Raw genomic sequence first — 134198 nt, forward strand, 5'->3', positions numbered from 1 at the left:
CCTCCACCCTTGCACACTCAAGCTCTCTACCCTCCACCTCCACCCTCCTCCTCCATTCCCCGTCCCCTCCATCCCTCTATCTCTCTACCCCTCCATCACCTTACCCTCTATCCATCCCGGCATCCTTCCACCCCTCCTTCCCTGCATTGCTCTCTCCCTCCACCCTCCCATCCCCCATCCCTCACCCCACCTTCCATCCATTCAGTCACCCAGATGCCCTGATGCTGGCCCTCTGCAGAGCACGGGGGATACTCAGGCAGCCCTAGACACCAAATGGCCCCAGCTGAGGGAGGCTGACCTGCTCCACAGGCATCTCCCTCCACCGGGCACCTGCTGCCGTTGCCTCAGGAGGGCTTCAGGACTCCGTGCCCAGTCCAGCCAGAGGCCTGGGGTGCAGCCCAGAGCCATCCTTGCCACTGCCCCCACACACCTAGGCCTATGGGGGGGCAGCAGAGCCCTCCCTGGTGAGACTCCGGGCACAAAGCTGCTGAGTGGCCAGTGGGAGCCTCCAGGCCTGAGCTCAGAGCCTGCTCTGACAGCTCCTGTTGAGGAGGGAGGCAGGGGGCGAGGGCTGTGGTCTGGGGTGACCAGGGCCCAGGGCAGGGGGACAGCAGAGGCCTGCCCCCACAGTGGGATGTGTCCAGCCCAGAGGCAGATCCTGGGTGGTCGGGGAATCCGGGGAGAGGAGGATGGAGAGGGCACAGGGACGAGAAGGGCCTCGTCTCAGTCGGCTCCAGCTGCCCCAACACGGCAGGCCAGGCGCCTAAACGCGGACATTCCTTCTGCAGGTCTGAGGGCCACGGGCACGCAGACCCCCGTCTCCCCCATACGAGGGCACGGACCCCACGTAGGGCCCCACCTCCAGGCCCATCTAACCCTGACCCCCCCCAGGGCCCACCCCCAACAGCATCGCACGGGCGGCGGGGCCTCCACGTGTGAATCTGGGGACGCAAACGTTCAGGCCACCTCGTGCCTCGCCACGGGCACCAGATCACACCGCGGACACAGGCCCAGGCTTCCCTGTAGAAATTCTCTCTCCGGGGAAGAGAAAGAGTGTGCAGGTGCCTCCCCCGGGGCGCCCAGCTTCGGGGCCACCAGCCAGACCCCAGGACCTGAGCCTGACCGCCCACCTGCTTGTACCCGCCCACCTTCACCCCACGTTCTCCCTGGAGCTCTTCTTCCCAGCCCATGTCCTGACTCGGGCAAAGGACAGGACGGCCCCTCAGGCAGGACAGCGCCCAGGCGGCCCGGCGCAGCGTGAGCTCAAGCCCCGCCTCCGGCTGTGCAGGTGCATGGACTGACCCACGCGGTGACCACACTTACCTTTCCCTCGTTACGACACCCAAGTCCCTGCCGAAGGGGGAGCACAAGCCTCGCTTACACAACAGGCACCGGACGGAGAGGCGTGTTTCGTCAAGGCGCGCACGACTTCACGCCACCTCCACATGCGATGACGAGGCTCCCCTTTCTGGATACGCTTCCTCACCCTAAATACGAGGCATCCACCGCCCTTGCTCGGAGTCACGGCTTCGGAAGTTTCTGCCCGTGACCTCCTTACTTGCTGCAAATCAAGTTTCCCTCGTGCGACCACTGCCCCGGTGTGGTCGCCGCGTGTGACTCACCCAGGAGCCAACTCACGCTGGTTCCCTTGCACCTGCACCACGCACCCTGCTTCTGCCAGACGCACGGGGCCTGGGGGTCGCTCGGGGACCCAGGCGCCCCCCACTCGGGGCCTGTGAGATGACCTGCCCACAGGACAGCGCACACAGAGCCGGGACCCCCTCTGGCCGGTGATTCTGGGACGCACTCGGTCCGACACACGTCACGGCCAGTCACCCAGGACCGCTCCCCGCTCCACACGGCCCCCACCCCGCACCCGGATGCAGCTTGGGTGCCAGCTCCCCGTGCGAGCTCGCCCACCAGCACAGGACAGGAAAGGACACCGATTCTCTCACTGGGCCTTGAACAGCGCTGGTGCCCTGAATGAAGGGCGGTCACCAGACCCCAACGGCGTGCCTCCACCTCCCTCCACGCCCCCGCGGGGCCATCCCCGCTCCCACGCTCCCACACCCATGAGGCGGCTGTGCAGATCACGAGAGTTCGTCTGCCGGTGGTGGTCGGGCCCTGGGGTCCCCGTGGGCAGGGGGTCCTTGTTATTCAGGAGACCCCGGACCACACCAGAGCTCGTGGGAGGGGTGGGTCTCCACCAGGAGACCACGCGGGCAGAGCGCGGCCCTGAGGGAGGGCTGGGGACAGCTCGGCCAGCCGTCCAATCGTCATGCCCACGTAATCAGACCCCGAGAAAGGTTGGGTGCCCATGAGTGTGTCCCGGAGTCCACAGAGAGAGGCCACAGGCGTTCAGGCCGCCCCTGATCTGTGCCTTTCTGTCAACACTTCCATCATGAGGTCTGTGAGTCTATCCACGGAATTACTGAACCAGGTGGTGGGGGGCCCTGGGGGGGAGCACGGGAACCCTGGGTTTGCAGCCAGAGAGTCAGAGGAGCAGTGGCTCAGTGTCCCTAACACGTGGCAAGTGTCTGGGGTGGGACCCTGCCCCGCACCCAGTGGGGTCTGTGCCACCTGCAGGGGGTCAGTACAGAACAGAGCTCAGTACCCCAGCTGGGGTGGGACAGGACTCAGGACAATCTGCGCACCCCCCCCGCCCCCGGGGACACAGCGGCTGCCCATCCCTGGCAGTCCCCCTGCACGTGCCCCGCGGTCAGGACAGCCCGGGCCTTCTGTCCACAAGACACGGAAAGGCCATCTGAGGAAGAAGTGCACCCGGACGCCTTCCCCTGAAGCGCTCTGGAAGGAGGAGGGAGGCGCCAGCATCAAGGGTCCAGATGGGCGACAGCAGCCGGGAAGGAAACCCGGAGCCTCGGTGCCGCGCTGCCCACGCTCCTGATGGCACGGGGGACAGCTCTGTACAGAAACCAAGAACAGGGATGAGTCAAGTCCCGGAGTGACGCGGAGGAGTCCTTCCTGAGAGTGAGGGCACGTCGGGACAGCCCGACTCCTCTATTTTGCTTTAATTTCCATGTTTCCGTAGGCACCGAGTGCGCCGCGGGGACACGCGGTGATGCCAGACGCCTGAGGGGCCCTGGGGGAACACGAAACAGAACGTCCCCACGCTGAAGCTCTACGTCAGAGCTGTCTCGGCGGCGCGTTTTCCCTCCTAGAGGTACGTGAAATGACCGTGCGCCTTAGCAGCGATGGCCTCCCGCAAACGTGGGTCCCCACGGCCACAGCGCGGCCCGGAGGGCGGCCGGCGCTGCATCCGACCCTTGCTGCGGCTCACGGGGTCCCCTAAAGGGGCCAGAAGGGCAAAACCCCCCAGGGAGTGTCTGCAGACGCAGGAAGGGACCCCTGTTTATAATTTCTGAGAACTCCCAGAGTAGCCTTCACTTGATAAAAACTATTTCCAAAAAAAAAAAAAAATCCTCTTGAAGTATCAGACTTAAGAGAGAAATCCCAGACCCGATCTCCTCAAGGGCTGCAGTGAGTCAGGGCGTCCCCCGTCGCACGGGTTACCACAAGAAGTGTGGAAGCGCCCGAGCACGCCCACCACGAAGTATGGGTGCAGGGACTGGAAGGCGAGACCGAGAAGCGGCCACCGCGCACCGATGGGACCGTCCTGGTGGCAGCAGCCGGATCAACCAACTGCTAGTGCTATCGGGACTTAGGAGACGAACCCACAGAAATCGAGAGCGTGACTCTGTGCCCGGAAAATGGGAGCCCCGAGGCCACCGAGCAGCCAGGGACAAAATCAGCAGGGACGCCGCGCCACTGCCCGCCGCGCGTGACTCAGCGGACAGCTGTCCCCAGGCCGCCCTCTAGGTGAACACCACACAGATCGCAGTCGCAGCAGAGGCTTTTTCAAGAAACTTGGAAACCCCGTTGTGAAGTCCCGGAGGGAGGACCAAGGCCTCGGGGCCCGGTGCTGACTGCAGAGGGAGCAGAGACAAGAGGCGGGCTGCCCCCGCGCGGGGACGGACGGGAGAGCCAGGAGGACCACACGCGAATCACGGCGACGACAGAGCCAGCTGCCCCAGCAGGCCGGGGACACGCGGACTCAGAAAGGCAGTGCGTGTGCGGAGCCGGGGGGCCGGCGCGATCCCGGGAGGTGCATCTGGGTTCCCACATCACGCCCTATAAAAAGCTGGTTCCAGATGGACCGGAGGCAGAAAATGTAAAAGGAAGTGTGAGCGGCGCCGCGGGGGCTGGCCCGCGTGTGGGGAAGGAGCCCAGCAGCCCACGGGACACAGGCCCGCCAGCGGCTCGCCAGGCGAGCGGAGAAACCCCGGTGAGCACCGGGCCGCCACTCCGTCCCCTCCCCGGCGCAGGGTCTGCAAGGACCCGGGCAGAGGGGACCCTTCGCTGTGCCGGGCGTCAGGTGGCATCACACTTGAGACACCCCTAGGAACCCTCAGCCACGCAGAAGGGCAGGCCCGGGGGTCCTCAGCCCCCAGACTTATTACAGGGCCCCGATGGTTAGGGCAGCCTGGACCTGGGGCAGGGCCCTGCAGCCGGCCCTGCAGCCCGGCCACAGGTGAACCCACACCACGCCCCTCCCCTGCCCATGGACAGGGTCACCCTGGGGCTCAGGAGGGACACAGACAAGGACACGTGTGCCCAGGCTGCTGGAGGACCACCACCGACCCCCCCCACCCAACCCACAGCTGCAAAAATGATAGCCCAGAGTGGAGGAGGCCGCAGGGCAGCCTGGGGACCCCTGCCACTGTCCCCTGGGGTCTGCGGCAGGCCCACGGGAGGTCACCGCCAGCCTGGGCCTGGGGTCAGCCTACTTAGCCTCTCCTGCAGACCCTCACCTGCCTTCTGTGCCAAGTGACCCTTCCTGGTGCCTACGTGACTGATGGAGCTCTCCGGGCAGCGGCTCACCATGTTGACTTTGCAGCCGGACGCCCGAGCCCTGACCGTGGGGACCTGGCGAGTGTCCTGACCGGTCAGTAGGGACCCCCCCGAGGTCAGGGCAGGGCAGGGCAGGCCTCTGCTCCGGGCCTCCCTGCAGACCCCGCTGCCCACACCCACCTCCAGCCCCAGCTTCAAACAGGTTCCTGCAGGGGGAGGAGGAGCCTCCTTCCTATAAATGTTTAATTGAAAATTAATATTTATGAGGCTCTTGAATGACGGGGCCGAGGGCTGAATAAATACTAACGAGGGGCGAGCGTGCCCAGCTCTGCCTGCGGCTCCCCCCTGCCCCCCCCGCGAGGCCCCCTGCACCCTGCACCCCACCCCCGCCCCCAGCTCCTCGCCAGCCTCCCCCAGGAAGCCCTCCAGGCCTGTGCGCCCGCTCCCTCCGCGGGGGACTGTGCTCCGCCCCACAGGCCCCCCTCCGAGCGCAGGGAGGGCCGGGCCGGCACCCCCCCCCCCCCCCCCCGCCCCGCGTGACCCAGGAGCGCCCCCGAGAGCCCGGTTTAGCGGCTGGAAGCGGCGGAGGGGGGGGGTCCCCGGAGGCCGGGGCGGCGGGTGGAGCTCGGGCGCCCTCGCGCGGCCAGTGTGGGCGCGGCCTCCAGCGGGACGCGGTGGATGGAGAGAGCAGGGGTGGGGCGGGCGGGGGAGGGGGGGGGGTCGCTGACCGGGACCGGGACCCCAGGCAGCGGCCCCTGCTCAGCCGCGCCCCCTCCCGCTGCCCGGGATGCCTGCAGGGACAGCGCCCACCAGCCCCCTCCGCTCCCCCCCGCACCCCTGCCCCCCAGTCCAGGGGGTCACTGCCCCGGGCGCCTCCATCATCCCCAGGGGGCCAGGCCCTCGGGACTGTCACCACGGGTGGGGCCCTGAGGCCCCGGGGCACCTGGTCTGTGGACTTGCACACAGATGTAGGACAGACTGCAGCGACCCACCCCTGCATCCAGCCCCTCTCCCTTGGGCCGCCAGTGCCTGGGACGGAGAGGTGCAGGGAGACGGCGGGTCTTCCCGGGGTCTTCCCGTCTCCAGGAAGGGGTCAGCATCAGGCCTGTCCCTCTCATCCCTGCACCCCGACTCCCTTGGCCGCCTCCCTGCTGCACCCACCAGCCGGTCCCCTGGATCCGCCCTGCTGCACACCTGCTGCTCCTGCAGCACACACCCCGCACAGGTCCCCTCAAATGCCAGCCTGACCCCGGCACCACCCTGCTCAAAGCTCACCTGAGCCTCCCGGGTCTCCAAAGAGACAGCAAGGCCGCCCGGCCCGGCCTGGCCGCCTACTGTCCCCTCCTCCCCTCTGAAGGCTCCTGGAAGCAGGCACATCTCGGGCCTCAGAGCTTCCTGACTTGTTCCCTGCCTGGAACCGCCCTCCCGTCCCTTCACCTAGGTTCCACTAGCTTTGGTTTTAGAGCTGAGTCGCTTCCTCCAGCAGGGGAGGGCCCTGGGGAGGCCAGAGGTCCTGAGCCCCGTCCGGTGAGACACGACACGAGGGCTGCAGGACACAGGAGCACGTGCTGTGGGCAGCCAGGCTCCGGGCACAGAGGGGGCCGCGGGCGCACCAGGCAGGCCTTGCTTCGGGCCCAGGCCCTGTGCTTACAGGCAGCAACAACTACGTGCACCTGCCGGGACCCTGGTCCTGTTTGCTGCCCAGGGCCAGGCCATGATTCTGGGAGGGCCAGAGGGAGCCCACGCGGCAGCCGTACCCGTGATGCCGTTAGCGATCAATTCTGACCAATCTAGTCCTTTACTTACTAATACAGAGGGCAGCGCGGAGACGGGCTGCAGGCGCTGTCCCCACGGTCACCAGTTCCTTTCTCCCTGCCCACCTCCCACTCTAGAGCCTAAGAGCGTCAGCAGTTCATTTCCCCAGTCTCTCTGGAAGCAACGGTTGCCACGTGACGTGCGGACATCTGCCGAGGGGCTCCTGGCCAAGAGCTTCCCTCTCCCATGAAAGACATAAGGCTCCCAAGGAATCTTCTACACCTCACTGGCGTCCCCTGCTTCCTGCCTTCAAACACAGTGTGCGTGGACCTGCAGCCACTTTGTGACCAAGAGGCAACAAGTCTACACACAGGATGGCAGGGCAGAAGGATACAAAAGCCACGGATACGAGCCACTGAACCCACGCTGGGGCCACTGTCCTTTGGCTTCTTCATAAATAAGTGGCAGGTGTCCACAGAGTAGTGTGGCACGTGTCCATATGGCTAAGGCCACTTACACTCGAGGCTTATTTCCTGTTGCTGGGCAAACTGTTCCGGAAAGAGTAAGATAAGCTACAGCAAGAGAAGGTCCAGCAGCTGTGCAATAGACGCGCTAGGAGGACAAAATCGGGAAGACGAGACCGAGAAATAGGGAAGAAAGGTTGTTAAAACCAGTTTTCCTTGTAGCATGATTCTGTCCCGAGCTCATTTTACAGCTTGGTGACTACACTTAATGGGCCTGTGCTGAGTACATCAGGTGCCCTCGATGTGACAGCGTGAGGAGCTCAACCACAGTCATCACTTCCTGGGTTACACACATCGGGTCATCATGTTGCTCACCTTACATATAATTTTTTAAAGACTTTATTTATTCATTTGAGAGAGAGAGAGAGAGAGAGCGCACAAGCCGGGGGGAAGGCCGAGGGACAGAGAGAGGCAGACTCTCCGCTGAGCAGGAGCCCGACTCGGGGCTTGATCCCAGGACCCTGAGATCATGACCCGAGCCAAAGGCAGATGCTTAACTGAGCCACCCAGGTGCCCCACGTATGTATTATTTCGTTTTAAAATAAAATACATTTTACCCTTTAAAATGTCTTATTTTTAAAATTACACATTTAAAATAAATTACATATTTAAAAAATAACAAAAAAGACAAAAAATAACAGAAAAAGAAAAAATAAAATAAAATAAATTACACATTTAAAATAAATGTTTTAATTTTTTAGATCAGAACATTTTTCTGATCTGAACAAAGACTTAAGGTCTTGCTCTGCCAACCAAAGGCCTGGTCGCAAACCACAGAACGTCAGGCAGGAAACAGTTAAAAGAAACAAAAGGTCACATACCCCACACGTGCGGGTGACAACTCTCAACTCCAGAGTTGAAAAATACAAGCTGCCGCTGGGAACAGGCAGGTGCTGTGACGTGCCGGACGTCAGGTGGGCGTAGGTGTCTCCCTCACAGACGGTGCCGGCTCTCGGGGGAGACTCTGAAGCTCCGTGGCCAAGCCGGTCACCGTTCAGACGTGAAGGGGACACGTGTTGTCCGATATGCGGAGACAAACGAGCCCCCCGGACCCTCTCCGGGAAAAGGAAGCCATCAGGTGCGCGCAGCAGCAAAGACGAGGTGTAAACTGAAGAAAGGGGGTGGGGGGAGAAATGAAAATCAAGAAATCATGATGAACAAAGAAGCCATATAGCATCTTTTTAAAAAGGGGGGTGGCACCTGGGTGGCTGAGCGGTTGAGCGCCTGCCTTTGGCTCAGCTCGTGACCCCGGGGTCCTGGGATCGAGTCCCACGTCAGGGTCCCTGCAGGGAGCCTGCTTCTCCCTCTGCCTGTGTCTCTGCCTCTCTCTGTGTGTCTCTCATGAACAAATAAATAAAATCTTTTAAAAAAAATATGTAGGGCTGACCACGAGTAAAATACACTGGGGATGCCGAACTCCCCGCCAGGTGGGGTCTGTCCCGACTCTACCCCTCACCCGCCCTGTGACCCTGGGAACTCACTTCATTTCTCCAAGCTGGGAATAGGAACCTGTGGCTGCAGGATGGTCGCCAGGAGGGGACGCATCGCGGGGCGCTCGCCGCAGTGTTGGGGGGCCCACGGCGAGGCCCGCGGAGCCACGGGCTGGGATCGGATACCCGCCTACGCGGCCGGTGCCATCAGCGTCCATGCGGGGAGCTCCCGGGGAAAAGACAAAAGCTCTCGGGGCACCTGGGTGGCTCAGTCAGTCTAAGCGCCTGCCTCTGGCTCGGGGCGCGATCCCGGGGTCCTGGGATCAAACCCCGCATCGGGCGCTCTGCTTCTCCCTCTCCCTCTGCCCCACCCCCTGCTGCTGCGCTCGCTCTCTCCCTCTCTCTCTAATAAATACATAAAATCTTTAAAACAAACAAAAGCTCTTAACATGGATCATTTTTTAAGTCCTGCTGTGTTGTTGACGAGAGACACACCAAACACAAAATGACACAGCTTGAAAACATTCCGAGGAACGAGATGTACCAGGTGAAGGGGGTTTTTGTTGTTGTTTTTTTTTTTTTTAAAAGGAAGGCAGAACCAGCGGCGGTATCATTATCAGACAAGGTAGGATTTCAGGGCAAAAGTACTCGATGAACTAAGGAGAGCATATTTGGATGAAGATCGCCCTCCACCTGCTGCCGAGTCCGGAGGGTGTCGGCCTCTCGGGAGGCAGAAGCCCCCGGGACCCTTGTGACTGAGCAGCCGTGCCCTGCACTTGCACACACGTCGTCGCGAGGTCCTTCTCAAGAGGGATGGGGTCCGGGTGCCGCGCACCAGGCTGGGCGTCTCAAAAAATAAATAAATAAATAAATAAATAAAAATAAATAAATAAATAAAATAAATAAAAAAGAACAGGAAGACGAGCTGAGGGGGACCAGCGGGTCAGAATGCAAGTGGCACGTGTAGGTAGAGTAGAAGTAGTTCTCCGGAGGGTTCTCCAATACGGGGTGTGTGTGTGCAGTGACTTACCCGCAGTTACAGAGGATGACAGGTCCCGAGGCCGGCAGTCGGCAAGCTGGACACCAGGAGAGCCAAGAGCGAGTTCCCAGGTCGGAAGGCCTGACGACCGGGGGAGCTGACGGTGAAGTCCCGGTGTGAGTCCAAGTGCAAAAGCAGGAGAAGACGGAGGTCCCAGATGGAAGACAGGCAGGCAGAGGGAGAGTTCAGGTCCTTCGACTGATTGGGTGAGGCCCACCCACGTGGGGAGGCCCGGGCTTCCCTGCGTCTGCCAGTTCCGATGTTAATCTCATCCAGAAGCACCTGCATAGACATGCCCAGAATCCCACTGACCCCGGAGCCCGGTCACACACGAGCTAACCGTCACAGGTAACTGGCCCGCCGTCCACCCCAGAACACACCTGGGGATCAGCCTCACAGCTTCTGAGCTCCTGGCATCTCATCCCCGAGCCTGTGACCCCTGAGTGACGCGGAGGCAAAGCTGCACGTCACGGCTGCGGCCCACGGATTCCCCCATCGCGACGTCAGAGCCACCCCAGCAGATACCACGTGCTCTGGAGGCCCCCAAGGCCCAGCCCACGGCGGCCTGTGCCGTCTCGGGGGGGACACGTGCCACCTGGCTCGGCCACAGCGAGCACCCTGGTCATCACATCAAGAGTCCCAGCCCAAGAAGGAGTCCCAGCTGATGACCTGTGAGCCGTGAGCCTACCTCTCTGCCCGCCCCGCGGCTCCCGGGAGGGGCCAGGGGACCCCCACGTCGGCTCAGCCATCCCTCTGTGCCCCGTTGCTTCCTGGTCTTCGTGTTTCCGTCCACTGGTCCGGGTCTGGGATGGTCGATTTCGTCCCCCGGGACCCCTCTGGAGCAGAGCCCCGCAGGCTCGCAGGAAGTCAGATTTGGAAATGAGGTTCCAGGGTTGGCAGAGAGCATCGCAAGCCCCCAGCGGAGCCAGACGGACACGTCCACGGAGCCCACATCACAGTTATTAACCTTTTGCTCCCGAGCATATGGAGAAAAGCTGCCAGAAAGCCAAGGAGAATCTGCCCGGATGGCGTCTCGGCGGGAGGCCGACGTACCTTGCGCAGCAGGTGCCAGAGAAAATGAGTGAAGGAAAGGGGAGAGTCACAGAAGGCGAGTTAGTAGGTGTGCAAGACTTGGCATTCAACAAAGACTGCGTTCCTTTCAATGCCAACCAAAGAAGCGCAGGTGAGGGAACCCCCAGGAAATCTCCGTGGGTTCCCCAAAGGGGAGGTGGCACCGGCGGTGGTCCCTGACCGGCGCAGCAAAGCCCGAGGCCAACAGCACAGATGTGGGTGTGAAGGTGCTAACCTCCCGGCCTCCTGGACCGGCAGCGTGCACCCGGGGGTCCTGGACGTGCACCTGGGGGTTCTACACGTGCACCTGGGGGTCCTGCGCGTGCACCCGGGGGACCTGTGCGTGCAACTGGAGGTTCTACACGTGCACCCGGGGGTCCTGTGTGTGCACCCAGGGGTTCTGCGTATGCACCTAGAGATCCTGAGTGTGCACCTGGGGGTCCCGTGCATGTACCCTGGGATCCTGCATGTGCACCTGGGGGTCCTGTGCATGCACCCGGGGGTCCTGGGTGTGTGCACCTGGGGGTTCTGGGTGTGCACCTGGGGATCCTGTGTGTGCACCTGGGGGACCTGCATATGCACCTGGAGGTCCTGAGCACGCACCTGGGGGTCCTACACGTGCAGCTGGGGGTCCTGCACATGCACCCAGGGATTCTGCACATGCACCCGGGGGTCCTGAGTGTGCACCTGGGGGTCCAACACGTGCACCTGGTGGTCTTGCACGTGCACCCAGGGGTCCTGTGCATGCACCCGGGAGTCCTGAGCATGCACCAAGTGGTCTGCACATGTACCCGGGGGTCCTGCGCGTGTACCTGGGGGTCCTGCACGTGCATTGGGCAGTGCTGCTGCTGCTGCGGGGGTGGGGGGAACCACGCACCTGTGACCTGAGGTTAAAGTCCCTGAAGCATCCGCAGACGTCGCCCTGGACAGCTCGGCCGCCATGACTCGTGCCCACGCGAATCCGAGGTCTTCGAGTTGCAGGGGCAAGGAACTGTGGGATCCCAGAGCCTGATGAGCTTGGTGTCGAGGACTCTGGTGCCACAGACCGCGGTGCGGCCGCAAGCGCTTCCGGCAGAGGTAAAGTGTGAGGCTACGCTCTCCCTCACGAGGCTGGACGAGGAAGGAACACGAGATCCACAGCCAGGCCCCGGACCCCCGCCTTGTGCGACATTTGAGTGACACTTGTTGCCGTGCCGTCTGGGTTTTCACAGGGAGCACATGACTTCGAAACCATGCTCCACGTGCTGGGGGTCACGCCAGGTCTCCACGGCCCGAGTGTCCAGCCACGTCACCGTCCACCCTCACGGGGGTCCCGGGGCCCAGGCAGCAGGTCCTCGAGGTCGGGGGCGAGGGGGGACAGCCGGCCTGTGCCTGCAGCGCGGGGCTCCTTCCCCAGGACCCTTCAAACACTGCCCCACACAGCAGGCGGGCACCCCACGCCCTCCCCGCCGGGTGGGCCGCCCGCGGTGCCCGGATCTCTCCCCACCAGCTGTCCACCCCTCAGCTGCCTCACGGTGGAACACATTTCCAAACAAGCTGCAGACACCTGCCCACCCTCTGGGAGTTCCTCAGCAGACAGATGCTTCACTAACTAGACTTGGGGATTTGTTTACGGTTCCTTTTTCTCTTGAGGAAAGATGTGTGCTACGTGCGCATTGCTCAGCCGCGGAAGGGACCAGGGCACCCTCCCTCGAAAGCACGACGCTCAGGGGCAGAAGCCAGTCACAAAGGGCCACCTGCTATGAGATCCTGTTCATATGAAATGTCCAGACCCGGGAAATCCGCACAGACAGCAGCTCGGGGGTGCGGGGGCTCGGGCACGCGGGCAGGGAGGGGGTGATCGTCATCCTAGGGTACCTACCGTGGATTCTTTTTTTTTTAAGATTTTATTTATTTATTCACAAGAGACACTGAGTGAGAGAGAGAGAGAGAGAGAGAGAGGCAGAGACACAGGCAGAGGGAGAAGCAGGCTCCATGCAGGGGCCCGACGCGGGACTTGATCCCAGGACCCCAGGACCACACCGAAGGCAGATGCTCACCCGCTGAGCCCCCCAGGCGTCCCTGTCCCCCTACCGAGGATTCTAACCAAAGCAGTCACCGTGTGAGCCACCCCAGCCAAGACACAGAGCAGCACTGTCACTCCAGAACATTCCATCCGCACCCGCAGGTGCAAATGCTGATGGACCTCTGGCCAGCTGTCCTAGAACCCGGCGCAGCGCGGTCACGCAGCAGCGACTCCACCGCATCTTCCGTCAGCATGTTTGGGTTTCACCCACGTCGCCTTGGACCTCCTCCATATATCCACACGACCCAGCTCTCCCGATGCCCACCGTCATCAACGCAAGAAAGACAACGTCACCTGTACTAGCAGCGCGCTCTGCCCGCGGACTGTCGCCTAACGTGATGCGTGGCGCCCGGAAGGCCCGCCGGTCACCGTCACCAACCCCACAGCTAAAGTACCTGTGTGACCCGCAGCGTCGCTTTTCCTCCTGCACTTTGGAAGGCCCTTTGTTCTCTCCGGATTTATTTTTACAGCTGTTAGCTCACAAAACCACTGAGAAATGATTTATGTTATACTTTTTGATAAGCTTTTCGGCAGCAAACGGATACTGGGATTGGAAATGCATCGCTGGAGGAAATGGGGGGGTCCCACGTAATCCCTGTTTCCACTCCAAATATTGCTGATTGAGGGATCCCTGGGTGGCGCAGCGGTTTGGCGCCTGCCTTTGGCCCAGGGCGCGATCCTGGAGACCCGGGATCGAATCCCACATCGGGCTCCCAGTGCATGGAGCCTGCTTCTCCCTCTGCCTGTGTCTCTGCCTCTCTCTCTCTCTCTGTGACTATCATAAATAAATAAAAAATTTAAAAAAAAAAAAAAAAAAAAAAAAAAACAAATATTGCTGATTGTGAAAAAGATAGTGTCCTTGGGGCCCCTGGGTGGCTCAGCGGTGGAGCACCTGCCTTGGGCTCAGGGCGTGACCCCAGGGTCCTGGGATCGAGTCCTGCGTTGGGCTCTCCGCAGGAACCTGCTTCCCCTCTGTCTCTGTCTCTGCGTCTCTCTGCATGTCTCTCATGAATAAATAAATAGAATCGAAAGAAAGAAGAAAGAAAGAAAGAAAGAAAGAAAGAAAGAAAGAAAGAAAGAAAGAAAGAAAGAAAGAAAGAAAGAAAGAAAGAAAGAAAGGAGGGAGGGGGTGAGGGAGGGAGGGAGGGAGGGAGTGTCCAGAGCCCAACTTCCCCTACTTGGGGTTTCAAAGATGTCAGCTCTGAGCCCCTCTGTCCACCTCAGCACCCTGGGGGACAAGAGGCGCTTTGATCCCGCTGGCACAGCAGCCGGTTTGCATCCTCAGAGGCCGGAGCAGCCAGGTGCCTGCAGGCCAGCGGCCCAGGGGTGGCGTCACCCGCCTGCACAAAGGCAGGGGAGGGCGGGGGAGAAGCGGCCCCTCCATCGTGGGCGCCCCTGCAAGTCAGGGCGCTGGACCTCACTCCCCCAACCTGCGTGCCCCCCCACCGCTGGGCCCTCTGACCCGCCCCCGCCCCCGCCCCATGCGGGACCACCAGTCAGCCAAGACAACGGAGGGTGGTGCCGCCTGTCGACACCAGAGGGCGCGCCTCGCTCCCAAACGGACAGGGGTGGGGCGGGGGCTCCCAGGCCTGCCGAGGTGGCCGGTGGCAGAGGGGGCGGTGGAGGGTCCTAGCTCAGCGCCCCCCCCCCCCCGCCAGCTCCCCATCCGCGCCTTGAGGGGCTTGGCTGGAGGCACTGACCGCCCCCCTTCGCTGGCCCCCACCCTCGGCAGATGGACTGGGGACGTGACGATGTCATGGGGCTCTGGCACCAGTGAAGGCTCCTCGCAGCTGGGGGACCCCCAGCACCTGCGCCCGAGCTCCAGGGAAGGTGGTGCCGGGCACCCTCGGGGATGCCTGGGCTGCCGGCGTGGTGGAGGGAGGACCCGGGCCCAGCGGTCACCCAGCGCCGGTCCTGATTGGCCAGCCGAGAGCTGCGTGACCTGCCCGTGGTCACGGCCTGCGAGGGTGTGCTTGGCACAGCCCGAGTCCCCTTGGGCGCCCCGTCCCTCCCACGTCAGGCTGGTAGACGGAGCCTCAGCCTCAAAGCCCAGAACGAGGAGGGCACACGGGGGGTCCAAGGCTGGGTGGGTGCGGCCATGGCCTTCGGCTGGTGTGGGTGCTCAGGTCAGGGCAGGGGACACCTGAGGGCCATCCTTTCCTCCACGTGGCAGGTCTGGCCTCCACGGCACTCACCTCCTGGCTCCCAAGGCCCGGGCCCTCCTGGAGCCACCTCGCCTCCCTGGGCCTCAGGTCTCCCCCTGCAAAGCAGGGGTGTGGCTGGCTCCTGCCTGGTGCGTTCTGAGTGTCCTCGTGGTGCCAGCACACAGTAGGGCCGCAGGACAGGACATTTCCCGCCCTGCCCTCCCCTCCACTAGCCGGGGACACCATCCGGCAGGCAGCAGCAATGCTGGCCGCCCGTGGCAGCAACGACAGGCTGTTGGTCCCCTGAGCAGGCCGGACCCCACAGGGCAGGCCCCGCGTGCAGCCCCCATGGAGCCAAGGCCCCCCTCAGCGGTCTTCAGGGGTTGACCTTGAGGACCCCCTCTGCCCCGAGCTTGTGCTGTGCAAAGGCAGCCCGGCGTCCTTCCTTCCTGGTCGGGGTGGGGAACCGGCACAGAAGGGTCTCCGGCAGGACTGCGGGGCCCTTAGCAGAGGCCCCCCGGGCGGGAGGCGCCTGCTCACCACGGAGCTCACCTGGCCGAGACAGGAAGCCTCTAAGGGGCCGCAGGGCCAGGAATGAGCTCCCCGTCCTGCGCGGGTGAGCAGGGACGCGCTCAGAGGGGCTGCGGAGGGCCCGGTCCTGGAAGGGGCCTACCCGAACCTCCAAAGGCCCCTTGGGCCAGGGAGGCGGCTTCCCTGTCCCCAGAGGCCTCTCCCGGCGGTCCCGGGACCTCGAGCTTGGGAGCACCCCTCGGCGCGCGCACCTGCACGGCCTCCGCAGACACCACCTCCCACCACCTCTGGGAGAGCAGCAGCCCGGCCGGGATGGTGACTCGGTCAGCGACCTAAGTCGCCGCGGGCAGCCCCAGCCCCGTCTGCCTTCTGGGAGGAGCCTGTCATGTTGCGAGAAGGAGTCCTTTCAGCCCCAGAGCCTGCGGGCCCCTGGCCCTGTGTGCGGTGTCCTCCGCCCGCACGTGTCGCGGTCCCATCCCCCTGCGCGCCTGTTTTCCACACTTTTCCTTATGTATTTTAAGGCCTAAGAGTCCCAGGATTTAATAATTTTACAAAACTATGTCTCAGGATTAGTCATCCGGGGTCAGTTTCCCCGAGTGCGTGACGCATCCTTTCAATATATTAGCTTCCGAGGTGTTGGCTCCGGGGAAGCTGTCTTGGATCTTGGCTCCGTGTCTGCTCTGTGCCAGCGCTTTGGGCTTTTCCCCAGGAAGTCCTATTCCATGGCTCTTGGCTCCTTTTCTTTCTTGTTTAAACACCTTGGTGCAGACACAGTTTGCATATTACAAAATTCACCCGTTTCAACTGCACAGTGCGGTGGTTTCTAGCGTCTCTGCAAAGTTGTGCAACCGAATCGTAGCCTCCATCCACTCTCAGGACATTTCATCCCCCCTGAACCGAAAGAAACCTCACACCCCTTAGCTGTCCCAGGTCCTGGCCACCCAAATGCTCCATCTGAGTCTACAGACTCCCCTACTCTGGACATTTCCCATAAATGGGCCGTACAGTTCGCGGCCCTGCTCGACTGGCTTCTCACAGCTAGCGTAGTGGGCTTTTTTTTTTTTTTTGACTCTTTCTTTTAAAAGATTTTATTTATCGATTTGAGAGAGACCCAGAGAGAGCGCGAGTTCACAAGGGGGGAAGGAGCAGAGGGAGAGGAAGAAGGGATCTCAAGCAGACTCCCCACCGGGCGCAGAGTCCCACGCGGGCTCGATCCCTCGACCCTGAGGTCATGACCTGAGCTGAAAGCAAGAGCCAGAGGCTGGGCGACTCCGCCACGCAGGCGCCCCGCTAGCGCTGTTTCTAACTTCCGCTCCTGTCCCCGTGTCACGCTTCAGTCCTGGTTATAGTTGAACATCATTATACGGGCACCCCGCGTTTTGTTATCGCGTGACGCGTATCTGGGCTGCTTCTCCTTTCGGCTGTTGTAAATAATGCTATCAACGGTCACGGACAAGTTCTTGTGCGGACAGAGCCTTCAATTCTCTCTGTTCTCTTGGGTGTGGGCCAAAGGGCGCAAGTGCCGGCCATTCGGGAGCTCCATGTTTCACAGTTTGAGGAACTGCCACACTGTTTACCCAGGAGGCCACACTCTGTCCCTTGTCCCCAGCAAGTCCCGTGGGTCCAGTCCCCTCCGTCCCCATCACGGTGCCCGAGGGTCCAGCCTCACCTCCTCACCAGCTCGGCTGCTCACCCCTCTCAGTGTGACCATCCTCGTGGGCATGAAGTGACCCCTCCCTGCAGTTCCCACTGGCCCTTCCCAAGTGCTGATCGTGTGTTTCTGTGCTAGTGACCCCTGTACCTTCTCTCCGAGAAACATCCACCAGGTCTTTACGCCTTCTCCGTATTTGGCACGTTCTCTCGAAATCTTTTCACGTGTCCGTACTTCCTTTTCTCTTTCTCAAAATATTTACCTCTGTGTTTATGTGTATCGCCTCTGGTTTCATCTGCATTTCCAAAATAATTTTCAGTTTTTCTCTAATTCTGATATGGGTCATATCTTACTGTCTCTAAGCTTGTTTTGAAGCGATAGCCAACCTCCAAGAGGGCCTGGGTGTCCTTGGCGCCAGCACCCCTGCCCCTGTGTGCTCCCACCCATGTCACATCATGCTCATGGGGCTCGCAGAGGCAGCGGGGGACCTCGCAATGTTGATTTCTGGGCTGAGGTCATAAATGGGATTCCAGCCTCCACCTTGATTTCCTGGAGCACTTGCACTGGGGGAGTCAGCCACCACGTGGTGAGGATGCTCAAGCATCGGGCACACATGGGGAGGCGAACGGGAGGGGCGCACGGGAAGGCATGCACGGGGGAGGGGTGCACAGGGGGGCACACGGGGTGGTGCACGAGGAAGGCAAGCACAGGGGAGGCAGGCACGGGAAGGTGCGCACAAGGAGCACACATGGGGAGGCACACACGGGGAGGGGTGCACGGGGGAGGCAGGCCTGGGGGGGCAGGCATGGGGAGGGGCGCATGGGGAGGGGTGCGCAGGGAGGCGCGCACAGGGGACACGGCTTGCTCACCATGTGAATCTGTCTCTGTGGAAGCCAACCCAGAGCCCCAGTCGCACCTTCAGATGACAGTAACCCAAGCAACACCTGAGCCCAAGTGAAAGCCAAGCCCAAGCTCGCAGAGTGTGTCAGAAAGCAACTGGTGGTTGTGTTTTGCACCACTAAGTGCTGGGGTGCTCTGTTGTGCAGCCTCCAGTACCTGACACGGGGAGGGGTTCGTGGGCCTCTGCCTGGGCGCCCCCGTGCCCGCAGGGACGCTACACTCCGCTCTCTTCCTTCCAGCGTCTCTGTACAGCATCCGACTGTAACTCATCTCTCCTGCTCCCTCTAGGGTGAAGTCCAGCTCCTGTGCCGACTTGCACAGCTCTTTCCGCCTGTTCCTTGCGGCACCTGCCCCTCTGCCCACCCCCTGCTGTCCAGAGGGTTTTCCTGGACTCTGTTGACCCCACACTTCCCAGGTGGGTTCTATCCCCGCTGAGAGCTCTGGGGGCCTGACTGCAACCCTGGTGCTCCCCCTAGTGAGTGTGGCGCCCTCCCGGCTCCCCGCACAGCCAGGGCTCAGGGCACTGGCACCTTCCCCTGCCCTCAGGGGCTCCTGTGTCCAGGGCCACCTCCACTTTGTCCTCTGCGTCTTTCAGCTTCTCTTCTGCATCTCCAGCCTCATCTCGCTGTGGTTTCCTCCTGCCCCTCCGGTGCTCCCTCTGCCCTCACAACTTGCCCCCGGTCCAGCTGTCCCCGTCCTGCTATTTCTCATCTATGGTCATGCTTATCAAACCTAATGTTTCCACTAGGTCCCTTTTTCTTATTATTTCTTTCTTGTTCTTTTTTTTTTTTTAAGATTTTTATTTATTTATTTGAGAGAAAGTACGAGAGAGCAAAAGCAGGGAGTAGGAACAAAGGAACAGCAGACTTCCCGCTAAACAGGCAGCTGGACTCTGGGCTCCTTCCCAGGACCCCAGGATCCTGACCTGAGCCGAAGTCAGACACCTAACCCACTGAGCCACCCAGGTGCCCCTCTTCTTTCTTATCAATAATGTACTCCTGCACCTACTTAAATAGATCTAACCCATTTGCTGTATTTGATTTTATGTCTTCTTGCTTGTTTACATGCTCGGGCCGTCCGCTCCCGGGATGGTGCTTCACATGCTGCGCTTAGAAGTAGCTGTCCTCCTTCCCCAGGCTCTGGTCCAGCGCCTCCGGCTACTCTGGCCTGAGGAAGTGTCTTCTGGTCCTGGCTCTGGTCCTGGCTTTGGCTCTGGTTCCGGTTCTGGTTCCAGTTCTGAATCTGGTCCTGGCCCTGGTCCTGGTCCTGGTCCTGGCTCTGGTCCTGGCTCTAGCCCTGGCTCTGGCCCTGGTTCCGGCTCTAGTTCCAGTTCTGGATCTGGTCCTGGCCCTGGTCCTGGTCCTGGTCCTGGCTCTGGTCCTGGCTCTGGCTCTGGCTCTGGATCTAGTCCTGGCCCTGGTCCTGGTCCTGGTCCTGGCTCTGGTCCTGGCTCTGGCTCTGGCTCTGGTCCTGGCCCTGGTCCTGGTCCTGGTCCTGGCTCTGGTCCTGGCTCTGGCTCTGGCTCTGGCTCTGGATCTGGTCCTGGCCCTGGTTCTGGCTCTGGTCCTGGCTCTGGCTCTGGTTCCGGCTCTGGTTCCAATTCTGGATCTGGTTCTAGCTCTGGTTCTGGCTCTGGCTCTGGTCCTAGCCCTGGTCCTGGCTCTGGCTCTGGTTCTGGCTCTGGTTCCAGTTCTGAATCTAGACCTGGCCCTGGTCCTGGCCCTGGTCCTGGCTTTGGTTCTGGCTCTGGCCCTGGTCCTGGCCCTGGTTCTGGCTCTGGCTCCTGTGAGCTGCCCAGCCTGGTGGTATTTCCTCAGAGTCCGAGGAGGACAGGTCACCCCACCTGGTGATGACAGGTGCTCTCACCTGAGTTCTGGCACAGGGTTCCTAAAAACCCCGGGGATTTTCTAAGTGCTGAGAGCCTTTAGGGTGTCTTTTGTATGATAATGAGGTGATGTTGGAAAGCCCCTAGGTTGGGACTGCTTGCTCAGGAGTCCCACCCCTGACCTCTGGGGAGGGGCAATGGGTGGGGATGGGGGGGTTGTATCAATCACCAATGGCCGATGATTTAGTCCATCACAGCTGTGCAAAGCCTCCATAAGAAGCTGAAAAGGATGAGGTTGGGGTCGGAGAGCTCCTGGTGGTTGAAGTCTTGGAGGTTCCGGGAGAGCCCTGAGCTCAGGGGCCTGATGAAGGCCCGCCCCTTCCCTTCCCTCGCCCTCCGCACCTCTTCACTTGGCTGCTCCTGAGTCATACCATAAATAAACCGGTGATCTAGTAAGTAAAATGTTTCTCCAGCTTCTGTGAGCAAATTAATGGAACCCACAGAGGGGGTCCCTGAAATCTCTGACCTACAGCCAGTTGGTCAGAAGCACAGGTGACAACTGGCCATTGGCATCTTGAGGGTGGGAGGGGCAGTCTTGTGGGACTGAGCCTTAACCTGCAGGGTCTCTCTTTTTTTTTTTTTTTTCATTCGATTTGCCAACATACAGCATAACACCCGGTGCTCATCCCACAAGTGCCCCCCTCAGGGCCCGTCACCCAGTCACCCTCACCCCCCGCCCACCTCCCCTTCCACTACCCCTAGTTCATTTCCCAGAGTTAGGAGTCTTTATGTTCTGTCTCCCTCTGATATTTCCCACTCATTTTTTCTCCTTTCCCCTTTATTCCCTTTCACTACTTTTTATATTCCCCAAATGAATGAGACCATATAATGTTTGTCCTTCTCTGATGGACTTACTTCACTCAGCATAATACCCTCCAGTTCCATCCACGTCGAAGCAAATGGTGGGTATTGGTCGTTTCTAATGGCTGAGGAATATTCTATTGCATACATAGACCACATCTTCTTTATCCACTCATCTTCCGATGGACACCGAGGCTCCTTCCACAGTTTGGCTATCGTGGCCATTGCTGCTAGAAACATCGGGGTGCAGGTGTCCCGGCGTTTCACTGCATCTGTATCTTTGGGGTAAATCCCCAGCAGTGCAATTGCTGGGTCGCAGGGCAGATCTATTTTTAACTCTTTGAGGAACCTCCACACAGTTTTCCAGAGTGGCTGCACCAGGTCACATTCCCACCAACAGTGCAAGAGGGTTCCCTTTTCTCCGCAACAACAACATTTGTTGTTTCCTGCCTTGTTCATTTTCCCCATTCTCACTGGTGTGAGGTGGGATCTCATTGTGTTTTGATTTGTATTTCCCTGATGGCAAGTGATGCGGAGCATTTTCTCATGTGCATGTTGGCCATGTCTATGTCTTCCTCCGTGAGAGTTCTCTTCATGTGTTTTGCCCATTTCATGATTGGATTGTTTGTCTCTTTGGTGTTGATTTTAAGATGTTCTTTATAGATCTTGGAAACTAGCCCTTTATCTGATTCGTCATCTCCAAATAGCTTCTCCCATCTGTAGGTTGTCTTTTAGGTTTGTTGACTGTGTCCTTTGCTGTGCAGAAGCTTTTTATCTTGATGAAGTCACAATAGTTCATTTTTGCTTTTGTTTCTCTTGCCTTCATGGATCTTGCAAGAAGTTGCTGTGGCCAAGTTCAAAAAGGGTGTTGCCTGTGTGTGTGTCTCACATTTAGATCTTTCATCCGTTTTGAGTTTATCTTTGTGTCTGGTGTGAGAGAATGGTCTAGTTTCATTCTTCTGCATGTGGCTGTCCAATGTTCCCAGCACCATTTATTGAAGACACTGTCCTTTTTCCAGTGGGCAGTCTTTCCTGCTCTGTCGAATATTCGTTGACCATAGATAGAGTTGAGGGTCTACTTCTGGATTCTCTATTCTGTTCCATTGATCTGCGTGTCTGTTTTTGTGCCAGGACCACACTGTCTTGATGACCACAGCTCTGTCGTACAACCTGAAATCCGGCATTGTGATGCCCCCAGCCTGCAGGTTCTTGATGTCATTTTGGAATGTGGGTGAGGTCCAGAGCCGATGGGCAAGAAAGAATTCTTGAGATGTCTTTGGTGCAAAAAGGTGGTTTTATTAAAGCACAGGGACGGACCATGGGCAGGAAGAGCTGCAGCCCCGGGGCTGTGAGGTGAGCTGATAACATACTTACGAGTTGGGAGAGATCAGGACAGAGGGGGGTGTCCAAGAGGTCTTTGATATGCTAAAGAGGACTCTCAGGATCCTGGGCGCCTGGCCATGGGCAGGCTCCGGTGGTTTTCCCTCTAGTAAAGCATTAACACTGAGACAGTGGGGAGCTTCCTGGAGGAATGTTCTACTAGGCCTGCCTCCTGTGTTTGTCAATGGGCTGCAGGTCATAAGGAAATTTTATTTTATTGACATTCCCTTCCACCTTTGTTTTCCCACGTCACCGTGGAGGGGAGGGTGATGTTAGGGCTCCAGGAAGTTCGGCTATCTGCTATTGATAAGAGTGTTTTTCCTTGTAAACCCCTAAGACACTGGTGCACTGAGGGAGGCTCCTGTCCTGCTGGGCTGTGGTCTCTGACCATTCCCCTAGCCTCAGGGCAGGCAGGAGTACCTGCAGGGTGGGGGGGGACCCCCTCCTGTGCCGTGTCCTCAACCTGCCTTCGCTCCCCCATCAATCTGAGGCCGGCTCCAGGGGGACAGTGTGGGACAGAGGTGAGCGAAGAAGGCCTGGCCGGTGCGCAGGAACTGGCATCAGAAACACATCCCGTCAGAAGTGCCCTTAGCAAGCCCCCCCACCGTCAGAGCTTCACCTTCAACCTCCCCCCATCCACCAAGGGCTCCCCAACTACTGATCACTCACCCACCCAGCATAGAGGCCGAGGGGGGAGGTGGGTGCCAGGGCAGCCATCCTTCTGTTCTCAACAACCCCTCATCCCAGCAGGTGCACCACCCCTGCAGCCTCCCCTGGGGGCCAACCCCCCACCTCCTAGTGTCCCCTTCCCGCCTCCCTGCAGGCCCTCTCCTCCCACGACACCCCACTCCCGTCAGGACAATCTCAGTGCCCGGGCTTTCCCACCGGGGTCTTGTTTGGTTTTTCTAGTTCCCTAAATCCAACCTTGCCTGCACCTGTGGCTTCCCCAGGTTGAATGGGGAAGAGCTCGTGTAGCCACCAACGGGGACAGGACAGAGAAAACAGGCCCTGGAGGTGCCCTGGTGGGAAGCCGGCCACCGAAAAGCTCTGCTCTCCTCTCTGCCACCTGAAAGTCACTGTGTGATGAGGTCTTTGTCTCGGAGAGTGGGGGCTGTTCCAGGGGCGCTGGGAGACCTGCCCACACCTGGATGAGGTCACTCCTTCATCTCTGGGCAGGGCCTGGGCGGGGGGACTGGGGAGGCTGGGACCACCCTCTCCCAGGGCACATGTGCGTGCGCGCACACACACGCGCACACACACTCTTCACCATCTTCTCCAGGGGCATTGCGAGCTGGGCAGGAATCCAGGCACAGGAAGTGTTTGATTTCTCTTGGACCAGAGGAGTAAGCATCGCGCTGGGCAGGTGTGCTGCTTTCCAGTCCTCCAGCGGCCCGCATGCCTCACGTCCCCACGTCCCCGCCGAGGCCCCCCGAGGTCCCGCTGGTGCAGGAGAAAAGAAGCCGGGGCATTCCTGGAGTGGAGCCAGGGGCCCGGAAGGGCGGACCTGGGGCCACCTGCGGAGGAAGTGACAAGGAGGGTGGGGAGCACCTGGTGGGGTAGCTGTTGCTGGGGCTGAATTGTGTCACCCCCAAAACTCCCCCGTTGAAGTCCTAATTCCAGGGTGACTGGACCTGGGGACAGGCCAGGTGGGGTGGTGTTGGTGGTGACAAAGGTTAAGTGAGGTCGTGAGGTCCTGACCCAACTGGGCTGGTGCCCCTGTAAGAGGACAAGGCCCGGGTCTCGCTCGCCCTGGGCGGCCCCACAGGGAGGCGGCCTCTGCCTGGTCCCCGGAACCGGCCCTGCGGCGCCGCGATCTTGAGCCTCAGCTTCCAGAAGTGAACGAGCTCCTCCCCGGGCCCTGCGGCACTGGGCCCCACCCTCGCCCGCCACTGCCTGGGCCGCTGGTTAGAGGTGTCACCCCACGGCCGCTGAGGCCCCAGCTCCGTCCTGAGAATGGTTGACAGGTGCGCGCGGCTGAGAAGGGAGGACCTCGAGTCCTCACCCTGGAATGCGGCCGGTTCTCCCTCCCTCCCGTGGGTCACAGGGCAGGTGACAGCCCAGTCAGGACAAAGGCCTTCTGTGCCTCGGGCCAGGTGACCGCGGGGTCACAGCTGCAGGACTGGCAGCCCAGGTCCCTCCTCGGCACCTGCGGGGCGCCCGCCCGGCCCCGCCTCCGTGACCCGGGCCCGCCACGCAGGACGGCGGCCGACTTCTAGCTCGAAACACGCTCCTCGGATTAGTGTGTTGGCCCCACACCCCGGGGAGCAGCAGGAGGCGGGGAGCTCCCTGAAGGAGACATTCTCCCCATCCTGTTCTGGGTGTGGGTCGCGCTGGCTGTCAGAGCTCGCCAAGCTGCACACCTGCGCGGATGCATTTTACTGCACATACGTCGTACCTCAAAACACGGCCCAAAAAATAGTCATTCTCTTAGAAAGTCAGAGAATAGGAACAACCTAAAGGTAGCGAATACTCAGAGTGTGATGTGGACACAGACGCCATCAACACTGCTGCTTTGGGTTTTGCTGACTTCCATCAACCACAGAACATGATCCCATTTCCGCCAAATGTGCCGCAATGTTTTTTTTTAAGATTTTATTTATTTATTTATGAGGGACACAGAGAGAGGCAGAGACGCAGGCAGAGGGAGAAGCAGGGTCCACGCAGGGAGCCCGACGCGGGACTCGATCCCTGGATCCAGGATCACACCCTGGGCTGAAGGCAGGCGCTCAACTGCTGAGTCACCCAGGTGCCCCTGCTGCAATATTTTTAACAACCGTGTGACTTAATACCGTTTGCAAAAACCCAAATGTTTTCTTCAACCTACTGTGGGGAAATCATTCTTTCTAGGGTTTTCCTTTCAACATTGTAAACAGCACTGCTATCAACCTCCTGGAGCTCGTTCTTTTTTTTTTTTTTTTAAGATTTTTATTTATTTATTCATGATAGACACAGAGTGAGAGGCAGAGACACAGGCAGAGGGAGAAGCAGGCTCCATGCAGGGAGCCCGACGTGGGACTCGATCCTGGGACCCGGGGATCACACCCTGGGCCAAAGGCAGGTGCTAAACCACTGAGCCACCCAGGGATCCCCTGGAGCTCATTCTTCACGCACATTCTAAATCATCATCTTGGGATCTCTGGGTGGCTCAGTGGTTTAGCACCTGCCTTCGGCTCAGGGAGTAATCCTGGAGGCCCGGGATCAAGTCCCCACATCAGCCTCCCCGCAGGGAGCCTGCTTCTCCCTCTGCCTATGTCTCTGCCTCTCTCTCTCTCTCTCTCTCTCTCTCTCTCTCTCTCTCAGGAATAAATAAACAAAAATCTTTAAAAAATAAAAAGATAAAAAAAATAAATCATCATCTTGCAGTAAGTCCCAGGATTGGTATTACTGGGGCCAAAGGCTCTCATGTTTTAAAAGTTTGGGCTTTTTCTTGTTGTTGTTTAATGTCATATGGAAAACGGTGATTTCAACAGACTTTCAGGTCCTGCCTCTCATCTGATCTTTATTACCTGGGAAGGCTGATGGTGCTGGGCCTGAAGGGGCAGGAATGGGTGGGTCTCCCGTGGAAGGTGTCACTCCTGATGGAGATGAGAGGGCCCACGCACACTAGAGCCTCACGGCTGAGTCTCAGAGAGCAGTGGGGCCGTGGAGACCCATCCCCAGAGGGGAGAGCCCACTCAGCCAATGATCCCAGGCATCCTGCTCACCAAGAGTGTTTGTGGGTTACAGGCACGGGGCCGAGGACAGGGCTGGGCCCAGGCAGGGAGCCCCCATGACAGAAAGAGAACCCAGAGAACCTTCCCACACCCACGGGGGTAACAGTGACAAAACTAGAGGCTTCAGGGTCCTCAGAAACACCGTTGGTCCCACACACTCCAAAACACTTGTGAGATGTTGGTGCTGTGTCCAGCAGGAGGCTGGGCTTTAACCCAGGCTCCTGGTTAAATCTCTGATGAGAAAAGCCCCCGAACCAAGGCTACCCAGAGCAAGAGCGAGTCTCACCAAGTGACGCCCCCATCCTGCCCCGGTCCACCCCGACTGGGCCTGGGACCCAGCCCTACTCTGTCCTAACTGCCCCAGCATTGCTCAATGGCCAAGTGGCTCCAATTGGACCAACTCTGGTGCAGCAAAGTCCACGATTGCTGGACAGAGACAACTATCCAACAGCGTGGAGAGCAGCCACAACCAGACAGAGGCCGTCGTGCTCAGATGCTCAGGAGACGGGACTGGCTGGGTCAGCGTCCCACGCCGTGCCTCTACATCTGAGGGCAGGCCAAAACCCTGAGGGAACCCACGGTCCTGCTGGCTTCAAGAACCAGAGGACGGGTGGCTCAGCGGTTTAGCACCACCTGCAGCTCAGGGCGTGATCCTGGAGTCCCGGGATGGAGTCCCGCGTCGGGCTCCCTGCATGGAGCCTGCTTCTCCCTCTCCCTCTGCCTGTGTTTCTGCCTCTTTCTCTCTCTGTCTCTGTCTCCCATGAATAAATAAATAAAATCTTTAAAAAAAAAAAAAAAAGAACCAGAGGACAGAGTTGGGGTGACCACAGCAGATGGAAAGTGAGGGGCAACCCCAGAGCCTGGAGGAGCCTGGAATCCTCCCTGATGAATTCCGCTCAAGCCCCTGGCTGCTCTGTGAGCTCTGTTTGCACGGGACAGATTCTAAGCAGCTCAGCTAACAGCACAGAGATTTACACAGAGGGCGCAGTGTTTACAGCTTGAGTCCAGTTCAGTTAACCCCTCAATAAACAAACAACAACATAAAAAAAAAAAAAAAGAATGCTCTGAAAGAGAACCCCACAGAGCCCCAAGCCCCCGCAACATACCAGCCACGATGTGCAGGACACAGCCCCAAATCACTAGACGTGCAAAGTGCAGGAAATGTGACTGACACCCAGGAGAAGCGGGAGACAAGGAGGAGCTCCTCGGAGTGCAGGCGGTGGGGAAAGGTCAGCCCAAAACACCGATCCGAGGAGAAGGTGAGACAAACACAGAGTCCGTCATCTCCCCGGCCCTGCGCTCAGACCAAACGCCAGAGGAAAAGGAGCCCGGGTGTAGGCGTGAAAATGTAGGAAAAGGTGAAGAAGTCCTGAAAGGATGACGTTTGTGGACAAATTCAAGCAAAGATACAGCGCACGACAGTGCCTTGGCACCTCGCGGAGTTTAAAACACCAGTAAAACTATGCGCGTCACAGCCGGTGGGGCATTTGCAATACGATGTGCAGCAAAGCATCAAGGACTTATGTCCAGGACGCATAAATATGTAAAGAACTCCTGCAAATCAACAGGAAAAAGATCAACTCCACAGGGAAGTGGGCAGACTACATCACAAAGTGGGAGTGTCCAGAGGTCAGTAAACATGTAAAAAGGCGCCCATTTCACTAACCAGGAGGAAAATGCAGATTAAAATCACAGCATGAGGGGCGCCTGGGGGGCGCAGGGGTTGAGCGTCTGCCTTCCCCTCAGGGCGTGATCCTGGGGGTCCCGGGATCGAGTCCGCATCGGGCTCCCTGCATGGAGCCTGCTTCTCCCTCTGCCTGTGTCTCTGCCTCCCTCTCTGTGTCTCTCAGGAATAAATAAAATCTTAAACAAAAATCACAAGGTCATACCACAAACCCACAGGAGGGTCAACACGAAGACAAAACCTTCCAATTATTGGCAAAGATGTGGATTAACCGGAGCTCTCGCGCATCTCCGGGACAGCGAAAGCTGGCACAACCAACCGCTTTGGCAAACGTGTTTGGCGCGATCTGTGAAAGCTAAACGTACGCAGACACGCAGCTAAGAGTCACGCAGCAGAAACGGGCACACGCGTGTCCCACAACACGTACTAGAGTGCTCAGGGCAACACAGAGGCCAAAAGCTGGAAGCCTCTCCATCAGTGGCAACACCGGTGAATAAATGGGGGGCCGGCCGCCCACTGGGATGGCGCAGACGACGCAGGAGCCCCAGGACCTCGTGCTGGACTGAGCAAGCAGACGCCAGGGAGCTCACGCTGGAGGCCCCCCTTGTAGGAAGACCAAAGCCCAGGAGACAAACGGGACGAATAGCACTCGGGTATCCTTGGGTAGGGGTGCGGGCAGGAGGGGAAATGAGGGGAGCTCAGGGGCAGGGCGGGGGGACGGTCGCCTCCCCCGGCATGTTGGTCACAGCGCGGTTCAGGTGGTGCCATCAGATGCTCCACTTCGGTGACCCTGTCCCGGGAGGAACCACAGGTGCCGTGCATTCGGGAAGCAGAGGAGGAAGCCGGGGACGGTGCCGGGCCCGCGTCCACGCGGGCTCAGTGGGCGCCCACCGCGGCGGCAGAGACAGGACCGCCGTCCCTGCGCGCTCTCGTGTCCGTGCCTTTCAGTCTAGGGAGACGATCTGAGAACCAGGCTCCTTTGTGGTCATAAGACATTTCCCTGAAATTCAGCAATTCCTTCTGTTTAAATCCAAATGAGACAAATTTGATGTTTGATTTTAGGGTAAAGCATTCCAGGATTATCCCATTCTGCGTTTCAGTGACTTCCAACCTCCTTCAGTCTACATTGTATTTGCAAAGCACGATGTCTGGAATAAAGCTCAGCAACTGAACAATGGTGGTCAGATTTAAAATGACTTCCACAGACTCTTTTTGTAACTTCTTTTTGCCTGGCTTGATATTTTAGTAACAAATACTTTTCAAAAAAACCCAAAACATCTCTTTTGTGTTTCTGGCTTAGCCATCACCCACTGGGCAACTCTCTTAACCTCTCTGAGCCTCTGTATTCACAATTTTAAAATGGACATAATATCCCCAAGTTCATAGATTTTGAAAAGGATTAAGTTAGATCCTTCACGTGGAATGCGGATGTGTGTTATCACCCCATTGTTTCATGAGCCGCCCAGGGCAGGGCTACCAGATAACGCAGAATGCCCAGTTAAATCTGAATCTCAGACAAACAACAAGTAAGTTTCAGCCTAAGTATGCCCCGTGTGATACGTGGGACACAGTTATATACTTATATCAAAACAGGATTCATTGTTCATCTGAAATTCAAATTTAACTGGATGTCCTGTATTTTATTTATTTATTTATTTATTGTCCTGTATTGTTATTTGCCAAATTTGGCAACCCAACTCAAGGGTGTTGCTGTGCCTTTGCTTACCTGGTTGAACAAGTACCAACCCTGCGCCCAGCACACAGTAGGCTCTCAATAAATATTGGATGGATGGTGGGTAGGTGGGTGGGTGGATGGATGGATGGATGGATGGATGAGTGGATGGATGGATAAGTGGATGGTGGGTGGGTAGGCAGATGGATGGATAGATGAATGATGGGTGGGTAGGTGGGTGGATGGATGGATGGATGGATGGATGGGTGAATGGATGGTGGGTGGGTAGATAGATGGTTGAATAGATGAGTGGATGGATAGATGGATGAGTGGGTGGGTGGGTGGGTAGGCAAATGATGGATGGATGGATGGATGGATGGATGGATGGATAGTGGATAGATGGATGGATGCATGGTGGGTGGGTGGGTCGATGGCTGAATGGCTGAATGGGTAGATGGTGGGTGGGTAGGTGGATGGCTGGATGGATGAGTGGATGAATAAATGGTAGGTAGTAAGTGAGTGGATGGATCGATGAGTGGATGGATGGGTAAAAGGATGGTGGGTAGGTAGGTAGATGGTTGGATAGATGAGTGGATGGATAGATGGATGGATGGATGGATGGATGGATGGATGAGTGGGTCGGGGGTAGACGGATGGATGGATGGATGGATGGATGGATGGATGGAGGATTGACAGTGGGTGGGTAGGTAGATGGATGAATGGTGGTGGGTGGGTAGGTGGGTGGATGGATGGATGGGTGAATGGATGATGGGTGGGTAGTCAGATGATTGGATAGATAAGTGGATGGATGGATGAATGGATGGATGAGCGGGTCGGGGGTAAACAAATGGATGGATGGAGGATTGACAGTGGGTGGGTAGGTAGATGGAGGAATGGTGGTGGGTGGGTAGGTGGGTGGATGGATGGATGGGTGAATGGATGGTGGGTGGGTGGGTGCATGGATGGATGGATACCGGATACTGTAATGGTTTTAACACCAAGCAGCCTTAAGTATCCCATGACAGAGCCAGGGCAAAGCAAAAGAAGTGCCTGCTGACAGGAAACCCCCAGCTCAGACACATCTTACCACCCCTGGGGTTAATCTGCTCAGACTCTATCTATAAAATGGAAATGCTCTGCTGTGCCCTGGGCAAGAGGAAGCCCCGTGTGCCGCCCTGTAGGCCTGACATGGGAAGGAGGGAACCTGACTACCGGCTTCTAAGTCTTCCAGCATCTTCCTGATTTCACATGAAAGGTGACCTCTCAGTACCCAGCACCAAGGAGCCGCTGCCAGATAGCTGACCACCCCTGTGGCCAAGGCCACGCTTGCCAGCCTCTCCCGGCAGCCCTCCAGAGGCTTCCTCAGTGCGGATGTCCAGTCCGGGTGGATACGCCTCTCCCACCTGGGGTCCTGAGCCCTGGGAGCCACATCTTTCCAGGGAGGCCACCTCCATCTGTAGGGAAGGGGTTCTTACCAGTCGGGCCCACAGCCCCTGCAGACGTCTTATTAACCGGCCCTCCTCTTTCGGAGAGCCGCCCCCTTGTTGAACCGAGGCCTTGTAGAAAGCAGCCCACACTCCTCGCCCCCAGAATGTGGGCTGAGAATGTCCGAGGGTGGGGGTCGTCCTCAGAATTCTCCCGGGGGTGGGGCCCCTCATGACCAGCATGGCCCTTCCTGCAAGGGCCCCAGGCAATGAGCCGTAGGCCGTGAGCAACAGGCAGGCATGGCCAGAGCAGGGCCGCGGGGAGGGAGAGACAAAGCTGACGCCAACGCTGAGACAGGCGCCGGGAAGAGGAGACTTTGGTGGGACAATCCCTCTTTCTCTCCTGGCCTCCATCGGGTTGGGTTTCTTGCAACCAAAAGACCCCTGCCTACTTCCGCATCTCTGAACCAGAACCCGGTCGCGGGGCTGGCCCTTACCAGGACTGGGCGTACCCCTGTGGGCACCCCCACCAGCACCAGGGGCCAGGGCGCCGTCCCCCACCATCCGGTGGCTTCCTGCTGGCTCTGACAGGTCAGGAGCAGTGCGCCATCACCCTGAACACCCCTGTCCCGCCAGCCCCAAGAAGCCTGAAACCCAGAGAGGCAAAGCACGCGTGTAGGAAGCCGGAGGAGGGGCAGGGAGCACACCCGCTCGTTGGCTCGGGGGCATGCGGGGAGGGCAGCCGGCCAGCTCCCAGCAGGTAGTGTTTGCACGAGCCTTCATCCGAGCACATGGCACTGCCGGGATATGCCCCATATTCCACACTCCGGAACCCACGGACGTGGCCCAGCTCCAGGTTTGCAGCCTGGGGGGGATCCTCGCTGAGACTAGGGGTCCAGGACCCCCTTTGCTCTGGGGCCTCAGTTGTCCCATCTGCACGTAACGTGATGGAAACTAACATAACTCCAGAGGAGCGGGGAGGCAGCCAGCCTGGGGGTGGCCCCAGCCAGAGGGAGCACCCCCCCATGCCGTGGGGAGCAGGAAGGTGGGGGACAGGGGAAGGGCCGAGCCCCGTCAGAGCCCCCGCAGGGTTCTTCCCAGGGCTGCAGCTGGTCTCCCAGGCCCGCCCACAGCTGCCCGCGGTGGGGGTGCCAAGGTTCCCAGAGCCCCAGGGCACATCTGGGCCACTACAAGGCTTGGGGGAGGGGTTTGGTACTTGATCCCCGTGCTGTGCTAAGCTCAGGACCGGCTTGCAGGTTCTGGGGTTCCTGAACTGGGGGAGTCCCCGGGGGGAATCCTGAGAAGCTCCTTGGCAGGAGCCCCTGCTGTGACCTGCTTGGCTGTGCAGAGCATGGGACCCCCCCACCTCCGCCCCTTGATTCAAGGGCCCTGTGGGGGCTGAAGTGAGAGCTGCTTTGGGAAAGACCCCACCCCCCCCCACATGCCCACCGCAGTCAGGCCCAGGGACCGGGTAGGAAAGGCCCAAGGTGAGAAGCAGCCCCTCCTCCCCCCCAGCCCTCCACCCTTTCCTCCTCCTCCTCTTCCCAAGGAGACAGATGGTGATGGAAGCGGCCTCCTTCGTTTTCCGGAGGATGACTCAGACCGCAGCTGCTTCCTCAGCCCCACACAGCAGCCGCAGCCTGCCCTCCCCCGCCCGGGAGCCCCCTCCCCCCACCTGCCCCTCCAGTCCCCAGTCCCTGGGGACAAGGCTGGGCTGGGCGGAGGGGCCGGGACACCCCCTTCCCAGGCCTGGACGAAGAAGGGCTGCCGGTCCCCCAGCCTGGGCTGACCCCAGGTGGCCCCAGCTGCACGCCCTCTGCCCTAGGGGAGACCCCTCCAAAGCCCCTCACTTCCTGCCCACCTGCTGACGTCAGCACCCCTGAGCAGCAGGGAGGACCCTGTGTTCTGGGCTCCCCCTTGGTGTCCAGGGAAGGGCAAGGGCTGGGCAGCCCCGGCTGAGTCCTGGTTCTCAGGGACACTGGGAAAGGGCCGAGCAGAGGGGGAGGGGAGGGCTAGGAGGAAGTCCTCAGGGAGAAGAACGAGAGAAGTTTCCAGAAGGAGATGCGGAGTCACTGTGGAATGCTGCAGGAACCAGACAGACCAGCCTCCTCCAGGGAAAGTGTGAGCCAGAGCCCAGCAGGGCAGACCCACCCGGGATCACCAGGCCCCTCAGCCCAGAGACGCTCTCCCTGCCCCCAACCCTCCCCTGGGAGTCCCCAAGGGCCCTTCGGGGGGGCCCCCACCAGCTCCTCTCTGCCTCCCCAGCTTCCCTTCCTATCCCCCTCCTCCCTGGCCTTGCCGCAGAGCCGCCCCAAGACCAGGGCACACACGGGCACACACTTGCGTGCACACCTGTCAGAGGGCTGCGTGAGAGCCCCCCGCCCTGCCCCCGAGAGAGCGGCAGGTACCCCACGCCCACCCCCTCTCGTCCCGCCCGCCCCCCCACACACCAGGACTGCTGCAGACACTGAGCTCGGGGAGCCTCCGGGGCCAGGGATTGGGGCTGTCCAGGACCCTAGACCCCGGGCCACCCCAGGGAGCTCCCTCGGCCGCACACCCGCTCGAGCCAGGCCCCGGGCTCCTGCTGCCTGACCGAGGGCCAGGGAAGTCCGAGCAGGGGCTCCCGAAGGCCCTGACCCCCACGCAGACACTAGCGCCCTCCTGGCTTCCTCCTGTGGGCCTGCAGGTCCTCGGAATAACCAAAGCTCCCTGGCCTCCTACCAGGTGAAGGGGAGAGGAGGAGTGAGGGGCCGTGGGTGGAGGGGGCTGCGGTGCTGAACGGCTGCTTTTCTCCGGGGTGGAGCCTTGCTCCAGCGGGGGACCCCCATGTGAGCTTCGAGCCGGGCCATGGCTCCTGCCCTCTGTGTGGCCTCAAACGAGCTCTTAGCCCCTGGGACACGGGGCGCCCATCTGTCGACAGGTGGTAACGCCTGCTGCTCGAGCCCCGCTGTGTGCACCTGCTGCTCTGAGCGCCCTCCCCAGGTGGGGCCTGGGGCTCCTCCCACACTCTGCCACTGGGCTGCCCACTGCACGTTCTGGAGCGTGGGCACTGACCCACATCCACACGACGAGCCGCCCGGAGGGCCAGGGGCACAGCCAGGCTCCCAGGTCCCAGGCCTGGCGGGCCCGGCCAAGGGCTGCGGGGCGCCCAGCCACCCCCGGAGAGATCCGGCTGTCCATCTTTCTCTTGGGGTCCCCGCAGAGCAGAGCTGAGGCCCCAGAGGGAGGCAGCGCGGTGCTCAGGAGGGGCTCCTGAGCTTCCCCAGCGTTCGCAAGCACCGCGTGCCCCACCGGCCTCAGCTCACCTCGTCCGCAGCAAATACGGGGGAGCCTGGCTGGCTTCCCTGTCGGGCACCCACGTCTCCCACGGCCTAACCGACAGATGGCCCAGGGGTGGCCCATGCTCCCAGCGGCAGAAACCGGAAGCTGACTTCTGATGCAGTCACACACGTGCAGGCTCACACTCACACTTGCACTCCTGGCTGCTGCGACCAGCTCCTGCCAGCCTGGCCCTGCCCCCGGCTTCCCCCCTGACCTCGGGGCTGTCCCCCATCCTGGGTCAAGCCCACTCTACCCCTTCCCCTGCCCTCCTTGCCCTGCTCCGCGGCTTGTCTGGAGGAGCCTTCCGGACCCCCAGCCCCGCCCCTCAGCCCCCAGCCTACAGTGGCCGGCTGTCCCCCCGGGTCACCGAAGGGCTGCTTACCCCTGGGCCTCACCTCCCACCGCTGCATCTACAGCCCGGCTCTCATCTTCACACACAGTGGAGGCCACTGCTCAGAGGAGTTCGCACAACTCACACTACTCGACCCTCGGGGCAGCCCCGGTGGGACCCGAACCTCCACTGGGGCACCAAGGGGGCCCTCTGGCTCCAAGCGGGCAGGGTGCCTGCCCAGGACTTGGCAGCAGACAAGCACAGAGCCAGGATCTGGGCCCGGGGCTGACCATTGGGCCACACGGCCCACTGTCCCCAGGCCATAACTGGCCTCCAGGGGACCCTCGCCCGGCCTGTCAGGCCCTACCAGGCCTGCTTGCGGAATGCGTCTCACATGGCTTCACTCCCTGCCTGCACAGGGCCACTGGGGAGGTGGTCAGACGGCCCCTGCCCCCCCCACGCCCAGCCCGCCCAGCCCCCTCCGGTCCACTCCCCCCACCGGCAGCCACTCCAGGGAAGCGCGTGATGATTCAGGCCTGAATCAGCAGCTTTGGGAGAAGGACTTGGCCGCCTCTTCCCTGGCACAAGGGGGGAGGGGGAGAGAAGAGTCCAGGCTCTGCTGGCTGGGGTCAGCAGGGTCCCCTGGCCGGGACGAACCAGCCACAACCCCGCTGGGGTGCTGGAGCCCTGGAGCTCTTCCTGCGGGAAATGTAGACACACAAACCCATCGTGTGGGAGGTGGGCCCGAGAGAGGGCCTGCCCTCGGCCAGGTGGGGTCTGGCTGGAGGATGCAGGAGCTGTTTTCTGGGCTCACTCGGACTGCAGCCCACCCACGGCCCCCCCCACTGGAAACTGAGCTCAGGCTGACGCACTCACTCAGCAAACCTCCCTGGGCCCCCTCCCCAGCCGGGTCCAGTGCCCGAGGAGCAAACGCTGGGGGTGTGGGGTGGGGACCAGGCGCTGGGGCTGTTACAGCCTGGACCGTGCAAAGAAATAGCTCTGGCTCCCGCGGGAGGGGTGTGAAGGGCTCCCGAGAAGCTAAGGCAGGGAGGGGGCCCCTCGCCGTCCCCCTTGCACGGGCTTTGAATCGGGATCCTATGATGCATCTGTGCTTGGTACATAAACAATGGACACGATTTAAAATGGGAAAAAGACAAAGGACATCCTCGTGACAGCCATGGGCAGAAAGTCTGGCGCCACGCTTGTCCCTCGCCTCCGTGGCCTCCGCGTGCGTTGGTCGCTCCCAGAGGGGCTGGTAGGGCTGGGGACCGACTCTAGAAGGGCCCTGGCGGGCGCTCCCACAACACTCAGCTGCCCCACCTGGCACCTGGCAAAGGGCGCGGCCGTGCACACAGTCGAGTGACCACCCGCCAGCAGCCGAGCCCTGCCACCGCTCTGCTCATCGAATTAGAGCTGGATTTCCAGTTCAGTTTTAAAGTATGACCAAACTGGGACCCCCGGGTGGCTCAGCAGTTAAGCATCTCCCTTTGGCTCAGGGTGTGATCCCGGGGTCCGGGGATCGAGTCCCACATCGGGCTCCCCGCAGGGAGCCTGCCTCTCCCTCGGCCTGTGTCTCTGCCTCTCTCTGTGTCTCTCATCGATGAATTAAAAAACATGTATGTGGCCAAAGTCATAAGGAATCGATGCATGAAAGGAAAGAAGGGTGCCACCCGGGGGGGAGGGGGGCCCAAAGGGGAGAGCCTGGTGGGACAGCCCGGGGTTCGTGCTGAGCCATCCCTGTAGAGCTGGGGCGGGGGAGCTCGCTCCTGGTGCACCCCCTGGGCCACACCTGGCCAGGAAACCACAGGCTAATCACACACAAGCCGTGTGGTGCCTGAGAGACAGGTCAAAGTTCAGCCGGAGAGCAGGGCCCACTGGTGGGGAGGGGCAGAGACTTCCCCTGGAGGGAGGGCCTGGGCGTGCCAGAGGGAGGGGGCGGGGCCACCCCGCAGAGCCAGCACCCTGCACAGAGGTCTCAGGCTAGCGACTGGCGTGACCAGTGTCTGCGGAACAACCACATTTGGGCTTGAACTTTCTGGTTATCTGGAACTCCTAAACGTCAGCAGCTGTTCAGGATACAAACAGGCCCACTGGGCACTGGGGCGGAGGGCACACGAGGGGCGGGGAGACCCGGGAGGGGCTGGGAGCAGAGACCTGGGCTGGCCTTTTTGTTTTTTTTCTAAAGATTTTATTTATTTATTCATGAGAGACACACAGAGAGAGGTAGAGACACAGGCAGAGGGAGAAGCAGGCTCCATGGGACTCCGTGGGACTCGATCCCGGGTCTCCAGGATTGCCCCCTGGGCTGAAGGCCGCGCTAAACCGCTGGGCCCCCCTGGGATCCCCTTCGGCCGGCTTTGAGGGTGGAGCAGGCCAGCGGGGACGCACAACCGAGTCTCCACCTTGTTGTGAATCTGTCAACGCTCTCCACGGACGGCGGAGGTGCACGAGTGGATTCTTTTCTGTAAAGGCCAAGAGGCTCAGCGCCCAGTTCAGGGACGACAGGGGCAAAACGGAGGCCAGACCCCAACTCGGGTTACTCTGGGACACTGGGGTCCCTGGGGCAGGGTGAAGGCCAGTGGCTGGGCCCCAGTGAGGGGGCGCCGGGCCACCAGCCGCGACTCCATTCATCAGTGCCTCTGTCAGCAGGCTTCGTCCCTGGAACGAAACCGTGGAGACCTGAGACGCCCGGGCGAGGCGCCGTGTCTCCAAGGAACACGGTCCAGGAGCCAGAAACCACCAGCGAGGGATTCCCGACCCGGTTCCCGACTCTCCAAGAACGCCAGGGAGAGTCGGACCCATCGACCCCCTGCCTGGACGCACTTGGCCCTGAGCCCCGTCCCCTCTCCCCGCCCCAGCCCTGCCTCTCTAGAGGGAAGAGAAGTCCCACCCTTTTTTTTTTTTTTTAATTTTTATTTACTTATGATAGTCACACACAGAGAGAGAGAGAGAGAGGCAGAGACATAGGCAGAGGGAGAAGCAGGCTCCATGCACCGGGAGCCCGACGTGGGATTCGATCCCGGGTCTCCAGGATCGCGCCCTGGGCCAAAGGCAGGCGCTAAACCGCCGCGCCACCCAGGGATCCCTGAGAAGTCCCACCCTTGATGTGCAACGGCAGACCCTGGGCTGGGGGCACAGTGGGCCCCAGGCGCCTCCTCACGCTCGAAGCCCTAAGGAACACCCCTGGAGGGACTCCATCTGGTGCGCCCCCAATGACTCCCTTCCCCACTTCCCAGGACCGAGGCTGTTCATCCCAGGGGTGCCCCCTCGTCGACTACAGAAGCCTTTCTTTGGACAAAGGGGCACAGCCCCCCAGTATACAAACCAGTCAGGGCTCAGCTGCTCTCTGCCCCCATCACACTGAGCTATCTGTGCAGAACCATGGAGAAAACCGCTTGCCCGTCTACACCTTCTGGGGCAGCTGTGGCCACCAAGAGAAGGGGAGGCAAGGGGCATCCTGTCCCCCTGGGGGTCTGCAGAAGCCCCAGGCTGCTCCCTGCTTGGCAGGCTGCATCTCCAGCCATGACCCTGGGCACCCCGGCCCTCAGGGCAGGCCACAACTGCCTGAGACCCAGGGATCACTGGCCTGTCCAGCTCAGAGAGGGACCGGAGGGAAGCAGGCCGGGGACAGAGGGACCACAGACCCGGACACTGGCCAGCTCCACCAACATGCCAGTGTCCCTGGCCTGCGGGTGCAGAGGACAGTGAAGGAGCAGGTGCCGTCCGCACAGTCTCAGCAGCCTGGGCCTTGGTGGTGGTTGTCCCCGGTCACCACGAACGCCGAATTTGCTCCTAGGGGACGCAGGGTCAGGGTCCACCAGCCTCTGGCTGATCACTGGCTGATCAACACACAACCCAGTTCCGTGTGTGTTTCTGGCTACAAACACCTTATTTAGTGTAGAGTTGACCCCTGGACCTGCGCTAAGCCCCACGCGGTCAAAAATCCCCCATGCATGGGATCCCTGGGTGGCACAGTGGTTTAGCGCCTGCCCTTGGCCCAGGGCGTGATCCTGGAGACCCGGGATCGCATCCCACGTCAGGTTCCCTGCATGGAGCCTGCTTCTCCCTCTGCCTGTGTCTCTGCCTCTCTCTCTCTCTCTCTGTGACTATCATAAAAAAAAAAAAAAAAAAAAAAAAAAGATATTGTGTTTAAAAAAAAAAATGCCCCATGCAGCTCTTAACTCCCCCAAAACTTCACTGGTAACATAAACTGCCAGTTCATACGTGTCTTGTGTGCTACGTGGATCGTCCGCTGTGTTCTTACAGGAAGCCGGAGAAGGGAACACGTTACCGGGAAAATCATAAGGAAAGTACAGTCACGCACCGGCCGGATCTACTGAACAACAGCCCCCGTCTAAGCAGACCTGCCAGCCAAGGGTCATCCGTACGCGCTCACGGGCTCCCTCTGAGCTCCGGGCCGGCCGCTTGGTAACCGGCACCTGACGGAAGTCTCCCCACACAGGTGTGTGCGCGGGAGGCGCGTCCCCACACTGGATAGCCATTTCAACAGCGAAATCTCCAACAAAAGGACAAAAATGCGGAAAATGCGTTACTGGATAGGCCCGAGAAGGACCCCCACTCACGGGGTGGAGTGAAACCAGGAGGCAGGGCGTCGCCTCCTTGGACCTCCACTGGGGGGCCTGCTCCTGGGGGACTCAAAGTCGTTGCCACCCTGGGGATGCTCCCAAATGGCTGCGGTTTTAAGGGCCCAGATGCGTGTTAAGCAGTGGACAAGGTCGCAGATACAGGCTCTGCGAACCACGAGCGTGTCCTATGTGTGTGTGCGTGGGTGTTCAAACGAAGAGGGGAGAGGCCCCTGCCTGGCCCAAGCCTCCACTGACCCGCCTGGCCACTGTCCCTCCTGGGAGCCGCTGTCTGGTCCCACCTCCTGGACCCTGATCCTCCACCAGGGGTGGGCTCCGACCCACGCCGACCTCCTGCCACCAGGCACAACGGGCAGGCACCCGGGGGCTCCCTGCAGCTTGAGCTGGGAAACTCTGAGAGGCTGCTGTGAGTGGGCGCTCAGGGAGAGACGGGCCCACAGCCACCCCCCACTGCAGCTCCCCCGTTTGGAGGTGCTCAGAGGTGCTGTGTCCTTATGAGCAAGCACAGATGCAGAGCGGCTGCCCGAGGAGTCACAGCTGCTCTGTGGCAGCGCTGGGTACCCAGCTTCTCACTCACCAGGTAGAATGAGCCCTGAAGTGGATGGCTGGATGGACGGGCGGGCGGGTGAGTGGGTGCACGGGTGGGTGGACGAGTGGACACGGAGATGAATGGAAGGGTGGGTGGATGGATGGGTGCATAATGAGCAGATGGACAGGTGGGTGGACAGGTGGGTGGGTGTTTGGGAGTGTGTGTGGGGTGGGTGGGTGGGGAGATGGACAGATGGTGGGTGAGAGGAAGGGTGGGAGGGTGCGGGGGTAGACAGGTGGGTGGAAGGGTGGGTGGGTTGCCATGCTTTTGCTGACTCCATCCTGTGGCAGTGTCAGAGGTCATCTCAGGGCATCCCACTAAGGAAGCAGTTTCCAAAATGAAAGCGATAAAAAGCACTCGGGTGCCTGTGCAGGGAAATGAAACCGAGGGCCAGGCTGCTGCTCGGGGTCTCTGGGCCCTTGGGCGTCCACCCCCCACACTCAGGGCTGTCCTGGCTTTCACCTCCGCGTCACATGTCAGGCCGGGAGACTGCTCTCTGAGAAATGCCCACGCCTGCCTTCCTGCTCCCAGCAGAGCTCACGCTGGCAGAACCAAAGCCTGCTCATCCCAACCTCCGAATTCTGCTTCCTGACAAGGGGTGGCGGCCAGCTCTGTGCAGGCCCGGGGCGGCGGGGCACCGTGCTATGCCCGAGCGTGTGCAGGGGGCGCGTGCTCCCGCAGCGTCAGGCTCAGGTGGCACACGAACTCCGGCCCACGTGTTAGTCGGTTGACCACGGGTTAGAGCTCCAGCGTGTTTCTTGGCCTCAGGCATCCGGGTATCCAGAGCTGGGAGTACGCACAGGGGCACCCCCAGCTTCAAAACAGCCCCAGCCCCAGGAAGGGCCGCCGGGTAGACACAGCTTCCAGAGAGAACGTCCATCATCAGTGTGCTGGACGGTGTGGCTGCAGGAAGTTTCTGAGGTGGGACAGGAAACCAGGGCGGAATGGGGCCTGGACGGGGGCATGCCTGGGGGTCAGAGGCACTAAAAGAAGTGGGGAGCAGGATTGAGGGGGCCCTTATATGTCCCAAGGCTAGGCTGAGGCCTGGTGGGTCGGAGCCCAAGGCCAGGGGAAAGGCATCCTGAGGCCAGTGTCCGCAGCCACAGCCTGCCCGACCCCGGGCCTCGGCCACCCACCGCACACGGACACACTCCCTGCCTTCTTCATCCTGCTGGCCGGTTACCCGTTGGCCTGCGGTGACCGACTCAGGCCTCGGGGGTGGGTGGGGGGCATGACCCCCCTGCCCTGGGGCCCACCTGCACCAGGCAGGTGCAGCGGGGAGAGCCCTGAGCAGGAGTCCACCTTGCAAACTCCCTCTGCTCCACTGGGGCAGGGGACCCGACGGCTGAGTGGGCCTCAGAAGGGCCGGCACGGTGGCTGCGACGCAGACCGAGGCCAGGTCAGGCCTCCGTTCCAGTCTCTGGGTGAGGCTCCGGATTTCTGCGCACGCCCCAGGCCGCAGGGGTGAGGGGTGCAGAGAAGCTGCTCAGCTCCGGTCCGGCTAGTCCATCCTCCCCAGCCCAGGCTCAAGCCTAGAAGGTCGCTCTTTCCTCCACTGCCTCCTTCCATCCACGAGGTCAACAAGCACCCCCACTGACCGCAGCCGGTAGCCGCCAGGTGCCAGGCGCCAGCTCGGGGTGGCAATGAGTCAGCTGGCCCGTGTCTTACCCCACCTCCAGGTGCCTCCAGAGCCGGGCATCGGGCTCCGGATCCAGGAGAGCATCCAGGCCTGACACCCCGCTCTGGGGAGGGCGGGGAGGCTTCTCGGAGGAAGCCCCAAAGCTCAGAGGGGCAGGGAGAGGCGCAGGGGGTGGGGAGGAGAGGCCTGGTCAGCCTTCCAGGCAGAGGCACACTTGCCCATGCAAGGACTCGCTGCATTCCAGGAATCTGGGTCCCCATCCAGGGGTGGCCATCACATCCCCGAGTCTCCCGGCTGGAGAGGGTCCAAGCGTCGGCAGGCACCTTTCCTGGCTGGCTCCCCTGGGTACTCAGGGGCCCTCATCTGGCAATGGCCTGTTGCCAGGAGCCACCCCTGCACGGGGGCGGACCCAAGACGGCTTCCTGGGCTGAGCAGGGGTGCACACGCCCCTGGGAGCGGGTATTTACAGGCCAGCCCTTGTCCCCACCGGACGGGCACGCGGTCCTGGGCAGAAGCAGGAGTGAGCCTGAGAAAGCCCGTGGGCCCGGCCCTGGCACCTGCACCGGTGCCCTGCCCTCTGCCCACCGTGCCCTCCCGCGGTAAGTCCTGCCCACCCCGCCTGCCTCCCCGGGGCCTGAGCGCCGCAGGTCTGGGGAAAGGCTTGTCAGGCAAGACCGGGGACGGGGCTGCTCGGTCCGCATCTTCTCCTCTTGCCCTAATTACGAGCTTTAGAGGCTGCCGTCCTTCTCCTTCACAGGTGGGACCTGGCAGTTCAAGCAAGTCCCGGCCTGACTCACACTGAGCGTGCCGGGGCCGGGCGTCAGGGCTCTGCCCCCACCTGCCCCTGACGCACCTGTGCCCCCCCCCCCCCCAGCCCGCAGGCCTGGGGCCATCGGCTCCCTGTGAGCTCCAATGAGGATCAGATATCAGAAGGGACTTCCAGGGCTGGGGGCCGCCTCTCCCTAGCGACTCAGCCAGGTTTCCGAGCCTGCTACGGGCGGGGGCGGGTCGGGGTCGCCGTCAGGGTGCAGCAGTCTGGCGGGCCTGATGAGGCAGGGCAAGAGGAGGGGGCGCTCCCGGAGGCGGCCGCGGGTTGGAGGGGGGGGGCCAGGCGGTGCTCTCCATGCAGGGGCGGGGAAGGTCTCCCACAGGGGTCCTCGGACGTGGTGGGGGGCAGATGCGCGTCTGCAGGGCCCCCCCCCGCCCCGAGCCCTGTGGCTGGGCCGTCAGCTCGCTGCAGGGGTGCTAGGGGGGGACACGCGCGCGGGCGGGGCCGGGCGGCCACGGGGAGGTCTGGGGCGCCCCGCTCCGCGGCTCCAGCAGCGCCATCCCCGCGCCAGGAGCCAGACCCGCAGGGCGCGGGCGGGGCCGGGGAGCCCCGGACCCCCCGGCCCCGCCCCGGGCCGCGCCCGCCCCCCACGTGGCCGCCGGCGGGCGGGGCGGCCCCTCCTCTTCCGCGCGCCCCGCGGAGGGAGCCCAGCCCAGCCCAGCCCGGCCCGCAGCGCGCCCAGCCGAGCCGAGCGGAGCCCGGGGGCCCGGCAGCCGCGGCCCGGCCCGACCCCAGCGAGCGCCGCGCCCCCGCCCGGTGAGTCCACGCCTCCGCGCCCCGCGGGAGCCGCCGGGGAAACTGAGTCCCAGCGCGGGGCTCTGGGGCCGGGGAGGGCCTGGGGCGGCGCGGGGTGCGTGCTGGCCGCGGCCCCCCCGGTCGCCCCCACCCCGGGACCCCCCCCGACCCCCTCCCCGGGCCGCCCACCCGCGCGCAGACGCCGCCCGCGCGCCCTGGCCCGCGCCCCGCCCGGTGGGGGCTGGATTCCGCGTCCCCGCGGCCGCCACCTCCATCCCCTGACCGCGGATCAGCCACAGTTGGGAAAATAAACTTCGGCTCCGGGTCGGCGGCCCGATCCCGCCCGCGCCCTGGTGTCCGTGGTGTCCGCGGGGCCGGGCGCGGGCCCCCATCGCTGCCCCGGGGCCCCCGGGTGGGGCTGGAGGGCTGCTGTGCGCTCCCCCACCCCGGAACCCGCTTCCCGAGGAGGGACCCCGGGATGAGCATGACCTCAGGAAGGAAGGGGGGTTACCCGCGGTGCCTGCATCAGCCTCCAGCTGTTCCTGGGGAGCTCAGGGGGCGCCGGGGGGCTGCTGTCTGCCTGCCCTGGAGGCTCTGTAACCCAGGGCCCCGGGCTGCACGGTGACTGACGTCCGTTGGTGACCACGGCGTTAGTGCCCTGTCCTGGCTGGCCACGCAGGAGTCATTGTGGCCGAGAGGGCGGTGGCCCTGCCTGGGTCCGGCACACACACCCTCGGGGGAGCTGGAGTTGGGAACTTCCCTTCTTCCCACCAGCCCCACCCCTGCTTCCCCAGGCTGTGGGACCTGGGCAGGACGCTTGCCTGCTCTGGGCCTCAGTTTCCCCATCTGCACCTGAAGGATGGGGACAGGGTTCAGGCATGGCAGGGAAGACACCCAGAGGAAATGCCTCAAAGCCCCGCCACGGGGCTGCCCGGGACAGGGGGCCTGCGGGGAGAGGGTGCCGGGTCTGGGGTCCGGGGCCCCAGACTCCCTCACCAGGACGGCATCAACTCTCGATTTAAAAAGCCAAGTCGGGGCAATAACCGCCCGCTGATCGCTGCTCCGGCCCCATCCTCGTCTCGGCCCAGGAGCAACGGGCCCTGCTGGGGGGGACCGAGGGGACCGGGGGCGGCCCTGCTGGGATGCACCCAGGCAGCCTCTCTGCCGGGGTTCCGCTGCTTTCCCGCAGAGAGTTAACTCTCAGGTGAAGCCCCCCCATTTTGTGGAGGTGCTGACAGCTGTCGGAGCTAATTGCACACACCTCACATGCCGGCCCCCGGGCGCTCCTAACCTCACGTACACCCTGTTCGCCTTTCATCAAAGTGCAGTGATTTTCCAGGCTGGAAAAGTTAGCGGGTTCCTAGGGCTGCTGTGAAGAGGGGCGCTGCTGTGGGTGCGGGGGGCGCCGGCCTGGCTCTGCACTGGGGCGGAGGGTTCTCCGGGGCACCCAGAGGAACCGGAAAGCAGAGCCCCCCCCAGTCGGAGGGATGCGGCCTGACTCGGCTGCCTGGCTCCCTCCCGCACTGTGGGCTTGCATACAGCAGGTGTCTAGTAGTTGCATGGGTCAAGGCCCAGTGGACACAGCGGATTGGGAAAGGCATGTCCGCTTCGATTTCGGGACAGTGAACAGGAATGAGTCTAGGGGAGAAAGGCCAGGACTGGAAGGTTGAGGCCAGGCAGGAGCCGGTCTCTTCCGGGCTGTCCCCAGACAGAGCCACCACGCCTGGGAGCCCCTGGACGTCCGAGACCAGGACGCTGGTTTCAACCCACTGGGGAGGAAGGAGTGCATGTGAGGGGATGAGCTCCCCATCACTGGAGGTGTGAGAGCAGGCTCTGACACGTGGCCGCCTACCAGCCTCACCCTAGTCAGGAGGGTCCTGCCCGCCCACCTCTGAACACCGGACAGCCGGGTCCTGAGCTGGCGTGGGGTCTGTCCACACAGCTGCCCCGTCTACCCCGCCCGCAGAGGTAACTGTGAGGTGGAGGGAAGCTCTCATGGTGCCCGCCAGCCGCCTCCCCAGCCAGGCAGGGAGAGGGGGGCGGGGGGCCTGTCCTCCCAGGAGGGGCCGCTGCTGCTTGTCCTCCCGAGGGGTGCTCAAGGAAGGGAGTAGGTGGGTGCGCGGGCTCTCCGGGCCTCCTGAGCGGCGTCCTGAGCAGGGTCCGTGTGCAGAGGAGCGAAGGACTGAGCCAGCCTGTCACACCTTCCCGCCCCACGGCTTCCGACCCTGGCGCCTACCCAGCCAGGCCTGGGTCCTATGGTCATCATCTGTTTCAGGAAGAGGAAACTGAGGCACAGAGCTGCTGGGTTGTAGTGGTGCCGTTTTGGCAGGATGCATTTATAAAGCCCCTACTGTGTGCATCTGCTTCGATGCTCCCCTCACTGCTCCGGTGGGCCAGAGGGCGGGCGTACAGGGGTCAGGGTGAGCACTGGTGGCTCCAGGGGAGCACGTGGCAACCGAGGCTGTCCCCGTGTCGCTCGGCACCATCACAGGACCCTCGGGGTCGCGGCGCTGGACCAGTCTGGGAATAGGAGAGCATGGTCCAGGCCTGGGAGCACCCCCGGGGCTCCAAACAGGGGAGGGGGCAGGCACCGGGGCACCCGGTGGCTGCCATAGGCCTGCTGAGCTGGACCCCTGGGCCGGCGGCCCTTCCGGCAGTGTGGGGTGGTCACAGAGGTCTCGGGTGCCCAGATGACGAGACCACACAGAGGCCACTCCCCTGGGGCCACCTGAGGACAGAGTGCCGTCTCCTGCCCGCCCCCCTCATGGCCACCCTCCCACCCAGCCCCACCTCATGCCTGGCGCCCAGGTCGGGGTCCCCTCCCACTCGTGTGCTGCTGTAGCACCCTCCACCGCCCCCCTTCCCGTGAGCTGGGCCCGAGCCAGAAGAGGGGCTGGGAGGTGGGAGGGTGGACCGGGGCCCCCTGCTCCCACAGGGGTGGCCCGGGCCGACTGAGCAGGGTGGGTGGCCAGGGCTGCTGAGGGCTGCGGGCTGGAGCCCTCCGTGGGTGGGAGACCAGTCGGGAAACACTTGGGGAGGTGGAGGCAGACCCACTGAGGCCTGACCTTCGAGGCTAGCCCAGGGCTCAGTGGGTCAGGGCGGAGGAGGCCGGTTCCGGACACACACGCGGCCCTGGGTGATGGCTTCCCTGCACTGGCCCCGCGCCCTGTCTGCCCTACACGCTCACTCACGCACACTCATGCACACACGCAGCCCGTGGGGCAGGGGTCTCTGAGCTCCACCTCGGCCCTGCTGAGTGCTGGTGGACGTGGGTGTGGATGCCCGCGTGGGCTGGCCAGCTATGTCAGAGGACTCGGTCTCCCCATCTGCGCCTGGTCCTGGGTCCTCTCGGGCCCTGGGTGTGGCCTCAGTGTGCAGCCTGCTTCCCCCGCCACCCGGGTCCCCACTTCTGCTCCCAAGTACGGCTTGGCTCGGCGGCCTGCACGCAACAGCAGGGAGGCTGGCGTCTGCTCTTCACCCCGCAGAGGTGGGAGGGCACGCCCCCCTCCCCTGCCCGTCCGTGTCTACCTTCCCACATGTGCAGACGTGAGCGCCGGAGAACAGGAGCCCCACGTGCCCAGATGGGCTCCTGCCCTCTTGGAGGCACCTAGGGCCCTGCCTGGTGCTCCCAGGCTGCTGTGGGGGTAGGGGCGCAGCCCGGGAGGGACCCTGCAGGCCAGGCAGGCCCTGTAGCTGGCAGGTGCACCCCTGGAGAACGTCCTGGCCACCCCAGAGATGAGAAAACCAGGTCCTCGATGGGCCTGGCGGAGGCAACTGGCCAGGAATGGCTCGGGGCGTCCCCTGCTGCACGCCAAGGTCTTGCTCACCTGGCGGGCCAGGCTGCCGAGCCAGGGGGTCCAGGGACGGAGCGGGCCTGTGTCCCAGCTCAGTGTGGGCCCCCGGCAGCCTGGCTGAGGAGGAGGAGGCGCGGCGGCGGGCACAGGGGGCAGTGGGCACAGCACTTGCTGGCATTTCCAGGGCCCGGTTGACCGATGGCGCTCCGTGGATGGGTCGGGTTGGCGCTGAGCAGCTCATCCCCACTTGGGGACTGGAACCCGGGCCCTGGGAAGTCCAGGGGACAGAGCCAGCCAGCGGCAGAGCCTGATGTCACCCAGAACCTGAGCTGTGCCCTGCCCCCTGCCCCCCACGGCCCCTGGCACAGCCGGGCGGCCCCTCCCCCCTCAATCCACTGCTTTGTTCACCCGCCGGCCTCCAGCTGGGATGTGGGACGGGGCCAGGGGCAAGGACTGCTGGGGCAGGCAGTGGGCAGACTTCAGCCCCACCCCAAAGCCTGAGGCCTACGCGAGCAGGCATCAGGGTCCTCCCAGGCCCGAGAGGCCTCCCCCCAGGACAGCAGGGAGACACGGAGAGAGACACAGAGGGACACCGGAGGGCCTCCCGGAGGAGGCGTCTCTACGCTGCCTCTGATCTGGGGGCCGGAACCCGGGGAGGAGGGATTGGGGCCGCCAGCCCGAGGTTTTCCGCGGCCACTGGAGGCCCTGCGGGTGGAAGCCGCGGCCAGGTGCCTGCGGTAGAGCAGCACCCGATTCAGCCGCCGCCCCGCCACCTTCCTCGCGCTCCCCCACACCCGACCACAGGTCTGCAGCCATCGCTCCCCTCAAGCATCCGGCCGTGACTGGCTCAGCCCCCCGTGCCACTCTCCTGTGCGCAGGGTGGGCGGCCCCTGCCCGCCGCCGGCCGCCAGACTCAGGACCAGAACCCTGCGGATGCCCCCAGACCCCCAGGGAGGCCCGCGGGCCGTGCCCCTCGGCGGCGGGGAGGCGGAGGCCGGGCCGCAGCAGGTGGAAGCGAAAGCTCAGCTTCCTGGCGTGGGCGCCGCCGCCCTTCCTGTCCTCCCCGTCAGCAGCCCTGACTCCCAGGCCACCCCCAGCCCTCCCGGGAGGTGCAGCCCGCAGCGCCCAGCCCGGGATGTGCCCTGGGGCGGGGGTTCCTGTTTGCCCAGGTGTGTCCTCCTCACCAGGGCAGCCCCCTCCGCCGCTTCTCGTCCTCAGCCTGGAGGGTGGGACCGTGGAGGACCAGACAGGCCGTGCGGGCGCCCCAGGTCTGCCATCACCCCACCCGCCCCTGGACCCTGGAGCCAGTGGCCCAAGCCCAGGCCTGGCCTCCCAGCGCTCAGCACCCGCCAGCCCAGACCCCCCTCCACTCCCCGTCGCTGCGGGAGGGAGCCCAGCGCCGGCTCTGCCCTGCCCCCCGGCGCCCTGGACTGGTGGCCGGCTCCCCCACCCGAGCCCAGGTCCCCTAGGGACAGTGGGCCTTTTCTGTCTCTGCTCTTTTTCTCTTTCTAATGATGAAAATGACCACATTCACCCCAGACGCAACTTGTGCTGGCGTCCGGGCGTGTGTCCTGCGTGGCGTGTCGCTGCATGGCTGAATACGGCGCCGTGTCCTACTTCCCGTCTCTGTTTTTAATTCAGCGCTGCTGTGGAAGTCTTGATGCCCCCCCGCCCCCAGGCAGCCCCTCTGTTTGCTGCCCGATGCCGCAGTGGCCTGGCCGGCCTCCTCCACGGGGTGGGGGTGCGGGGCCAGGTGAGGCCTCGGGACACACAGGCCCTGCTGGCCGTCCTGGGACCTGCTACGGCAGGCAGCAGGGGGCCGGGTACCCCTAGGTAACCAGGACAGCGCCCTCGGCCGAGGCCCTGTGCTCCGTGCCTGTGGGTGAGTGGGCGGCGGGGAGGCACTGGGTGGTTGGTCCTTACCCAAGGCCCACTGTGCACAGCACCCCGACCTGGGAGGCGCCCACGGCGGGCGAGCCCCACGAGTCCTTGGAGGGTTTACAGCCTGGTGGGGAAGGTGGTGCAAGCCCTGGACGCCCAGGGGAGCCGGGGCTGGGGAGCCAGAGGAGGACTCGGCTCCAGGGGCTTCCCCCAGTCACGCAGGGCCCTGGCTGCCCCTGAGCTCCAGGGAATTGCTGCTGGAAATACAATACAAGGGTTGCCAGGCAGTGGAAAAATTTGGAGCTAAAAATACAGTGTGGCAGCCCCGGAACCCCGCTCCTGCCATTTTACCCGCCTTCCCCAAGGAAGACAAGCTCCCTCTTTGCACCCCGCCCCCGCGCCCTCGCTGGCTCTGGGCCCAGAAGCACCCCAGCCCCTGTGCGATGCTGGCAGGGCCACCGGGAAGCCGCCTCCCCACAGCAGCCCACCCCCCTCCGGGGGCCCAGGTCCCCAGCCTGTGTCTTCCCGATGCCTCACTCCCACCCCTAGGCCCCAGTCCCCCCAGCAGCCCTCGCGGGGGTCTAGGAGAAGGCCAAAGCCCTTCCTCGCCGGAGCCGAGCAGTGGCACTTAGTGTGGGCGTCTGCACCCGACCACACGGTTCAGAGCCCAGGGGGCCCAGGGGACCCAGGCCGGGGCCGCCCAGCAGCCATGCCCAGGACCCGCGCTCCCTCTCTGGCTGTTTCCCCATCTGCATAGCAGAGGTTGGACTCTGAGGTCGGGGTGGGGGGGCAGCTTCGCCCGTGCCCCTGTGCCCCCCGTCCCCCTGTGAATACACTCAGAGCACTGCCAGGCAGGGGCGGCGGTTTCCCATGAGTCAGCACAGCACAGCTGCCTGGGCGTGTGGTGCCCGGATGGAGCGGCCGGTGCTGCTGTGCGGGGCCGGCCGCGCGTGGGCAGGAAGCAGATGGGTGACCAGCGCGGGTCTCCTCCGGTCCTCGGGGCAGCCCCGACGTGGGCTGGCTGAGCATGGGCCAGCAGCACACCCCGGCCAGTGGGCTGACCCCGGAGAGCTCTCGGGGTGGGGGGGGGCATGACCCCCTGCAGCGGGAGCCCCACTTTAGTGCAGAAAAGATTGACCCCTGAGAAGCATCGGGGGACGGACGTGCCGCTCATGTCCGAGCCCCAGCATCTTCGTCTGCAGAGACCCCTGCCCATCCGAGTTCCACGGGTGCAGGGGGAGGCACGGTCTGCCTGCGGGGCACGTGGGGGGTGCTGAAGCTCCCCCAGGGTCGGGGTGGGGTCTGAGTCTCCGGATACTCGGACCCTGGGAGACAGTCCGTGCTTTTCAGCAGGTGGTGCCCACTGCAAGAAAGGCTCTGGAAATGTGGAATCCTGCGCAGGCCCCGCCCCCGGCAGGCCGGCCCCGCCCCCGCGTGGGGTGGGGAGCCCCGAGGTCACATTCCTGAGCTTGCGGCCCGCCCCGCCAGGCCGGCTCTGGGAGGGTCCCTGCCACCGCGCCCTGTCTGGGCGCCAGGCCTGGCCTGCAGCCCGGCGCTCTGGCCCCGGGAGGCGGTGGACGGTATTACAGCAGCGCGGGGTGCTCCGGGGTGCTCCTGGGTGCTCACTGCCTGCTCCCGGGTCCCGTTCGTCCACTGGGAACCCACAGCAGCTGTCCCTTTGCCGCCGGGGAGCCCAGGGCAGCGTGACTTCCCCGCGAGCACAAGCAAGCCCAGGAGTCTGGCTCCTGCCTCCCACGCGGGTCCCGGGTGTCGCCGGGAAGGCTTGTTCCCCACGCTGTTCTCCCGACAGCAGCAAATGCCTGATTCCCTCGGGGGCTCCTGGCAGGAACGTTCAAACGCCCCCCCATGGGAACAGGCAAGGGCTGTTTACCCGCGGAGCCGCTTGGATCGGGCACCAGCACTTGCCTTTGGCAGCGACTGCAGGCCGCGGGAGGGGGCGCCGGCTGCCTTCTCGTCCCGTCCCCGAGCGGGGATTGTTCCTGCGGTCACACGGTGTCGTACGCGGGCGTGCGGTGTGCGCACGTGGTGCCTCTGTGCATCCTGCGATGCACGTGTAACGCCATGTGCGTGTGTGTGAGGCGGTCACGTCCGTGTGTACGTGTTACATGATGTGTGTTCACACGCACGTGCATGGGTATGTGCACGTGTGCAATGTGTACAAGGAGGGGCATGACCAGCTTGGGAGAGTCAAGGCGCACAGCTCAGGATCCCTGGCGGACGAGCAGCTGGAGGGGGCTGGTCTCCGCCTGCCCTGGTCCCAGCCCCCAGTGCACCGAGGGGGCCCTGGGGGCTGGGGTGCGCAGAGAGGACCTGGCAGTGTCAGGTCGGGGCGCTCTAGCCCACGCACGCTGTGCCCGGAGCTTGTCTTCTGCAGCCAGGGACCCCTGGGGCTCTTGGCCAGAGAAGGCCCGGAGGATGCTGGGGGCCCGGCCTGGGAGAGTTCTAGTTCCAGCTGCTCAGCCTGTGCCAAGGCAACAGGGACTTGGGCCAGTGGGGCGGGGGCGGGGCGGGGAGGGCAGGGTCAGTCCTGGCTGCGTCTTTAAGCGGCAGCACCCACGGCGGGTGGCAGTGTGAGCAGAGGCCCCTCCGCTGTGCTCCTCATGCTGGTGGGAGCGGCCCTCTCCCCGGGCAGCGTCCCCGTGCGGAGCCACCGCTGGCAGCCGGGCGGCTCAGCGGTCAGCGGTGATGAGGAGCCAGGACAGCGCGCCGGGCAGCCCGAGGCAGGGCCTGGAATGGGTGGGCAGAGGCAGCCGGAAGGTCTTGCGCATCTGGGTGAGTGGGCGGTGGGGCAGGGGGCAAGAGGGTCAAGGCCTGAGAGGGACAGGGGAGGCCATGGGGTCACAGGGAGGGCTGACGGGCACCCCGCACGCCGCTGCAGCGACGCCGACACCCACTGCCTCTCCGGGTGCTCCCAGAGGTCCCGGTGAGGACAGTGGGGCCCTCGCGGGACCCGCAGCCTGCTGAGCCGCCTCCCCGGGGGGCTGGGTGGGGGCTGGGCTCCTGGCCTGCACCTACTGCGAACAGAGGAGGGGCTTCTGGAGTGCCAGGGCATCGCATGCCTGGGGTACGGGGAGCCCGGAGAGCACAGGGGATGATACCCAAGAGCTCCCCAAGGCACAGGGGGTGCGGGGCCTCCAGGAGAGCCGACCGTGGGCGCTGGGGACCCCGGGCCGGGCCAGCGATGGGCATCTGGGCTCTTGTCCACACTCAGAGGTGCTCCCTAACTTGGCGGGTCGGGCAGCCCCGAGAGGGGGGCCGGGCTGGACAGCCTCCCCCTGACTGGGGTCCAGGCTGGCTCCGTTCTGCGCTTCCCAGCGCTGGGGGTGGGCTCGTGACCTGGCTGCTGTAGGTGCCACGGCCCTTTCTCTCCTGTATCCCTGGGGTGCTGGGGTGCCGGGGTGCCGGGGAGCTGGTGGCGGGCCGGGCCCGGGGCACGAGGCAGTGGTCCTCCGGGCTCTGTCTCAGCAGCTCCGAGCTGCCCTCCTCACGGTAAGTACGAGACCCGAGCCATACATGGTTGCAGGAGAGCCTGGGCTGCCCCTGACCGTGAGGCCAGGCCCCAGGGGCTGTGGCTGAGGACAGCGTCACCGCCGAGGGCCCTGCGGGGGCGGGGGGGGGGGCACTCGGTGGGTGTGGCGAGGGCACAGAGGCTCAGCGGCCTGTCCTCCTTGGGGAAAGGCCTGTGCTCGGGGGCATGCGGGGTAGGGGTCACACCTGTTGAGGCTGCACATGCTCGGCCTAGGGGGACGCCCGGTCCTCCGGCCCACAGAGGGATGCTGAGGGCCCCAGAGGCCACCACCTGTCCGGGCTGCTTCCCCACGGGGCCCGGGCCTTGCTCGCGATCGGGGTGGGCACTGGTCAGCCCCCTCCCCGGCCACGCGCCCGATGCCTGGGCAGCCCAGAAGTGCCCAGGGTCTGGACCTGCCGCACCCTGTTGTCCCTATCTGACCCTGTCCCTTGGGCAGGGGAAGTGCTCTGGGACGAGATAAGGGAGGGAGCCCCAGAGACACCACTTTTGTTGCATCGTCACCGTCACCGCTGGGTCAGTGGTGTTCCTAGTACCCAGGGGGGACGGGGTGGGGGGGCGGCGGTGGCCGCTGTGGCGGCCGTCGGGGGTGGGGAGGAGCGCCTGGCCGGCACAGGGGAAGCCCGTGGGTGGTGGTGGCCCTGACTGGACCAGGGCACAGCGTCCCCCCCTGCCCCCGGGGCAGGCCTGGGGTGAGCGGGAAGCAGGGCCACCCCGTGCGGCGGGGGGCGGGAGACACCGAGGACACTGCCCCGCTGGCGCCCCGGCCTCTCCCCGTCCCTCCACCGGCGGGGCGCCCCCGTCACCCCCGACCCGGGACTCACGCCCGCCTCCCCCGCCCTGCAGTTCGGCAGGATGTCGGTGAAGGAAGGTGCGCAGCGCAAGTGGGCGGCGCTGAAAGAGAAGCTGGGGCCGCAGGACTCGGACCCCACGGAGGCCAACCTGGAGAGCGCGGACCCCGAGCTGTGCATCCGGCTGCTGCAGATGCCCTCTGTGGTCAACTACTCGGGCCTGCGCAAGCGGCTGGAGGGCAGCGACGGCGGCTGGATGGTGCAGTTCCTGGAGCAGAGCGGCCTGGACCTGCTGCTCGAGGCGCTGGCGCGCCTGTCCGGCCGCGGGGTGGCCCGCATCGCCGACGCCCTGCTGCAGCTCACCTGCATCAGCTGCGTGCGCGCCGTCATGAACTCGCAGCAGGGCATCGAGTACATCCTGAGCAACCAGGCCTACGTGCGCCAGCTGTCCCTGGGTGAGCCGCGGCCCGCCGCGGGGCGGAGGGGGGACTGGCGCGGTCGCCCCCTTGGTCGGTCAGGGTGAGGCTCCGGGCCGGGGAGGGCCGAGGGAGGGCCGGGGTCACAGAGAGGACTCACGGGCCAGGCAGGGAGGGCTTCCTGGAGGAAGAAGACCTCCGGGTCAGCTCAGCCGTGGTCGTCCAGCCGCTGCACCTGGTTGCCCCCTCTGCTCTGTGGCCTCGCCTGGCCTTGCCCCACCCTGCCCCCCTCTCCGGCCTACACCCCTCCCTCCGCCCCGGAACCTGCCACCCTGGTCAGGCCCTGGCAGCCAGGCTCACCTGAGTCCACCTGAGGAGCCCCGCTTACATTCCCCTGGCCCCAAGCGCCTTGAGCTTCGCGGGCCGCAGCCCTGCAGTTCTGGCCAGCACTGGCGGCTGGCGGCGTCCTCTTCCCCCTTTCCCCACACCCCTACCCTGCCCGTGCCCTGCTCCCACCCCCGGGGGGCTTCGCCTTCCAGCACCCAGCCGCCACTCTGGCTCAGGCTGCTCTCTGCCTTCGTGCACCTGTTGACTGCTTAAGTTCTGAGTCACGGTCACCTCCTCCAGGAAGTCTCCCCAGGCTGCTCTGTCTTCTACCTGTGGGAGTGACCTCAGGCGGCCCTGAGTGAACAGAGGTCACTGTGCGTCCCTTGCCTGCCAGGCTGTGCCGCTCTCTGGCAGCAACCGCATCTCCTTGATGCTTGGTGCTCTGTTGGGGAGCGCGGGTGGGTCGGCCCGTGGGTGGGCGAGTGCCCGTGTGGGTAAGCAAGGCAGAGGCTACCTCGGGCCTGTCCTATGCAGCCCGGGCCTGGCTGTGCCCATGTAGACTACTCTGTGGCCTCTCAGCAAGGCCCATAAAGGACACCCCCAAAACTTGCCCAGCTCAGGGGATGAGGTGGGAGGCAGGAGCTCAGCCCGGGGAGCTGTGCCAGTGTGGGCCTTGGGGCCAGGGCCAGCAGGGGCCACTCTGAGTGGCCAGCCCAAGAGACCCCCACCTCCGAGCCCCTCCCTGTGGCACCTGCCTCTCTGGTCCCCTAGTAGAGGCAGGTCAGCACCCCAGAGGCCAGCCCACCTGAGGCCAGTCCACCCCGAGGCCAGCCCACCTGAGGCCAGCTCACCCCAGGGCCCAGTCCACCCCGAGGCCAGCCCACCCCAGGGCCCAGTCCACAACCCCCACCCGAGGCCAGCCCATCCCAGAGCCCAGCCCACCTGAGGCCAGCCCACCCCAGGGCCCAGTCCACCCCGAGGCCAGCCCACCCCAGGGCCCAGTCCACCCCGAGGCCAGCCCACCTGAGGCCAGCCCACCCCAGGGCCCAGTCCACACCCCCTCCCAGGCCAGCCCATCCCCAGAGGCCAGCCCACCCCAGAGGCCAGCCCACCCTAGAGGCCAGGCCAGCCCACCCCTGAGGCCAGCCCACCCAAGGCCAGCTCACCTGAGGCCAGTCCACCTGAGGCCAGCTCACCCCCGAGGCCAGCCCACCCCCAGAGCCCAGCTACCCGAGGCCAGCCCACCCTAGAGGCCAGGCCAGACCCTGACATGGCCAGTGGGCTGGTGCAGAGCGCCCCCTGGAGCCCAGCTGCAGGCCCTGCCCTTCCTGGTGAAGTGTGAGTCAGGTCAGCCAGGCACAGGGTTGGGGGGGACAGAAGAAGGAGGAGCCCAGGCCTGGGATCGAAGGGTCCCCCTGAGACTCGCCTGCCCTTGACAGCTCTGGACACGTCCAACGTGATGGTCAAGAAGCAGGTGTTCGAGCTGCTGGCTGCCTTGTGCATCTACTCACCCGAGGGCCACATGCTGACCCTGGACGCCCTAGACCACTACAAGGTGAGCCTCGGGGGCGCCTGGGGCCGTGGTGGGCCTGCGGCGCACGCTGACCCCTGCCCACCCCGCAGACGGTGTGCAACCAGCAGTACCGCTTTAGCGTCATCATGAACGAGCTCTCTGACAGCGACAACGTGCCCTATGTCGTCACCCTGCTCAGTGTGATCAATGCCATCATCCTGGGCCCTGAGGACCTCCGCACCCGCACCCAGCTGCGCGGGGAGTTCACTGGTGACCGCCCACGCCCCCCGGAGGCCCCGCTGTGCCTCTGCCTCTGCTGCCCCCTGGCTGACCCGGCCCACGCGCTCCCCTCCAGGACCCCAGGGGAGGTCTCTGGGAAGCTGCCCCCGCCTGCTCCCTCTGGTGGACTCGGGGCCTTTGGGGGTGGCTCTCAATGTGACGCTGACCCCCCAGTGCTGTCCTGCCAGGGGTGGCAGTGACCACTGAGTGGGTACAACTGCGTGTCCCCTCCAGAGTGTTGCTGGTACCTGTAGGAATGGCAGGGTTCCCCTCCTGCCCCCTGGGCTGGGTATCCTGGGGGTGGCAGTAAGCCCAGGGCAAGAGCAGAGAGGAAGGCAGGAGCAGGTGCAAGCGGCCCGGGGTGGGAGCTGACCAGAGCAGCCCAAGGCCACTCACCCCACTGTCCCTTCCCAGGGTTGCAGCTGCTGGACATTCTGACGCGGCTACGGTGAGTCGGCATCACTGTTCTCTGAAGCCAGGCTCACCTTGAGACCCTTGGGTCCCAAGCAGTACCCCCAGATGGGCAGGAGGGGACTTGCAGCAGTAGCCCCAGTGGGCCCAGCCTGTGGACCCAGGTCCCAGTGACGACGGTTTGCCTGATGGGTCACTCCGCAGAACCAGGGGCTTGGCAGCTGCCCCTAGGGACCGGGCTTGCCAGGTGCAACACAGGACGGCCCGCTAAGTGGGAGTTAGGTGGACAGCAGAGCCCTCCTGTAGTGCAAGTATATCCCAGATGTCGTATAGGACACACTTAGGCTAAAAATCATTTGCTGTTTGTCTGAAACTCAAACTTGGTGGTGCCTGGGAGCCCACGTAGCCGTGAAACCCCATCCTGGGCCCCATGAGGTGCACTCTCCTGGGTGGGGGCCGTCAGCTGGGCCGTGGGGGGCCCAGAGGAGGAGCCTGGGTGTGAGGTTGCTAGATGCCGAGAGGGGCCCGCCCTGCCGCCAGGGGCGCCGCTCACCGGCCAGGCCAAGGTGAGCGGCAGGTGCAGGGCCCCGTGCATGCTGCAGCTCCCACTGCCCAGGCCGGAAGGCCTGCCCCTCACAGAGGCCAGAGCGGACCCCTCCATGTGGTGTGGGTGCTGCCCTCCCAGCACCCCTGCATGCTGGGAAGCCGCCAGCCTGCCCCCCCAGGTGTGAGAACTTTCTCTCCCCCTTCTCAAGGGCCTTGGGGCGCTGGTGACCTCCAGCCATGCCCGTCCTGGCCACAGTGGCCGCGTGCCCAGCACAGCCCTGCCCGGGTCGTCTGCACGTGTGCCAGGTTGGGGGGCGGCTGGTGGGGCACAGCCTCAGCTTGTGCCCCCCACCCCACCCCAGGGACCTGGAGGACGCCGACCTGCTGATCCAGCTGGAGGCCTTCGAGGAGGCCAAGGCGGAGGATGAGGAGGAGCTCCTGCGGGTCTGTGGCGGCGTCAACATGAACAGCCACCAGGAGGTGTTCGCTTCTGTGTTCCACAAGGTGAGCCGGGGCCTGTCTCCCGGCCGGGGTCAGAGGCTGTGACCCCGGCAGACCCACCGCGGCCGGAGCACTGAGGCCAGATCGGGAGCCACGTCAGGGAGCTGCAGGGGCCGGGGGGCGGCGTCTGGTCCAGCTGGTCCTCCGTGGCTGGCACCTCCTGTCCCTCAGAGCCAGGGGGCACGTGTCCCCGAGGGGCGTCCAGGGACACCTGGAGACATCTGGGGTGGGCAGGGGTACTGCTGGCTTCGGGTGGGCAGAGACCAGGGATGCTGGGCGGCGTCCCTCCAAGCACAGGGCAGCGCCCGGCACGGACAGTTGTCCAACCCCAGCTGGCCGCAGCGTGGCCGTCAGGGAACCCGGGCTCCGGCCCCTCACCAGGCCCAGGACGGCGACAGCGGGGACGGTCCCGGCCTCGGAAGCCCACCGTTGTCAGCCCGCCGGGCAAGGGCACGGCCGCTGACCCCCGCTCTTCCGCCGCGCCCAGGTGAGCTGCTCCCCGGCCTCCGCCCAGCTGCTGTCCGTGCTGCAGGGCCTGCTCTACCTGGAGCCCGGCCTCCCCTCCAGCCAGCTGCTCTGGGAGGCTCTGGAGAGCCTGGTGAACCGGGCCGTGCTCCTGGCCAGCGATGGTGAGCGGGCGGGGCACGGGGGGGCTCCCGGCCTCGGCCCGGGGGCAGTGAGCAGGCCTTTCCGCCGCCCCGCACCCACGTCTCTGACCTGGGCCCTGACCCCAACCCCCCACAGTCCAGGAGTGTACCCTAGAGGAGATGGTGGAGCGGCTCCTGGCTGTCAAGGGGCGGCCACGCCCAAGTCCCCTGAACAAGGCCCACAAGAGTGTCCAGGCCGACCTCGGCCAGAGTCGGAGGGGCAGTGTGCCCCAAAACAGCGGCGCCCCGAAGCCGGGCGTGGAGGACCAGCAGCCCGAGGCGGACCTCACCAGCCGGCACGTGGTCGATGTCCAGAGCACAAGCAGCGTGACTGCCCCAGAGCCGAAGGGCCTGGAGCCGCAGGCGCCCACCCCAATCCCCCCTGCACCCCCACTGCCTGGCTTGGGAGCAGGGCCTCCTCCCCCTCCCCCTCCCCCTCCACCACCCCCACTGCCAGGCCTGGGGGCCCCAGCCCCCCCACCCCCTCCACCACCCCCACTGCCTGTCTCTGGTGGGGCCCAGCCTCCCCCACCTCCGCCGCTCCCGGGGTGCCCACCCCCACCTCCACCGCCTGGCATGGGCGCCCCTCCACCCCCACCCCTGCCGGGTACCTCTGGCTCCTCTGCGGCGGGTGGCGGCGAGGAGGAGATCATCGTGCCCCACAGGGACCCGGGCCTGGGCTCTGCCTGGGTCCCCAGCCACCGGCGAGTAAACCCTCCCACTGTGCGCATGAAGAAGCTCAACTGGCAGAAGCTGCCGTCCAACGTGGCGCAAGGTGAGGGCGCCCCAGGCTCCGCGGGGGGCAGGGGCCCGGCCCTGTGTGTCTGTGTCCCCCTGCTACCAGCCAGGGCGGCAGTTCAGTCCCTGCTCCCGACGTAGCCCTGGGTCCTGGGGAGAACAGGTCAGAGGTCACGCTGGAAGACCCTGTGGGGTCCCCCCGCCCCCGTGCACACCGCTGTAAGCCGGGGTGTGCCTCCGATGCCGCCCCTGCGCTGCCCAGGCCCTGGGCGCAGATGCTCGGAGCGGGTCACGGCCAGGGCCGCTGGAAGGCCTGGATGGCACCTGCACATGCCGCGGGGGACGGCGGCCGGGGGCTCTCGGGCCCGGGGTGGCCGTGAGCCTGACGGGGACACCTGGTCCGCAGAGCACAGCTCCATGTGGGCCTCGCTGAGCTGCCCGGGCGCCCTGGTGCTGGAGCCTGACTTCTGCAGCATCGAGCGGCTCTTCTGCTTCCCCGAGGCCAAGGCCAAGGAGCGGGCGGCCGCCGCCGCCAGGAAGGAGCCCAAGGAGGTGGGGCCGGGCTGGGGCCGGGCTGGGGCCGGGGCCTGGCCGCCCTGCACGTCCCAACGCCGGCGGGCTGTCTTCCAGGTCACCTTTCTGGACTCGAAGAAGAGCCTGCATCTCAACATCTTCCTGAAGCAGTTTAAGTGGTGAGAGGCCCCGCCCCCCGCCCCGGCCCCGCCCCCGGCGTCCTGGGCTCCACGGTGCCCTCTGCAGGCCGCCCTGGGAAGTACACACCCCCTCGCGGGGCGGGCCCTGGAGACCAGCCGTCCCACCCGCACCCCGCACCCCGCACCCCGACCCCGGGAAGCCGAGGCCCCAGGCGGGCGGGGCTCCCAGCCCCCGAGTCCTTCCCTGCAGCTCTCGGGCATGCGTGAGCCGGCGTGCCCCGGTCCTGAGCAGCCCCCTGGGAGGAGGAGGCGGAGGGTGCAGACTGGGAGTGTGGTGCTCAGCCCCCAGCCTGGTTCCTGCGTGCCCCCTGCAGCTGGGCCCCTGCAGCCTCACGGGTGTGAGCAGCAGAGGGGTCCTGGGCTGAGGGCAGTCCCGACGGGCGGGGTCCCCGGGAGCCCACAGGAGGCCGCTGCACTCCCTCTGCCCCCACCCCCACCGCGCCCCCTCTCCTGCAGCTCCAACGAGGACGTCGCTGCAATGATCCAGGCTGGGGACACCAGCAAATTCGACGTGGAGGTTCTCAAGCAGCTCCTCAAGCTCCTTCCTGAGAAGCACGAGGTGAGTGGGGGGGAGTGCCCTGGGGGCTCCCCGGCAAGGGCAGGAGCAGGGGCGCTGGGAGCTGGGAGCTCGGCCCACCTGGGGCCTCAGTGGGCAGACACCGGGAGCTGTCATGCCGCACATGAGGGGACGGTGGTGACAGCAGGTAGATGCAGGTGCTGGGCAGTGGGGGACTCCCTGGGACGGGCTGGGAGCTGGAACCCCACGAGTGGCCTCCTCCCCGCAGATTGAAAACCTGCGCTCCTTCACAGAGGAGCGGACCAAGCTGGCCAACGCCGACCAGTTCTACCTCCTTCTGCTGGCCATTCCCTGGTGAGCGGGCAGGCCTGGGCCCCGGGGCCTGTGGTGGGGAAGGGGCAGGGGGAGCGGGCCCAGACCCGGGGACAGAGTGGGGCCGTGCACCCCGTTCCGTGGGGGCTCCACTCAGCGCTCACGCACCCGCAGCTCTGGCAGGGAGGGGCGCCCCGCTGGGAGGCCACAGCCCTGCCTGGTGCTCTTCCGGGGCCCCACCCAGGCCTGCTGAGTGCGCCCTGGGACCCGGCCCAGGACCCAGCCTGTGAGCAGCCCCCGAGCCGCGGGCCCAGAGCAGGTGGGGGCCCAGCCGCTGACGTCCCGCTGTGTCCCCAGCTACCAGCTGCGGGTGGAGTGCATGCTGCTGTGCGAGGGCACGGCCGTCGTGCTGGACATGGTGCAGCCCAAGGCCCAGCTGGTACTTGCTGCCTGCAACAGTGAGTGGGGGGCAAGCCTGGGGCCCCAGGACAGGGAGGGGGCCCGTGGCTGCTGGCCTCCCCCCGCATAGATACGTCCCTGCTCTAAGACACACACCGAGCTTGTGCACTTACATGCGCATCCAGACACACGGTGCACACACGCGGCTGCATGTGCACAGATATACACGCGTCCACACGCATACGCAGCCACATGGGCGTGCGCAGATACAGGCGTGCATACACAGATATGTGCTCAGGGACACCTGTACTCACCGCTTTCTCCAAATGAGAGATGAGCAGGAAAATACCACAGCCCCAGGGCAGGGACACACGTCTGCTCCCATCTCGGCGGCGGAGCCAGGAGGACCACCCTCCCCGAAGCCCCAAGGACAGTTAGCTGAGAACCCGGGAGGCCACAGCTATGACCTTCAGGAAGGCTGCTCTCAGCAGCGTCACCCAGAGGAAGGGGCAGGGGTTGTCTGCCCCCGGGTGGTGAGGGGTCAGTGAGTGCTAAGAGTGGCACACCTGGTTCCAGAGCCCCTGAACCAGGAGGGGGTTCCAGCCCTCCTGCCCAGCCCTGGACCAAGCTCGGAGGGGTTTGGGGGAAGCGCCTAGGGGAGGGGAGTGAAGAACGCTGAGACCCCCGGGCCACAGCCTCAGACACCCGCAGCACCCTCCCCCCTCAGCCCTGGCGCCCTCCCACAGGCCTGCTCAACAGCCACCGGCTGCCCGTCTTTTGCCAGCTGATCCTCAAAATTGGAAACTTCCTCAACTATGTAAGTGGGCCCCGCCCCAGCTCGTCCCATCCCCTCCTGCTTCCCACCCCCCACTTCCCTCTCCCGAAGCCTCAATGGCACTCACTGCCCACCCTGCCCCTCGCAGGGCAGCCACACGGGGGACGCCGATGGCTTCAAGATCCAAACACTGCTGAAGCTCACGGAGACCAAGTCCCAGCAGAGCCGTGTGACGCTGCTGCACCACGTGTTGGAGGTGGGTCCTCAGGGTGGCCCCTGAGGCTCGGGCATCCCTGGGCCAGGGTGTGGCCACAGCAGCGCTCAGGGGACACGTCCTGTTGCAGGAGGCGGAGAAGAACCACCCGGACCTCCTGCAGCTGCCGCGGGACCTGGAGCAGCCCTCCCAGGCCGCAGGGTAGGTACCCCGCCCCGCCCCCCTCTGGTCCTGGCCTGGGAGGTGGCTGGGCCAGGATGGGCCTCATGGCCGCAGCACAACCCTGGGCCCCCGGGAGCCCCTGCCCCAGAGAATGCTGTCACCTCGGGATAGACCTTGGGTGGACGCCGAGGCCCAGGAGACGTAGGGCGTGACCTGGTCACAGTCACACCAGGAGCTAGGCCGACACTGCCTCTGTTCAAGGTGGATCCTCACAGCAGCCCACGGGGAAGGCTGTGCCACTCCCCTTGTACGGATGGGGAAACAGGCCGGGGCAGGTGGGGCTGCGTCCGTGGGGTCACTGAGCCCGGGGGCGCAACTCAGGGAGGGTGGCCTAGACCTTCCAACTGCAGGTACATGGTGCTACAGAGGGTTCTCAGGCCTGAGAGCCAAAGTCAGGCTGAAGCATTGGGTCATTGTCCCGGCTTGTCCGTCGCCGGCACCACGTGGCCCTCTCCAGAGCTCTGACTGCTTCTGGTGACCTGCAGGGGTGCAGTCTAGTGTCCCCTACTGTCCCCATAGGTGTGCGGGCTGAGGACGCCCATGGGCCCCACAAGACCGGATATCAGCTGTTCCTGACCCCACCTGGTTCTGGGATATGTTTTAGGATCAATCTTGAGATCATCCGTTCCGAGTCCAGCAGCAACCTGAAGAAGCTTCTGGAGATGGAGCGGAAGGTGTCCTCCTCTGTTCCAGAGGTGCAGGAGCAGTACAGCCAGCGCCTGCAGGCAAGCTCGAGCAGGGTTCTGGGCTGGGAGAGGCAGTGCCCGGTGACCTGTGGGGGGTGGTCTGGGTCGGGGGAGACAGTGCCCGACGACCTCGGGGTGGGGGTCTGGGCCAGGGGAGGCAGTGCCCGATGATGTCTGGGGGTTCGGGGGCCCCTCAGGGTTTGTGCCAGGCTAGGCTAGTGAACAAGGCAGGGCCAGGTGAGCGTGGGAGAAGACCACCCCAGGGTTGGGGCGCTGCAGGAGGGTAGCATTGCTGTCCTCGGTCCCCAGAGTAGGTCCCATAAGTGCGGGGCTTCCCTGATCCCAGGGACCCCAGTATCCAGACCTCCTGGTCCCAGCCAGACGCCGCTGCCTGTGGGGGCCAGTGCAGGTGGCCCATCACCCTCCTGCAGCCCGGCCTCATCCCCGTGATGCCAGGTGGTACCGCTGTGGGCTCCCGCAGGGCTGTGACCGTGCCCCCCCGCCCCCAGACCATCATCAAGGCCTCCCGGGCGCTAGATGAGGTGTTCCAGGCCATCGAGCAGAAGAAGCTAGAGCTGGCCAGTTACCTGTGTGAGGACGCCCAGCAGCTGTCCCTGGAGGACATGTTTGGCATCATGAAGACTTTCCGCGACCTCTTCATCCGCGCCCTGAAGGTGGGCCGGCCGCAGCCCCTCGCCGACCTCAGGCGTTGCAGGTGGCATGGCCCCGCGGCGCCAGGCCCGGCCGTCCCTCGGGGGCTGGGGGTCACGGGCTCCGTGTGTCCCCCTCGCAGGAGAACAAGGAGCGGAAGGAGCAGGCGGCGAAGGCCGAGAGGAGGAAGCAGCAGCTGGCGGAGGAGGAGGCGCGGAGGCCGCGGGGCGAGGATGGGAAGCCTGGTGAGGCCAGGCCCGGGAGGCCGGGGGGCGGGGGGGCTCGTGGGGCCGGGTCTGCACGTGGGCCGCTCCCCCGACCCCGACCCCAGGCTCCGGTGGCCCCCACCCCCCCAGGTCACCTTCAGGGTCAGCCGGGTGGGCTCCAGGGACCACGGCATCTCTGAGGGTCTCGGGCTTCTCAGTCAGGAGGGGCGTCGGGAAGCAGGAGGAGGTGTGTGTCATCGACGCCCTGCTGGCCGACATCAGGAAGGGCTTCCAGCTGCGGAAGACGGCCCGCGGCCGAGGGGACGCGGAGGGGGGCAGCAAGGCGGCCGCCGCAGACCCCCCGAGGGACAGGGCGCCTGGTGAGACCCTCTCCCGCCTCCCGCGCTGCCCGAGGGGTGGGGCCGGGGGGCGGGGGCCTCTGACACGGGTCCCCGGGGCTCCGGGCTGCGGTGGCGGGAGAGGCCGGCCCGGGCCTGCGGGAGGGGTGCTCCGCTCTGCGTGGCTGCCCCGGGGGAAGCAGGCCCCGCGGCCCCGGCTCGGCCGCGCCGTGGGCAGACCCTGGACGCCGAGGCCCGCTCTCCGGAGCCCCCCCTTGGAGGCCCCCCGGGAAGGCCCGGGCCAGGCGGCTCTGCGGGGCTGGGATGGACGGAGCCCCCGGGGGCGCACCCCGAGTCGGGGCCTGGGAGCCGGGCCCGCCCACGCCGGTCCTGCCCTGTGTCCACAGCGGCCGCCAGAGGCCCCGCGGGAGGCGGCGGCCCCACCTCCGATCCCCGGGGCTTGGACCTCGCGGACGCCGTCGCCCCCAGCCCGCAGCCCGCCGTGGACGCACCCGAGGACGGCGGGCCCGGGCCCCAGGAGAGACGCTCTTCCTGGTACACCGATGCCAGCGAGTTCCTGGCCCCCGAGGACCCCCAGGGGCCCCCGCCTCCTCAGGGCGCCTGGCCAGTGGTGCTGGGAGGGGCCCAGGCCCTGAAGCCTCTCAGGATCTCGGGTGACAAGCCCTCCGGGGCCCAAGACGCTGAAGAGCCCACAGCCCCTCGGGGCGTCTGCCTGGCCGAGGCCGACAGCACCGTCCGGGCCCCGCAGGAGGCCGCCGCCCACGGCCGCAGCGCCGACCCCCCCGCCACAGGCCCTGTCGGGGACGGGGACGGGGATGGGGACCAGGAGGACACAGCCCCAGACTCTGCGCTGGACACATCCCTGGACAGGTCGTTCTCTGAGGACGCAGTCACGGACTCCTCGGGGTCCGGCACTCTCCCCAGCGCCCGGGGACAGGCCTCGAAGCGGATGGGCAGGCGAAGGAAGAAGCGCCCCTCCAGGAGCCAGGAAGGTAACTCGGGGCTCCCCTGCCATCATTCCTTGTCCCCCCGAAGCAGGGCCCTGCTGGGAGGCGTTGACGTGTGGTCGGGGCTCATCCGTCCCACGGTGGGGCCCTGAGCCTCATGCGGCAGCCCAGACGTTCCCTCCCCTGCCCCCCAAGAGCGGGTGATTCCCGGGACGTGCCCACAGCCTGCAGGAGAGGAGGTGGCCACCCTTACGCACCTGGGAGGGGCAGCTCTGGGGGGGCCGCTGGCCTCGTCCCCACGCCCCTAAGCCACTAACCCCCGTTTTGCGCCGCCTCCAGCAGGGAGTGGCAGCCGGGCGTGGAGCCAGGGGCTGCCTGAGGCCCAGCCGCGTTTGGCTCCTCGTCCACGCAGCCCGAGTGCCAGGTCGCCGGCCCCAGCTCTGAGTTCAGGGTAGTCTAGGAGTAGGCCGTTGAGTGCATTTCTCTTATTTGAAAGCAGAGGTTGTCCCTGACCCTGATGATAATAAAACAAAAAGATCGTGTGTGATTCAGTAAGGTACGTACTCGAGCTGGCGCTGCGCACTAACGGTGGCCGCAGAGGCAGGGGCCGCGCCCAGCCCCTCCCGGGCACTAACCTGGCTTCCTCCAGCCTGCCTGGGCCTGTCAGCAAGCCCTGCCCTCCTCTGCCGCTGGTGGTGGGACCCGCCTGGCCCCCTGTCGTCCCTTCCCTGTCTGCAAGGGCGGGAGCCTTGCTTAGCTGGTGTCTGCGCGGTGGCAAGGTGCGACCTCAGAGCTGCGCCAGGCAGATGGGCCTTGAGAGGGCGGGGCGGGCAAGACCACCTGGGGCACCCTCCAGGGAGCAGGGTGCGGGGTCCGTGAGGGCAGGGGCAGCTTGGCCTCCCAGGCCCAGCAGGACAGGCTGCCCCTGTCCCACGCAGTCTGGCTGACCTGTGGCTTTCCTGACTCCCAGCCCCCGGGGAGGAGTGAGGAACAGGGACAGTCCCAGGGCCAGCTGCCAGGGAGAAGCGGGCCACCAGCCCTCTCCCTGGCAGCCGGGACCACAAATGGATCTGTAGGCACGTCCTGGGCAACAGTGCCAGGCCCCCCAGGCCCTCCGAGTATGGGCAGGACCATCAGTACCCCCTGACGTGGCCCGAGAGGCTCACAGATGCAGACAGAGGCCTGGGGTCCCTACTGTGTTCTGGACTGTGCTGCTGGAGCGCAGATCCCGTTCTGGGGGGCCGCCTGGTTCTCCACCCACCTGCATCCGGCTGGGTGCCACCGCGCTGTGCTGACCCCCTGGACCCAGAGGACAGGTCCAGCGGTGCCCCGAGGAGGCAAGGGCAGGGGTGAAGTCGGGGGCGCTGCTGGGTATAGTCTTTAACCTCAGTTCCAGAGTTTGCTTCTGGGGTTGCTTTCTGAGCATAAAACACAGCCGTACACTTGCCGGAATGGCGCTGGTGGGTCCCTTAGGAGCCGGGATCGGGGCTGGTCCTGGGTGGGTGTGGGGGACGCTGGGCCGTGTGGTCTGGGGATCTGGGGGGCCGGCAGCCACATGTGGCTGCTGCCCAGTGAACCATCCGTGTGCCCAGCACGGGTCTGTGCTCCCAAAGGGATCAGCCCCGGGGGGCGGTGGCTCCCAGTCCCCCGGCACGGGGTCTGCTGCTGCACGCTCGCCCCCCTGCCCCGGCCCACCGTCCCGGCAGCTGGGGGCAGGAGGAAGGAATCCCAGCCTCCTTATCGCCTCAACTTTTTTTTTTTGGAAAAACTTCACCCTGACACCTGACAGGGAACTTGTAAGATCATAGTGAACACCACGTACCCTTCACCCTGAAGCAGCCACAACTAGCAAAACGTAGCAAAGTGACGATCAGCATTTGCTGCATTGCTCTCAACTTCCCTGAAGGAGTTCAAAGCCAGGGACTCATGCCCTTTGGCCCCTGAGCCCACCTGGGGTCTCCTCCTAGGAAGGGGGCTGCTCTCCCCGCCCCTCCCCCTCCCCCAGGACGGGCCCAGGCCTGTCAGGTGCAGCCCCAGGCCCCAGCAGGGCCCAGGCAGGCGTCCTCAGGCAGGCCTGTCACCCTTTGTGGGTTGGGGAACTGAGATCCTAGCCGGGACCACACCTCCAGCCTCTGTCCCATGTGCGCTGGAACCGTGGAAGGCACGTTCGCTTCGGGTGGATCCCACGCCCCCACCCACGGGTTCCGGACTGTGTTGGGGCAGAAATTACACACACATGACACCTCAGGAGGCGCTCGGGCCATTTATCCCACAGCCAGTGACCTGGCCCTGCCTTGCCCTGGATCCTGGCACAGTGGCGGGGCGGGGGGTGGGGGGTGTGCAGACAAAAACCCTGCTCTGGATGATGAGTGACCTTTGTGCCTGCTCGAGACCCACAGGGGGCATGTGGGGGAAAGAGCTGAGCCCTGGGCCACAGGGCTTGGCGGGGGAGGGCTGCGGGTGGAGGGAACTGTGGGGGCTCTGGTGCCCTCAGGACCGAGCTGGGAAAAGACCAGTCAGGAGGCCTCCAGTGTAAGGGGCTGCTCAGGACGCAGCTGAGGATGCTGTGGGGAGACGCAGCAGTGGGGATTGATGAGGGGAGGTGGTGTGGCCTGGGCCTGGGGGGAGAGAATGGGGGGAGGAGGGAGAGCTGAGCTGGGGAGAGAACAGGGGGTGGTGGGAGAGCTGAGCTGGGGGGGAGTGGAGGGGGGAGAAAACGGGAGGGGGAACGTTGAGCGGGGAGGGGGGGAGAGAGCAGGGGAGAATAGGGAGAGAATAAGGGGGAGGGAGGAGAGCTGAGCCTGTGGGGGAGAGAACGGGGAGGGGGAGAGCTGAGCTGGCGGGGAGAGAACAGGGGCGAGGTAGGGGAGGGGCAGGGGGGCGGGAACAGAGCAGGCATGAATCCAGCCCGGGCAGGTGCAGGTGGACAGGAGCCAGCTGGCTGGGGGTCGTCCCCGCACCTTCCACCTGGAAGGGTCTTGCTGCCCGAGGGCAAGGCCTGGGGTCGGGGGGAACCTGTGCGGCCACGGGGCAGTGGTGGTGACGATGATGATGACGACGTCCAGAGCCCGCCCTGCGCACCTGCTAACGCTGCCGTTTCCTCTCGCTCCCGCAGGCCTCAGCCTTAAGCCCAAAGCCAAGTGAGCGTGCCCGCGGCTGGCCCCCCAGCACTGGGTCACCGGATGTGCCGCTGAGTGGGGCTCCCCCGGGCCAGGCTGGAACCGGGCCCCTGGGAAACCAAAACTCTGTGCCTTACCCTCCAGGGACATGGGGCTCCCCCAGCTTCTTGGGGCATTTTGGCCGAGACCCCAACAGGCCCAGGGCCCGGCCCCGGCCCCGGCCCCTCCCAGACAGCCTGCACGCCCCCAGCGCCCCGGTCTGCTTCCTGAATGCCGTGGCTGCGCCTGCACCCGCATGCACCACAGCGCTGCCCGCGGGCTGAGTCCCCAGGGCAGGGGCCTGTCCCCAGGGCGCCAGCTTACAGGCCTCCAGCCGCGCGGCCCCGGATGCTTCTGGAGACCGGCCCTCGAGCCCTCTCCCCACAAAGCCACGGGAGCCCCCGACCCTGCCGCCGCCCCGTCCCAGGCCCCAGCCCCCGGCCCCCTGCTCCCGCTCTGCCCCTCCACCTGTTCAGCTGCGCTGGAGCAGAGCGGGTTTTAACTGAAATAGGATTGCGTATGCACTTCTGCTCTTCTGTGGTAGCCGAGTTGTGCGTGGGAGGGGGGGAGGGAGGACCCTAGGGCCTTGGGTAGGGGCGGGCTGGCCAGCATCCGCACAAACAGGCCACGGCCCCCCTGCTCCGCAGACCGGCGGGCGATCCCACGGAGTTGGCCCCCATCCCGGTACATCCAGCCCTGGGGTAGCCGGGCGTCCGCCCTCGCTGCCACGGCCAGGGCCTGGCCACCTTGTCAACGGAGTGACCCACCCTGCCCCCGCCGCCTCCTCCGGGGAGCCGGCCACGACCCCCCCCCCCCCCCCCCCGGGCTGAGAGGTAGCCCAAGGCGTCTGGAGAGGCTCAGACCAATAAAGGAGAGCTGGCCCAGGGAGTGGCTGCGTGGCGTTCAGAGCGGCGGGCGAACGTGGGGGGGGGGGCAGTGCCGTGTATGGGGAGTGGGGGGGGCGGCTGCCTGCCTCACAGAGCACCCGGGGCCGAGCGGGTGCTGAGCAGACCCCGGTACGGGAGGTGAGCACACCCCTTACAGGAGGCTCGGCCCCCATTGGTGTATAGGGAGTGACTCTTCAGATTTACGAGGTGTCCAAGCACCATGGTCCAGTTCTAGAATATTCCATCATCCCCTGAAAGTCCGCTTAGCAGTCACTCCCCATGCTGCCTCTGCCGGCCCCCAAATCTGCTCTCTGTTTCGATACATTGGCTTCCTTTTTTTTTTTTTTTTTTAAGATTTTATTTATTTATTCATGAGAGACACAGAGAGAGAGGCAGAGACACAGGCAGAGGGAGAAGCAGGCCCCACGCAGGGAGCCCGATGTGGGACTTGATCCCACAACCCCAGGATCACGCCCTGGGCCGAAGGCAGGCGCTAAACCGCTGAGCCACCCGGGCTGCCCCATAGATTGGTTTTCTGTGGACGTTTCCTGCAAAGGGTCACACCACGTGCCGGTGACTCCCACGTAGCGTGTCTTCGAGATCCGTGGTGTGGTGGCGTGTGTGGACGCTCCATTCCTCTTCGTGGCTGAGTAACACCCGGCCGTCCGGGTCGGCCTGGCTCTGCCTCCTCGGGTGCGCCCCCGGCCCCACACCCCGGGGGTGTTTCCCAGTGAAACTGCTGTGGACGTGGGCTTTCCTTTCTCATAGGCTGAGGTTTTGACTCTTTACAAGACCACAAAGCGGCGGCCCGGTGTGTCGTCCCCGCCAGGCCCTATTTGGCGCTCCGGGCGCGGGCGGGCGTGCGGGTGCGCGTGAGGGCTGTGTCGGGACCACTGCGTGCCCTGTGGTCCTGGGGTGCGCTCTGCCCCCGGAGCGGGGGGGCCCAGAGGTCACGCGGTGAGCCCCCCAAGGTCGGCGACCTGTACTGCCACTGCCCTGGGGACGACGGGCCCACGGTGCACAGGCCGCCGCAGGGGGGCCCGTTCTAATTCAGGCCGGGCCGTGTGACTGGCGGGGCCCCAGCTGCTGGGCCGGGACGGGCTGTTTATAGAAAAGCCTGACTCCCCCCGGGCCCCGGGCTATTTATAGGCCCCCGCGTAGGGGAGCTGCGCCCCTGCCGGCCGGCCTTGGCCCTGCAGATCCCGCGGGACCTGCGGGTGCCCCCCCAAGGGCCCCGAGCTCGCACCCCCTGCAGCAGAGGGAGACACCCGCATGTGTCGGGACTCCGGCTCGGCGCCCGCCCCTCCACGGGCCCCACGGGCCTCCAGGAGCCTCAGCTGCCTTCTGGAAACAAGCAAACAGCCCTTCTTCCCACGTTGGTGGTCCCTTCGGCGACAATCCTGCCTTTTCCCGGTCCACACTGCAGGCTTCCGAGCTCCAGCTCCTGTCCCGCTGCTCGCTCTCGCCGGCCGAGCCCTCGGGGCTCACCCTGGCCTGCCTTCAGAGCATGCAGACCCAGAGTCCGGGCGGCCCCCCTGGCCCCGCTCAGCCCCTCCCGCGGGCAGGGAGCAGTGTCGGGGGCGGGGGCAGGTGCTGCCACCCAGGAAGGCAAGGAGGTGAAGCCTGCCCCTCACACCCCACTTGTCGCTTGCATTGTGGTGTTTGTCCCCCCGTCTCCCCCTCGCAGTGCTGGGAGAAAGAAATTGTTGGTGTCCCCATGTGAGAGAACAGGGCCCAGGACCCGGAGGGGTCAGAGCCAGGGCCCCAGCGGGAGGACCAAGGGGGGTGGCCGGCAGCACCGGCCTCTGCGGGGACCGTCCGTGAGTGACCTCGGTGTGACCACTCTCCCTCCATGGGAGCTTCTGGTCCCCCGGGCGCCCACGGAGCCCAACGGCTCTGAGCCCTGGCCACAGGTTAACGTCTGGGCGGCAGGTCCCTGTGTCCTGAGATGCCGTCCCCCACCCCCCAGAGAAAGGGGCACTGGCTCCTGGCCCTGGGGGGACGGGCTAATCGAGCGCTCCGGCCCCAGGGCTCCATCACTGGCCCCTGCTCCCAGAGGGGCTGGCCATGTCCCAAGCCCGGTCCACATGGGGTGTTGGGGCTCCAGGTGGGCCAGGGGGTGGAGCAGATGGTGGGAACACGGGCGCCCCGCAGACTGTCGCAAATGGTCTCTGGAAGCCCAGTCCCTTGGTAGGTGGGCCAGGACAGGGGTCTGGTGTGGGGCCTCTTGGAGACCCCGGCCGCGTGGGGCCGTGGAGCATCCCTGGCTGTCTCTGTCCCGGCCAGGTGGCCCTGCCATCACGGGCCCGTCTCCCTGGGCTCTGGGTCCTGCAGACCAGAGGCTGCGCCGCCTGGTGGAGCCCGCCGCTGCTCCTGTTGCTGCCGCCACCGCATGCCTGTGCTGGACGCTGAGCCCCTGAGAGAATGGGTGGGTGTGTTGGGGGAGGGGACACGCTGTCCTCTCTCTCCTTGGCCGCCAGAGCACGTGCATCAGTCCAGGGGACCCAGGGTCACCTCAGGGCAGGTGCGGGCCCCGAGCGCCCAAGGATGCAGACTCTCCAGGTGGAGTGAGAGGACACGGCTCCCCTTTTACGAGTGGCACTCCTGACCTGGAGAGAGCCCCCCACCCCGAGTTTCGAAAACCCTGAGGTCCTAGGCCTGACGGGGACGCGGTGGAGTGGGCAGGTCTGGGAGCAGGACAGCACAGGTGCCCCGTTAGCGCTCACGCAGGCGAAGCCTGGGTCTCGGGGCCCACGGTCTGTCCTTGGGCCCCCAGCTCCAGAAGGAGGTGCCCGCAGCCCCACACGGCGCCCCGTGGTGGCTGGGCGGGCGGGGGCGGGACCCAGCGGCCTGGAGGTCACCGAGAGGCGCCAGTGCGCCCGCCAGGCCCGCCCCCGGCCCGCCCCCTGCCCCGGGCCGGCTCCTTTTAGTGGCGCGGCTGCGGGGCGTCCTGTGGCCCAGCGCAGCAGAGGAGCCAGACCGACATGTCGGGGACCCGCGCCTCCAACGACCGGCCCCCCGGCACGGGCGGCGTCAAGCGGGGGCGGCTGCAGCAGGAGGCGGCGGCGACGGGCTCCCGGGTGACCGTGGTGCTGGGCGCGCAGTGGGGGGACGAGGGCAAAGGCAAGGTGGTGGACCTGCTGGCCACGGACGCCGACATCGTCAGCCGCTGCCAGGTGCGGGCCCCCCCCAGCGAGCCCCCTCCTCCCCCGGGCCCGGGGACCCTGTCCTCCCTGTCCTCCCCGCCCCGGCCTGGACACGCCTCTTGGATGCCTCCCCTTCCTGGACGCCCTGCCCGCCGCCGACCCTCCGCCCGCGCACTCCCCTCCCCCGCCCTGGTCCCGGACCGCCTTCCCCGCCAGCCCCACCCGCGGGCCGCGGCCAGGGAGGAGCTATAAATACCTGTGCTGAGCTGGGGACACCCGATCTTCAGGGGGTGGGGTGGGGTGCTCCCGGGGTGTGACACCGGCCCTCGGTTGGGGGCGGGGTGGGCCCCCCAGCTCCTGGCTGGTTTGAGACGCCCTCCCTCCCCTCTCTGTCTGGGTCTGGCCACGGGGTGTCCCCCGGGGGCCGGCCAAGAGGAGGCAGAGGCAAGGGCAGGACAGTGGGCAGGGACCCAGACAGGCCAGGGGCAAGGAGGGTCCCGGCCAGCCTCGGAGCGGGAGGGGCCGGGGACGGCTGGCCAGGGTGACCGCGTGGGGGGGCCAGACGCAGGCTGTGTCCCCAGGAGCCCAGGGTGGCCCCTGCCAGCTGCGGGCCACTCTCACGGGGCTCCCTTGGGGCCCCTGCCCCCGCGCCAGGGCCCAGAGCCACGCTTGCTGCCTGGACAGACAGAGCTGGGCACAGAGGGGCCAGCGTGGGTGCAGGCTTCGGCCGGGCTGGGGTTCAGAGCCAGGCCCAGGAGGGCTGCCCCGAGGGGAAGGCCCCCCCCCAGCTGCTCGCCCGGTCTGTGGCCTCATTCCCGAGCTCCTGCCAGGAGGGCTGGGGCTGGGGCACACCCGCCGGGGAAGGACCTGGGCCCAGCGCTTGGCGCAGGGAACGCCTCAGCTGCCGCCTGGCCTCGCCTGCCCCGGGCAGACAGCACATTCCTGGAAGGTGCTTCCTGGGACCAGGACAGACCCCCACACACCCCCTCCGCCCCGGGCCAGGCCAGCACGCCCGCCCCGGCCCCGGAGAGCCTCCGGGTGCCAGGGAGGCCTCGGGGTGCCCTGCTGCGTGGGCCGGTGGCCCTTGTCCCTCCGCGGCCAGGCACGTGGTACCAGCGCCCGCCCTGGGACCTGCTGGCTCCGGGGAGCCTCTTAAGTCTACCGGTGGCCCGTCTCCGTCCTGAAGAGACTGGGGCGCTTTGCAGGCCCTCCTGGCCATGGAGTGGGGCCTCCCCGCGCTGCCACCTGGGCCAGCAGGCCAGGCCCCGCCGTCCCCCATCTGCCACTGGGCAGAGTCTTGCTCGGCCGCAGAGCAGGCTGGAGCGCCGTCAGCTGACCTGAGGGCCCGGGGGCAGCGCCCCCTCACCCCCTCTGACTTCTCAGACCGAGATTAGATGCGTGTCCCCCTGCAGGAGCCCCGGCTGACTCACAGGGGGTAGCTGGGGGCCGCCCCAGGAGCCCGCAGCGCCTTGGCCCCCTCCCCGGCCGCCTGACCCGCTGGTGAGGCAGGGAACAGTTGAGGAGTGAGAACCAGCGGCGCGTGTGGGTCCCCGGAGACCTGGGGCCGTCGGGCCGCACAGACGAGGCCCAGCCCTGGCCCTGGGGAAGGCTGCCTCTTACTAGGCGTGTGCGCAGGACGCCCACAGTCGTGGCCACAGGTGCACGGAGCCAAACCCGCCCTGACCCCGGGAGCCGGGCGGCACGTGGGAGCAAGGGGCCCCGGGAAGCAGGCGGCAGGGCACCTGCGGTGGGCACGAGTCCCGTCTGGGTGGCTGCCTGGAAGGGCTGAAGCCGGCCAGCCCCAGTGACCAGAGGGTCACCTGGCCTGTCGCTTGGGCCCGGGGCCGTCCCGAGTGGCAGCTCCATCCCCCACAGCTGCCCAGCTCCACTCCGCCTCCGCCTCTGTGACCCTCGCCGCCCGCGGGCCTGTGTCTCCCCTTCTCCGACTCGGCACACGTCCGCGGTCTGGGGCCAGACCCACCTGCACCCCCACAGCCGTCCCGGCTTCTTTGCTGCCCATCACGTGGGGCCTGTGGTCAGCACTACAGTCCTGGCCTCGGGCCTGGGTCCCTGCTGCTGTTTCCTTCTCCAGGTGGGGGACAGCCTCCCCTTCTCACTGCACAGATCCCACATGTCCCACGGCTGATGCCGTCCCCGTGGCACCCCAGCAGCCCCTCGTGCACCCCGAGCATCCTGGGTCTGTGGGGCTGCCCTGGGGCGCAGGGGTCGGGGCACGACCTCCCTTTTCTGGTTGGGGTGCAGGCTCCCCTGGGGACCGCTGCTGGCCTCCAGTGGCTCTGGCACCCCCTGTTCTCTGCACTGTCTTTGCATGGCATTGGGTGCCCCGTGGGGTCCCCACACCTCCACCGGGCTCGCTTTCCGTGTCGGCCGGTGTCCTTCCCCTGCTCGGCCCTCTCCCCGGCCTGGAGTCGGCCCCAGGCCCACGCGGCCAGCTGCTCACGCCCAGCCCTTCCTCCGTTTCCGAAGTTACTTTGCCCAGGACCACCAGGGTAGAGGTTTAAAATTCTCTCCGTCCCAGCTGCCCTGTAAGTGGCACTGGGGCTTCACGCGTGACCGGGCACCATACAGGGTGCGGTGGTGGGTTTCTCTCGGTTTCCACCGCAGTCTATGCCACCACCCCATCCTGAAGGGGCCGGGGCCAGCCAGGTCACCCCTCCACGTCCCGCGGCTTGTGGGTGTCCTGGGAACTCTTTCCCCAGGTGGGGATCACCTCGAACCCCAGACTGCTCAGGGCCCTCCATGGGGAGCGGGGCCGGGAGTGCCTGGTGTCACTGCCAGAAGCAGGCCTGCCCTGCGTGTCTGCACCCTCTGATGGCATCGGTCACGCAGCGGGGGCTCTAGAGGGAGGGTTCCCCGGCTTACACAGCCCCTTGTGGCCTTGGGCACGTCCGCCCCGGGCAGGTGAGACCCGCATACCCACCTGGAGCCCGCGACCTCTAGCTCCCCCGACCTGCCCCAGTGCCTCACTGTGCAGAGGGCAACTTTGTGTTTGGGTTGGATGCGTGAGTGAGACGAGGTCAAGCGCTGCAAGGTGGGTGGACTTCAGGTTTACCCTGACGGGCAGGAGGCCGGGGGTTGGTCACCGGTGTCTCCACCCTGGGAGCCGGCTCCTTGCTGTGTGTCGTGCAGGATCCTGATAAAACAGGCTGCTCCAGCGGCCCAGGACCCAGACTCAGCCGGACCCCAACCTCACGCAGGGCTGGCCAGGAGCGGCTCCAGGGCCTCAGGGAAGCTCCCCGCTCCCCTCCTCACCTCCTTGCTCCCTTTGTCCACTTGTCTGGCATTCGGAGCAGAGCTGGGGATGGACGATGGACACAGGTGGACGAGCTGGTCCCTCTCCAGTGAGCTGGGCTGGGGAGGCCGGCAGGGATGGGGCCGGGGCTGTCAGGGACACAAGATCAGCAATGTCGGGGAGACGGGGAGTCTGGGGCTCAGAGGTCTGAGCCCTCAAAGCTGACAGGATGGGGGTGGGGGGCAGGGGGCTGCATCACGGGACACCCAGCCAGGCTGGTGCATCCCCGGGGACCAGGGCCAAGGGGACACTGTGGCCAACGGAGCCGTCCAGAGCAGCATGGAGACCCGTGTCGTGGGGGGTCCAGAGAGAACGGGAGGGGGGCGGTGCTGGCTGAGTGGGTCCTGAGGGTGGGGGCAGGTCGGAGGTCAGCGGAAGGCCATCCAAGCCAACAACAGGGTGCTCAGGACGAGGGCCGGAACGGGACAGATGCTGGGGAGCAGGGGTATGTGTGTGGGTGACACGTAAGCAGGATGTGCTCACGGGGGAGCCTCACGGAGCCGCGGGTGTGCAGAGGGGGAGTGGGCGCCCCAGGGGCAGCCCCGAGCCCCTTCGCAGCGCCCCCACCCGGTGCACACTCACAGCCCCCCACCCCACACCGTTGCCTCCCAGGAGGTGGCAGCCTCTCTGGGCCAGCTGAGCCCACCCCGTTCCCGTTCCCGGGCCTGCACCTGCGGAGCCAGAGCAGACGTGGGGCCCGAAGCTCTGGCCTTCACGGGGCGCTGCTGCCTCCCAGCGGGGCTGCAGGAGCTGGTCCCTCGGGCCTGGGAGAGGCCCCGGGAGACGCGCTGCTCGAGACTCAGGGACCTGGTGGGGTGGGGCTGAGGGGCGCAGAGAAGGGGTGCCGGGAGGATGCTCTCGGGGCTCTCTGTTCTCCAGGTTTTGGGGCCTGGTGGGGACGAGGACGAGGTACCAAGGAGGGCAGCAGAGGCCACACTCTCTAGATGTGGGGGGTGGGCTGGGGGGGTGTCTGCACTGAACGGCCCATGGGCACCACTCTGGCGACAGGCCCTGTGGGTGTCCGGGGGCTCCCTGCTGGGCCTGGTGCCGACCCCCTGGTGCCAAGGAGGGTGGGCCCACTGGACTCCTGCAGGGGCAGGAAGGGTCAGAGCTGGCCAGGTTCCCCTTCTCAGATCCCTGCATCCCGGAGGCATCGGGCAGGGGTGTCCTCGGGGGACTGTGAGTGACTGGGCGGGTCGGGCAGGGGCAGTGGGTCTGGAGCTGAGCCACACGTCCTCACCTGTCTCTCCCCGGGACCCTGGACAAGCTCCTCCCTCCAGCTGGTTTTCCCCACCGGGTGGGAGCTGGCCGAGCGGAGACCCCAGCCCCAGCCCCAGCCCCAGCCCCTGGCCCGGCTCTCCTTGGGCCTGCAGACGACCCTTAGCAATCGGCTAAAGCCTAAAGACGGCAGGGAGGTGTTCCTGCCCCAAACTTGCCACCCGGGGGAGGGCAGACCGGGGTCTCTCCGGGACAGTCCCCCAGGGCCTCCGCAGAGCTGCTGGGACGGCCCTCCCGGCGGTCAGCAGGCCCCAGGCTCGGCATCCTGGGGCGGGCCCGTGGCCCTGGGCGTGGATCGTGGTCTGACGTCTGGGCCCTGGGGCTGCCCGGGGTCATCTGACGCCCACTGGCCCACGATGGCCCCTGCCTGTTCCTAGGTGCCCGTGTTTACCCCCAACAAAGGTGCGGCTGTGCCGACAGTGTTCGTCTGTGTGTGTCCTCGGGCCAGCTGACGTTGGCACTGGGCGTGGGGAGAGCGCGGGGCGGGGGGTGTCTGGCCCCGGCTGCGGCAGGCGGGGAGTGGCCGTGGGGGGACCGTCTGCAGAGGCAGAGGGCCTGCGTCCCCGCCGGCCCGGATCCCGCTGCCACCTCCCTTCTCTGGGGACCCAGGTCCCGGGTGAGCTGATGGAGGCCACGGCCCCAGCGCCCCCACCTTGTGGTGGTGGCAGTGGTCATGTAGGATGCCCGTGCTAGGGGCGTCAGCGCCAGAGTCTGCCTGAGGCTGGGCCTGCTGCCCCCGCCCCGTGGCCTCACCCCGTCAGCTCCTGCTGTCTTCCTCTCGCTCCCCTCCAGCCGCCCCCCTCCGTGGCAGCCCACCTGGCTCACCCCCAGCGCCGCCTCCATCCTGAGTCCCGAGCCCACGCCCCTGGCTCCCAGGTCCCCCCACCCCCTTTGTCCTTCCCGTCTGCCCCCCACAGGGCGCCTGTCGTGTCCACCGTCATTCCCCCAGAGCCTGTGGTCACTTCGACAGCAACACTGGAGGTGCCAGGGAACCCGGCCCTGCTGGCCACGGGGCGCCGGGGGAGGTGGCCCGGTCGTGCTGCGGGGCCGTCGGGCGGCACACCCGCGCTGCAGTGACCCCGGGAGTCCGTGGGACAGGCCCTCCATGCCGTGCAGGGCGGTGGGAGCAGGCCGCACACCCCGTCCACGTGCGCCTCAAACACGGGCTGCCGGGGTGTGTGGGCGCCCCCGGGAGTGGCTCCTGGCAGGGCCGTCTGGGCGGCTGGCACAGCGCGGGGCGAGCCCGGGGAGGGGTGTTAGGGCCCCAGCCCCTCGCCTTCATTTACGGATGCGTGATGTGAGGCCCGGGAGGGAAAGCCCGTGTCCTGGGGTCTGTGGTCTGCGTCTCACTGTCCCCAGGTGCCGGGCCAGCCCCCTGCCTGGGCTGTCTGGGTGGAGGGATGGGCCTCCCTCCCGGCTGGACCTTCTGGGCTCCCCTCACGCCCCCCAGCCAGCCCCAGCCGCCGTCAGCAGCAGGAGGGTGTCCCCCAGAACACAGGTGGACTCAGAGCCATGTTTTCCTTTTTATTTTTAGATGGGGGGCACGGGCCCCAAGGGAGGGCCCCTGCTATGGGGACTGGGGGTGCGGGCCCTGCTGGCCAGTGCCTGCCCCCGTCCCTCACCCCACCCCACCCCAGACAACGGTGCCACCTCACCCACTGTCTGCCACCATGGAGCTCGGGTGGTGGGGGCCTGGGCTTGTGCTTCCTGGAAGGGTTGGCCCTCATTCCTGCATCAGAGGAGGGACCTCCAGAGCGGCTCGCAGGTGCCACCTGTACCCAGCCCGCCTCCTTGGGGCGTCAGCGTGTGCCCAGGAGATGGTCCCGGGCAGGGTACGGGGTGGGGACGGTGGGACCAGCCCAGGCCAGGTCCCCTCCAAGCCAGTCCCCCGGTCAGGCCCCTACTCCTCGTCCGTGGATGGGGTCACTAACCTGGCGTACCCAGACATCCGTCAGAGCCAACCCCCGCGTGGACAGCATCCTGGGGCCCCGGGGGACAGACCCACTGCCCTCAGCCTCCCAGACGTGGCTCCTGACGTGATTGGGGCTGGTCCAGGGTGAGGCTGGGCAGGCCCGCCCAGGGGAGGTCCACGCCCGCAGGTGCCTGCACACTCAGCCAGGTTTCTGTTCCCAGGGGGGCAACAACGCTGGCCACACCGTAGTGGTGGACGGCAGGGAGTACGACTTCCACCTGTTGCCCAGCGGCATCATCAACACCAAGGCCGTGTCCTTCATCGGTGAGTGCCCCCGGCCCCGGGTCCCGAGTGTCGGCGGGGTGGGCCTGGGTGCCATCCAGCCTGGCCGGAGGGAGAGAGGGCAGGAGGCCCCGCTGAGCAGCGTGCGAGTGACCGCGAGGGCTGCACACCTGTGCGGGGGTGTGGGTGTGAGGACGTGAGCAAGTGTGCCGTGCGGAGGGGTACGCGCAGGGGTGCAGCAAGCAGGTGCGTGTGTGCGAGCAGTGGCCAGACCCTGCTGCAGGGGCGGAGGCCCGGCCGGCTAGCACCCCCGGCCTCTAGGACTGTGGGGTCTCTTGCTCTGTCTGCCCCCCACCCCCCTCTGGCCACCAGGCCTGACCGCCTGTCCTGAGGTCGCTCTTAGCCTGAGCCTCCCCCGCAGGCGGCCCCCAGTACCGCCCGACCCCGGCCAGGCCGCCGGGATGGCCTCCCACCGCGTCCCGGACCTTTCCTCTGGCCCCGTCCACGACGCAGCAAGGCCACGCTGGGGACTCCTGTGCCCCCACCCCCACCCCCCAGTGGGGAAGCGGGGGCCGCAGCTGCGGGTGTGGGCCCGGTGAGGACTCGGGGCAAGTGCTGGCCGAGGAGCTGCGTGTGGACAGGCCGAGCTGAGGGCGCCGCGAGCCTCCCCCACCTGGGTGCAGTCTCGGGCCCACTGCAGTGGGCGAGTTCACCTCGGGGCCCAGCCGGTGCCCTGGGGAGGCGGGGGGCTCGGGGGGGCTCTGACCCAGCCTTCTCCAGGGCCACGTGGTGGGAAACGAGGCCACAGAGGCCGTGCTTGAGGAGAGGTGCTGCGCCCGGTGTCGGAGCCCAGGCTGGGTGGTCACTAGGGAGCGTCGAGGGGGCTCGGTTCGGCCACCCGCGTGCTCTGCAGGGGGCGAACGTGCCGGCACTCACGCTCCGCTTGCGACATTCGCCGGGCCTGCCCCACTGTCATCTCAGGACACCGTGGCATTTAGGTGACCTTTTGTACTCGGCGTGGCTTGCAGTCTGCGCCACTCCCACCTGGACCCATGTCTGGTCTCCTCGGGCCCAGGCGGTGCCACCGGCAGGCTTGGCGGGGCCGGGGGTGGACGCCGGGGGCTCCTCCTGGGAAGGCAGCAGGTGGCCCGGCCCGATTGCCTTCGTTCTAAGACAACAGAGCTAGCATTTCGCTCTAGCCTGGACCCCACGCTATCGTGCGGTGCGACCTGGGCGCGTCCCCGTCCTTCTCTGGGCCTCAGGCTCTGCCCGCGTGAAACATGTATGTGGACCCCAGCTCTGGTGAATGTGGACAGAGAAGACGCGGCTCCCCAGAGCCCCTGCCTGGCTCCCGGGAAGGGCTGGGGGCTGCGTTTCTCCTGCCTTCTCACCTTCGCGCTGTGCCAGTCAACTGCACCAGCCCCACCAAGGTACAATCTATGTGCCATGGGACGCAACACAATCCAGCCTTGGAGCCTTGTGGCCACTGCAGGAAGTGCCCCGAGCCGTTTGCTGGAGGCCCTCCCACCGCAGCGTCCGCACCAGCCCCGCTCCTCCAGCCTCGGGCTCTGCAGATGCTTCACCAGGCCTCCTCTTTTGTTGTGATGAATACACACAACACAAATTTGCCATCTTAGCCATTGCTAGGCACAGAGCTCGCTGGCGTGAAGCAGGTTCACACTGTTTCACACCCACCACCACTGTCGTCTCCAGAACCTTCCATCTCACCAACCTAAGGCTCCGTCCCCTTTATACACTAACCCCCCTGGCGCATCCTCGGCTTCCTGTCCCTGTGCATCGACTCCCCCAGGGACCTCCTGTGAGTGGAATCACACAGGGCTGTGTCCTTCAGTGACCTGCCTTGTCACTCGGCACCGTGTCCTCAGGGCCCATCCGTGCCATGGCAGGTGCCAGAATTTCCTTCCTTTTTAGGCTGAGCAGGGTTCCGGTGTGTGCTGGAACCCCTGTGCTTCACCTGTCCGCGCGCGGGTTGGAGGCCTGGGTCGCCACGGCCTGGGGACAGGGCTGCTGTGAGCGAGGGGGCACACGCTTCATGCGGCCTTGAAGCTAAGCGGCCGGCGGCCACCATTCGCTCCAGCCCCCTGTGGTGTGTTGCAGGCAACGGGGTGGTCGTCCACTTACCGGGCTTGTTCGAAGAAGCAGAAAAGAACGAGAAGAAAGGTAGGTCCGAGTCCCCGCCCGTGCTCCCTGGCCCGAGCCAGGCCCCAGCGGCGTGTTGGGGAGCGCCCCCGGGGTGGGTTCTGGGGGGCAGGGGTGGGGTCAGCTTCCCCAGCTCTCCAGGCCCCACCCGCCTCCCGAGGGCTTTGGCTGTGCAGAAAGCTGGCCTTGGCCCAGGATGCGGAGAGCAGGGCAGCCCAAGGCCCCAGACCCTGGCCGTGGGGCTCAGTGTTTGCGGGAGCTCGCAGGACAGGTGTGGCACCAGGCGGTTCACAGTCAGCAAGCCCTGGAATTTGATGAAGCTCCCCAGGAAACCCTGATGTCCGGCCAGGACTGGGGACCGCTGGGCCGGCCCCGCCTACAGGGAAGGATGTGGCTCCTGGGGACAGGCAGTGGCCGAGGCCACCGGCCAGGGCATCACGGCAAGCTGCTCCCCCTGAAGGCCGTCGAGAGGCAGCCGCCCTGACGCCCTGACGCCCTGACACCCTGACGGGGTCCGAGGAGGAAGCGGGCCTCGGCCTCGGGGCCGGAGCGCTCAGGGCAGGAGCGAGAGGAGCCTGGGGAGCCTGAGCCTGGACACGAGCCCGGACGTGCCAGGACAGAGGCCCCGGGGCAGAGGTGGGGCGGCCCTGGGGCAGACTCCGGGCCCTCTGCAGGGGGAGATAGCCTGGGCGACCTCCGTGCTCTCTTGCCCGGGGGTGGCGGGGAGCGGGGCCAGCCTGGCCCTCTTGCCGTGACGGCTGACCGCGTGCCGCGTGACCGCAGGTCTGAAGGACTGGGAGAAGAGGCTGGTCATCTCGGACCGCGCCCACCTCGGTAAGCACGCCCGGGCCGGGGGCAGGCCGGGTGCCACCACCTGCCGTGCGACTCCCCCACCACGGCCCCGCCACCTGCGGAGCCCACGCAGCTCCACGGGGCCTTCTCCAGGACCTTCAGAGCGGGCAGGGGGTCGGGATCACGGTCCCCTCGGCAGAGGGAGAACAGGCCCAAGGGGCTCACGGTCCCCTGTGAGACTGCGCTGGGCACAGGCGGTTCTAGGCCCCTTTCAAATGGGGCCACCTGGCCGGGCGGCCCGGGCGAGCGCAGGGGAGCCCCGTAACCCTGTGTCTGTCTCCCGCTCGGGGACCCTCGCCTGGCCGCGCAGTGTTTGACTTTCACCAGGCGGTGGACGGGCTGCAGGAAGTGCAGCGGCAAGCCCAGGAGGGGAAGAAGTGAGTATCTCGGTGGCTTTCCAGTCTGGGAGCTCTGGGGTGTGCCCAGAGGGGAGCGGGGTCCACCCGAAGCCAGCACGACCGCGGGCATCCCAGCCCAGCCTGACCACCCACACACCCACACACACACACACACACACACACACACACACACACACACACGGGCCACAGCGCCACCAGGGCACCCGAACCCCTGCCCCACCAGCACCCACGCCCATTCCTTTGTCCTCCAAAGATATGCATGAGAACGTGCGTGGGACTGGTTCTCCACGCCAGGGCAGGGAGAGGCTGTGGCCGTCCTGCCCCATCAAGTGACACACTCACTGGCTGCACGTGTGCACGCACTCACACCCGTGTGCACACAGGTACGCACACACACTCGTACACAGGACGGCCGGGGGCAGTCCCGAGCGGCCACTCCCTGAGCCAGGGCGGTGACGGGCAGTGGGTACGGTGGGCACGGCCAGCACACCCAGCCCCCGGGAGGCAGCCCGGGCAGAGAGCATCGTCACCGCCCGGCCAGGGGGCAGGGGGCCTGATGCAGACCGGAGGTCTCAGAGCCCCAGGTCCCAAAGACGGCAGGATCAGGGCTGGCCCACAACCACCTGGGGGGCCCCAGCCCCCGATCCCTGACAGCCAGCCACTGGAGGGGCCAGTGGGCTCTCACAGCACCCCCAGACTGCCGGGGTACTGCCGGGGAGGGCCCCTCCAGCTCAACCCCATTTTCGAGGGGTGCAAACAGGCGCCGGGGTGCTAGCCCAGGGCCCTGAGCGACTGGCTCCTTCCCAGCCCCGTCTTGCATATCAGCCCCCCCAGACCCCCCCCAGGCTCACGGCCGCCCCGTCTTGCAGTATCGGCACCACCAGGAAGGGGATCGGACCCGCCTACTCCTCCAAAGCTGCCCGCACGGGCCTCCGCGTCTGCGACCTCCTGTCGGACTTTGATGAATTTTCCGCCAGGTACCTGAGCCGGCCACAGCCCCAGGGGGGACCGTGGCTAGTGCTGAGGGCGCGGACACCCAGGCGGGGCGAGGGGTCGCAGTCACTGTCGCCCCCGCAGATTCAAGAACCTGGCCCGCCAGCACCAGTCCATGTTCCCCAGCCTGGAAGTGGACGTCGAGGGGCAACTCAAAAAGCTCAAGGTAGATAGGGGCGCTATCTAGGGATGTGGGGGGAGGGCATGGCGTGGTGCGGGGGGGCATGGCGGGGGCACAGCAGCCCAGGGAACACTCGGGGAGTGCACTGTCCCGGGCACTGCTATGGAGTGGCCGGCCCTCTCGGCAACCACAGGCCCCCTGTGCAAGCTCATGCCAGTGAGGGCAGGAGGGTGCCTCCCCAGAGGCAGGGGACCCTCAGGCCCCCCACTTTCCCACAGGGGACGTTTCCCAGGATGTGCTGGGGAAAGAGGCTGGGGCCTGGCTGACTCACACAGGGGCAGCACTGGGTCAGGGCCACGATGAGGAGAGCACAGAGCCCTTCTGGAAGTTTCCAAAGCTGGGCTCCTGGCTCTTGGGCGCTGTGAACAAGGCCAGTGAAGATGCCAGCCACACCGGATGGGGGCCCACGTAGTGACCTCAGTGTAACCCCCTTGTTATAAAGGCCTGTCTCCAAACAGTCACGTTCTGAGGTGTGGGGGGTGGGCGGTCAGGACTTCTACAGATCGGGGCGGGGGGGGGGGGGATGCAGTTCAGCCCTTGGCTGCAGGACGGGCCAGTGCAGGCATCACGGACGACGCCCAGATGGGTTTGCAGGCCAGGCCCCTTACGGGAAGGGAATGTGCCGGGCGTCCTGCCGTCAGGAGGGCCCAGAGTGGGGGGCCGTGGCCTGGCCCCACCGCGGCCTCCTCTGCCTCCCCACAGGGCTTTGCAGAGCGGATCCGCCCCATGGTCCGAGACGGTGTCTACTTTATGTATGAGGCGCTCCACGGCACCCCCAAAAAAATCCTGGTGGAAGGGGCCAACGCAGCCCTCCTTGATATTGACTTCGGTAGGTGCCCGGCCCGGCTGCTCCCACGATCCCCCCTTTGCTGCCTGCCGGGGACCAGGCTGGCCGCGGAGCGGGTGTGCAGGGCTGCCTTCCGGGGCCACGCTGCTGCCCGTCGTCCTCATGCTTCAGCTGGGAGGGGGCAAGCGACAGAGCTGGCCTAGACGGGAGGGGAGCGGCCAGAGCTGTGGGCCCTCAGCACGTCCCGTCCTGACCCCACGACCACATCAGCCCCAAGGCCACCTCGTACAGGCAGGGGAAGCGCCCACCCTCCGAGCCGGGGGCAACCTTCTGTCTCTATTCCCCCGCAGACTCCTACGTGGGCCACCGCGGCCCGACGCACAGTGCCCACACAGGTCACTCCCCCGGGAGGGTCCCTTGGCCACTCGCCCTGGAGACCCGCCGAGGGGACGTGCAAGAGGCCGACCCAGACGCTGCCTCTGCCAAGCCGGAGCCCTGGGCCGGGCTGCTCTGCAGGGGTGGCAGGCGCCCCTGACGGCTCTGTCTTGCAGGGACGTACCCCTTTGTGACGTCATCCAACTGCACCGTGGGCGGCGTGTGCACGGGCCTGGGCATCCCCCCCCAGAACATAGGCGAGGTCTACGGCGTGGTGAAGGCCTACACCACACGCGTGGGCATTGGCGCCTTCCCCACCGAGCAGATCAACGTGAGTCCCCAGCGCCGGCGGGGCCACAGCAGGGGCCACAGAGGCAGAGCCCGGCCCCGTGCTGGGCAGAGCAGGGACACAGGCGAGGGCAGAGGCGGGCATCCGCCGGGTCGCGCGCCACAGAAGCTCCCGGGAAGCCCCGGGGACCAGCCCTTCAGAGCACCCCATGCGGGCAGCTCGGGGAGCCCTCAGGGTGCCGCTGGCCGCCTTTCCTCAGCAAGGGCCCAAGGTCACGTCCTGAGCGGGGGCTGTGAGGCCGTCGTGGGAGGGAAGGGCGCCGCATCCAGAACACCCCGTGGCTGTCGGGGCAGGGCAGCAGGCGTAGGGACGGGGCCTCACCCGGAAACAAGGACACACCTGCCCCCCATCCTCACGTACCTGCACGTGGGCCATAGCGGGGGAGGCAGGAGGCGGCGGTCCCCAGGGCCCGGTCCTCCACGTGTCCAGGAGGAGGCGCTCAAGGACACGGACCCCGCTGGTCAGCACGGCCTCACCAGTGGGAGCCTCGGCTGAGGGCACACCTGCCAGGGACGTGGGGACGGGGGAGGCCAGGCACGAGGAAGGACTTGTCAGGGGGTACAGCATCCAACAGTCCCCAGGGGGCAGCAGGGAGAGGGAAGAGGGGGAAGAGGGTTAGACAGCAGGAGGAGGAGAAGGGAGAGGGGGAGGGAAGGGCGGAGGGAGGAGGAGGAGGAGGAGGGGAGGGGGAGGCACAGAGAGAAATGCCAGGCGCAGGCCCCCCTCATGCCGCGGCGGACCTCACTGCTCTGCCGTCTCACGCAGGAAATCGGGGACCTGCTGCAGAGCCGTGGCCACGAGTGGGGGGTGACCACGGGCAGGAAGAGGCGCTGCGGCTGGTTGGACCTGATGATTCTCAGATACGCTCACATGGTCAACGGCTTTACCGCGTAAGCAGCCCTCCCAGCACGGGCTATGTCGGGGGGGGGGGGGGGGGGCGGCACGGTGGGGCCGACGGGTGACATCGGAGCTGGCCTGCCATCTGCTCCTGAGCACCTGTGGGGAGGGCGACAGCAGGCGGCCAGAGGGCGTCCTGGCACCTGCAGGAGGTTAACGCCGGCCATCGCGGGAGGGAGAGGAACCTGGCGTGACGGCCTACGCAGCTGTCCTCACGGACACGACGTCCTCTAAGTGGGACGTCGCCGGGCTTGGCCGGACCCGACTGCCAAGACCTCCCTTAGGTCTGCCCGGGTTGGGCGCTGGGCGGCCGGAGGGAGACACTGTCCCCACACCGTGAGCAGGTGCCAGAGAGGCTGCGCTCTGAGCGCCGAGGCCACGGCAAAGCGGAGGACAGGGTGGCATCGCCCCCATGGGCTCAGGCAGCACAGAGACCCACCTGTGAGGCTTTTCAGGCCTGGCCTGGACAGGAGGAAGGACAGGATGAGGCCCTGGGCTCAGAGCCCGGGCCAGGAAGAACCGGCGGAGGCGGCCACTGTCGCTGCCACCAGGGGCTGGACACAGTCCCTGCGCGTCCCTGGGGGTGCTGGCCGCAGAGGAGCTGAACGCAGCCCCATCGCAGGGCCCACAGGGTCAGGGGGGCGGGAGCAGGGTCCCGTGGGGGCACCCGAGGTGAGGGCCCCCTCTGCCCACCTGTCACCGGGGCTGCTGTCTGCGTTTCCTGGTGGCCGTAAACAGCAGGGGAGACGCAAGGGTGGAAGGCCAGCCCGCCCCCAGCTTCTCCAGTGGGTGGCCGTCTGCTGGTTGGGGACAGGCTGGCCTTAACGAAACTGGACATCCTGGATGCCCTGGACGAGGTGAAGGTCGGCGTCTCGTACAAGCTGAACGGGAAGAGGATCCCCTATTTCCCAGGTACGGGGTATGGGGTATGGTGGCTTTTCTGAGAAGGGACTGGTCTGCACGTGAAGTACGCAGAGTGCCTGTGGGGAGCCCCCTTCTTCCCTCCCATGGGGATGGAGTGGGGACAGGGAGGGGACAGGTGGGGACCGGACCGGCTGGCTGCGGGGCAGCCCAGGGAAGGGGCTCAGAGGGACGGACACACCTGGGGTGGCAGGTGGGAGCCAGCCCCCTGCTAACCCCAGGCCCCAGGGACGCTTATGTGCTACCAAGGCCCACCTCCGGGGCACGCTGGAAGCTCCCTGGACAGGTGTGGGCTACCGCACGTCCCCTCTTTAAAAGCAGGCAGGTCATGTTTTCTTGGATGGCCCAGTTCCTTATGCACCTCGACGCCCGCCCCAGCGACTTCCTACCCACGGCCACGGGGCAGCCGCGCTCACACTCCCCGAGTGCACGCATATAACCACCAGTGCCGCTTGGCTGCAGGACCTGCATGTGTCCCGTCCACCCGTGTCCCCGGCCCTGCTGACCCCTGGCCTTTGAGAAGGCACAGCAGAGGGGTGGTGTGACCCCAGGGATCCGGGGCCCAGGGAGCACGCAGTGAGGACACTGGCAGTAGGACCGCTTGTCCCAGCGCCTTCCATCAGCAAAGGATGGGTGGCATCCACTGGGAGCCACATGCCGGGAGCCACGGAGTCCTGGCTGCAGCAGGGTCCTTGCCCTGGGAACAGGACACACAGATCCCTTCACGCTTCAGGACCCTCAGAATTTCCAAGGGGGGCGGACCCAGGTGGCTCAGCCCGTTAAGCATCCAACTCTTGATTTTGGCTTGGGTCATGATCTCGGGTCCGAAGATCGTGCCCTGCATCGGGCTCGGTGCTCAGGGCAGGGTCTGCAGGAGATTCTCTCTCTCTCTGCTCCTTGCTCTGCATGCTCATGAGTGAGAGATCTCTAAATAAATGGATAAATAAAATGTTAAAAAAAAAAAAGAATTTCCAAGTGGGGTCCATGGAATTCCGCAGCTGAGCCAGCACTTGGCAGATCCGTGTCTGGGGTGGACGAGTCCCCTGGTCTGGAAGGGGTACAGCCAATGTCCGAGAACCACCTCACCCACCCCCCTGAAGACCAAACAGGGCCGCTTGGCCAAATAGGGTGAGCAGCTACCCCCACCCCTGCCGAATGGGCACCAGGTCTTCAGGACATGGGTCCCCCCCGCCCCCCTCTGTCTCCAGCGAACCAGGAGATACTACAGAAGGTCGAAGTCGAATACGAAACGCTGCCTGGGTGGAAGGCGGACACCACGGGCGCCAGGAAGTGGGAGGACCTCCCCCCGCAGGCCCAGAACTACATCCGGTTCGTGGAGAATCACATCGGAGTGGCAGGTGGGTGCCCGTGCCCCTGCCACCACCCCGCCCTCGGCCCCCACGCCCGGGGCTGAGCCTCCCTTTCCCTTCCAGTGAAATGGGTTGGTGTCGGCAAATCAAGAGACTCGATGATCCAGCTGTTTTAGGCAAAGGCAGGGCTGGCCGGCAGCCGCGGCCCCATCCGCATCCACAGCCACCAAGTCAACGCCCGAAAGGAGGAAGGAGAAGTATTTTCTGTACTTTATGTTCCTAAGCCTTCAGCTCAGCTGATTTCCACGGTGACCCAAGCATCTGACAGCCAGCGTTGTGTACATTTTTATTTTTTAAATCCTGCTATTTAAAATGAGCCAAAGTACTCAGAACAGAGAACTTCTACGGCACGTGCATTGTCCCACGGTGGTGTGGCCGGCTGGAGCAGTTTATTAATAAACATATCCAGTAGCCACCGAACAGTGGTGACCAGTACGTGTCTGGCTCTGACCGTCCTTTTGTCTTGACTTCTGAACACTAACGCTTGGCGTGACCAGTCGGGGTGACACAGGTTTCCGGGATCACACAGCCAAGCCCTGTGCTTGTCTGGAGGGCAAGCGGGAGCGAGCCCGGTGGGCAGACCGCAAGCATTCAGTGCGTCCCAGAGGGGAACCCTGCAGCACCGCCGCCTGAGCTCTGAGCCCGTGGGGGTGCAGGCAGCGCCCAGCAGCCCCCTTCATGTCAGCCGTGTGCACCTGCCCTCAGCCCTCCAAAGGTCACCGGCTGGAGCAGGTCACTTGTTAACTGGCCACAGCTGCCACGAGCTTCCTGAGGTCTCCGCTGGGAGCTGAGGAGTCCCCTTGAGCAGCTCTTCGGAGCCTGGGGTAAATGGAGAAAAATAACTGTCCTGGGGAGATCACTTTGGTGAGGAAAGGAGTTAGACGGGGAGACCGGCTTTGTAACCCGGCACTGGCAGCTGGGCTCATGGAAGTGGGTCGGTGCCCACGGGGCTGGCTTTCCCGGGGACCTCGCAGGGCCCAAAGGTTTGGTGGTCCAGCCTGGCTGGCTCACACCAAGGACACCTAACCGCGGGACAGCATCCTTGGTGAGCAGGCCCGATTCTGAGCCTCCTGGGCCTTCATGCACACTAGCAAACGGCTCCAAACAGTGTCCAGAACAGTCTTGGGCGACGTGAAACAAGCCAGGAACACGGGCCGCAGCCGCTTCCTTGGCCTTCCAGTCGCCGAGAGCACAGCTACCCGGAGGCCGCGGGAGAAGCACCAGCCAGACACAGTCCTTTCCATTTCCCGAGGCAGACAGGAGCCGCCCTCAGGCCTTGGTGCCCCCAGGGGGACACGCTTCTCCGGGCGAGCGGGCTGTCTGGCCACAGCAGAGGGATGCGCACCTCTGACAGTCACCCAGGGTAGGCATTTTTCAAAAGAAAGAGAAACCATTTCATTCTGTATAAAAAGCTACAAGCCTGGCTTTGGAAGGTTGACCTGCATGTTTAAATTAGCTGCCAAATTTTCAATTCTCTACCTTGTAGTGGCCGCTAAATCCTTCGCTTCAAGATTTTGTTCCACCTCCAGACAAAATCTTGCAGAGGCAGCCTCGGGCGATGCCCTCACGTGGCTGTAGCGTTTTGCAGGCTGAAAAGATCAATTTACGGGGGTGATGATTCCTGCGTGGCGCCAACTTCCTTACTCCCAGGGATGGGAGGCTGTCCTGAGGGGTGGGCGGGGGCACGCAGCCCCCCTTTGCAGCAGGTGTCGGAGGGTCTGAGCGATGGTAAGGTGCTCTCTCTTTTGCACCCGTAACAGCCCCAGCATGGAGGGGCTCGCAGTGGTCTCAGCTCAACGCGCAAGGGAGACAAATCCCTAATCGATCCAGGTTGCTGGGCTCTTCCAAGTGCCCTGAAAAGCGGCCAGTTCTCTGGACGTTCACTTACCTGCACTCGGCCACCCCGCTCCGAGGCGCTGACCGGTGAGGGGAGCCGGACGGCCAGAGACATCCTTAGAGGGGATCCAGGGGAGCTGCCTTCGCCAGAGCCCAGACCAGGCGCCAGCCCAGGTCGGTCAGCAAGTGAGCGAGCGGTGGTGCAGCACACACCCAACTCACTCAGCAACGAAGGAACCTCACCGAGGGGCTCAAAGTCGGCGCGCTGAGGGGCCCAACACGAACACGTCTGCAGAGTGAGCTGCCCGTGTGCTGCGAGGCTCTAGGACAGCGGCTGCACTGCAGGGAGGGGAGCGTACCCAAGGCCTCCTGTGGCCACACAGGTGTATGCGCTTGTTGTCACGGACGCCACCGTCCCTCGCTCATCCGGGCACTGCTCTGGGCGCACATCCGTTCGACTTCGCCGTAACTAAATTACGCTGCAACTTAAGTTACTCACAGGGATGCAAGCGCAGCGACTGCCCAGCCCTGGGATGGCTGAGATGGTCATTGCTCAAAATCTTAGGGCCCCGAGGCCACCCTGACCAGACACGGGTGAGAATGCACGTCCTGCCAGCCGTGCCCGCGGTGTGTCTCTCGGGAGGGGGAAGCGTGTTCCCTCCTCAACCTGGTGAACGTTCATTTCCACAACGTCCCACTTTCTGAGGTTATGCTGCTCGGCACCTGCTTCACACACAGCCTGACCCTGGGCGGCAAGTGTTCTCGGAGCATCCTCTGGCCTGGGCAGGGCGGGTGTCCTTACCTTGTCCCTCCACAGGCCCCTGTACTTCCCTTTCGGTGACATCAGTCCCAGCCGGGGGGAGGGACCCCGCTGGCTGTCCTCAAGGCCGCTCCGAGAGCCCAGCGCAGAGCCCGGCATGTTACAGGCTGAACCGTGTCCGCCCTGGGGATTCCTGGATCACCCGATTCCCTGCACCTCCTGTCGGGACTGTAGCTGGAGAGAAGCTTCCTTCCTAGCGTTGAGACAGAACTGACGTCTAGCACAGGCCCTACTGGCGCACGTACCACCGTGTGGGCGCGGGGTGTTCGGGGCGACCAGCCGATGCGCACACAGTAGGAGCTTTACCACCCGAGCTCGGCTAACACGTGGCAGCCCATCTTCCTGTTGCCGCGGCTGCAGGGACAGCAGCTGACATCTGCTCTCAGTACCTTCCTAGCTGCACAGGTGGCCTCCGGCCAGCACCTCCCCGATTCCCGCCCCATCCCACCGCCACCCCCTCTGCCGTTTCTGGGAGCCCGACGACGTGAGGTGCCGCGGGTGAGCGGCACAGTCCAGCATTTGTCCTCCTGGCTTACCCCACGTAGCATCATGCCCTCCGGCTTCCCGCGGGTTCCTGCAAATGCCGCGCTCCCCGGAGTCGGCGGCCGCCCCGTAGGGCCGCAGGGTCCTTCGCAGCCCTCTGGACAGGGCCGCGCTGACCCGCTCGGTGCATTCGAGCCCCGGGCCGGGGCCGCGCTGACCCCGCGGTGCGGACGCTCCCTCCCTCCCTCCCTCCGAGTCGCCAGCCTCAGTCCCCCCCCTCCGCGACCCCCGCCGTGACCTCGGTCGTGACCCCGGCCGTGACCCCGGCCCGGGCGCTGCCGGCAGGTGGGCATGAGGCGCGCCGGCCCCCCGACACCCACTCGGCCCCGCGTGCGTCCTCGGAGGCCCCGAAGCGGCTCCAAGCGCGGCCACGCGCCCGCAGAGGACGTCCCGAGCCCCGCACCACGAGGCCCATACCCCGCAGGGGCCGCCCTCCGCCGGCCGGAAGTGACGTCGCTGCCCCGGAAACGCGGCCGACCGGCACGCCCACTTCCGTGACGACGAGGAGCTCCTCCGACCTCGCATCTCGGAGAGCGCGAATCTTCCTCCGGCGCCGGCGGCTTGGACGAGGGCGGGGAACCAGTGTCAACCCTCGCGTCGGCTCCGCCCCGCGCCAAACCCCGAGCAGCCCCGCCCCTCCCGCGCGGCCCGCCGCGGCCCCGCCCACTCCACCGCGGCCTATCCCGCGGCGCGCTTTACGCAAGGCCCGCCCTCGGCGCGTAGGCCCCGCCTCCAACCTACGCTGGGCCAATCCCGCGCCGCGGCCCGCCCCCGCCCTGGCCCCGCCCATTCCACCGCGGCCTATCCCGCGGCGCGCTTTACACAAGGCCCGCCCCCGGCTCGCCGGCCCCGCCTCCAAGCTACGCTCGGCCTATCCGGCGCCGCGCTCGAGCCCCGCCCCCGGCCTGCCAGTGCGGCGCACCCTCCGAGCCTCTCTCCCCACGCCGCTGCCTTCCGTGCGTCCCGCGCCGCCGTCGGACCCCGCCCCCGCCCTGGCCTTCGGCGTTTCCCGCGCAGCCGGGCCCCGCCCCCGTCCTCTCCCCCAGCCTATCCCGCGCCGCGCCGCCGCCGAGCTCCGCCCCCTTCCTCGCCGCCGGCCTATCCCGCGCCGCGCCGCGTTGGCGCGCGGCTGTGACGTCACGGGTGGCGGCGAGGCGCGCGGCGGAGCTGCGCCGCTCCGGGCCGGCGGCCATGCCCAAGCGGGGCTGTCCGTTCGCGGACGCGGCCCCCCTGCAGCTGAAGGTCCGCGTGGGTCAGAGGGAGCTGAGCCGCGGCGTGTGCGGCGACCAGCACTCGCGGGAGGTCTTCGGTGAGTGCGGGGCGCCCTCCCGCCCGCGGGGGCCCGAGCCGGCGGCGTCGCCCCGGCCCCGCGTCGGCCCCGCTGCAGGCCCCGGGGAGGGGGAGGAGGGGGCCCGGCTGCGGGGGCTGCGGGGGCTGCGGGGGCTGCGGGCGCCGGGCCGCGCCGGTGAGTACCCGGAGCTGCCGAGGTGAGGCTCCGGGGTCGCCCTCCCCCGCTGTCCCCGGCCCTCCCGAGCAGCCCTGGGTCGCAGACGAGGCTTTCTGAGCCCTCGAGTGATAAAGCTGAGCGCAGCCTGGGGCCGACCCGGTCAGGGCAGGCAGGCAGCTTACCTGCAAGCGGGGGACAGTCCGGCAGCTCTTTCCCGCTGCCTTGAGGTCCTGGGCGTTCCAGCCGGGCAGTCACCCCAGGCCACCTCCGGGCCGCGGGATCCCGGGACAAGGTGAGGAGGAGCTGCGTGGGGCAGGGCTCACCAGCCGCCCATTTGAGTCACCGTCCACGTCACACGGAGCCAACGGCTTCCAGGGCCTGTTGGGCCTGGCCCCGTGGGGACGAGGCAGGAATCACAGAGCATCTGGGGGCTGGAGTTGGGCGTTTGATCTTGCGAAAGCCCCCGATGACGGTCGTGTGGCGCGCGGAGAGCCTCTGCTGCTGGTGCCGAGCCACCACTTCGGCTCTCAGGTGGGAGTGTCCCGGGCCCACAGGCGTCTGCGGAGCTCCAGGAGCGCTTTGTCAGGAGCCGGTTTCTGTCGTGCTCTGTAGTAGGTGAAGGGGGTGCACGCTGGCCAGGGCTGTCGGCCCAGCTCTGAGCCGCTGGGTGTGAATGAGTGATCTGAAGCCCAGAGCGTCCTCTGTGCTATACACCAGCCGGCTTGCAGGGTGCCGGGCAGGAGAGAAACAGCAGTGACATGAGGCCACTTGTGGGGAAGGCCGCATGGAAGGTCATGAGAGGGAGCCTGGGTTGGGCTGCGTGGTGCAGGATCATCCTGGCGGAGGTGGCCGCTGAGCCCGGGTAAGGAAGGGCGAGCGGACCCAGTGGTCCCCAGCTCACCAGGGAGCATCCTGGGCCGGGGCGGCTGGATGACAGCACAAAGGAGGCCTGGCCACGGCAGCTGGCAGGATGAGGGGGCAGTGCCAGGGCTTCCGCGTTGCAGGGCTGTGAACACTGGGACTGATTTCTCTTCCTCAGAGAAAACCAAGCAACTCCTTTTTCGAGGGGCCCAGGCCTACATGGACCACTTGTGGGAGGAAGGCTGTGCCATTGTTGACCTGCCGGAGTCCCCAAAGCCCGGCCCCACAGAGGCCCTTCGGGCAGCCCGTGGGCAGATGCTGATTGGACCAGATGGCCGACTGACCAGGAGCCAAGCCCAGGCCTCTGAAGCTGGTGAGTGAGGCCAACAGCAGGCACTTGCCCAGCCATGCGCTAAGGGTGGATCTGAGCACTTGACTCCTGACACTGTCTGCCTGGGAGCTTCTCCTCCCCTCCCTGCAGGGGCAAGAGCTGGCCCTGGGGTCTGAGGAGCTGGTGAGCACCAGGAGGCTCCCGACCTTAGGAGGTTCTAACCCCCATCCACCCACGGCTGATATGCAAGCCTGCAGGTTGTGAAGCAGCTTTTAGCTGGGGGATCAGGATCCACCTGCAGCAAGACCCAGAGTCTCAGCTGGGTGGCTCCGCTGGTCCGGTGCCTGTGTGGTGTGCAGCTCAGATGACCACCTTTGTTGCTGGTTAAGAGCCATAGTCCCTGCTGCCCCCCTCCCCAAGGCCTGGACTCGGGCCCAGGAGCTCTGTTAACCAGTGATGCAGGGCCACACTTTGAGACACGGGTGCTGGACACACGAGACGGGGGCCACAAGAGTTCTCATACAAGCCACAGTGGGGAAGAACCGATCCTTCCAGTACCGACATTTGAATAGCGAGAATGGAAGGAGCACTCAACCTAGAGTCATGGAACCAGCCCTGTAACATGCTCCCGGGCACTTGGGGTCTCCCTAGTGAACAAGGGTCTGTGGGCCGTGCTTTCTCGTGGGGTGTCAGGAGGACCCGCTTGCAGGGAGTCCGGTCAGGGGTTGTCGGTGGCCCCACAGCCTCCAGCACTTCAGATCCCTGCAGGGCTGACGGATGGCGTTTCGTTCTTACAGACCCCTCCGGGGCAGCGACCAGAGCCTGCTCCTCGTGCGTGCGAGCCGTGGACGGGAAGGCAGCGTGTGGCCAGTGTGAGCGTGCCCTCTGCGGGCGGTGTGTGCACGTCTGCTCCAGCTGCGGGGGCGTGGCCTGCGCCCTGTGTGCCCTTGTGGAGTAAGTGGTTGACCGTGGGGTGCCCGCACAGGCACTTGAGCACCCCCGTGACGTTGAGGCCTGGAGGTTGGGAGAGCGGCCGTCTGGCACTGCCCCTGGGGACGCGGTGGTGCCGATAACTGCTTTGCCTGGTTTTTTAAGTTTTTCTGAAGACTGAGCTTTTGTCACAGAACTGCAGATCACATAGGCTGCCACTTCTGCTTTGCTCATAGTCTTCTGTCTCAGTAACTTCGTGATCTGATCTTTCAGGCTCTGACGTAAGGACTGCGTCACATGGTTTTTCCTGTTGGTCTGCTCGCCAGTGCAGGAAGCAGGGGTGGGGGTGGGGGTGGGGAGCAGGCGCAGGCCTGTATGTGTGTGGCTGGGTGCGGGCTGTCTCGAGCCAGAACGGACCGTCTGCTTAGTGTGTTACTTGAGTGCGCGTGTCTGCCTCCGCTGTCTGGATCCCGCGCCTGCTTGAGAGGCACCAGGTACCATTCCCACCCCAGTGGCCACTTTTGGTGCCGGCTGGGAGTGCAAGACGAGGCCCCCACGCAGACTTGGAGCTGGTTGTGCGGACCTCACACTAGTTTAGTCACAGCAGCCTAAAGCCAAGCGTGGAAGGCAGAAGCCCACCTCAGGTGGGCCAGCCGGCGGAGCCTGGGAAAGCCAGGGGCGGGGTGGGTCCTGGGAACCCCTGCTGTCCTGTTTGGGTTGTATGTTGGCCAGTTATGCATGTGGAATACTCTTCCCTTTGCTTCTGCGAGCTTATTTTTACCTTCCTGTCTCCGTGCAGACTGAAGAGGGCTGGGCCCCCGCGCCTCCAGGCCATTTCCCTGGGGAGGGACCCAGTTGGGCAGCGTTCAGGTTTAGGGAGGAGTTCCTGGAGCCCTCCCCCTACCCCTCCATGTGTGGCAGCCTTCCTCCTGTCCTGACGGTGTCCTCCTGGCCTTTATCTCCTGCTTCCTCTTCCCCAGCTACCTACGGAGTTCACCCTGTGATGGGGGAGGGAGTGTCCATTTCTTAGAGCTACGGCCAGGGGACGGGCTCCCTGCTCCAGGCTCCAGGTCCCAGGGCTGAGGTGGCATCCCAGGTTTAGAAGGCGGCCTGGGCCTGCTGCTCCCTCCCTTTCAGGGGCAGCCCCTTTGGGTCCTGGTATCCGGGGCCACGGAGCTGGGAGCTGTGCCAGGCTCTGCTTCCACTAAAAAGTAGCCCTGCGGCCATCGGCGTCCTGCCCACAGCTGGTCACCTGTGGCACGTCCGGTGCTGCGGTGCTGTGGGCCACAGGCTTACCGTCTCCCCTCCCCGCCTGGTGGCAAGCTGCGCTGCCTTCTTGATGGCGCATCTCAGACTGAGGCCTCTTTCCAATTTTCTTGTCTTTTCGTGGTCTCTCCTAAGGACCCTCCTCTGTGATTCGCTAAACTACTGTGGTCCAGTAAATTCTAACTGGATGCCGGGAGGTTCCCGTGTGGGGGGCCACAGGTGGGCCGTCGGCTCTCAGTCCAGTAGGGCTGCTGTGACAGACAGCAGTGGGCGGTAACTTCGCGTGTGGGGTTAGGGCCCACCCGCCTGCGGTGTGGCCCTGGCTTAGCTAGATCTGCCTGCGGCTCACGGCTCCGTCCCCAGATACAGTCAAGGGACTGGGGTCAGCACCACAACATACCAATCCCGGCGGACACAACTGAGCCCCTAAAAGCCGTTTTCTCTCTTCCCTGTGACATTGCAGCTGTGGTGACGTTCACGAGTCGGTGCTCTGTGCCAGCTGCGCCATGTTCGAGGCCTGAGGGCTGGCCTTCCCGGACGGACTGCACCGGTGTCGATGCCGTAGAACTGTGGGGGGTGGGGGTCTGTTTTATATTTTGTATCGAGGGCAGAAGTGAATAAACCTTTTATATTTGGACGAGAGGACTCAGTTACCGGTTTGGGGGCGTGGCCTCCTGGAGCAGCGCCCCACAGGTGGTGTGCTGGCCCCCTGGGCTTCCTGTGGGGTGTATAGATGGGAAATGGAAACGGGCATCCAAAGTCAAGCTACTGCAGCCCCTCCAGCCAGTGATGACGAGAGAGCATTTGGATCCAGGCTTTCTGACGCCAGAGTGCAGAACCATGGTGCCAGAGCAGCTGGGGCGGGACGGGATGTGATGTCCCACACTGCCCCTGAAATGCCACCACTACGTGCCCCCATCTGGGTGTCCACTTGGTTTTTCAGATGCCTGCGTGGCCTGGCTCCAGGTGACCGGACGGTCCCTGTTCTCCAGGGAGGGGTAGCCAGCTGCACCATGTCCTCAATGCATTTGGGGCAGTGGCCTGAAGGGAGGGGAGTTGACAGGAGCAGCAGTAGGGTGGCCAGGAAGACAGGAGAGGAAGCCAGGGGAGGTCACACAAGCAGCCTGTGGGTCTCCCTCTCCTGGTCCCTCCATCCTGGTCCCCACACATGGGGTCCCCTGCAGGGCAGATATGTCCAGGGATAGTGGGGTATGATTCTTAGAGGACACAGGGTGGCAGGCTGGAGCAGGGCCCAGGCTGTGACTTGCTACTGTGGGTGAAGCATCAAAACCACCAAAGTTCAGATGGGAAGGGCCACACACAGAAGAGGCTGATGTGCCATCGGGGCAAGGGGAACAGCTGTCCATCAGTCCTCATCATGGGACCACCTCCTCTCGTCTGGCTTCCTGCAGAAGCCCTGAGACCTCTCTCCAGGCGTCACCTACAGGCCATGGCCCAAATAAAGCACATCACGCTGGTCATTTGGGAAATGCAAATCAAAAGCGCAAGGAGACACCACCTCCCACCCATCAGGATGGCCATTAGTAAGAAAACAAGGGTTGGCGAGGATGCCGAGAAACTGGAAGCCTTGTGCACTGTTGGGAGCGTAAGATGGTCTGACCACTGTGGAAAACAGTGTGGTGGTTCCTCAAAAAGTTAAAAATAGCAATCTTGTATGATGCAGCCAGCCCTCCACTGTGTGTTTACCCAAAAGAACTGAGAAGGAACACGAAAGATGTATACACTCCCGTGCTCACTGCGGTGTGAGTCCCCGTGGCCAGAAGAGGGGAACAGCCTGTGTGTCCATCGACAGGCCAGGGGGTCAGCAGACCGGCCTGTCTGGGCCGCAGGGGGGTATCTAGCCTTGGGGAAGGAGGCCCTGACCCCTGCTGTGGCCTGGATGGACTGTGAGCATGTGGGGCCCATGACATGACCCGGGCATGGGAGGACCAATCCTGTGATCCCTCATGCTGTCCCTCGTAGAGTCCGATTCATGGACACAGTAGGATGGGGGTGCACCAGGGGCTGCGGTGGGAGGTGGGGGGTGGTCAGGGCTTCACTGGGACAGTTTGGGAAGGTGGGTGGTGGTGGTGAGAGCCGCACAACAGCAACTTGCTGCATGTAGAGCCACTGAGCTGCACACTTAGAAATGGTTAAAGTCAGGTCAGGGGCACAGTGGGTTATGTGGCTGATTCTTGGTTTGGCTCAGATCGTGACCTCAGGGTCCTGGGATTGATTCCCATATAAGGGTCCACATTCAGCAGGGGGTCTGCTGGAGAGTCACTCTCTGCCCTGCCCCCTGCTCACACATATGCATAGTCTCGCTCTCTAGAATAGCAAATAAGAAAATTTTTAAAAATTGCTTCTAAATTTTTTTAATTTTTTAGAAATTGCTTCTAAAGAGGCATGTGGTGTCATTCTGCATAATGACACATGTACCTATATTAAAGAAACAAACAGTTGACTCTTGAAAGCAGAAGTAATAGGAGTTTAGTTTTGACATCTGTGGACACAGAGCTTGGAAATGGGAGTGTGCCCTGCCCTGTTGCTGTGCATGGGGCCCCAACGGCACTTGGAAGGCAGATGGAGAAATACGGGGTGTGCGCTGGCCATCCCAAAGCCACGGGGCTTGGGGGCCCTCAGAGCTGCTCAGCCGGAGGGGCTGGATCCTTCCATGGACACGGAACGTCCGTGGGAAAACTGGTAAGCAAGCCAATAAAGGAGATAAGACAGATGTTTGGAAAAAGTCCTTTAATCCAAAGTCAGGCAGGAAAGATGAAAGGAGTGAGAACAAATGGGACCCAGAAGAGCAGCAAGAGGGTTCTTAGGCTCCGTCCCACCTCAGCCGCCTGCAGTGCGAGCAGCAGACCCAGCACCTTGGTCAACGACCTGAGGGCTGGTCAACTCCGTCTCTGCGCACACATCCCCGGGCTGGCCGCTCCCGGAGAGCAGGCCCAGCCCGACGCCCCCAGCTCTGCAGGGCATGCCCGCGGCAGCGCACCCCACATCGCCCGCAGCCCCCAGCTAGCTCTCACGCCTGCGGCAGTGGGTGAGGGGCAGCCCCGGGGCCGAGCACTGCTTCCCACCCCCACCCACGTCCCTCCTGAGGCTGCCCTGGGCTGGCAAGGCAGGTGGGGGGTGGGCCAGGAGAGGTGGTGCGGCCTCACTGCCCCCACCAGAGGCCCCCACCCACTTGCCGCCTGCACAGGCCTTGCTTGCTGGGACAAGCTGGGCCCCCAGGAGTTCCCTGAGGTGCCCATCTCCTTGCACCCTCTACTGCTCCCCCCCGCAAGTTCAGGGCGTTCATTCGTTCCTCAGCACCCCCCATGGGGTGCCATGGCCATGCCCTCGACCTTGACACCTGTCCTGGGACCAACGGCACCCCGCATCCCCTGTGGGAAGAGGTGAGCCACCTGGCAGCGGCTCCAGGCACCTCCCTCATCCCCCCACACCCGCCACTTGCAGTCACTGTTTGCTCCAAGCTTGAGGCCAATGGAAGCATCTCACTGGATTTCCTATTATTTCCTATAATGGACTTTTGCCTTTCCTCTTCACGGTGTGAAGTGTACCTAAAGTGCAAAGACCTTAATTGTGTCTAATGTCTTGAGGAGCCGCCGTAGTTTGCTCCCAGCGGCCGCACCACTTCACATCGCAGCGACGGTGCGCGGGGTTCAGATGGGATGCCCGTTTCTCTTACCTCTAAAGCTCCCTATACTATGTAACGTTTGTGTGTTTGTGGTTCTAAAAAAGCTGTGTACTCCTGTGACTGGGGGCTACGCCAGATGTGCCCCCCATGCGGCGCTCCCTCCAGCAGGAGGGGCAGCCACCCCACCTGGGATCACCTTGGAGTCCAGAGACGGAGGGGCCCTCACCCCCACCTCCAGGCCTATGCACCAGGACCTATAAACGTCCGGGCGTCCCGGCCACACCTGCAGGGGTGCGTCCCCGGGTGAGGAAGCCAAGGCTCGCAGGCACTTGGTGGACAGTTGGCTCTGCTCTGAGCAAGCGACCACCGGGCATCCACCAGGTGGCGCCTGCAGCGCGTCCCACTGGGTTCCTGGGCCGCATCTGGGCCACCTGCACCCCTCTACCTGGCAGTCCCAGACCTGCTGCGTGGCCTCCCCCAGGCCTCCTGGACTGTACGGGGGTGACACGGCTGGGCGTGTGGACTGCCGGGGCATGTCCCCGCTGCGTGAGCCCTGCCACGGAGGGCCGTCTTCCCTCAGAGGGTAGGCTGATCTGGGGGCGCCCCCCCGATGCACCGGCCGCCTCACTCTTTACCCGCCACCCACCAAAACCAGCCACAAAGTTGAAAAGCAGTGTTTATTGAAGAATTCGGAGGGAAAGTTTCATAATAGTAAAAATAGTAAAGTTGAATGTAAAAAGCGCCCCCGTGCAGCACAACGTCGGGCCGCGAGGCGCGGAGGGTGCTCCGAAGGCCCCTCCGAAGGGCACTGGGCGCACGGCGGGCCAGTGAAGCTGCTCCGGAGGACACGTGATACCTGGGACACCACCGAAGTGGGATGGCCCCAAAGGGACAAAAGGGGGGGAGGGAGGGGCTTTCTTGTCACTAAGATTAACAAAACCCCAAGATGCACGTGAATAGCATAATACACAGCAACGGATTGCAACGTCGTTCCTCTGCCTCTCGGGCGAGCCCGGCCTGGCCTGCCCCGGGAGGGGACCAGGCCAGCGTGCCACGGCCAGGCTGGGCCAGGACAGCCGGCGGGAGGGACGGGGGCCGCAGGCGCGTGGCTGCGCGAGGTCCTCAGCCTTTTCCTATGTGAGGCTAATCGTTCTGAAGGCCAAGGCCGTGTCTGGAGACCCGGATGAAATAAATTAGAGAAGCGCGCAGGACCCCTTCCTCGGGGCCGCCGGTCTTCCCATCCCCGGAGCAGGGCGCGGCTCCTCCCAGTGCATCCAGAACTAAACACGAAATCCTAACGGTCCTGCCAGGCTTCCTCCCCGACCCGGGGCCGGCGCGGTGGGCGGCGCGGTGGGCGGCGCGGTGGGCAGCGCGGCGCGGCCAGCCGGCCTTCGTCACGCCGTGCCGCTGGCCGAGTAGGAGAACTGCGGGAAGTGGGGCCTCCGCTCGCTGTCCTCCCCCTCCATGTTGTCACCTGCAGCCGGTGGGCGGGAGGCGCGCTCAGACCCCGGAGCACGGCTGCCGTGCCCGAAGGCCGGCCTCGCAGGCCCTCCCGCCAGGGAGCTGGGCGGGCTGCCCTCCTCACCTTGGTCGGGCGGCGTGATGGTGATCATCTGGGCCGTGAACTCCTCATCAAAATACCTGGTGTCTGTCTCCGACGTGACCTGAGGCTTGAAGGGCGGACTGAGCTGTGGGGGGCAGTTAGGGGCGGCAGGTTAGGGGCTGAACTCTGCCCTGCCCCTGGGGCCTGAGCTCTCCCCCTCCAGGAACCCCCGGGAACGGGGCTCTGGCACGGAGACGCACAGAGGGGGTGGCCCGGGCCCTGCACACGCGGCCCCGCCACTAGGGCCCACCGGGCCGGCTCCCGGCCACCCCGCAGCTGGCCCCGCAGCTGGCTGGCTCTGCAGGCCCAGGCCCCCGCGCAGAAGGCCACAAGTCCGTTCTCTTTTCTAGCTTTCATGACTTTCTGGTTCTCTGACGAGGTAGGAAGGAGATGAAGAGGGACTCCACAGGCCAGGATGGGCTCCCAGCCCCATCCTTGGGTGCCGTGCACACCCCTTCCTGACCAGAGAGCCACTGGCCCAGCTGCCAGGGGCTTCCACTCTGATCATTCATGATAAAGGGCCAGGCCCATCCCCACGGCCCCCGGACCCCCCACCAGGGCCAGTGAGTAGTATTCCCATGCAGTGCCTCAGGGGGACCCAAGAAGCAGCCAGTGCTGGGGTATGAGGTGCACGTGACATGCCCCAGATCCACACAGGGCTCCCAGGGCCCTCCCTGCCCAACCTCCCACCAGGAGAGGAGGCCAGGCCTTCCTCTGCATGAGCCCTCTGGGGCCTCGCCTGGCACAACGGGGAAGGGACAGTCCTGAGTGCACGGCCTGGCTGGCCTCATTGGTGGCTCCAGGACAACAGCGCAGCTGGCTGAGTTAGGCCGCGGAGGTTGCGGGGGGAACTGTAGGGGACGTGCCCGTGGGAGGGCCCCCCAAGCAAGCACTGCCCTGCAGTACTCCAGGGCTGCCCCTCGTGAGCTAGCAGGGGTCAAGGTTGGGCAGCAGCTGGGCTGTCGGAGGGCAGAGCCCGGTGGTGGCAGACCTCAGGGCAGGGTAGTGGCTGGGAGCTGAGCAGGGTGGGGGCGCCCCGTCTCGCAGACAGGGCGGAGGCCCACCCGGTGTGTGCGGCCTGCAGGGGAGGGGAGAATGGAAACCAGGTGGGAGTCTATTTGGTGACAGGTGTGCAGCACGCCCTGGTCCAGGCTTTCTGACCTGCTGGGCCACTGCGTCCCTCAAGTCCCTCAGAGGGCAAAGGACAGAGGAATGGGGGCAAGCGGCAGCTGCCTCGCTCCTGGGAGGCCTCCTGCATGCGCTAGGCAAGCGGGTGCTGTGCCCCGATCCCACGTGCTCAGGGCGGCAGGACGGACTATGGACAAGTGGAGAGAGTGGGAGGGCAGGGTTAGGGCCCCCGCTCCACTGCCAGGCTTCACGGGCAGCCTCAGGGACAGGGAAGCCTGAGGCCCAAAGCTGACAGGGCGCCGGGTTCGGGGAGTCCACGCCCCCACACTCCCTCTGGGGGTTGGACCGAGGGAGGACCCTGCGGGAGGACCCTGTGCGGGGCTTGGGAGGAAATCCCGCAGTGCAGACCCTGTAAGCCTGGAGAAGGGGTGGGAAGGGGGGAGATGCGCCAGGCCACCCACACACCTTCTTCTCGTACACGTCCTGCCACACGATGCTAGCGAAGAAGCGGTGCTGCATGATCTCCTTGGCGTCCTCTGAGCCCCCTCCGAGCCTGCGGAGGGACACGTCAGGGGCTGCCATGCCTGGCTCAGGGCTCGGGCCCCTCACCGGGCCCTCCTCCTGCTGGGGTCTCGGGGCAGCAGGGAGGACGGTGCAGGGGGCACAGCCTGGGGCTGGGGGGCACGGGAGAGGGGAGCCGGTTTGAGGGTGATGGTCCTGGGGCGGGGGATGGCACTGCCTCCCTGGGGGCTGTGGACAACACCAGGCCATGGGCCAGGCTCCTGCACGAGGAGGACGTCGGGGAGGCAGGTGCTGCCGGCAGGGCAGGGTCTTCCTGAGCAGGTGTGAGAGGCTGCGAGGTCCCCATCGGCCCTGGCCGAGGACGTCACACATCAGCCACCAGCGTGGCCCGGAGGCTGGCCCGCTGTCCCTGGGGGGCACGGGCACGGGGGTGGGGTGGCCCACCAGCCCCCTGCTGGCTCAGGGCCGTGGGCTCACCTCTGCTTGGGGTCCTTTTTGAGCAGCCCTGAGAGCAGGGACTTGGCCTCAGGGCTGAGCGTGCGCGGGAAGCGCAGCTCCTCCATGAGGATGAGCTCGAAGAGCTTCTCGTGGTCCTGGTTGTAGAAGGGCAGGCGGCCGCACAGCATCTCGTACATGACCACGCCCAGCCCCCACCAGTCCACCGCCCGGCCGTAGTCGTTGTCCTCCAGCACCTGGGGACGCAGGGGCGCGGGTCACAGGCCGCCCGGGGGACGCGGGGGCCCAGGCCCCCTGGGGACGCGGCAGGTGCGCACCTCGGGGGCCAGGTACTCGGGCGTCCCGCAGAAGGTCTTCATGGTGGCTCCGTCCTTGATGCCTTCCTTGCACAGCCCGAAGTCCGTGATCTTGATGTGCCCGTCCTTGTCCAGCATGAGGTTCTCCAGCTGTGGGGGGGCGGGTCAGTGCCAGCCCCACCCCCTGCAGCGCACCCCCCAGGCCGCTCCCGCCCGCCCACCTTGAGGTCGCGGTAGACCACGTTCTTCTCCGAGTGCAGGTAGTCCAGGGCCGACACGATCTCGGCGCCGTAGAAGCGCGCCCGGTCCTCGGGGAACACCCGCTCCCGGGACAGGTGGAAGAAGAGCTGCGGGACGAGGGCGTGACGGTGTGGGGGCTGCGGGCCGAGACCCTGCCTCCCGGGCGGGACCCCAGGGCTCAGGGCCAGCCCCACGCACGCCGCGGCCACCCTACCTCGCCCCCGTTGGCGTACTCCATGACGAAGCAGAGGCGGTCGTGGGTCTGGAAGGAGTACTTCAGGGCCTGCGAGGGAAGCAGAGCTGGTACGCGGCCCCCGGGCCCCGCAGGACGCCCGACGCCCACGGGCCGGTCTTGAATCTCAGGCAGGTAGGGTCCCGGAAGCTGGCGATCCTGGTGACCGCGTGGAGGCTTCCCCCGGGCTCGGGGCACAGCGCGGGACGGGGTACGGTCGGCAAGGGGAGGACACGCCTGGGCAGAGCTTCCCGGCCGCCCTCCCGCCCCGCACCACCAGCGGCCTGGCCGTACACGGACCGCGTCGTCCCCACAAGTGACTGACCCCGGGTCTAGCCCAGCCGCCGGGGAGGAGCCCCATCCACGGAAAACACAGGACAGGCTGGTCTCTACCGGCCACAGACTCGGGCAGCGGGGATAAGCTGTGCCCCGTGAGCCCTGTCCCCTTGGAGAACCTGCAGAGGGGGTGCCACCGCCAGGGCCGGGTGGGGGGGGGCAGCGTGCACGGACCCCGGAGGCCCTGTCGAGCGCGGCAGGGTGCTGTGGTCGTGGGGGTGCGCTGAGGGGGAGGGAAGGACACAGAGCCTGGACATGAGCAGCAGGAGCAAGGTGACACAAATCTGAGGCAAAGCCAGCATAAAGAATGAGTCTGGGCTAAAAAATGAGACCTTTAAAAATGTCGGTCACTTCTCCTAAGAAAACGTTTTAAGGAACAGAAACTTTAGAGAAGTACAGCCCCTTCCCTACTTTGCTCCTGCTTTGGATCAGGCGGTCCCCTGGGCTGAGGACACCCTGAGTAGGTGACGCGGCCTGGGGGTGGGGGGGAGTCCCAGGGAGAGCCCGGGTGGGGGCAGCGCCCGGCCAGACCCTGCAGGTGAGCGCGGGCCCATCCACACCTCCCAGGAGCTGGCCGAGCCCGGGACGGCGCTAAGGCTAACGGCTTTCCGGACGCTCCTCCTGGGCCGAGGGCCCCCCAGGATGAGACCCTCCTGGCTCCAGCCTCAAGGGGGGAGTAGCCGGAAGGGGGCGTGCAGGGCAGGCACCGGGGCTTGGGGTCCTCCCAGGGCCTCGGGCAGCGCGGGGGGAGGAAGATCCCATTCCGTGCACGGGGGCACAAACCACCCCCGCCTCCCGGCATCCTCGCAGGTGTGCCCACCCTCGGCCAGGCACGCGGGGCTTCCGCGGACAGGCTGGTGGCAGGGAGCCCCCGGCCCAGAGCCTCACCCCCGCAGGCAGCCCGGCGCCTCCAGGACTCACCGTCAGGAAGGGATGCCGAGAGTTCTGGAGAACACGGTTCTCCGTGAGCGTGTGGGCAACCTCGTCCTGGAAGACAGAGCCCGGTGAGCCCCCGCCTGCCCCTGCCCGCCCCCACACCCCGGCCAGGCCCCGGCCCCGTGCCCCACCTTGGCCACAATGACCTCCTTCTTCAGGATCTTCATGGCGTAGTAGCGGCCCGTGGCCTTCTCCTTGACCAGGATCACCTTCCCAAACGTGCCCTTCCCCAGCAGCTTCAGGTACTCAAACTCATTCATGGTCTGTGGGGCGGCGGGCAGGCACCTGGGGTCAGGGCGGCCCGGACCCCTCCGCAATCCCGCATCCCAGCCCTACTCCTCCCACAGGGCTCCCGGTGGCCACAATGGGGCGGCCAGGCCCCTCCGAGCTGGGGGAGCGCCTCACCACACGGTGCTTGGGCTTGGCCAGGGACACCTCCATCTCCTCAGCCCCCGAGTTGTCACTGGGCGAGCCCGACCGGAAGTCCATCATCTCTTCCTCCTGCCTCTTGAGCCCGTCGGCCACTGTCTGGATGGCAGTCGTCCACTCCTCCCTGCAGGGCCGGCACGTGAGGCCCCGTGACCCCGGCCTGGACACGGGGGACAGCGAGGCCTGGCTTCCCACAGGGCGTGTGCCCTCCCCACCAGGGAGCAGAGGCCCCGGCACCCAGCCGCCCCGTCCATCCATCTCATACCGCTCCTCGGGTGTCTCCACGTGGAAGGTGCGCTCGATGACCGTGGTCCACTGCAGGCAACGGATGATGAAGGTGTTGGGCCTGGGCCGCTCAGTCTTCATCAGCTGACATTCTGGGGGCAGGGCTGGCAGGTGAGTCTGCACCCCCGCACACAGGGCCCACCTGCCCCCGGCCCCGGGACCCCACCACCAGGTCATGCAAAGCCCTATCCCATTCCCATTCCACGCCTTGGCTCCCCTGCTTGTAAAACCAGGGGTGGGACCCCTATTCCAGTCCTGACACTGTGCTGGCAGGCAGTGAGGTGCCCCTGCAGGGCTGGCTGAGGCCGGGTCACCTCGGCCCCATGTCATCCTCTCCCCTGGTCCTTCGGTCTCTGAGCCCGTGCTGCATGCCAGGCAGCTCAACTGGCCGGAGGGAGGAGGAGGAGGGATGCCCCAGGGGCGGGGCAGAGGAGGGAAAGCAGCTGGCCCCCGAGCAGGAACCCCCTGCCATTTACCCAGCCCACGCCCCCCCCCCCAGCAGGGCCAGTCCCAGGGCAAAGGCCGGTGGGGACTCACCCTTCAGAGACGCCGCCTGTCCTGGGCAGGCAGCTGGAGGACATGACCCTCCCTGGAGGCTGCTCGGGCTGTACCCACCCCACACGATGGCATTCCCCCACCACCACCCGAGGCTGGGGATTCCAGGCGCATGGCAGGAACACGGAGACACATATCCAGAGCACGCACACACCTGGAGCATGCACAAACCTGGAATGTGTGCACACCGGGAGCTCATACACAGCTGAAACACACGCACACTAAGGAGCTCAGAAGCATGCTCATGGCCGGAACAGGCACACACTTGGAGCAGGCACACAGCTGGGATGCGTGCACACCGGGAGCTCACACAGCTGGAACATGCACGTGCCTGGAGCAGACACACAGCTGGATTGTATGCACACTAGGAGCTCATACACAGCTGAAACGCGGGCACACCTGGAACACACGCACACTAGGAGTTCCCACACACTGGAAGCTCACACACAGTTGGAACACACACACACCAGGGGCACGCTCATGGCTGGAGCACGCACACACCAGGAGTGCACACACCTGAAGCGGGCACACAGCTGGACCAGACACACAGCAAGAGCAAAACACACCAGGAGAATGCACACGCCTGGAACAGGTACACAGCTGGAGCACGCACACACCTGGAGCAGGCACACAGCTGGAGCACACACACACCTGGTGCAGCCACACAGCTGGAGCAGGCACACAGCTGGAGCACGCACACACCTGGAGCAGGCACACAGCTGGAGCACGCACACAGCTGGAGCACACACACACCTGGAGCAGGCACACACCTGGAGCACGCACACAGCTGGAGCACACACACACCTGGAGCAGGCACACACCTGGAGCAGGCACACAGCTAGAGCACACACACACACCAGTAATGCATGCACACCAGCAGCACAGGGGCTGTGGGGATGCACGAGGCCCCAAGAGGGGTGTGAGCCAGTCTGGGGTACCGCTGAGAAATTCTAGGGCGACGCTGGCCCAGTGTGTGTGAGGGCCCTAGCAACCTCAGGGGGGCCTGGCCGGGCTCGGCAGAGGTAAGGAGTGGTCTACCGGGGCTGGGCCTGGCCTATGTCAACATGGGGATGGGGGACAGAAAGCCTTGTGGCCTGTGTTCTCCGTCCCGCACACCTACCTCCCACTGGCTCATCAGAGACCACCAGCTTTTCCCAGGACCTAGGCGCCTGGTGTCCGTCCCACCCTGGCTTCCTGTGCCCCCACCCCTGGAATCCATCCCCAAGGAGAAGCCCGTAGCCACAGAGGCCCCCACCCAGCCACCTCCCCGGCTTCAGGGCCCCAGCCCCAGCCCCTCTGCATGGCGCCTGCCTCCCGAGAGCCTCTGTAGGCTCTCTGCCCGCAGGGAACATTCCCCAGGGCCCCCACAGCCCTGCCAGCAAGGTGGCACCCACCCCAGCCAAGGAGGCACTGGGCGGAGCCCAGCCAGCCACCAGGCTGCAGGGACAGGGGTGCCTACCTCCTTGGTCTCCCGTCACCCTGGAGCCCCTACTCTATGGCTGCTCCGAGGAAACCTGAAGACGCGGATGGGGTCAGGACTCAGTGGACCCGGGTCATGGTAAAGGTCCCCTGGGAGACCCCCAGGCAGGAGACTTACAGGGCAGGGGCTATGCTCCCCCCCGGACAGAAGCCCTCGGTGGGGGGCTACGCTGGCCATGCCCCTTGCCCCTACAGCACAGCGCTGGCTACACCGAGAGGGTGGGCAGGACAGCCAAGGTCCAGGACCGCCCAGCTCTATGTCCCTGCCGCCCACACGGAAGCCGTGAGTCCCTCCCCATCACCCCTGCCACCTCCCCGAGACTCTGGAGCAGAACCTGGGCCAGACGTGGGGGAGCTACAGGACCCCAGGCTCCCAGGCTGAATGGCAGGGAAGGCAGAGGGACCCAGAGCGTGGAGATGTATAAAGGAGACTAGGGTGGAGGCGGGCACCTCGTACCCTGGACGGCATCCCAAGACAGACCCAGGAGGTCTGTCAGTTCAGGAGCCCATCACTCATCCTCCCCCCCCACCGCCCCGGGCCGTGTCCCGGGTCAGCCCCGGGCGGCCCAGCTCCATGCCCAGGTCACCCGAGCCCCACAGGTGGGGTCGCACCAGCTGTCCCCACCCCTTGCAGGTACAGAGTAAGGCCACCGGAACACGGAGTTTAGAGAAAGCACCAGGCTTTCCAGCTTTGCAGGCTGCCCCAGGCCCCCTGCGTGGCACTGCCCCCCACAAACCACCACAGGGCCCAGGCCTCTGGGGGCTCCTCCTGGGGGGACAGAGGCTCCCGGAAGCCGAGTGCCCCTCTCGCACTCTCGTCCTGCCTCCACACCCAGACCGCCGTGAGCTCCAGGTGGCGTCCAGCCCACTTGCTGTGCCCCTCGGCCAGGCCCTCGGACGCCAGAGCAAGCGGGCCCCGGGACAGGTCCGGGGTGGCCCGCCTCGGAGCTCCCGGCAGCCAGAACCAGCCGCACGCTAGTTCCCACGGGGACTCAAAGCCAGCCCCGCCGCCCTGCCCTCCTGTCCAGCCAGGGTGGCCCCCGCGCCCAGCGGTGCCCAGCCGCGGCCCGGGGAGGCCGCACGCACTTACGTGCCACGGAGAAGTTGTTGAGGGGGGACTCTCGCTGCTCCACATCCTGGGGCCGCTCCTTGTAGCCGATGAACGTGCCGTCGTTCTTGAGGAGGAAGTACCGGGGCCGCCAGGTTTTGATGTACTCCCCTGAGGACACGGCGCGGTGAGGGGACGCGGCCGCCGGACCCTGCCCCATCCGCCCACGGAAACCCCGCTCCTAGCACACGCACCCAGGACACGCTAACCCGAGGACGCTGCCCTCGCTCCCAGCACGGCGGACGGGGGTGCCAGTGTGGCAGGGCTAAGGGCTCCCCCCACCCACCTGGGTCCGGCCAGGCGGCGGCCGCCAGTTACTGCAGGGACAGCGGCCCCCGGCCTGCAGGATGGAGCCTGGCGTGTGGCATCGAGGGGACAGCGAGTGGGACTCAGGGCGCCGTCTGCAGCAGCCCCCCGCCCCCGGGCCGGGCACTGGGACACTTGCCTCCCCGCCCCCTCCCCCCACCGTGCACATCGCGGGCATCATGGCAAAGCCAGGCCCAGGTAGGTGTCCGCGCACTCCCCGGGCTGCGACCTGCCACCCCTGACCCGCACGCCCACGGATGGGCTACCCAGGTACACGGGGAAGCGTTCCCCAAGTTTCGCCACATCAGCCATAAACAGGCGTTCACACTGAAGAACCAGAGCAGATGTCCTCTGCGATGTTCGAGCGACTGTCATTTTTCATACTGACACCCCGAAAAAAAAATGTTTCATTTCCATTTTGCCGAGCAAGGAGTTTGCACAGCAACGGAGAACTTACTAATTAGACAACTGCTTTATCGCAGGGGCCACTGGGCAGCAGGTGGGGGGAGGCCGGGTCCCCACGCTCTGGGCCGGGCCCTCCCTCCCGCAGGGCCCCGCGGCAGGGGCGCCGGCACAGGCCTGCTCAGGGCCAGGCACCGGGGGTGGGGGGGCTCCCCGCCTCACTGCCCAGCGCCTCCACCAACCCAGCGGCCTCTGAGACCCAGCCCTGGCTCCACGACACCTGGTGGGGGCCGGGGGGTCACCCCAGCCCTACGCGGCTGGCACAGAGGGATCCGAGTGAGGGCAGCGACCCGCCCGGTACCCCAACCGCACTCAGCGGGCCCTCCACCCCGATCCGCCGAGCCCCCAAGCCCGCGAAGACGGTCGGCTGGGAAGGCTGGGGGGTCCTCGGGGGCCCGGGACCCGCCCGGCGCCCCCACACCCCTTCCCCGCCGGTGCAGCGGGTGGGCCCGAGCGAGGCGGCCCCGGGCCGTGTGCAGCCCACCACCCGCGCGGGCCCGGGCGCGCGCTCCCACCCGCCTGCGCGCCAGTCTGGAGCTGTCGGCCCCTGATGGAGTGGCTCCCACCCCGCCAGCTGCCGCTCCCCGGGACGCTAACTGAGCGGGAGAGCGATGAGCGCCTCGCCCGCGCCGCCCCGGAAATCCATCTTGATTCACCAACTGCCGCCGGCCCCCACCGCGCCCAGCACCGCGCCCCGTGCGCGCAGCCGGCACGTGTGCGCCTGCTCAGCCGCACCCACACGCCGGCCGGGGCCTCAGTTTCCCCACGGGGTCCAGGATCCCTGGAACGGGGGTGCCGGTGCTGCAGTACCCAGGACTCACCCGGCCACTTGGCTGTGCACCTGCAGCACTCCAGCAGCCTTCACCCCACCCCGCTCCAGGGCCAGGAAGGTTCTGGAACCCAGAACTGGGGGAGGGGGGGCCGGGAGCAACGCTGGCAGGGTCGAGGCTGAGCCCTCCACCAGCCCCAGACCCAGGGCACCAAGGGCGGCCACGGTCGGCCCCCAGCTGTCCCCCCGCCGTGCCCCACACAGCTGGGGAGCAGGGACCCCGGGAGGCTGGAGCCAAGGCTCCGAGACTCGCAGAGCCCCTTCTGCCGGGCGGGGGGCCGAGGCGGTGCCAGATGCGCCCCGGGCTGGGGCTGCGTGGGAATGCATTCAGCCACACGTCGGGGCCCCGGAGCCCTCCCCCCAGCGCTGGGCTGACAAGGACGGAGGGAGTGGGGGACGCAGCCGCCCTGTGCCTGCCCACCGCTGTCCTCGGGGGCTGGGGCCGTGGGGTCGGGGCGGGGACACACACTCCAGCCTTCACTGCGGCAGCTGACGACCACGGACGCCCGAGTGCCGTCAGGGCGCTGCTCCCGACGGGGCCCCCGCCACTGCCTCGGGGAGACGCCTGCCCGCAGCCAGGCCACGACCCCCGAGGGCTCTCTGTCCACCGCGTCCACCCCACACGGGGTCTCAGCACAGCCCCGGGACCAGCCTCAGGGGCGCTCGGCACGGCTCACCCTGCACCCCCGCCACGAGCGAGGCGCCCCTGCCCGGACGGTCTGCCCCTCGCCCCCGGTGGCAGGCAGGGCGGGCGGCGTCTGGCTCCCCGCCCGGACTCGGCCCTCGGCCCTGCAGCCCCACACCCGCCCTCGGAGGCCGCGTCCTGCCCGGCCGGCAGAGGGGACTCCGCGCCCCAGCTTCACCCCACGCCCGTCCACCCGCAATAAGGGCTCCAGCTGCCCTGGTGGCACGGAGTGGGGTGCACGCAGACCAGGGCTCCCCACGTCCTATCCCCCTCAGGGCCCCACAGCCCCCGGCACGTGCCCCGCGCGTCCTACACTACAGGGGCCCTTCGGACACTGCTCATCTCGGAGCCAGCTCGTCCCCAGGGAGAGGCTGGGGACCCCAGAGGGAGGGGCTTCCTCGTAGGCAGCCCCGGCCCCCCGCAGCCCAAGTCACACTGACAGGACTTGGGGACGGCAGGGGCTGCGGGCCAGCGCCCTCCGGGCCACCCGGGCACGGGTCCCGAGCCGCACTACACCGAGGGCCGGCACCCACGCGGGGGGCAGTCGGGGGTCGCGCCGCACGCTCAGCCCAGGCCTGACGCCCGAGAGTCCTCCACGCCGTGACCCGGCCCGTCACCCCCGGGCCCCGGCCCACTCAGCCGCCACGCCCCGAGCCCCGCGAACGTTCCCTCCCAGTCCCCAGTTTTTGGGGAAAGTGCTAGATAAACACTTTGCCGCAGCAGCGGTGGCGGTGGCAGGCGGCGGCTGGCGGGGTGCCAGGCGGCGCCGAGCTGTTTCTCCACAGCAAAGCGAGCCCCAGCAGGCCCGGGGAGCGGGCGCCAGCTGACAGCGGCGACCGTGCGGTCCCCTGCCGCCAACACATCCATCGCGGGCCGACAGCTGCCGGGCGCCCATTTACCTTCTCCAGCACAGTGAGCAAACGGCCCCGCTGACGGCAGCCCATCCATCGCCGCCCGCCAGGAAGGGGCGGGCACGGGTCATCCCGGGGGGCCCGGCCTGCCAGGCCTCTGCCGGTGCAGCAGCCCACACACCCCCACTCACGCGGCCCCGGGCCTGGCAGGGCGAATCACGCCAACCCGCCCCGTGACCCTGAGCCGTCCCGAGGGCAGCGTTTGTAGGGCCGGCCCCCGGCAGGGCACGAGCGGCCGCTGGAGGAGGGCATACGCTGCCCTCCCGGAAGGCCCGCCTGGCGGGGGGGCTCCTTGTGCCCCCTGGCTCCCTGGGGAAACTGAGGACTCTCACGGTCACCGATGCTGAGCAGAGACCCGGTCCTGCGGGCCAGGCTGAGCTGCTCACGGGGCTTCGGCTCTGCCCCCACGCAGGCAGGCCCCCGAGTCACGGCCCGGCAGACACAGGCAGCCTCAGGAACACGGGAAGGCACTGGGGGCCGCCGGGCGCTCCCTCCTGCCCAGGACGGTGCCCCCCACCAACCTCCGCGTCGTCCAGGCCCACTCCCGGGCGCGGCCACGTGCCCATCACCCCAGCCGAGACGCCCCTCCAGCCGCCGTGTTCCCCGCGCACCCACCTCCTCTGTGGGCACCACCTACCATCGGCCAGAGGAGGGGCCGCCCTGAGTCCCAGCCCCTGGGACATGCCCACGAGGCGTGGTCCCTGAGCCTGCGCCCTGGTCCGGGGGCCCCCGCCCACACCTCGGGCTCACTGCTGGTGTCCTGCCCCGGCAGCCCGGAGACCCTCACCCACATCACGGCTCTTTCGGCGCCCCTCGGAGAGGCCACAGCCCCACTGCCCTGCGGCCAGCTGCTAGGCCCCTGCTCATCCCCCTGCGCACCCCCGCCCCCTCCCAGTGTCCCCCATCGAGCCAGCCACCGGGTCACCCGCCTCACCCTCACCTGCCCGCTCCAATGGACGTGCACCTGGCCCCACCGCAGAGGGGCTCGGGGAGGCTGGGTTGGGTGGGGGGTTCGGGGGCAGCCGCAGCCACTCCTCCGCCTCAACGAGCATCCTGGGGGCTGGGAGGGGAGTGGGCAGCCGCCAGGCTGTGGGTCCACCAGCTTCCCCCGTGTACGCCGGCCTCTTGGGCCACAGGCCTGGGGACGGGGACTGCGGTCATGGGGCCCCCCTGGGGATCTGGGAACCACATCCAGAGTCCGGAGACGCCACCTCAAGCCCCCGGGGTTGGCAGAAGCAGCATGGAGGAACCCCTCCCCTACAGGGCATCAAGTCTAACGCCCCGAAACACAGGCCAACTCCTGAAGGCTGGGGACGACACCTGACGGCGGGAGCAAGCGCGGGCCCGGCCACAGGGGATGCGCAGCTCCCGGAGCTGGCCCGGGGCTCGCCGCCCTCCCACCGCGGCCTGGGACCCCAGGGACCTGCGCCAGCCGAGCACAGGAGCCCCGGGCCGGGGCCGTCCGTGCCGAGCGACAGGAGCGGCGGGCACCGGGCCGCTGTGGGGAGCGGGTGCAGAGCCACCGCCACGGGCTCCGGTTACGGGGGGGCCTCGGGGGGGGGCGCTGGCCCCGAGCCCGGCCGGGTGTGCCTGGGCAGGAGGGACGCCAGGGGCGGCTGAGCCAGGGCCCACCCCACAGCGCTCCTCAGCACTTCTAGGAACCCGGCTGCTGCAGCCCCGGCTCGCCTCCCCCGAGAGCTGGCGGCAGGTGGGGGTCTGGGCGCGGCGCTCGGGGCCGCCCCCCCGCATCCCCCCCGCCCCCAGCCCGGGCCTCGCGCCCCTCCTGCATCAAGTGCGTGGTGCTGCCCAGGGCCCGCTGCAGGGAGCACGGCCCACCAGCACCCAGGCCCCTGCCCCGCCCCTGCTTGTGACCCCCCCCGGCCCACCCCCTGCACGGAGCCCGGCCCCCGCAGGGCAGCCCTGCTCAGACAGCACGCCACAGCACGGGCCCAGGCACCCAGGGCCGGCAGGCGGTGACCCCTCACCCCCCGAGCGAGTCACCCCAGCTTCCTCTTCTGTTGTTTGTTCTGCACGGAGAAGCCAACATGTTCACAAAACAGGAAACAGCCCCCAGTGGTGGTGGCCACGGCCACGGCCACACGCCAGGGCCAGCAGGCCCTGGAGCCTGGCTCCCGCCCCCAGGCCTGGACCCCTGCACCGAGCTGCCCTGGGGGCAGCCCCGGGCCCCCCACCCCACCCTGCACGGCACCAGCTGCCTCACGGACCGGGGGCTGCCGGGACCGAAGCCACAGCCACCTCGCCAGAGAAGCCGAGGAGGGGCAGCCCTGCCCTCCAGCCCAGGCCACGGGGCCAGGGGAGTGGATCCCCGCTTGCTTCGGTGTCCTGCCGAGCCCCTCACCCCGGGGGGCGGCCAGCCCCACCCCCTCCAACAAACAACAGCTGACCCCAGGGCAGGATGTGTTCTAGTGTGTTCAACAGGCCCATCCGCTGGCGAGGGCTCGGCAAAGCTGCCACCCCCTCCGAGGGGAGCCAGGCTGCACCCTCCACGGTCCCCCGCACCCACACGGGGCCCGCAGGACCAGGGACGGGGTAACGGACGGCGTCACCACTGTCCCCCACCTCAGAGCCACGTGGGGCACACAGGTAATGCCAGGGCCCCGGCAGGAAACAGGACCAGCCACAGCTGAGGGAGGGGCGGTGGGAGAAACACGGCCCGGGGAGCCCAGGCCCCACGTGCTAGGAAAGGGCTTTCCCGTGCCTGGAAAGGGCTCGGGGCACCGCAGGGCGGGGACAGGCCAGGGCCAGGCCTGCTGACCCCCGGCCACACAGGTCCCGGGAGCAGCGGCGCCTGCGCCCCCAGCGCAGCTCTCCCCCACCCCCCCCACCCCGCCACCCTCAAGCCCAGCTCCCAGACCGGGGGCCGCAGGCCAGCCGAGCACGCTCCCCGCGGGTCCCTCCTGGCCGATGGCCAGCCAGGGTCCGCGCGGGGGTGCCCGGGGCTCCCCGCCCAGGCCCAGAGCCCCCCCTCCATCCGCCCAGCTCCTCACTGCCTTCCTCCCCTCTCCTGGTCCCCCAGGTCCTGCTGGCCTGACCCCCAGGAGAACCACAAGGCGGCTGGGCGGACGGTGCCCACGCCGTCCTGGGCTCTGAGACTGGGCCCGGGGGACAGGGGAGCCCCAGAGCAGCTGCAGACACGCAGGCCGCGACCTTCGCGCAGGGTGGTCGGAAGACAAAACTGGACGCCGCAGGCCGCTGGCTAGACCTACACCCTGGAGCACGCGTGGGTTTTTAATTGTCAACCTTTAGAAATCAGGAGAATGCACATAAGGGAGCTTTGAAAATGCACATTTTTTGAGCAAAACACCAAGCCCACCAGCCTCCAGCAGCCAGGCCTGGGCTCAGGTGTCTGCTTATCACTCAGCTAACGTGCGTCAGAACAGCCGCCTCTGCTCAGGAAGCCCACCCGCCCCTGGGGTCCCCGTCGGCCCAGCCTGCCGCCCAGCCACCCAAGCCTTCAGCAGCTTGGGCTCACTCTCCCGGGGACCCGCTGCCCACTGGACACACGGGGACACTGAGGCCCGGAGGGCTTGCCTGGCCCCCGGAACGGGTCAGTGCAGGGCTCAAGCCCCGGCGTCCCCACCCAGGCCGGCCTCCCCGCTACCCACCACGAGCGCTCCGGCCTCGGCACGCGGCATCAGGTCACCCGGGAACAGCCCCAAAGTCACTCCCCACGGATGGACACCTGCCTCCCCACGGGGAGCTGGGACCCCCTCTCCTGGCCTGAGGCTGGGGCCTAGAGGCCTCTGAGGCTGGCTGCACCCTGACTGGAGGCCCCCCACAAGCCACGTGACAAATGTCAGCAGGCCGTGCCCTGCCACCATTCCTATCATTTACTGGGGGAGACCAAGGCCTCGCGAGCTCAACAGATTTGCCCTGGGTGGGGAGGGGTCACAAAGCGACCAAATCAGATTCAAACTCAGCTCTCCGGATGCCCCCTGGCCCGACACCCCACAGCCCCTTCAGGAGGCACACGCCCTGAGTAGCAACCGAAAAGGCACCCCTGCCCCAGCCCGGCTGGCAGGGGACGTCCCCGTGCCTGGGTCAGGGGCCCTGGACAGCCCCGAGGCCCAGGACCTCCTGGGTCAGCCCTTCATCTAATAGTCGGTCGGCAAACGCTTGTCAAGGATGAAGAGGCACCGGTCCCACGAAGGGGACTGTGGACGCGTGCTGCTGCCAGGCCCGGGGCGGGTGAGGGGGAGGGCTGGCCAGGGGTCCTGGGGGGCCGAGGAGGACGGAAGCGGGGGGGCCGGGTTCTTAGGGGAAGCTAGGCGGAAGGGCTCCCCCGGACCGCAGGGCCCTGAGCGTCCTGGCCTGTCTGCAGTCCCCGTGCAGCGGCCTCCCTGCAGCGGCCACACAAGCTCTAGAAACACAGCTGACCACATCCCTGACCCTGCGCCTCGAGCGCTCGGCAGCCCCAGCCCCTCCTCCCTGCCCCTCCGCGCCTCCCCCCGCCGCTCCTCCGGCTCCCCGGCCTGCTCCGCTGGGGAGCCCCTGTGCACCCTCCAAAACCCAGACACCTGCTTTTGCCACGCCCCCTGGCTGCTCCCCATGTCTGAGGATCCCCCTCCCCACAGCCCGTGGGACGCTGCGGTGGGACGGGGCACCCCCCTGCCATCTGCTGCAGGACGCGCACGAGGAGTGGCTGACTAGCCAGCTGGGGTCACCAGAGCCTGGGCAGGAACAGGTCCGGAGGAAGAGGAAGTGGGGTGGGGGCAGCTAATTCCCGCTCTGGGCCAGGAGACAGTCACTCGCCAGGGGCACCTGGACGGGAGGCCAGTCCGTCCGCCGCTACCCATCCCGGAGCAACAGAGGGCCGCGGGCCCGGGGCCCCGTGGGTGCGGACAGGGCAGGCCGGGCGGGCGCGGGCCAGGCGGCTCGCTGCTCCAGCACATGCACGCCCCGTGCCGGGCCCCGGGGTGGTGCGGAGCCCCCCCAGCCCAGGCCCGAGGCGGGCAGCAGGCCAGGCGCAGCACCTCAGCCCTGGCCTCAGGAGCCCTCGGGCAGTGCCCCGGGCCGCCAGCGAGCCAGGCCTTGGACGCGCCCCAGTGGCCTCCCTGCCTTCCAGGAAAGCGGGCAGGGAGGTGGCGGTGGCTCTCCCGCCCTAGGGACCCGGCCAGGCGGCCACTACGCCAGCCCGGCCACCCGAGGGGAGCCGGCCCCGGGACCCCCGCCCCAGCCCCAAGCCCCGCGGGCACTGACCTCTCTTGTGCAGCCAACCCTCCTTCACGATGGCCACGTCGTTCATGGCGCCCTGCTCCAGCGGGCCGGGGCCACCCCAGCGCCCCTCGCTGGCCCCTCTCAGCAGGGTCTCCCCGAGGCCAGCCGGCGTACCCAGCCTCTGGAAAAATCAAGGGGCAGCGTGTGAGGTTGTGTCCACCCCTCCAGCCCCACGGTGAGGCCAGGAGGCCCTGCGCACCCAGGATCCCCTGCGGGGTCCTCCCACCCCCTCACAGCCCTGAGCCACAGCCACTCCCCATGGCTCCCACCACGGCCCCCGACAGAGTCCAGGTTACCAGCCCTGCTCCCTGGGGCCGAGGCTGCAATCCCCCTGCCACCCCTCTCTGACCCCCAGGTCCCCAGGGTCTGCTGGCCCTCCTATATTCCCACTTCCCCCCGCCTGGCCACAGACCATTCCCCACCCCAGAGGCCCTCCGGGTATATCCCAGCCTCCCTAACCTGCCACCTCCTCCAGGCAGCCCCTCTGACTGCTCTGGTCTATGCTGCTTGGCCTCTCCAGGGCCCTGGTGAGTGCCCCTGAGCTCCCTGCCCACAGGCCGGGGTTCCTCCTTCTCGCCCCAGACTAGGAAAGAGGAGAAATTCAAACAGAACAAAGTAGGGCCAGGAGACCAGGCGGCTGGCGCAAATGAGAGCCCGGAGCCCTCCAGGGTGACATAAAATACCTCCCCCCAAGAAACCCCAAGCCCCTCCTAAACCACAGCACCCCTGCCGGTCTGAATCTGGTTCATTCATCCGGCCAGCACGGACCAGGCATCTCTGGTTTCGCCAGGCTCGGCCCCGGGGACAAAGAGAGGTTCACATGGTCCCATCTGAGAAGCACCCAGTCCAGGCTGGTCACAGACCCATAATTACAGCATTCAGGAGGCAACAAATGGGGGGGTGCTCTAGACAAATGCAGAGGCCCTGGCACCCGCCCTGGCCCACCAGCAGCCTTCCCTGGAGCAGACACTCTGGCCATTGAACCTGAGGGGCCCTCCCCGTCGCTCCCTGCTGGATGAACTCCTAGGCATCCCTCAAAACCCAGTTCACACCTTCACCCACTCTGTGCGTCCTGGGAGAGAGCACTCTTCCTGGGCGCAGTCCTCTGCGAGCCCTCCACGCGAGCACTGCCGAGGGCAGCCCGGGAGCCTCTCGACTCGGGGACCTCGGGCCCAGGACGCCAGGGGACCTCCGCAGCGAGCCCAGCTCGGCTCTTCCTACAGCTGCCTAGGCACCCTCCGGCCACGCACCTTACCGGCCTCCTGGGGCAGGGTGGGGACCCAGGGGAGGCTGCTCTGAACCTGCGGTCTTAGGCTAAATTTAGAAGAGCGAGAAGCCCCCGCTGGCTGTGTGTACCGCCAGGCCAGGGAACACACTTTGCCCAGGGAGAAAGTGCCCAACGGGCCCCGCAGGCCACCGGCAGCCGAGCGCGGGGAGCAAGACCTCCAAGGACAGGGCTCCGAGCCCCGAGCCCCGGGGCAGGCCGGGGCCCCTCTGGGGACACAAGTGGGCGTGGCCTGGAGGCAGAGGGCTGGCCTCGGAGACCTCTGGATGTCCCCCGCCCCCACCCTGGCCTACGTGGGGCCGCGGCTGACAGAGTCAGACAGCTGTCGAGCCCCGCGTGTAAAAATATATCTGTGCACACACACAGGCTGGTGTGCATCTGCAGAGAAACGCACGCAGCAGGCCAGCGCGGCAGCCTCGGGGCGCACTCGGGGCGCACGGCCGCAGGGACGGGGTCCCCGTTTCCCACGGCTTCCGGACCCCAGGGCCTCCACCCCGAGGGCTGCTAGCGTCGTTATTATTTAGGGGATGGCTCAGGAGGCGCTGCCTGCGCTCACAGGGCCCCTTCCTCTGCCTCCAAAGGCCGCCGTGGGGCCGCGGGCTCAGCTCGCGCAGGGCAGGGGACCCAGGCCCGCCAGGCGCCCCCGCCCTCCCCTTGCACCGGGCTCGGGGCACACCCGGGCCCCCGCCCCCCGACAGCGCGCAGGAACCCCCGGCCGGGTGGGCGGCGCCCCCGGGCCCACCGCTCAGGCGCAGGCTGCAGGCCCGCAGCGGGCGCGGCCCACAAAGGCCGCCGGGCACCTCGCCATCACGTACAACTTTCCGTCTCGCGGCCGCGGAGGGCTCCGCCGCGGGGCCCCCCGCAAACTCGCCGCGGCCGCCGCACCCCGCGAGCGCCCCGCGCCCCGCGCCCCGCGGCCGCCGCCTCCAAGGTCAGGAGGGAGGCCGGGCGCACCCCGCACCCCGCACCCCGCCGCCCGCCGCCCGCCGCCCCGGCCCGGCCCGGCCCGCGCCCTCCCCGCCCAGGCCGCGCTCGGCCACTTCCTGCTCCGCTCCCCGCCCCCGCCGCGCCCGGGCCGCCGCCGCCAACAAAGCGCCCGCGGGAGGAAGTCGGGCCGGGGCGCGGGCGGGGCACTCACCGGGCGCCTCCGGGCCGAGCGCGGGCCTAGCCGGGCCGCGGCCTCCGGCGCCCGCCGCTCCGCATCCCCGCGCGCCCGCCGGGCGGGGCCGGGCTGGAGGCCGCGGCGGGCGGGCGCTGGGCGGGCGGGGCTCCGCGCCGCCGGGCCCGGTGCTCGTGGCGGCCGCCGGCTCGCGTCCCCCGGCTGCGCTGCTGCGCTGGCTGCGCTGGGCCGCCCGCCCGCCCGCCCGCCCGCCGCGCTCGTCCCGCCGCCGCCGCCTCCGCCTCCGCCGCCGCCGCCGGCCCGCCCTCTCCCCGCCCCGCGCCGCCCCGCCCGGCCGCCCGCCCACATCCGCCTCCGCCGCCCGGGGCGCCCCCGGCGCGGCCGGGGCGAGGGCGCGGCGCCGGGAGCGCGCGGCAGGCGGCAGGCGGCGGCCCAGGCTCCCCGCGGCCGCGTGCTGCCCGGCCTCAGTTTCCCGGCGCGGCCCGGTTCCGCCGCGGCCGGTGGGGCCTTCCCGGGGCTCCTGCCCCCGTGCGCGGGGGGAGGATGCCCGGGGGGGGGGGCGCAGCCGAGGTGACCCTCAAAGGCCCGAGGCACGACCCGGCCCCCCCATGGGGCCTGGGACCCCGGCTGCAATGCGCGCTCGGGACACGGGGGCTGCGGAGGGAGGGGTCCCAGGCCCCCGGGCTGCAGAGCCACCTTGCCCTGGGCACGACCCTCCATCCCTGGCCGCGCCTTCCCAGAGCTGCCCGTGGCCCCGAAGCAAGACACCGACAGCTCTACAGGAGCAGATGGGGGGCTTCCCACGGTGACAGCGGGACAAGCGGGCCCCAGGGACTGTGGCGGCTTCCAGCGCACACCTGGCGGGGGGTGCCTGTCCTGGGCTGGGACAGACACCCGGAGAAGGGCTGTCAGAGGGCAGCCCAGGCCCCTGCCCGCCGCCCCGTGGGGCCCCGGCCTCCCACAGTCCACCGGGCAGGGGTGGGCAGCGAGGCGCGGGCGAGGCGGGAGGACACTGCAGATGACCCCTCCCCGGGCCCTGCACTCGGCTAGAGCCAGAGATTTCTCCAACAGCTGCCCCTCCCCCCACCCCTGAGGCCTCCAAGTCTTAGCGATCCTTTTGTGAAAGGAAAACTCCGCGAGTTACACTCCTGCAGCGCGTGTGTTCTGTGGGGGAGAGGGCCACTTCGGTTCCTTATCCAGGGTCAGAGTTCCGCCCGGGGGTATAGATACTTCATCTGGGTCAGAGGCAGGTGCAGCCCAGCTGAGCGGCCAGCAAAGCACCTACACCCAAAACTGGGGCTCCTGCCAGACTCCTTGGGGCTGAGGGACAGTCATAGTCCTTAGAAGACTCTCCCCTGCTCGGGGGGACGCTCACCCCTCATTCCTCCTCCTCGATCCCCACCAGATGTCCCACATCTGTCCTCCCCTTACCCTGCAAACCTTCCCCCTGACCCCTGGGACTCCCACCTACCCACTGCTGCCCCAGGAAGGGTGTCCGTACCCGCCACCCCCCCCCACCCCGGCCACGCACGCTGTGGAGAACAGGGTGGGGGTCAGTGGTGTCCGGCAGCCCCTGGGGAGGGGGTTCTGGGAGGGCGCCCTCTCATGGAAGATGTGGCGACTCCCCAGCCGCTCCGGGGCCCAGTGGCCGCGAGAGGACAGGCGTCCTGGCCAGGAGGCCGCACCGCCGTAGTGCTACTGTCCTAAACCTCCGGCTCGTTGGCCGCCGGCCCATCTCCAGGAGGCCCCCCTGCCGGCTCCGCACGGAGCTCCGGTGCCCACCAAGGGCCCAAGACGTGCCGGGAGCCCCACGTCTGTTTCTGCACCCCGTGTGAGCCTGTCCTCAGACCTCCCTGAGGGAGAGCAGAGCGCTCCCCCCCAGGACACCCCCTCTGCACCTCAGGTGGAATGGCAAGACGAGGCCCCACTCCTGTCTGCCCGCCCCGGCCCACGCTGGGGCCCCTGGGGATCCCTCGGCCAGATGTTTCCAACAAGAAGTGCTGCAGCAGGGCCCCGAGGAGGGTGGCTGCCTGCCCCGCCAGAGCTCCGCGGCCTCGGGCCTGTCACCTTCTGCAGCTGCCAGCCGTCGGGCTGCCTGGTCTCAGCAGCAGCTGGAGGGCGGGGCCCGAGGGCAGCTCCCAGGCCAGATGGCCGCCCGGCCAGCTGCGTCCAGGGAGGCTCCGCCTGCGGTGGCCTCCTGTCGTCCTCACGCCCGGGGACCTCGCGGGGCCAGAGAGGGGATCCAAGGGCTGCGGAGGGGGGCACCTCCCGGTGCCATCTCCCCGGGGCTGCCTGGGACGGCTCCTCCTGGGCAGTGGGGGGTGGGACAGGGGCACCCAACTCAGACCTTCCCACCTAGAGGCACAGGGGCCCCCTCTCCCTGTAGGGATGCCCCTCCTCTAGCTCACGCCCAGCTGGGCTGGCCTCTCAGCTCCCACAGGCAGCGTCCGAACCTGCTGCGGCCCCTCTCCACGCCCCACAGCCTCGGTCAGGGCCCCAAGGAGCACTTTGTCCCACTGGCCAGGCAGGACAGGCCAGGACACCCTGCCCGCCCCCGGGCCTCCCTCTGGGCTGCCTGGGGAGCTGTGCACCCAGAGCCCCAGGAGGGCCGGCCTCCCTCCTTGCCTCCGCGGCCTCGGGGGCCCCACTGGGGAAGCAACCCTGGACAGGTAGGGCCGAGAAGCAGCCAGGATTTGGTGGGCCGTCCCTCACGGAAGCCGCCACACTCACTCCAGAGACCTGTTCTGAACCCCTGTTTTGCGCCGAGCCGCCTCGTCAGCGTCAAGGATACGGTGGGAAAGCCGCGAGGTGGCGCGGTCACTGGACGCAGGGAGCGCTCTGGAGAAGGCCAAGGCCGCGGAAGGAGAAGGTGGGCTGGGGCGGCGCTCAGCTGGGGTGGTCGGGGAAGGCCACTGTCTGGGGGGACCCATGGGAACGCCGGGGATTGGGTGCCGGGCCCGACAGCTCTTCCTCCCACTTTGCAGATGAGGATCTCAAGGTTCCAGAGGGTCGAGAGCGGTATGCAAGGCCGAGGGGGGACAGGGGGCAGGCTGAGAGCCAGACAGGACCCCAGGGGCCAGTCCCACCAGGGTTCACCTGACCTCCTGTGAATTCGGCTCCTCCTGCTGGGAGCCTGCTCCAGGGGGGCCGGGAGGGGGGCTGGCCCTCCTTGAGGTGGGGGGAGGGGTCAGGGGTCAGGGTGGCCAGAGTGGATGCACCTTGGGAGCCAGGGCAGTCTCCATGGCCGAGCGCCCTGTGGGTTCAGGTTTCCAAGGGTGCTTGCCAGATTTAGGAAAAGAAAACTGCAGGATGTCCAGTCAGATTTCAACTTCAAATGAACACGGAGTAATTTTTTAGTGTAAAAATGTGGCTTTCCTTGCCATAGACTTGAGATACTAGCTGCGCTGCCCTAGTCCTCAGGTCTCCCACCCTAGGATTTGAATAGGACCCCTGGGTGGCTCTGTCCCTCCCACCCCACAGGTGCCACTCCCTCCTCCTGAGGAGCGGGCTGGAGGCCTCCCCACTGATCCACAACCTGGGGTCCCAGCCTTCGCAGTCCAGCCCCTCCGCCAGCACCTCCTCCACCCTAGTCCAGGCCTCTGTTCCACCTGCCACCCACCCCTGGCTGGGTTTCCTCTTCCCCAGCCCATTCTCCATCTGTGGGGCTGCGGGGCAGTGCCGGTGGGATCTCAGGAGACCATCGGGATTCAAATCCTGATTCAGGGACTTACTGCCCGCTGGTGGCCGCTGACCTAACTAACCTCCCCCGTCACACCAGTGCCATCACGAGAGCACCTAGCTAGCCGGGTCGCAGTGAAGGGGAGCTGCGCAGCGGGGCGAGGTGCTCCATCAGGGCAGCCCCTTTAGATCATTCCCCTGGGAAGAGACCGCCAGAGACTACCGGCGGGCCACAGTACGTCCCACCCCTGGGCCCCAACTTCTTCAAAATCTTTGCTTTCTATTTCGCTCAGGTTATTTCCGTCTCCCCGCAGACCAGGTGTACCCTGACACCTTTGGGGTGCTCTTGCACCTTGTCCCCAGGATGCCAACTCTGCAGTCCACAGGGTCTCCCCCTTCCTAAACACTTTTGTGCCTGTGCTGGACCCTCGGGCTCTCGGGACTCCTCCGTCCAGGCGTGTGGCACCCTCTCCGCCGGGTCTGCTGACAGGTACCCTGTGCCCGAGGCCCTGGGACACGCAGCTCAGGGCGCCTGCCCCCCCCCCCCGCCCCGCAGACCTTGCACTAGGGCTCCCCTGATAGGGTGGGGACCCCAGTTCTGGATGCCGCGGTGGAAGAAGGTACGAAATCAACCGCATTCAAAAACAGGCTTTGAAAGAAGAAGGGGTGTCACGTTTGCAAAATTTACGCCCCGCTCCGAGTGTCCCCCCCTTCGTCCCACGGCCAGCGCCCCGCGAGGTGCGCCCTCGGGTCACAGCCCCGGGGGGCCCGCAGAGGAGCGGGCCTCGGACGCGGTTCCTTCGCCGAGGGGCGCCGCGGGGTCCCGTGGGGGGCCCGACACCCCACCCGGCGCAGGCGGCAAACATCGCGAGAGGCCCCCTCCCCTCCCCGCCGCGCCCCTCGCCCCTCCCGGCCCGGTGCCCCAGCTGGCGGCGGCCGGGCCCCGCTGGGCGGGGCGGGCGGGGCGGGGCGGGCCGGGAAGGGGCGGCGAGGGTGACCTCAGCGGTTCCGCCGCTCCGGGAAGGCGCTCGGCCCGCCCCCTCCAGCCCCCGCCCCGAGTTTCGCTCTCTCCGGGGCGGGGCGCGCGGCGGGCGCTGTCTGGCCGGCCAAGTTGCAGCGCGCCCCGCCCGCGCCCTCCCCGCCGGGGCTCGCCGCCCGGAGCCCGGCGCACCGGGGCGGCTGCGGGGAGGGCGCGCACCGGGGCGGCTGCGGCGGCGAGGTGAGCGCGGGGGGCGGGCGCCGGCTCCTCCCGCCCCGCTCCCCGCTCCCCGCTCCCCGCTCCCCGCGGCCGCGCTGCCATAAATGGGGCCGGCGGCGGCGGCGGCGGCGGCGCGGCGGCGGCGGGCGGGCGTCGGGGGGCGCGGCGGGCGGGCCCCGGGGTGAAGTTCAGCGGCCGCCCGGGGGGCGCGCGCACTTGGCGCCCCGCCCCGCGGCCAGCGGCGTCCGTTGGCTGCGGGTCGAGGCCTCCCCGCCGCGGGGCAGGTGCCGGGGGCGCGCGGCGGGGCGCGCGGGCTGCGCGGACGCCCCGTCTGCGCGCGCCGAGGCGGCGGCATGGAGGTCCCGGGGCACGGCGCGCGGCTGCTCGGCCGCCTGCGGCAGCAGCGCCAGCAGGGCTTCCTGTGCGACTGCACCGTGCTGGTGGGCGCCGCGCGCTTCCCGGCCCACCGCGCCGTGCTGGCCGCCTGCAGCGTCCACTTCCATCTCTTCTACAGGGACCGGCCCGCCGGCAGCCGCGACGCGGTGCGGCTCAACGGCGACGTGGTCACGGCGCCCGCCTTCGGCCGCCTGCTGGACTTCATGTACGAGGGCCGCCTGGACCTGCGCGGCCTGCCGGTGGAGGACGTCCTGGCCGCCGCCAGCTACCTGCACATGTACGACGTCGTCAAGGTCTGCAGGGGCCGGCTCCGGGCCGAGGGGCGCGCGCCGCCGCGGGGGGAGCCGGAGCCGCCAGCCCGCGCCCCGCGCCCCCAGCCCGCGCGCTCCCCGCAGCCCCGCGCCGCCGCCGCCGCCGCCGCCGCCGCCTCCGCCGGGGCGCGCGCCCTCCCTCCGCGAGCGCCGGGGCGCCCCCCCTGGCCGGCCCCCGGGGACCCGGACGCGGCCCTGGACCTGTCGCTGAAGCCCGGCCCGCGGCGGGAGCCCGGCCGCCCCCCGCGCGCCCTCCAGGCCCCCGCGTGCGGCCCGCTGCCCCGGGGCAAGGAGTCGCGGGGCTCGCGGTCGGACGCGGAGGACGGCGGCGGCCCCCCGCAGCCCCCCTGCGTGCGCGCGGCCGAGCGTGGGGCAGGGGCCCCGGGGGCGCGGCGGGGCGGCGCGGCGGGCGGCGCGGAGGCGGCGGCGGCGGCGGCGGCGGCGGGGCGCGGGGCCCTGTGCGTGTGCCCGCTGTGCAGCAAGCTGTTGCCCGGCGCGCACGTGCTGCAGGGGCACCTGAGCGCCCACTTCCGCGAGCGGGAGGGCCCCCGGGCGCGGCTGTCCCCCGACGGCCCGGCGCCCACCTGCCCGCTCTGCGGCAAGACCTTCTCCTGCGCCTACACGCTCAAGAGGCACGAGCGCACGCACTCGGGCGAGAAGCCCTACACGTGCGTGCAGTGCGGCAAGGGCTTCCAGTACTCGCACAACCTGAGCCGCCACGCCGTGGTGCACACGCGCGAGAAGCCGCACGCCTGCCGCTGGTGCGAGCGCCGCTTCACGCAGTCCGGGGACCTCTACCGCCACGTCCGGAAGTTCCACTGCGGCCTGGTCAAGTCCCTGCTGCTGTGACCTGTCCCCAGGCAGGGCGGGGCCTCGCAGGCGGACCCTCGGGGTGGAGGCCGCGGGAGGGGAGCTGGGGAGCGGGAGGCGCCCCTGTGCCGCGCTCCCAGCAGAGGGACCGCTGCTGCCCCCACCGCGGGCGGCTCGGAGCTGGGGTCACCCTCCTGCTGCCTCGCTCCTCCCCCACCCTCGGGCGGACTCCTGCTCCCAGCTGTGCCCTGACCTTGAGCACTGTCTTCCTCTCCATCCCTCCAGCCAGTGTCCCCTCTGTCACCTCCAGGGGGTGTCCCGAGGGCCCTGAGCCCCGGCCCAGGCTCCTTGGCTTCAGATTCAGAACGCGCTGTCGTCCTCCCACGGGGGGGGCTTTCCTGACCACCTCCCTGACTCACTCGGGCCTTCCCTTGTGAGCCTGGCACCGTGCTTGGTAGGGAAGGCACACATCGCAGAAGCTGTCAGCGTGTCCCAAAAAGGGCACTCGGGTGGAACAGGCCGCTCCTGGTGGGTGGCAGCGGGAGCCTCCCGGGGAGGCGGGCGGCAGGGCGCAGAGGCAGAACCAGAACCAGCCGGAAGCTGAGTGGCTCTTGAGTTCCAGGTGCTGGCGTGGGACGTGGGTCCCCCAGGGCTCGGATCCTGACCACACTTCAATTCCGTCCGTGAGAGGAAGTCGCAATTTGGAAATGATTCTCTTCAGACGCGGAGAGCTTCCCCTCCCCGAGGTTGCCAGATGTCTGCCCGCAGGCGTCGGGCCGATGGGCCGTGCTGCCTCCCTGCCTGAGCACAGGGTCCGGGTGCCTCTGAGCACCCCGGGCGGCAGGGGCGGGGGGGGCTTGGGTCTCGCAGGCTGCTACTGGGCTGCTGTGGGCCTCACCCTGACGTCGCTGGTTTGCCTGCCTCCCTGCTGCGGGTCATTTCCAAATGCTGCTCTCTACTCGGGCGATGTTTGCGGGCTTTCCCTTCCCTCCAGCGGGGCTGGGTGACAGCAGCCATCCAGCAAGGAGGCGATCAGCTCCTGCCGGCCTGGGGTCACAGCCCCCCGCTATCACCCACAGCTCCTGGAAGGGAGTGACCTCTGCATTTGCAGTTGGTGGCGGTCACCCAGCAGATCTTGCTGCCACAATCTCTGTGATTAAGACAAGGGGAGAGGGCAGGCGGGGGCTTGTCCCAGCTCCTGGGGGTCTTGCCGGCGACAGAGCGCCCCTGGACTCCTGGTATCCACCAACTGGAGGCACTGAGGACAGAGTCCAGCCCAGTTTAAGTTATTTTCTCGTCTCCTGGCAACACTTGATGTCATATTTATTTGTCTGCCTGGTCTGGAGTGGAATGACCGGCGGCCTCACAGCAGGTGCACAGAAGGGGCTGGCTCCCTGCGCGCCCTCGGCTCCCCTGCTGTGTGGGCAGCCCACCCTGCGTGGCAGGGCCTCTCCTGGTGCATGGGGCTCAGAGGCCCTGGACCGGCTGCAGACCAGAGAGCGCCGGGCAGGGGATGCCCTGGCGCTCGGCCCACACCTCTGGAAGGGCTGCTGGTACCTCGCACTCTGTCCTGTACTCCGTGGCCAGGTGTTCCTGTGTGTGCGTGTGTGTGTGTGTGTGTGTGTCCAGCGAATGCCGAGGCCGAGCCATGCCCACCGCCCCAGCGGGCAGCAGGGAGACGTGGCGGCGGCCCTGGTTTTCCCCGGGGGTTCCATGGGGAACTCTCCCGTCCTGACTTATCAACACTGGATTCATTGTCTTCTGCAGTTACTGTGAAGTTAATGTAAAGGGAAGTGGTTAGTTTTTAACTTGAGAACCCACACAGTCCAGAAGAAATCTCTATTTATGTATTTAACGCACACAGTGCGTGGGCACGCGTGGTAGAGGCGCGCGGAGATGCAGCCCGAGGGGAGCCTGCCGTGCGGGGGCCTCGGGGCCGGCCCGCCCCGTGCCCACGGCCTGGGCTGGGCAGCTCCCAGGGACCCGGGGACACTTGCTTGTGTTTAGCGCTCGGCGGGCGGTTTTGTTTGCACGCGCCCGCCTGCCACGGCAGTCTGGAAGGGAGGGCTGTCTTCCTGTGTTCACATCATCGTCTTCATGACAGTGCTAATAAAGTCCGCCCCAGGTGGAGGTGGCCGGGATTATTCCTGGGGACAGGAGTGTGTGCCTCTCCAAGCGTGTGCGGGAAGTGTGGGCACCGCTGGGGGCAGAGGAGGCCCCGGGGGCAGGGGAGGGTCCCAGGTGGGAGGCAGCCACTCTGGGGCCCATGTCTCAGGTGGCATCGCCTGCTGTGCCCTGTGGGGGGGTGGGTAGGGCAGGGCTTTGGACAGGTGACACACCCCCTTTCCTCAGGCTGCCCTCCCTGCCCTGGGGGGTGCAGGATGCAGGCTGAGACCTGGTGAGGTGGGCAAGGCTCAGAGGGGACGTGTCCCTCCTGGCCCAGCCCTTGCATGGGGACATGAAGCTGGTGGCCCTCTGGGCACTCCCTTGAACTGTGCCTTTTTCACTTGGTCCTGGCCAGAGTGTCCTCCAGAAGAGCCAAAGCAGACCGAAGGGCAAGCCAAGGGGTCCCCAAAGGTGGTGCTAAAAAGGCTGCCATGCTTGGGCTATACTTTGAGGCCTTGACCCGTCCTGACCCCAATGTAGGTCACTGCTTCTGGAAGGTCGCGCCCGACACCTCCCCTCCCCCACGCAGCCTGCCTCCCACTGAGCCTTCCTCCTGGACCAGGGCCACTGTCCTGCAGGGAGACCCTGTCATGTTCCCAGTTGGGCCTGTGACTCAGCCTTCTCAGAACCAGGGGAGGAGGCTGTTGCCATGCCAACCAGGCAGGGGAGGAGGGCGCCGAGAGGCCCCCTTGGGGGAGGACTGAGCTGGGACGGGGCTTCCCGGGGCTCCTCTCAGCCGCCCGGCACACTCAGCTCCCTGCCCCCTCCATCACCCAAGCCATCAGCCCCGTTCCTCGAGGGCTGGAGCCATCCGGCCAGACCCACTGGCTGGATGGTAAACTGAAGCTCGTGGAAGGGCCTGGGGCCTCCTCCTCCCTCCTATCCCCCGTGCCCCGCCAGCACTATCTCTACAGTAGATCCCCACAGAAACGGACCCTAAAATCTGGGCCAACTTTCAAGTGGGGGAGGACCTAGTGCTTGGCCGCCTGCACGCTGACAAGCGGTGGGGAAGGGGTGAGCTGAGCCCGCGCCGTTCCTCCTTCCCCTGCCGCCCGCTTCCCGATGTTTCCATCCCACCGCACCTCCTTTGTCCATATCGAAGGGAAAGTGGGTCTGGGCCTCCCGTGCCCACCTGACCTCCCCAACACCGTGGGCAGCAGCCCTCCTTTGCCTGTCACAGAACCCTGCGGGGAGGGCCACCAGGTGCTCGTCCTCGTCCCCGTCCCCAGGGCACTTCCGTCCCTCAGTCTTCTCACGTGTCAGACGGGAATCACGGCCCAGCACTGCAGAGGGGCGTCGGGGTCGCGCCCGGTGGGCACACACGGGGGCAGCGGCCACTAGGTGCTGGCCAGCGCTGCCCCACGGATGACGACAAGCATGACACAGCTGGGTCCCCGCGGGCCGTCCCCAGCCCAGAGGGGCACCTGGGGCAGAGGGCTTTGGCAAGCGGGCCCCAAAGAGCAAGCCCAGCTCGTCCTGGGGGTGCTGGGTGCGCTGGCTTTCGGGGACCAGTGCCGGTCCCGTTGGGCCCTGGGCTTTCTCGTGGAGTCACCAGCCCTGGTCATCCCCGCTGTGTGCCCCTGCAGCTGTCCGGGCAGAACCCCCTGCAGGGTTCTCCACGCACGGGGCGCTGTGGGAGGAGTACGGGGACAGCTGGCCGGGCCCTGGGGCGGGCGGGGTGGGAGGCCGTGTCCAGGCACGCATACCGCGCCCCCCGGCTCCAGCCTGGCTGCTGCTGGCCCTGCAGACCTGGTGGGTCTGGGGCATCCCCGGAAATCTAGGGGCGTGGGGACTCCCTGGAGCCAAATGGCTTTGTTTTCAGCAATTTGAACTGAGGGGAAACCCACTGTGGGGGAGTCCGGTGCACGCTGGCCGCAGCTCACAGCGCAGGCGGTTACTCCCCCGACGCTCCAGGGGCTGGACGTGTGAGATCCAGGTGCTGCAGGGCTGCTCCTGGGCCTCTCCGGGCGTGTAGACGGCCGCCCTCTCTGTGTCCGTGTCCTGATCGCTGCTCTTCTAAGGACACCAGTCCTAGTGCACTAGGGTCACCCTGGGAACCTCATTTTAACTTGATCACCCCTCCAAAGACCCGACTTCCAAATACAGTCACACTTCAAGGTGCTGGGGGGTGAGGCCCCCGACACAAATTCTGGAGACAGACGATCCAACCCCTGACAATCAACCCCTGGGGCTCAGAGGGACCTGGAGGCCCAGGTCTGAGCCGGCCACTGCGGTTTTCCCGTCGGCGAGGTTTGCGGAGGATCCAGCTCGCCCTCCGGGGCGCCGGGCAACCCACGGGCCGCTGGGCGCAGCTGCCTGCCGTCGTCCCGAGGCCAGAGCCACAGCTCGGGGAGGACTGTCCTCAGTGGGCCCGAGCCCGTCCTGCCCACACCTTCACGGGGCCCACACCGGAGTCTCACCCCCCAGCCCGGGTCGCACAACAGCCGCACCCCCTCTGGAACCCCAGGTCCAGCCCCTGCACCGCAGCACGAGCTCCGTTTCCCCGTCTGCCTGACGGAGCGGCTTCTCTGTCACGAGTCCTGGCCCGTGTCTGGAACCGCCGGCGTGGCCACCTCACCATGTCTGGCCCCTCCCCTCTACCCGGCTCCCCTGCCCAGGCCTCAGTCTTCGGCGGCCTCTAACTCCTCGGGGACTCAAGCCTGAGTGGCCGCAGCCGCCCCCGACGCTGCGCAACCCGCAGGGAAGGATGGCGCGTCCGCTGAGCACATGCCCCCATCCTGGGCCGAGTGCGGGACGCACCGCCCGCGGCAGAGCCCAAGTGTTTGCAAGGCGGCGTGCGGGCCTGCGGAGCCAGGGAGGGAGGCCGGGCCGCCTCAGAAGCTCCCGAGGCCCCGGGCGGACCAGTAGCCACGAGGGGCACCGCGGTGGGGCTCAGTACGCGCCCATTCTGAAACCCAAAGCCCGACGCCCCGGGGCACGGGTGGGATGCGGCGCCCTGGACCCTCACACCACCGGCGGGAACTCAGGAACCGCACGCCACGTGGAGAAAGGAGGCCGGTTCCCGGGGAAGCGAAACATGCACCTGTCACGGGACCTTCCCCAGGGGTCCCTGGTAGTGATAGCCACGGTACTGGAGAGCTACGCAGCCCGAATGTCCACCAGCTGGAGTGTGGACGCACCCCTTGCGGAAGCCTCATCCCCCCTCGGGACGCCGTGTGACAATGAAGGGGGGTGGCTGGTGAAACGAGAGGACGAAGGTCCCTGTTCTGCTGGAGAGCCGGCAGGCGGGGGGGCTGCAGTGCCACCTGCGTGAAGCCCCGGGGCAGGCGAGGAGTGTCCACGGGAAAGATCGGACATTCGCCCCTGCGAGGGGAACGGGGATCGACTGGGGATGCGAGGGGACTCTTGGGGGCTGGTGGACAGTTCTTGAGGTTTATGGGGCGAGATGCCATGTAGCTACCAAAATGTACCCAATTTAACCGTCCATTTTGATGCATGTACATTTAAAACACCCGATAAAACGGCGAAAGGGCCTGAACAGAAGAGCTGACGGGACACGAGCCGCTGCGGGGGCGGGGCTGGGCGCGGGGAGCCTGTCGCTCCCACTACCGGCACCTAGAAACTTCCCGTAATAAAATGCTTAGAGGGATCCCTGGGTGGCGCAGCTGTTTGGCGCCTGCCTTTGGGCCAGGGCGCGATCCTGGAGACCCGGGATCGAATCCCACGTCGGGCTCCCGGTGCATGGAGCCTGCTTCTCCCTCTGCCTGTGTCTCTGCCTCTCTCTCTCTCTCTCTGTGACTATCATAAATAAATAAATAAATAAAAATAAATAAATAAAATGCTTAGAGACACCATGCTGCAGGCTGGCGACGATGGCAGCTTGGTCACACCCTTCATCCGTGAGGCCACAGGGCGGCGGCGCCGGGACCCGAGCCCAGACCCGAGCCCGGCGGCCCTGAGCTGGTGCCCGTCTGATTCTGAGGGCACGATGGCCGTGCCACGGCCTGCACCCGGCAGGTCCAGGGGTCCGTCCCACAGAGAAGCTCGGGCGTGTGCGCGACGACGCGTCAGGCTGTCGTTCAACGCGGCAAAACGTCGGTGAGGGCTTAAGTGCCCAGCGGCAGGGGACCAAGCGGAGCGGCCGCCGTGCGGGTGTGGATGGGGCGCCACTCGGCCACCGTGTCCCCAGGCCACCGCTGAGAGCCACTTACAACGTCCCCCGGAGGCCCGCAGGTGCGCCCTCCCTCCAGGGACAGGGGAGGTGGGGAGACCTTGTTTTTGTTTGTTTTTAAAGATTTTATTTATTTATTCATGAGAGACACAGAGAGGCAGAGCCACAGGCAGAGGGAGAAGCAGGCTCCATGCTGGGAGCCGGCTGCGGGATTGGATCTCAGGACCCCGGGGTCATGCCCTGGGCTGAAGGTGGCGCTAAACCGCTGAGCCCCCCAGGCCGCCCGAGAACCTTGATTTGTTTTTGTTTTTGTATTTTAGGTTTTCCAAGCGAACATTTTTTAATTGTTTTAAAAGATTTTATTTATTCATGAGAGACACAGAGAGAGAGAGGGAGAGAGGCAGGGACGCAGGCAGAGGGGGAAGCAGATGCGGGACTCGATCCCGGGACCCTGGCATGATGCCCTGAGCTGAAGGCAGACGCTCAACTGCTGAGCCGCCCAGGTGTCCCCGGGTTTTATTTCGAACCACACGACAGGTCATCAGTCCCCAACGTACAGGAGTCGGGTTAAACTTGGAACCCTCACCCCTTCCATTGTCACACGACTGCCTGAGCCCGCAACCGTCTCCCCTCCCTTGCTCCCTCCGTGGCGCCGTCCTTAAAAGCCAGACACCGGAGCTGCTTCCTCCGGCGCGTGCCCCGCGCCACCCCACGCGCCCCTGCCTTTGGGCTCCTGCTCCTACTCACTTCTTGGGCGTCCCCCAGTGTTCCCGTCAATACAGATACTCCTTTCCCCCCGCCCTGTGTCGCCCAGAGAGGCCTCACACGGGAGGAGCCGTTCTCAACGGTGTTTTTCTTTTGAAAACAGAGGGTAGAGATCTTCCCGGAGCAGCTCATACGCTTCCCCGACGCCGTAACTTGTAAGAAGGGCCACGCCGTGTCGCATCGTGTGGTTGTCAGCACCTGATCTCCTGGCGTGGACACCTGGGTGGTGTCCGGAGGTTTTTAAACTTTTTATTTATTTTTTTTTAATTTTTATTTATTTACGATAGTCACAGAGAGAGAGAGGCGCAGAGACACAGGCAGAGGGAGAAGCAGGCTCCATGCACCGGGAGCCCGACGTGGGATTCGATCCCGGGTCTCCAGGATCGCGCCCTGGGCCAAAGGCAGGCGCCAAACTGCTGCGCCACCCAGGGATCCCAGGTTTTTAAACTTTATTTATTCATGAGCCGCACAGAGCGAGGTTTCCAGGGCTTCGCTCTTCTAAGCGCCGCTCTGTCAAGCAGCCGCGGTGGTGCAGGCTGGGCACGTGGAGGCACCAGGCGCCCGTCCTGGGCAGGTGGACGCCCTCGCAGTCCCGACAGGTGCCCGCTCACCGGCACAGCGGCGTCCTCACCTCCCTGGCCACGTGCCAACCACAGTGAGTTCCCACCCTGTGATTTTTTTCCCCAAATCTAGTAGGTAAGGAGTCGCAACTCCGTGCGACTTTGATGTGTGGCTCTTACTGCGGGAGACCCTGCCCCCGCGGCTCTTTTGTATTTCGTGGGGCCGACTCCGGGCTCGCGTCTTGCATCCGTCTTCCCAGTGGGCATCTCCGCTCCCAGCGTCAAAGGAGTCGCCGATTCTTTGCACTCAGACGGCGGCAGTGGCACGTGTGAGCATCGCACGGCTCCACCCCTGCCGGCGCTCGTGTCCCTGCACACGCGCCCGGTCGAGCTGCGGCTGTGACCTGAGCCTCCCGCCGCCCTCCCGCCGCCCTCCCGCGCCTCCTGGGGCCCCGCTGCTCCCGCTGCTCCCGGCCCGGTGGCCACACACTCCGCTGTCCCGCGGGCCCGGCCGCGCCGTCCTCGTCTTTTTCCAGTTTCCTTCACCACGTTTTGCTTGTTCGTGCTCCACGTGGACCCCAGAGTCTGCTCCCCTGGATCGGGGGAAGCTCCTTGCCCCGCGGCCGCCCCGACCCGGCTGCCCCTGCCTGGCCCTCGTCCAGCCTCATCCTTTCCTTGTGACAAACGCCAATTCTTTTAAAAATGCATTTATTGGGATCCCTGGGTGGCGCAGCGGTTTGGCGCCTGCCTTTGGCCCAGGGCGCGATCCTGGAGACCCGGGATCAAATCCCACGTCGGGCTCCCGGTGCATGGAGCCTGCTTCTCCCTCTGCCTGTGTCTCTGCCTCTCTCTCTCTCTGTGAC

The 134198-nt window shown here is 66.0% G+C and overlaps 5 protein-coding genes and 7 long non-coding RNA genes across 17 annotated transcripts; 6 read left to right on the forward strand and 6 right to left on the reverse strand.

The window, feature by feature from the left end:
• The first annotated feature begins 21802 nt into the window (after positions 1-21802).
• LOC144321227 (uncharacterized) lies at positions 21803-24987 on the forward strand. The gene is made up of 3 exons (XR_013386986.1): positions 21803-22018; positions 22996-23198; positions 23325-24987. It is a non-coding gene; the product is annotated as an uncharacterized LOC144321227 (long non-coding RNA).
• LOC144321228 (uncharacterized) lies at positions 21941-29395 on the reverse strand. Its single transcript, XR_013386987.1, has 2 exons — positions 26865-29395; positions 21941-23559 (listed from the first exon to the last, which is right to left on the reverse strand). It is a non-coding gene; the product is annotated as an uncharacterized LOC144321228 (long non-coding RNA).
• Positions 29396-36355: 6960 nt separating this feature from the next.
• LOC144321235 (uncharacterized) lies at positions 36356-39583 on the reverse strand. Its single transcript, XR_013386993.1, has 2 exons — positions 38415-39583; positions 36356-36848 (listed from the first exon to the last, which is right to left on the reverse strand). It is a non-coding gene; the product is annotated as an uncharacterized LOC144321235 (long non-coding RNA).
• A 1881-nt stretch (positions 39584-41464) lies between these two features.
• Positions 41465-68024, forward strand: INF2 (inverted formin 2). 4 transcript variants are annotated; one of them, XM_077910808.1, is made up of 23 exons: positions 41465-41621; positions 52655-53054; positions 54782-54897; positions 54966-55125; positions 55549-55582; positions 56454-56595; positions 57080-57221; positions 57337-58014; positions 58384-58529; positions 58608-58669; positions 59147-59249; positions 59476-59561; positions 59877-59977; positions 60665-60735; positions 60842-60949; positions 61038-61108; positions 61734-61854; positions 62325-62489; positions 62609-62711; positions 62891-63052; positions 63418-64023; positions 64478-64534; positions 67094-68024. In XM_077910808.1, exons 2-22 carry the CDS (start codon positions 52664-52666, stop codon positions 64531-64533), a joined length of 3624 nt encoding a protein of 1207 aa, XP_077766934.1. In that variant the 5' UTR covers positions 41465-41621; positions 52655-52663; the 3' UTR covers position 64534; positions 67094-68024. The 4 variants fall into 4 exon arrangements, with proteins under 4 accessions (XP_077766934.1, XP_077766933.1, XP_077766931.1 ...); XM_077910807.1 differs by lacking the exon at positions 41465-41621 and adding an exon at positions 42477-42607; XM_077910805.1 differs by lacking the exon at positions 41465-41621 and adding an exon at positions 50843-51054.
• A 345-nt stretch (positions 68025-68369) lies between these two features.
• LOC144321236 (uncharacterized) lies at positions 68370-92715 on the reverse strand. The gene is made up of 3 exons (XR_013386994.1): positions 92027-92715; positions 74443-74571; positions 68370-70439 (listed from the first exon to the last, which is right to left on the reverse strand). It is a non-coding gene; the product is annotated as an uncharacterized LOC144321236 (long non-coding RNA).
• ADSS1 (adenylosuccinate synthase 1) lies at positions 70933-87633 on the forward strand. The gene is made up of 13 exons (XM_077910812.1): positions 70933-71199; positions 77894-77996; positions 80073-80135; positions 80898-80948; positions 81277-81343; positions 82195-82302; positions 82403-82484; positions 83202-83328; positions 83838-83992; positions 84776-84900; positions 85722-85819; positions 87037-87186; positions 87262-87633. Exons 1-13 carry the CDS (start codon positions 71008-71010, stop codon positions 87312-87314), a joined length of 1374 nt encoding a protein of 457 aa, XP_077766938.1. The 5' UTR covers positions 70933-71007; the 3' UTR covers positions 87315-87633.
• Positions 77265-84941, reverse strand: LOC144321234 (uncharacterized). Its single transcript, XR_013386992.1, has 2 exons — positions 84371-84941; positions 77265-83485 (listed from the first exon to the last, which is right to left on the reverse strand). It is a non-coding gene; the product is annotated as an uncharacterized LOC144321234 (long non-coding RNA).
• Positions 87471-90577, reverse strand: LOC144321233 (uncharacterized). Its single transcript, XR_013386991.1, has 2 exons — positions 88678-90577; positions 87471-88017 (listed from the first exon to the last, which is right to left on the reverse strand). It is a non-coding gene; the product is annotated as an uncharacterized LOC144321233 (long non-coding RNA).
• Positions 91533-95869, forward strand: SIVA1 (SIVA1 apoptosis inducing factor). The gene is made up of 4 exons (XM_077910813.1): positions 91533-91706; positions 92884-93078; positions 93834-93990; positions 95696-95869. Exons 1-4 carry the CDS (start codon positions 91589-91591, stop codon positions 95751-95753), a joined length of 528 nt encoding a protein of 175 aa, XP_077766939.1. The 5' UTR covers positions 91533-91588; the 3' UTR covers positions 95754-95869.
• A 3672-nt stretch (positions 95870-99541) lies between these two features.
• Positions 99542-119435, reverse strand: AKT1 (AKT serine/threonine kinase 1). 3 transcript variants are annotated; one of them, XM_077910810.1, is made up of 15 exons: positions 119338-119352; positions 117374-117497; positions 116897-117035; positions 108466-108594; positions 105322-105433; positions 105033-105180; positions 104759-104890; positions 104613-104678; positions 103338-103406; positions 103105-103230; positions 102905-103033; positions 102609-102823; positions 102075-102162; positions 100464-100566; positions 99542-100352 (listed from the first exon to the last, which is right to left on the reverse strand). In XM_077910810.1, exons 3-15 carry the CDS (start codon positions 116940-116942, stop codon positions 100273-100275), a joined length of 1443 nt encoding a protein of 480 aa, XP_077766936.1. In that variant the 5' UTR covers positions 116943-117035; positions 117374-117497; positions 119338-119352; the 3' UTR covers positions 99542-100272. The 3 variants fall into 3 exon arrangements, with proteins under 3 accessions (XP_077766936.1, XP_077766935.1, XP_077766937.1); XM_077910809.1 differs by lacking the exon at positions 119338-119352 and adding an exon at positions 117967-118456; XM_077910811.1 differs by lacking the exon at positions 117374-117497 and having other exon boundaries at positions 119338-119435.
• On the forward strand, positions 102280-109214 carry LOC144321237 (uncharacterized). Its single transcript, XR_013386995.1, has 2 exons — positions 102280-105452; positions 108212-109214. It is a non-coding gene; the product is annotated as an uncharacterized LOC144321237 (long non-coding RNA).
• Positions 119436-124548: 5113 nt separating the features above from the next.
• On the forward strand, positions 124549-127856 carry ZBTB42 (zinc finger and BTB domain containing 42). The gene has a single exon (XM_077910814.1). The coding sequence runs from the start codon at positions 124549-124551 to the stop codon at positions 125749-125751; it is 1203 nt and encodes a 400-aa protein (XP_077766940.1). The 3' UTR covers positions 125752-127856.
• The last annotated feature ends 6342 nt before the right edge of the window (positions 127857-134198 follow it).

Source organism: Canis aureus, chromosome 9 (assembly GCF_053574225.1).
Source record: "Canis aureus isolate CA01 chromosome 9, VMU_Caureus_v.1.0, whole genome shotgun sequence".
Taxonomy (NCBI): domain Eukaryota; kingdom Metazoa; phylum Chordata; class Mammalia; order Carnivora; family Canidae; genus Canis; species Canis aureus.

Bases quoted from the DNA above. Each gene is read 5' to 3' on its own strand.
- ZBTB42 (XM_077910814.1), top strand. From the start codon at position 124,549: ATGGAGGTCCCGGGGCACGGCGCGCGGCTGCTCGGCCGCCTGCGGCAG.
- SIVA1 (XM_077910813.1), top strand. From the start codon at position 91,589: ATGCCCAAGCGGGGCTGTCCGTTCGCGGACGCGGCCCCCCTGCAGCTG. The intron at 91,707-92,883 runs GTGAGTGCGGGG...TCTCTTCCTCAG, and splicing joins GCACTCGCGGGAGGTCTTCG to AGAAAACCAAGCAACTCCTT. The intron at 93,991-95,695 runs GTAAGTGGTTGA...GTGACATTGCAG, and splicing joins GCCCTGTGTGCCCTTGTGGA to CTGTGGTGACGTTCACGAGT.
- INF2 (XM_077910805.1), top strand. From the start codon at position 50,968: ATGAGGAGCCAGGACAGCGCGCCGGGCAGCCCGAGGCAGGGCCTGGAA. The intron at 54,898-54,965 runs GTGAGCCTCGGG...CCCACCCCGCAG, and splicing joins ACGCCCTAGACCACTACAAG to ACGGTGTGCAACCAGCAGTA. The intron at 61,109-61,733 runs GTAGGTACCCCG...GATATGTTTTAG, and splicing joins CAGCCCTCCCAGGCCGCAGG to GATCAATCTTGAGATCATCC.
- ADSS1 (XM_077910812.1), top strand. From the start codon at position 71,008: ATGTCGGGGACCCGCGCCTCCAACGACCGGCCCCCCGGCACGGGCGGC. The intron at 83,329-83,837 runs GTAGGTGCCCGG...TCTGTCTTGCAG, and splicing joins CCTCCTTGATATTGACTTCG to GGACGTACCCCTTTGTGACG. The intron at 84,901-85,721 runs GTAAGCAGCCCT...GGTTGGGGACAG, and splicing joins ATGGTCAACGGCTTTACCGC to GCTGGCCTTAACGAAACTGG.
- AKT1 (XM_077910811.1), bottom strand. From the start codon at position 116,942: ATGAACGACGTGGCCATCGTGAAGGAGGGTTGGCTGCACAAGAGAG. The intron at 104,679-104,758 runs GTGGGGCACGGG...TCTGTCTTCCAG, and splicing joins AGGAGGTCATTGTGGCCAAG to GACGAGGTTGCCCACACGCT. The intron at 100,353-100,463 runs GTGAGGAGGGCA...CACCGGCTGCAG, and splicing joins CATCACGCCGCCCGACCAAG to GTGACAACATGGAGGGGGAG.